Source organism: Pygocentrus nattereri, chromosome 3, assembly GCF_015220715.1.
Source record: "Pygocentrus nattereri isolate fPygNat1 chromosome 3, fPygNat1.pri, whole genome shotgun sequence".
NCBI classification, from domain to species: Eukaryota; Metazoa; Chordata; class Actinopteri; order Characiformes; family Serrasalmidae; genus Pygocentrus; species Pygocentrus nattereri.
Window position 1 is genome coordinate 24,849,470 of NC_051213.1, and position 144,179 is coordinate 24,993,648.

General features: G+C 40.1%; 4 protein-coding genes and 1 gene segment (V, D, J or C); 3 read left to right on the forward strand and 2 right to left on the reverse strand.

Annotated features, from left to right (window-relative positions):
* Nucleotides 1-17,043: 17,043 nt before the first annotated feature.
* Nucleotides 17,044-28,961, reverse strand: rragca (Ras-related GTP binding Ca). The gene is made up of 7 exons (XM_017709152.2): nt 28,568-28,961; nt 26,966-27,169; nt 24,586-24,785; nt 20,835-20,949; nt 20,455-20,597; nt 19,728-19,876; nt 17,044-19,520 (listed from the first exon to the last, which is right to left on the reverse strand). The coding sequence occupies exons 1-7, from the start codon at nt 28,748-28,750 to the stop codon at nt 19,366-19,368; spliced, it is 1,149 nt and encodes a 382-aa protein (XP_017564641.1). The 5' UTR covers nt 28,751-28,961; the 3' UTR covers nt 17,044-19,365.
* A 19,683-nt stretch (nt 28,962-48,644) lies between these two features.
* Nucleotides 48,645-66,094, forward strand: LOC108434188. The segment is given in 4 exon segments: nt 48,645-48,716; nt 48,865-49,162; nt 64,596-64,630; nt 65,592-66,094. Coding segments are annotated over 4 exon segments (717 nt in total).
* A 1,652-nt stretch (nt 66,095-67,746) lies between these two features.
* LOC108434170 lies at nt 67,747-72,494 on the reverse strand. The gene is made up of 2 exons (XM_017709126.2): nt 72,390-72,494; nt 67,747-69,438 (listed from the first exon to the last, which is right to left on the reverse strand). The coding sequence occupies exons 1-2, from the start codon at nt 72,406-72,408 to the stop codon at nt 67,931-67,933; spliced, it is 1,527 nt and encodes a 508-aa protein (XP_017564615.2). The 5' UTR covers nt 72,409-72,494; the 3' UTR covers nt 67,747-67,930.
* A 980-nt stretch (nt 72,495-73,474) lies between these two features.
* rrp15 (ribosomal RNA processing 15 homolog) lies at nt 73,475-76,854 on the forward strand. The gene is made up of 5 exons (XM_017709128.2): nt 73,475-73,573; nt 74,064-74,362; nt 74,608-74,705; nt 75,169-75,358; nt 76,317-76,854. Exons 1-5 carry the CDS (start codon nt 73,525-73,527, stop codon nt 76,470-76,472), a joined length of 792 nt encoding a protein of 263 aa, XP_017564617.2. The 5' UTR covers nt 73,475-73,524; the 3' UTR covers nt 76,473-76,854.
* A 2,856-nt stretch (nt 76,855-79,710) lies between these two features.
* tgfb2 (transforming growth factor, beta 2) lies at nt 79,711-106,029 on the forward strand. The gene is made up of 7 exons (XM_017709153.2): nt 79,711-81,011; nt 97,519-97,682; nt 99,941-100,073; nt 102,093-102,203; nt 102,534-102,699; nt 102,811-102,964; nt 103,719-106,029. Exons 1-7 carry the CDS (start codon nt 80,666-80,668, stop codon nt 103,875-103,877), a joined length of 1,233 nt encoding a protein of 410 aa, XP_017564642.1. The 5' UTR covers nt 79,711-80,665; the 3' UTR covers nt 103,878-106,029.
* The last annotated feature ends 38,150 nt before the right edge of the window (nt 106,030-144,179 follow it).

Sequence of the window (144,179 nt, forward strand, 5' to 3'; positions counted from 1 at the left end):
CATTTAGAGTTAAAACCCTTTTCCCTCTCCTATAAAGTTACGGTTATGCAGATAACACGTTTTGTTGCAACAGTGAGAATACGTTTAGTTATATTTATATCTATATTTTATTTCACTCAATGTATTGGGTTTACATACATCATAACATAATTCTTGTAAATGTCTAAGGTCTATAGACCTTTTTTTTTTTTTTACAAGTTTTTATGTAATTTTGTTTAAATCAGAGTTCATCGTGGATTGTTGCAGATTATCTTTATAAATGGTGAATCAGAATCCAAAAGCTGTGATAAGAAGTGAAAGTGTAAGCTACTTGCTAAACTGAATTACTGAACTGAAAGTTCTCATCGGAATGAGTAGCACATGTTATCACCACACTCAACAGCACATTAATCATCCTCTGCTCACAACTCATTTCAGTTCACAGACGTACCTTTGTACCATCTCTAAATTAAGAGATAATAATAAGTAGCAATTTCCTTTAATCCAATTTCTAGATTAAATATTAAATGAGTTTAAAAGGCATGTACTCTATGTGATCTGCATATGTAAGGAGTGTGTTAAATTGTGTACAGTCTTCTTTGGCTATTATTTATATAAGACAAAAAGGACAGAATGAGATGATGGACAGGTGCTCCCTGTATAAGATGCTGGACCAGAAAACAGATGCATCACCTGCTGGAGGAGAAGGAGAAGAAAATAGAAAGAGACGTAACAGCAGTGAAACAGGCTGGTTTAGAATCAATAATGTCTTCTGATATGACTCATTTCCCAACAGCACTCTTTCTACTATGCAGCCCTGTTTCCTCCCCCTGAGGTCAACTGTGTGTTTGTGTGCATGTGTGTGTGTAAGCCTCGGAGACCTGTGTCCAGGCTAAAGTCCTGCTGGAGGGTATTAGTACAGTCCATGTCAAAGCAAGCTGAAATGCATCTGGCATGGGAGAAAATCCACTGGGCTCTTCTAAACTATATGCCCTCAAATATAGTTGCAGTTGGGCAGGATTTCATTTTTTAGCATTAAAAGGATGGCTCAGGATTTTTGGTCAAAACAAAAGTTGTCTTTTTTTTTATTTAAAGTAAGAGGAATTCATTTATTCACATCATTATTATCTCTGTGCATATTATAGCCAGAAAACAGAGAGAGAGAGAGAGAGAGAGAGAGAGAGAGATCCTTACTAAGGATAAAACGTTAACTGTGCAATATAGCTATTAAAATGTTATAACAAGTAATGAATGAATGTCTAAAGTCTATTGTCTGTTTTTGTATTTTATTTATTTTGTACTTTGTTGTATTTTATACATATCAGGTGTGCGGAAACCCAAACTAAACTCAGATAATGTATTCATAATTCTATTAAATAATAACTCAAATAAAAGCAAAAGCACCTTGAATAGAACTATAGATCAGTAAACTACACAAGTACTGAGTAACTTATAGAGCTGCAGTGGAACATCATAGCACATCCAGCATCAGCACATAAACTAAAGTTTATTAGGCTTCATTCATCTCTTTTCTGATACACTAAAATAAAACAATGAACCTCAAATGCCCAAGTTGTGACCTTTGCAAAACAATACAAATGCTATCATTAATGTAAACATCCCACAAAAAAAAATAGTAACTAAAATGACCAAAATGGAACAGAGTGGAAAGTTTTCTTCTCCTCAAAATTTTACTTAAATAACTTGCGTAAATGTAACAAGTTTCTATCCACCTCTACCAGTTACATTAGTATAATGAAAGGAGGACTATCTAAAGGGGCAACCAGTTCCATTCAAATACATTGAAGAAAAGATAAAAGAAAAGATAAACAATTTACATTTTGCTTGACAGAATTAAAGGGGAAATTTCTTAGCATGCATACTTAAACAACCCTGCTGGCCTGTTGTTGAATCACTGAAATTAAGATTGCATATGCTACTGCTTGAAGTCGATACAGTGAGTATTAAAGAAAAAACTTCAGTGAGGAGCAAACATTAAACAGCTGATGCTGATTTTCTGAGACTATTCACTTTCTCACTATGAAAACCATTAAATCGTCTTTTTCATTCTCCCTCTCTCCCTCCTTCTCTCCCTCTCTCTTGGGTGAGACCATGTTTGCTTTGCATAATGGCTGTGTTGTATTGGGCTGGGAGAAGTCTGAGGACAGACCAGTGCTAAGGTAAGGCTGCCTTTTTTCCCTGTTTTCAACCCTGACCAGCTCCCTTTACCCCCAGCACCTCCAAACCCCACCCCCCTCCAACAGTGCCCCCACCTCCCCCCGTACCCCAGCCTGCTCCCCAGCCTTCCTCCTCCCTCTTCTCCTCCTCCTCTTCTCTGCATCACCCCTCCACGCTCGCGCTGTCCCCATCTCTCCAGGAGGCAGTTGTCAATCACCAGCGTCTCCCAGAATCCCGCTGGAGCTCATTGTGCCCGCGGTCGCCGGCGGAGGCAAGCGCTCGGAGGCAACGGTGGGCCGCAGATGGAGAGCGCGCTGTCAATCATTGTCACTAATTATTAATTTCTGTCACTCAGCCCCCGTGGCAACCACGCTCTCTGGCTCCCCCTCCTTTCCTCTACCTCTCTCTCTATCTCTCTCTCTCTTTCTCTGGCTCTGTGGCTGTGCCTCTCCCAGCGTGAGTTGATTTGGTATGCCACCTCGGCGAAGGAGAGTTCAACCTTTCATTATGTGTGTTGCACACACGCGCGCACACACACACACCTCTCTCCCAGGTCAGTCTCCTTGACTCGCTTCTTGGTTTTAATTGTATTTTACCTTTTGCCCACACTAAACCCTTAGCAGTCTCTGTTCTGCACACCCCACCACCCCCACCTACTCATTTACCAGCACCTTGCTCCCCTTGATCTGGTGTCCCAACTGCTCAGAAGGGAAGGAAAAAAGAGGGGGTGTTCTGTGTGCCATCAGACCAGCTCTACTTCAATTAAGGCCACAATTGTTAACTAGCTCATGTTCTGATGTCATTTGATGGGAGGTAATGAAAGCACTTGACCTCATGTGTTTAACTTCTTTGGGTGGGTCTGCTTCCTGCTCCATCCTCTTTTTTTCCCCTCTCTCACCTCATTAGAGGACTACACTCCCCCACCCCCCTAGTCCAACCAAGTGATTCCCCAAAACACATGCACTCTGCTGCCCTGTGTAAGAGGAGAGCAGCTCAGCAGTTAATCCAGACCCACACCCCAGTCTCCCCCAATGTCTAACTTAATATTCGGAGCGGGGCCCGGCTCTGGCCCGAGCCTAATGAGGTGCCCAGGCAAAGGCCAGCTGGACATCAGAACTCCCTTGGCTCCCCCCACCAACCCCCCTGACCCACAGATCCTGCTCTGCATTGCACACATTATCATTCCTCTACCCTCCACCCTCCATCACTCAACTCTGCCCTACTGTCCATCTTGTCTGTCAGGGTGTTCACAGGTTTTAGTAAATAAAATGACTTTTTTTAAGAACCTTTTATTACCAGATGTAATGAAATTTAAGAATACAGAATTAACACAGTCGGCTTAACAAATGGTAGAATCTTGCCAATCATATCACAGTACTAACCACAGCTCTACAGGTGAATAAAAGTTTTGGTTAACTAGGCCATGCTATTGTTTCAGTGTTGCATGTTTTAGGCACATACAGCGCAACAAAGACACTGCACACCCAGTGCCATTGTTGCATATCATCACTCTCATATTAAAACCTTGTAACATTTTTTTTCTAAACTATTTAAAAACATAAATGTATCAATACTTCACAAGAAATAGGTCAGGACAAATGATGCAAAATTACTTGTAATCTCTCATTACTGTAGCTTTAAGATTTTTTTCTCCCAAGTTTGGAGATATGAGGGTCTGTTGTGACAGCAATGATTTTATTTATTTATTTAAAGCAACCATGTCATTGTTTGGCATCGGCAATAACTGATTTTCAATCACAAATCCTTACTCTAAGATTCACAGAAATTTGAAGCATAATATAGATGTTCTTACTGGTAATGTTATTGCATAACCTGATCATTTGAGCATATTTCAATAATGAAAAAAACTATCAAATTAAATTTAAGAGGTTTGGAAATTTATTTGATATTAGTAGTAATGCAACTTAAGATAACTGCCTATTTAATCACAAAAGAAAATAAAACGGATACTGTAAGTATGACACAGTATAACCAGTGCCACTATATTGCACATCATCACTGCCACATCAAAGCCTTTCTGCACCATTTGAAAACATAACTGTGTGAATATTATTTATGCCATATGGGCCAATAGGACAATTTTCTTGAATGAACAGTTAAGTTAAGAATGTATTTATTTTCTCCCAAGTTTCAATTTTGGAAAGATAAGATTTTACAAAAATGTTCAAGGCCTTAAATTCATTCAATTAATTTGAACTTTAAGACTTTTTAAGGACATGTGATGCCATAATCTGTCAGCCTAACACCCCCCATCTAAAAAAAAAAAAAAAAACCCTGTTCCTCTGCTGTTTCTTGGCCACTCTTGCTTTTCTTCACGCCTTTCCTTTTTGCCTCTCATGTGCACTTGTCATCTCTCTATTCATGAGATCCATCTTTCTCTCCCTCCCTTTCCTCCAAAACAACGGGATTTGCAGAGATATAAAGCATTCTTCAGCACCTCTCACATCATCTCTGCCACCTTCTTTGAGTTTGTGAGTAATGAACATAGGATCATTTGTGGCACAAGCACACGTGCACACGTGGAGATGACAGTTGCCAACCACATCCCTACACACATCAGCGGACAAATAGGACAATCCTGCAAACCAAGCAACTTACAGGCCACTTTGAAAATTCAGAGAAATCACTGCACACAAGATAACATGCAAAACAGTTGTTACCACTCTAAAATACTATTGTGTGCATCAATTTGGAAAAATTACTGAAGGATTTTCTTTGCACTGGGAAAGAGGAAGTGGTGACAAGCTATTTTAGTGAACTGAAGTGAAAAACAGGCTGTACTGTTTTTAAGTCTACACATCATGTGCCCGTCCCATTTAGAAAGCAAGTCATCTCCTGCAAGTTTATTAAGTATGTCATGAATTTTTTTATGTGTTTTTTTTTTTTCTCTTTTTTTGTGATGACACCATGACACCAGAAATGCAAATGGGCCAACAATTATGCTTTCCCAAAAACACAAATGGGGAGAAAATCAAATCTGCAGTTTGGAGGTGCTTATGAGCAAAGACTGAAATGTTCACATGTACGTCTTATAAGTTTCCAAGAATATCCTTGACATGTGGCATTTGGTCAGTACTTCTTACAAAATACGTAAGATGTCTTTTGATAGAGAAATAATAGATCGCTAACAAATAAGAATGTATCGAGTTTGTATTTCTCTGATTTTGATGAATATCTGATTGACACCAAACACACCAGATTCTTATTTCAAAACTGACTTGTATACACTTGAGCAAACTAAGAGTTAATCAAAAATAGACAATTCTGTCCTTTGTCTTGTTTCCATTTTCAAAAAGCTTCCACGCTGGACTGCGGCTTTGTAGCTAATTATTTTGTAATCATTGTGATGAATCTATTTGATATATTTAGACGAAAAGCTTATTAGGAGTAATTTACACATTTCAGACCATTAAAAAACAATTATTTGACAATATTTCAGCTCATGTGTTTGGAGAAGGAAGTATACATTTGATCACAAAAACATTATACCCATACATCACAGTGAAGTAAGGAGGTAGGAGCATCATTATATGGGGCTGCAACAGACCTGGCATCAGGTGTCACTAAAGGAAACATGATTGAAACATGATTGAATCTGGGGAGAAGGTGAACATTTCAACAAGACAACAACCCCAAACATACAGCTAAAATAATTAAAGATTAGATTTTGTAACCTTCTAACAGAACCTATGGAATAACACATTTGTGGATGGAGCCATGGACAGATCAGTTAAATCAGTGTAATTACAAAGAGCACTCTAGAGCAACTCTAGTAGAGCAACTCTACAGTGCAGAGTTATGTTCCAACTGATGATCCCTACAGTGACACAGCAACCAAACATTTTTGTTTGCTGGTGTTTGCTGGAGACCACTGGGGCAAAGTGTTCCAAATTTAACCCTCCAGTCAGTGTCCTGTTATAAAGCATAAAACAAAAAATCATGACATAAGGAGACAACGTACAACCCCAATTCCAATGAAGTTGGGACGTTGAGTAAAACATAAATAAAAACAGAATATGATGATTTGCAAATCCTTTTCAACCTATATTCAATTGAATACACTACAAAGACAAGATATTTAATGTTCAAATGGATAAACTTTATTGTTTTTTGCAAATATTCACTCATTTTGAATTTGATGCCTGCAACACGTTCCAAAGAAGTTGGGACAGGGGCAACAAAAGACTTGGAAAGTTGAGGAATGCTCAAAAAACACCTGTTTGGAACATTCAACAGGTGAACAGGTTAATTGGAAACAGGTGAGTGTGATGATTGGGTATAAAATAAAGGGAGCATCCCTGAAAGGCTCAGTCGTTCACAAGCAAGGATGGGGCGAGGTTCACCACTTAGTGAACAACTGTGTAAGCAAATAGTCCAACAGTTTAAGAACAACGTTTCTCAACGTGCAATTGCAAGGAATTTAGGGATTTCATCATCTACAGTCCATAATATCATCAAAAGATTCAGAGAATCTGGAGAAATCTCTGCAAGTAAGCAGCAAGGCAGAAAACATTAAATGTCTTTGTAGTGTATTCAACTGAATATAGGTTGAAAAGGATTTGCAAATCATCATATTCTGTTTTTATTTGCTTTACACAACGTCCCAACTTCATTGGAATTAGGGTTGTAATATAAACCTGCATTTTCCTTGCCAGTTCACGCGTGTTACTTGTCACTGTATAGTCCGTTTTATAGTCCAATTATTAGACTACAGGGGGGACGTTTCAGCTCTGATCACTGAGTTTACTGTCCTTTAAAGGCATATTGACACTAAAGAAAGCTTGAAATTTTCACACTTTTACATAAACGGACTGCTACCTCAGTTGAGTCTTTTTTCACCTTATATCTTCCAGCTCGAAAATAGCAAGTTTGAAGAGATAGTGATGATTCTAAGTGTGATAAATGATGTTGAAAGTTTAATTTAATTAAATTTAAACAAGTGTAAAATTGAGTGTGTGTAAATTAACTTCAACTTATTTATTTGCGCTCTATGGCAGCACTCTGCTATGTGACACTGTATAGCCTCATGGTGCTGTGGTCCACTGCAGCCATTTTTGAGCTACACACAGCAGCACGATGAGGTTGGCCAGTGAGAGTCGTCTCATTTGAATATAGGTTCTTAGTGATTTGTCACTGACTGTCAGTTTCTTTCATTTTTGGTTTTTGGGTTTTGATCTCAGACAATAGTTCTTGCGTCTGTTATAAAATGAACTTATTTTAATGCTACTACTCCACAACTTCATAAGTTTCAGCATGACTGTATGAGGCTGTAAAATGATAAATGTATCTAGAATGATGAGGGCAGAGTGGTAGATGATTCCATAATGACAGAGAAAGTTGTAAAACACTGAGAATGAAGATATAAAGTTAACACCCAAAATGCCTTAAAAAGTGGTAACCAAATCTCAAAGAAGACACTATATTGAATAAAACATAGAAGGTATATTGCTTATAGTATTTAAATCTACAGTGTATGTTTTTATTGAATAAAGTAACAAGTGCAAGTGATTCAAACTTTTTAATGGTACTGTACATTTTGCCATTTTTTTCTGCAGATCTTAGATATCACTGCTCAGTTTTGTAAATTTCACATCTCTGGTTAGCACACAGGGTGTATTTGTGCTCTGTGTGAAATGTATATGTATGTGCATGCATGTGTTTTGCAACCTCTAGGCTGAAGCTTTTCGTGGGATGACGACCACAGTATGTGAGAATGTGAGAAGCTGGGAGAGTGTCAGCTCGAGTCCTGCAGCTTTGCGTAAATATACTGTCTGTCTGTGTGTGTGAGAGAGAGAGAAAAAGAGAGACAGAGAAAAAACTCACATGTGCTTGCATAGCATTGGGGAAGCTGCAACCTAAGCATCAGAAGGAAATGGAGAAAATGACAGAGTGCACAAGTGTAGAATATGTGTTGGGCGAGAAGTGAAATGACAGGACGAGCTGTAACAGTTAAGTGGGAGGTATGAAAGGAGAGAGAGAGAGAGAGAGAGAGAGAGAGAGAGAGAGAGAGAGAGAGAGAGAGAGAGAGAGCGCGGGTGACATAGAGACAGACAGGCTCAGAGTGAGCCGTAGGCAGGGGCTGAGGGTGTACGGCAGTCACAAAAACAGACTATACAAGCTTCAGTACGGCCTGAGTGCACATCGACTGCTCTGCCAGCTTTTAGCCATAAGCACAGCACATACTAAATACACCAGATCACGCACCCAGCCTGGAACTCAGCATTAGCAAAAACCCTACTGCTGCTCATTAAACCATACAGTTCCACAAATATATTTCATCATCTTTTCCCTTCAGTCATTCTCTTGTGACTTCCTGATTATTGTCTTCTTCACACTCACAAATACATTTGTGAGCGCACACACACACACGCACGCACGCACGTGCACACACACACACATTATGGAATCCATCAGTTCTCTAAAGCTTGGATTCACACCAGCAATTTCCACGTTCTGCAGAACTCTCATTTAAATTTTAGCCAGTGTCCAAGAAACACTAATTGAAAAGTGTAAGACACAAAAGATCCATTATTCATTATTTTGCATGACGAAGCTTGATCGAGGATAAAGAATGGCTTTGGAGGTTTTTTGGAACTTTCTGATTAACCTATTATGTCAAGCAAAGTTGTGACCTTGTCTTTGAGCGTTTCTTGTTTTTGGAGCCCCTCTGCTGTTTGCTCTTGTCAAGGGCAATCAGAGAGACTTGCCAACACCTGTGGTGATGGAGGCACTTTTAGCGTGAGAAAACAACCTCCATGAAGAATAAACCAGACAGGACAACCACCCTGGGCTATCACCTTTTAATCCTCCCTCCTTTCTGAGCCTCTCTCAAATAAAAGTAGACTTTGATACTTCCAGTATTGCATAAAAAAGCCTTAAAAAGGCTTAAGATAAGTTATCTTTGACATAGCATTAAGGTAACTTTAAACAGGTAGAATTTAAAGTGATTTAAGAAGAATGATGGATGAATAGTCCTTACCGCAATAGGACAGAAAACGTGGTTGAACTAAGGCACTTTTTTCTGGGTGGAGGGGGACAACAAATGTGCAAGAACTTGCTGATTTTTATTCAAAAAAAAAAAGAAAAAAAAGCTAGCTGGGCAGATTTAATGTCAACATAAAATTATTTATGTTTTTTTTTTTTTTTTACCTTGTTATGTCATGTCCCTGCTCACATTAAGTATAATTCTTTATATCAATTAAAAGACAAGTTTCTTATATTTCTTTGGTCTTTGGTAAAAACCAATTGACTTTTGTTGTCTGATTAAATCACCTTGTACCAGCAGGTGGGGAAAAATTATATTAATCAATGAAATCACCTTCCCCCTTCCATCCCAACATACAAAACTAGCTCAGAGACAAATTTATAATGGAATAAGCACCAGAATCTCTTCACTTAATTGAAAGCACAAGTTCAATAAAGTATGGACTGAGAAAGACTTTTTAGAAACAAAATATGTGATGTGACAGTTGTTAATGATGCATGCCTGATGGTTTGTAACAGGTTTAGGATTATACCTCAACCACAAAGAGCATGTCTGAATGTCCAACAGAGTATGTTTCAAAGACAACGTATTGCATAATTGGAAGTAAAAAATGAGAAGAGTAAGCCTGGAATTAATTTAGGGCTTATATTATCTTGTTTACTTTTGAAGGATAAGGGTTGTTTGGTACCTCACTAAGCTAAGTAAATACACCCAGCATGTTTAGCTATGGCACTATGCTCAAGCAGCGTAATCCAGCCAATAGAAATGTTTTAACAAAGCCATTATTTTAAGCCAGTCAGTTAGTTAACACTAAAGAGACAGTTACAAATATACTATAATAACTGCTTTATTTAAAAAAAAATCTCAAAATACTGCAAAAGTTAGTCTGAACTGAAATGCCTGCTATCAGTGTTGGCTGTCCTTCTTTGAATCTTAAGAATTTTATTGAATATAATGTGAAATCATGAATATTGATGATATTGAAATTTCTTAATAATTCATCAGACTACTCAAGGCTTTGCAGACCCTTCAGTATCAATTCTGGTCTAGCATTGGCATCATACTATAATCCAAACACACACAGGAAATGCCTGAATGACGGGTAATGCAAAGAATCAGAAAATGAAACGTGGCTGGTATAGTGTAGCGGTTAACACTTCTGCGCTGTAGACTGAAGTTCAATCCACAACCAGGGCAAGCACCCTACACTACACCAATAAGAGTCCCTGACTTCTATAGTGTTAGACTACTAACACCACCTTGCACAAGAGTGTCTGCTAAAATGCGATAAATGAAACAAAACCTTAGTGACATCCAGCCCCTTCTGGCTAGTCTGAAAGTAAACTAAAGGACAGTCTATGGAGAACTCTCCATTATTACAAAACTTTCCAGCTGGAAAATGTCAAAAATATTTAAAAAGTGGCTGATCACACTATAACATGATGGTAGAAAAATGTATTATATCAAAATGCATATGTGCTTCTTTAACACAGATCACACACAGGCCTTAGCTTAGGCCACTGTGAGTCAAGTTGTAATGAGCCTCTCCATTCTGATGACAGCATGAGACTTATGAAGTGGCTCTCATGCTAAAGCTTTACCTGTAGAGGGAATGCTCACATTAGCAACCTGCAACAAACATTTGTTGTGCTTAGGCATAAAGCCTTGCTTATTCGACTTCTTAGTATTTCCAGCTTTGATCCTGGAGTAGCTCTGCATATTTGATTGTTTTCCTGTTCTCGTTCTTGATCCAACTAATCAGCTAATCAATCTGCCCAAGCCCTTCCCAGAAACTCATTCTTTCACAGGACAAGCTTTGGCAAAAATAAATTTTTTCCTGATGAGAAACTGCAGCTCACAACTCCTTTTTTGTCTGCATATCTAAGTTTAGAGTGCGCAGCTAATTTCAAATGGTGTTTCTTTAATACTCATTTGAAAGATCACACTGTTAGGAAGTGCTTCTTGTTGTGTAACTACTAATGTAAGCAAAGGGGTCAATTCTGTCATGAAAAGTGCCTAAATTCTATTCACTACAACACTGTACAGCTTGATAATGTAACATTTTAAACCAGAGACTCAATGTTATGCAGCATCTCTGTACTACAATTAGGACTTCCAACATCCTATCAAGCTTGTCCTTTCCCTATCTGCTTAGAACATATCCATAAGCAAACAGTCTTTGGACAAGGAGGCTATCTGTGCCACTCTATTCCATTTCTCATAAATGTGTACTGATTTGTAATATTTCAGAGTGCCAGTGTACTTTTTCCATGCACTGAAGATCAACTCTGCATTAATTTAGCACAACTAAAAAGTTGAACACTTTTTTCAGCCTGCAGAATCCCATCCAGTGTCCTCTGAAGTGTAGCTGGGCAGGAGGACATGCCTTAAGGTAATCAATACTGCAAATAGAAATCCATGTGTGCATGGTTGTGATGCACTTCATTTCAATGCATATGTTGTCTTCACTATTGCACACAGTGAGAAACCGTATTCTGTAGCTGCACCTAGGTGTCAAAATCACTCATAACTTTAAGCAGAACAGAAAACATACTTTCATACTAACATACTAAAATGACTTTCAAGTTGTGTCACATGCAATAACACAAAATGCAGTTGACATAATATAAAAAACACACATAAACTGGACAGCAGAGGGTCACTTGCCAAATTCAGGCTTGTTATAAACTCATGAAGGTTGGTATTCTCTCTAGTCTGTCCATATTTTGGAATTAAAACAAATACAATTATTTGCCTTAGGACTCCAAAGATAGATTTTTTTTTTTTTTTTTTCTTCTTCTTTCAGAGCAGGTATTAATTTATTAGAATTCTTAGGAACGTGAGCACTCTGCCCACTACATGAGAGACTGCTCCAATATGGCTGAAGAGCCTTTGTTATCAGTCCAGCCAAAGACATCCTAAGCCAAAACAAGCCTTAGGTAAAGTCTTGATTGGAGGGTTTCCACTCTTTTGTAATTATCCATGTATTACAAATGAAATCACAAAAGATGAAACATTATGATGATTGCAAAATGTAACCAGGAGTGACTTTATTAATTAATGAATGCATTTGATGACATTTTATAGGGTTCATTTATATTCAAATCATATTTTTGGGCCTTCTGTGATGGCCTAGAATGTCTTAATGGTTCAGAGCTGTTAATAAAACACTTAAAATACACTAAAGCATAGAGATAAAACAAATAAAGAAACATTTTATAGGAAAGTCATTTACATTATAAAGTTATATTATGTTATTTAAGTTATTAGGAAAGTTATAGATATATAAAGTTATTTCTCTCTATAGTGCTTTCAACGGCTCACCAACACTCAACACTCATTAAATGGTTCTAATAAGTCCTCTAATAAAGTCCTTTACTTGGTGCACAATGTTTACAGTTTTTCTAAGCTCTTTAAAAGAAAGGTTCTTCTCACCTGTACTCATTTACAAAAATGATTCTTTAGGGAAGCAAACGCTGTTATTCTACAGCTCTAAACAACCTTTTTGGCTCCTTCAGTTTTAGAAAAAGTGAACAAAGAGAACAAATAACTGATGTATGTTTTAGACAGACAGGGGACATACACTGGGGCAAATAAAAGCAGAAAAAAAGATAATGACAAATGAGATAAATTGCCTTATATTCAGCAAAGGGAAAAGACACACGTACAAACACACACCTCCTCTATCCCACCCCTCCTCCCTTCTCTCAGAGGCTTGGCAGCTTCACGTCTGACTTGAGCCTGGCAAATGACTTGAAGGGTGACAATCCACTGTCAACAGCCATCGCCAAAGTACATATCACCGTCCCACATGGCTGCACCACGCCGAGCATGGTTCGCATTTGTTCCGCCCACAAAAGTGCTGCCTAACGACTCACGTTCTGCCTAAGCCCTCTGCACTCCAACACACACTCCACGGCCCCTCACTTTAGTCCTCCCAATGACCAGAACATCCCTAGTGAAGCGAGAACAGCATATTTTAAAGCCGGGTCTGATGAGAGCGAAGAGCATGCAATATGTTTTTCATGATCCCTGTGAATAGCCAATGAGAAACGGGTGAGTGGAACCCCACGCCTCTGGCTGAAACACGCTCACACACACTCAGACAGCCTCACACGGGGCTGCGGAGTGTGGAGGGGCTCAGACAAGAGGAACAGGACATCCTAGCACTAGCGATTATCCGATCCTTCTCCATCGTGTTCCATTAAGTTTAAGCAAGCATGGGGGAACACACACACACACACACACACACACACGACTCCCTCAGAAGCTGAGGCTATCCAAGGGCTCGACTGCGCCGTCCTGTATCCTGCGCAGGATCTGCATGAGACTGAGATAATGGCATCTGTCGCTGCTCCTTTAGTCACAGTCACTCCTGCACTGCCCATTAGCTGACTGCTGGCTGGCTACCCCAGCTTGACACGCTCTGATGGCCCCCCACAAAAATACAAGCCACCGCTGCGTTCCTTTCTTTCTCTTTTTCTCTGTCTGTCTGTCTTTTTTTCTGTTTAACCCTCTCATCCTTCTATCTTTTTCTTTTGTCTCCTTGCTGTCCTACACAGAGGGTGGCTGTTGGCCTTGCAATCAACTATTAAAAGTGTTGTGTAAGCCACTATGGAGGACAGCAAAGCAAACGAACAGGCTCTAACATTCTTAAAAATACAGCTGCTAAGAAAAGAAAGAAAGAAAGAAAGAAAGACTTAGAACCCTAAAGAACCTCTCAATTTATGGTTCTTTAAATAACCAATGCAAAACAGACATATGCATAGGAAAAAAATAAGAAATAAGAATAATTATAATAAAACACCTACAATTACACATTTATTGTACACTCTGAAAAATAAAAGGGCTGAAAAAAGTTGCTTGGAGTGGTGCCATTAAAGAACCGCCTTTGGGTCCATAAAGAATTTTTGTAAATAAGTACAAGTGTGAACAATCTTTCTAAAGGTTTAAAGAACCTACACATCATATAAAAGGTTCCATAAAAGGTTCTATACCAATTAAAAGTTATTTTTTAGAACTACACATTCACTCCAACAAGCATTTAGAAACTCAGGCTCAGCCTATAAAATTTAATACTAATAAGAGTATAAAATATGAAAAAACAATAGCAGATCAGGCAGATCTTAAAAAAAACTTTTAGACAAGATAAACCTTTAGACAAGTTTTTGCTCTTCTCCTTTTTGTATTTGTGAGAGAGAGACACAATGCAGACTCACTCTGGCCATAACTGAAACTCCATCAGAACCACAGCAGTTGCAAAATATTTATACTAATGTGTTTATTTATTGTGATGTTTAAAACCAGGATAAAGAGCCTTGAGAAGAAAGTAAAAAGATCCCATTTAGAGAACTACTGCTGAATAGCTACCAAAAATCAGTAGCTAAATGAAGTGGATAAACATCAGTTTCATTGCATCCAGACTGTGCCTCAAATAGCGTCATGGCCTCATTTATAACAGAACATTTTTGGATCTACAAAAATAAGTGTGCGCTAATAACCCACTCAGACAAAGCAAAGAGGCAGTGAGTATTTTCAGTTATTAGCCATTGGTCATTAATGCCTGCGAGTAAAGGGAATGGAAACTGCGGCATCAGTTTTGATAAAGCAAGGCAATTTCAAGGACTGCTATTCAGCCAAATTACAGTTGTACATCATGCTGATCCCCTACCCCCCATTGTACAACTGTGTGATGTTAACATTTCATTTGCATGTCTGCCAACACAGACACTGGGTAGAACCCTGGGCTACACAGTGAATCACCGAGGTCCAAATCATGAGCACTAGCACCACCTAGTGATTGAAGAGTGAGACTTCAACTAGATTATTGAGTGAGAGTTTGTATTTCTTTCTTGCAGCCTTACTAATACTCATATTTCAGCCTGTCGTTTTTTTGTCTTAGTGTTCTTGACTTATTGTTCAATTCCTCTATTAAGTGTATAAACAACATGTGTGTTTACATTTACAAAATTCTGAAAAAAATTGAGCAGTTTGCATAAAATTACACAAAATAAATTTAGGGATGCACAATGACATCGGAATCAGAATGTCAAATGTATTTACTGTAGGAAGTGCAGAACATTCAGGTCACGTTGGGCCACTGTGCTGAAAAGTCAGCAATGTACAAAATACATTTGTAGGCCTATAGAAATCTCTTTCATTTCTCCATATTAGTAGCCCAGCCAGATGTAGACCCAGTTTGTATATTTTATGAAGGTGCATCAGCATCGACATTAATAGATAGGTACATAGAAAAATAGACATAGGTACTGGCCCACAATTCCCACATCAGAGCATCTCTAAAATAAAGGCTTTGTGGGCCATTATTTTTCATTTACTTTTAATTATTTTAAAACAGCATTTCAGCCATTCAAAATGATCTCTAAATCCGAACCACAAAATAAACGTTTTAATAGAGAGATGTTGTTACCGGGATTATGGTCCATTTTTACATGACTAAAAGCTGCAGTGGTTGCAGTTTTAGATCACAAATGACATTTTCAAGAACACTTTTTTAACTTTACAAATGTCAAAGACAGAATTTGATAACTAAACCATAGAAACCTGTCTGTACATTAGTAGCATAATTTACTTGCAGTGAGAAATTTGCTTGATGCATGGAGACAGCTGAAGTAATAGAGGACTTTGATTTGAACGTTGCTGAATGTAAAGAACATGACCTGTACGCATTTTTAAATTAGAGAAAGTGTTAACTGTAGGAGAGAACAGACCAAGCGCATGAAATTTCAATCCATGTAGGATGTGAGCCATGAATGTGGTTGCTGGTGTCACTCAAGGAATGTTGTGGTTTTAACAAACAGTTTGGCAGTGAGCTAGTCCTCCTCCCTGCCCCACTATTAGGCAAAGCAATGACATGGACAGTTTCAAAACATGAGGGCCCCAAACATATTGAAGAAAAACAGTATTGAGACATATTGAGTGTTTGTGATAGACAGAGGTGAATGAGACTGTCTAGGAATCATCATCAAGGATGGCATAATCACATCACATGTGCCATCATCTACATATACACAAAATGACTATAAAAAAAATAAATAAATAAAAATCAGGACAGAAATCTCCTCTTATACCTAACATTTTGACAGTTGAATTCAACTATTTCATTCCAATCCTTTAGTAAGAAATTAGCCAGTCCTTCTAAGCCAATCATTTCTCCTGACAGGCCAGAAAATTTGCGTTGAAACAGCATGCGATTCAAGTGCAGCAGGAAGCCATTTAAAGGATTATTGCTGAATATTTACCAGAAATTAGCAGCTTAATGAAGTGGATAAAATTCTATCACTGTTTTGCTGCAACTAAACTGCACTGAAATGGAATTTAACAGCATTTACTGCTTTTCATAATAGCTGCAAGGCTTTTCTGTATCTTATGATCCAAATGCCAGGCTAACATTGCTTAACTAACTTGTTTAACAATATAGGATCAGTACAGTTGTAAGAAGAAGAAGAAGTTTCCTCAGCTCAGGAGAGCCAATTCTACTCTAAATCACCAGACTGATGTAAAGTCAGGCTCTCCAGGGGAAGAACTGTCTCCTCAGTTTATCCTTTTTCACTGTATACACATACACTACACCATCCATTAGGGGTTTTTTTTTGTTTTGTTTTGTTTTTTTGTTTTTTTTACACAGGAGTGGATCCACATAAACTGCCTGCATTCAAGTTTGTCCAGGTGCATTAGTAGAGTGATTGACATACTAGGCAATGTGAGAATTTTAGCAATGTACAGTGATAACACAAGCATATTGGTATCAGTTGGTATTTGACTGAAAAATAAAAGAGTGGCATCAGACAGATTTGAACAGTATTTCAAACTGATGTGTGACATTTGATGCATTTATGATACTTCAGAAGATCAGAATGTTCAGGCAGTGATGGACTTCTGTCCTAAAACCATTTTATTTGCAGCCCTACAGAAATATTTCATTTCTCTGCCATGCTAATCCAGATAGGTTTAGTACAAGTTTCTTCAGTTAATTAATCTTAATATAGCAGCATTGGCAAATACATACAGAAACAAACATTGGATACTGGTGTTGGGCCAGTTCCCACAGCAGTGCATCGCTAGAGAATTTTTCAGCAAAAAACTTTTCAGAGATCAGGTCCCGGTTCACATTCGGAGATGCAACACCTGTATGGCTCACCAGCTTTTAAGATGTAGATATTTTTGATGATATAAATACTCTTACTGAGTTACTCACATCATCGTCCATTACTGTTTAGTCAATCATTGGCAAACTTAAAACATCAAAATTCACAAAAAATCTTCACAAGAATAATATTCTAATCATAATCAGCAATCAACTCTGACTATGCACCCTCCTTTAAATTAAAGTCAAGTGTGATAACCCAGTAACTAATGTTTTTCATAAAGTCTTCATTTAACTTCTAGCACTTTGATTTGCATACTCCCTGGACATTGGAAAAGTAGATGCAGTAAAAGAAAAGTCATTTTTTTCAGGTGTGTACGTTTTATTTTTTGTGAATGGTAACATCTTTGGCAGAACATAAAAGATAGACGTAATCTTATATGCAGTCTGAGATGCGAGAATCACAGGAAACCTAGAGAATCACCCTAGTAATAATCAGAATGAGAGATTTGGTTGTGTTCTTTCTCCAATTTCATTTATACCGAGTTAGTGCATTATTCAATAAGAAATGTTATGCTGATTGCAAGACAAATTAACATTCTGTACACATGCCTGGAATGAGTATTATATTGGGCATAAAGTGGAATCCTGTAATCTGTGTAATTACATTTTCATGTTTGATGTCAAAGTCAAACAAAACATTAATTTTGTGGCGAGAGTGAAAGTGAACATGAAAGTGTTAAGATGTTGGCACCACATAACCGGAATGTACTTTTTCAAAGGTCATTCTGACTCAAAGGGCCACATGCCATGGATGTGGTAACTTGACTGGAGTCTCAGACTACGCGACTAACAGAAGTGAGTGCAATCACAGTGTCCTACAGCTTAACTGTACAACTATTTCACTGTTTTGCAACACTCAGCACATTCTCAATGTGAGAGTAAGGTAGGGCTGCACAATCACATACTATCAAGTTTGGCCTCTAATTAAGTCATTGTAAAACACAGCAATGAATGCATTCCATTTAGGATTTAGCGACGGGTCTGCTGCATCAAAATCAAACACTATTAGTTATAAACAGCACTACTCATCAAATGACACAAGCATTTTTCAGTGAGTGCACTGACAACATAAATGTTCCCACTGAGTGTTCTGTGACCTTTCTGAGAAATCAGCCCTCCTGGCCTGATAAATTGTGAGGATTTCTTTGAAGCACACTGTGGCATTAATAACTGTTCATTTGAATGAATAATTACAATCATAACTCCAAAAGAAACAAAAACAAAACCAAACTCACCTACATACACCTGTGCAGCCCTGTGTGAGGTCACATTTTTGTGAGCCATAAGCCTGAATCGGCAGGAGAGGACACACACACACACGCGTGCGCACCACTCATACATAAACAAACTGAACAATACACTCCAATCCCTTTTCACTCTCCTTGTAAAACCTTAAAAAAAGAAACAGCTAGGGAAACATGATTATGTTGTAAGCAGTTACTTGCATCAGGCAAGTCACCTCTATATAAGGCTTCACAAGTGTTGTGTATACTTGGCCATAGTAGTCCTCAGAAAGGTGCACAATACCTAGTATTATTACACAGTGTCTTCCAAGACTACTTGTTGAGGATTAAACCAGGGATTCATTGTATGATCACCTTTTGTGGCCAAGAGCAGAACAGTACAGCTTTTGTTGGTGTGTAGGTTTCGTGCCGAGTGTGCCGAGGTGCTTTCCCCTCCCTGTGGGGACTTGCATGTCTTGTTACTCGTTTGCAATCTCTTATTATTCTTGAACAGTTTGTTAATGCCTTTTAGTCACACAAAGAGAGCAATCAAACTTTCTTTTTTGTGCCTCTTCCCTTTCGTCCTATTGTAGCTTAGCAAGCTTTCCCCGGTTATGCTGCAGCACCTGCCCCAGTGCTGCATGTTTTCTTTCGGTGGCTTTAGAGTCCCTTGCTCTGTGTATAAGGCTTTTGGGAGCAGAGAGAATGGCTGGCATGGTAGTATGCCTCCCATTTATTGTCCTTCTGTGTTTCACTGACTCCCATTTCCTCTCTATTCTTTACCTCCTCCACTCTGTAGCTGCTGACTCTTACACAGTGCTCCTGGGGGTGCCATTCAGGGCGACTGTCTTCATCATGCATGGCGTGCCAGCTGCCTGCAGACCCATCCTTGGTGTAGACAGTCCCACCTCAAATACCTCATGAATTGCTTTCCGAAAACAGTGGAAATTGTAGTCTATCAAGCCTGTAGTGCAAAGGGAGCAAAGAGTGGTGAGTATTTTCTTGAACACTGAAGACAACATATAGAATTTGCAGTAGAATTCTAAAAGTTCAAATGGGGAGTGAAACAGCAGCAAAACAATCTAAATCAGTTAACATTTAAGACACCTACAAAAATCAAGGAAATAAATGTTGAAAAAAACGCATTTTTTTTTACTGTGGCATACCATACCTTTGCGCTCGAAGCTCTCTTCTCTAAGAATACAGACGAGGGCAAGGAACTTTGTGACCTCTTTCAAATAGAGGACGGTGGTGTTATTAAGTTTAATTATGGCCATTGACTCCTTATCATATGCACTGCCACTGCCATCTTCCTTCAGTCTGTACAACCAAAACACAAATCTGTCTGACATCAGCATCACAGATCCTACCTAACAAACAATGTATTACATGTTGGAGGGATAATGAAACTAAACTTTTACTTATATTGGGGAGGGCAAATGATATTTATTGTTATCAAAATAAACTGTCATTGCAGCACAAATATATTCCTGTTTAACTGGCTTAGAATAGCTCATTAAGCTAAATGTTGGATAAAAATAATTGCACTCATACTTTTTCATAGTTCATGACCACTGATGTGTTTTTTTTCTCTTCAATCTTTTTCAAAACCTAAGAAAAACTAAATAATGTGATGCATGTTGTGTATCATGAAAAGCATCATCATGACGATATTTTTGCAAGATCACCCACTGCTTAATTATACCTAAAGCTGTTACAGTATTAGACATAAAATAGAGGAATTAGTTAGAATGTTGCTTAGATGGAAACACACATTTATATTTATTTACATATGCTCAGGTACTTATAAGCATACAGCAAGCTAAAAACAAAGCCCAAACAAAATATGAATTTGTGCAAAGTGTTTACAGAGATACTGATGTTGAGTGTAGTCTTACCCATAGATACACGACACGTCAATCACGACATCGATCATATCACAGCATAGCTCATAGGATTGCATGTCCACTGGCGAACTGTCTGTGGCTATGTAGATCTTACTAACCACATCAAACAGAAAGGCTTTCTCAATTCCTGAATTCTGTTAATGGAGACAAAACAAAGTAGTGAAGGGAAGAGAAAGAAATTAAAAATGCTTATATTTCAGACACAGAGGAAAAACGGGCAACAATTACCAGAAGATCACCCTGCATGTTTAAACCTCGCATTAACATAGGTGTAATGATAAACTGAAAAGTAAATATTAAAACAAGACATATTTGGATAAACAACTTTAAAGTAATTAAAGGCTTTGTGGAGGTGGAGTCAAAACACATACAGAAATAAAGATGTTGAGCAGGTTTTCCAGAGTGGGCAACTGAGGGATGAGCTTTTGCACCACTTTACTGAAGGCCTCAAATATAGAGTGGTCATAGATACTCGTCAAATAGAAGCTGCAAAACAGAGGAAAAAATGTGTAGTGAAAAGCAGTGATATTCAAAATGCAGATCATATTTTTATTAAGACGTCAATTACAGTTAACAGAACAAACAATAAAGACTTTAACGTTATGTCACACATGCAGCACACAGTTAGACTGTCCACACTGAATTCCCTAGAACCCTTAAAACAGCAAGCTTGTAAAAAAAAATACTATGGCAGAAATCTTGTAGTAAAACAAGGACATCTACAGAAAGACACAACATAAGTCTATGTAAACAAGTGCAGACATGTAACTATTTTTAAAAAGACAAAAATATGAAGGTGGAAGTGAGGAGAAAACCAAAAACGGATGGAGTTAATACACATCACCTGCACCTCAGCAGCCAAGTGAAACCAGTCACCAAGCAAGCCATGAGGTCAAAGAATTAGGCATTATAAAACTAGCAGAGAGAATTCTGTTGGTAAAACACATCTCATCGAACTACAAAGCCATAAACTCTCATATACTCTGACCTGACTAATATGCCCATAAATCAATTGTTACATGAACAAATAAAACAACACCCTTCAAAGGGAGGTAAGAAAATGGCATGCAGGAGACCTGCCTTTTGATTATACAGTTTGAGCAGCCCCAGTGAAACATTTTGAACAAATAATGTGTAAAGCCAATCACACAGAGAGGCACAATCTCCGATTTGCTTTTTTATTTTATTTCTCTGAAATTATTATGGGCACACTGAACAAGTTATGCTTCTAGGGATGGAGATAAAAAAAACAGTACTAAATTGGTACTGGCTTCTGAATTTTCAGTACTGAAATATTTTTAAGCTTTTGGACAAATGATGCCACTATTAATATTTATGAAACGTTAATTCATTCTACATGGAAGGCCTTTTCAAATGGTAGGTGTTAGATTGGTCAGCAGGAGGGGTGATCTGAAAGCACGACAAGTGTTTGCATGTCTCCGAATACTTTAACCATTTTGAATGCATTTTGAGTGTCATTCTGTTCTCTGCATCATGGTAAAAAGGGTAAGGTGCTTACTTTACTTCATTTAGTGACAATGTAGCTAAATGCAATACAGGTAAAGCAGAGTTGCATGTAAAGGTGGCAACACCAACTACCTCAAGGAACACTTACAAATTAGCAAACAACATTAGACATCTGAAGCAGCGCAGCATGTTTGCTTCTCAAAGTGGCTGGGGAAATAGTAATATTAAGCTGAGCGTGTACAGAAATAAAATTCAGTAGCTAGCTTAGCATAACTTTGTTTTTGTACCAAATTATGGAGAGTTGTATCAATAAAAGTATAAAAAAAAAAAAAAATTATCACATCAATAAGTAGTATTGGCCATCCATAAAATCCTAACAGCCAACCCTAGTTATTACTGAGGGCTCTCCCTGTCAATGCTTAGCAATGACTAAGCATATGTGGCAGTGCTGATCAGGTAGGAATGGTACCCCTCCCTTTTCTTCAGGGGGCCTCAAATACGCAATTTCTGAACCGTGTTACGTATGCTACAGAGCTGCTTTTACAGTGATACTAAATCAAAAACAAGCTGCTTAGTGTCCTTGTATAAGCTAACCATGTGATAAATATTTCCATCTTTGTGTGAAATCTCTCTCACAGGACAGCGTAATCTATCACAGCATTCAGCAGACTGAAGTTGCTTTGCTTAACAGTCATAAGTTGCTTCGTTTCATGAACCATCATTCAGCACCTCCTTAATACCCCCAGAAAATGATGATTGACCTAATCATACATCTCCCACATCCATACACCTCCAACAAGATATGCAGCTTAGCAACCGTTAATATCCGTTGCTTCAAGTCGTTTTATGTGCACCAGTGTTTGAATTTGTAGCTCCAGCTGGTTGAAAGATGCACTTTGAAGATGTGTAAAAGATAACCGTCCCTAACAGAGTACAGTATGTCTTTCTGTACCCATCCAAAGCCAAAAAATGAATTTTCTTAGTGTCAATGTAGTCAAGGGTCTGCGAATTTGGTACTTACAGTGCTTTTCAACTAGCAACAAAAGCCAAAATGCACTGTCAAAAAGCCCAAGCAAACATCTACATAAATGCATCAAGTCATCATGCCTGCAGTGGTTGGCATGTATGGTAAAATGGTAAAATGTATGCTGAGAACTTCTCTTAATAATGGAACTCAGGTGTTTAAGCCACACTCATTGTCAAGAGGTGTATAAAAATTAAGCACATTTATGCAATCGCCATAAACAACTGCCTCAGAGTAAGTTCCAAGCTACCTCTGTGAGCAACATAAGCACAAGAATTCTTGGTTAAGAGCTTCATGAAATAGGTCTCCATGGGCGAGTAGCCGCTTTGAGCAGATCAGTATGTGCAATGCCAAGCATCAAACGGAGTGGTGTATAACATGATGCCACTGGAATCCTGAGCAATAGAAACATGTCCTCTGGAGTGATAAAACCACACTTCACAATCTGCCAGTTTGATAGATGAATGTGGGTTTGTTAGGCAAGCTGAGCACTACGTAAAAAGAAAATTTTTGGGGATGGTGGGATAATGGTCTCTGGCTTTTATGGTTTGGGATTGGCCTCTTAGTTCCAGTGAAGGGTAGTGTTCATGCTGCTGAATACAAAGACATTTCAGACAATTATATGCTTCCAACTTTGTGGCAACAGCTTAGGGAAGACTCTTTCCTGTTCCAACATGACTGCTGCACAAAGTGAAAACCATTAAAGCATGGTGTGACAAGTTTGGTGTAGTGGACCTCTAATGGGCTGCACAGAGCCCCGATCTCAACCTCACCGAATACCTTACAGATGAATAGGAATGCTGATTGTGAGTGAGGCTTTCTTGACCAAAATCAGTGCCTGACCTCACAAATGGGATGAATGAATGGGCACAAACTCTCACAGATATACTGCAAAATCCTGTGGAAAGCCTGAATAGGTAGAATGATGACAACCCTGCAGTAAACAACAGGCTATGGCCCGATGTAACGGAGACACAGGACATAGCGGAGACGCAGGACGTAGCGGGTATGGAAGTTTTATCTACCAAGTTGTCCCACCCACTTTTTCATTACCCAATAATTAATAATTAATTTGTGCCAACGCCACTGGTGTGCAACATGCAACATGTTTAGCTGTGAATAGCAAAAGTACATGCAGAGTTTAGGACTAAATAAGTCACAACAAGTCTTACATGTGCGCTTGAATATTGCAAAGAATGGTATTTCTACTGATCCAAGTAACATTATATTGTGAATCTATATATATATATATATATATATATATACATACACACACACACACACACACACACACACACACTTTTAGAGAATAAATCCAAGAGAATTTTTGTGATTTGTGAATTTATGTAATGGCTGCTCTGTTTAGCTTGCGTTACATGTTTTATAACCTGATTAATATTGCAAAAGTCTGTATTACAAGGACAACTGCATGCTTGTGAGGCTATGGTGAAAAAGCAACAGTAACTCCTTTTGTGAAGACATTTCATAGCTTAGTAATTGAGAGGGTTTCATTTGTCGCAATGCACAAGAACACAAATATGCTACCAAAGATTATTCTAAAGTAGCCTTCCTCCCAGTTTAAACTGAAGGAAACTGCCTTTCTGCATTCCAGCTTAAAAAAAAAAGCCTACCTAAGATGCAGTTTCTCCAGACTGGCATCAGCTAGGTCATCATTAGCTCGCTGGTGAATATCCCTCTGAGTCTCTATCTTGTGGTCATCTGATAGGCCATCCACTTTATGGATGAACACTTCAAAGTTGATTTCAGGGTTGACTCTGTAAGCCCGAGACACTGTGAGGTGAAGTCTGCCAAGAGCCTCCACATAGTCATCCTACAAGGACAAAAAAAAAAAAAAAAATACAGAAGAAGAATGCATAATCATATTTTTCGCTTATTCATGCAGAGATTATGATTGATGGGAGCACAAAACACAAAATCTTGTAAGTGTGCAGCACCTCCATTGACCCCATACCTATGGAGGGTACCTAAGCGCCCAGCATTTCAGTGCAACCAGCATGACTAGCAAAACAATCAAAGAAAAATGAGCAATATTGAAGAGTGTACCAGCAGCCTACTCAGGGACAATGTAACAACTTGCTTCTTTGAATCATAATTTACATTGTCTTATAATGTTGACAAACTATACATTACATAGCATGATCTAAAGGTTACCTGTAATCTGTAATATGACTGTGGATGGTTAGCCTTTTATTAACTGAAGAATTTTGTTTGATAACAGTAGCTAAACAATAACTTTTTAGTACACAAAAATGACCTTTTTCTTGTTAATACAGCAGTAGAAACATATATTTTCAGTGCAAGCAGATTGAGAGGGCTTGAAAAAAGGAAAAATGTTTGTCACTAACATAAGGCACATAAAAGGTTTCTTTAGCGAAGAAATCCCATATTTTTTTCATAAGACCAGAAATTTACAGATCTTCATACTGGGATGTGGGCGTGTGTGTGTGTGTGTGTGTGTGTGTGTGTGTGTGTGTGTGTGTGTGTGTGTGTGTGTGTGTGAGAGAGAGAGAGAGAAAATATCTTGTTTCTGAGAATGCCATAAGTTGGATTTGTAATGGCTTATCTGATAGATTTGGGGAGCTGTGAATTAAGCAATTAAATATCCATTGTGAAACCAGCTCGAATAAAGAGAATGGCACAGAAGCTGTGTCACATGTCTCAGCTTCACGTATCCATGCTTGAAATGACCCAGGATTTCTTGGAGAAGCAAACATGTTTACTGGGAACTAGGAGGGAACTGCTGCCTTAAAGTAATTGCTTGTAAATAAACAAATAAATAAAATAAACAAGTAAAGAATACTTATACTTTATGCTCACAGTATGGCACCGTGTAAACTGTTGCTGGAAAAAAAAAAAGACAAAACATTAACAAAAAATTAAGAAATAAAACATAACTAAAAAAAAAAAAAACTTGCCTCCTAAAGCTAAAAATGATCATCTTATTCTGTTAGACACCATACCAAGCTTGTCTATTATTAGTGTGATGACTAGTGTGATATTATTACGCGATGACTTAGTCATGCTGTTAGCACAAAACTAATTAATAGGCTTTAGGATTCCAGTCCTTATTAGCTACATTACACCTGTAGTTCCAGCACTAAAAACTAAATTAAAAGAGCAAACTTCAAACTTTAACTTTAGCCACATAGGGAAATAATGTTTTATTTAATATGAAATTGGTCCAAGCTGTGATTTGGTTTAAGTGGAATTTCATTATATTTTTGAGTTACCTGAAAAAGTGTCAAAGGAAAGATAACAGTCTTCTTGTGTAACCAGAATGGCTTCACAACTTCCTAATTGTGGCTTTTAACACAAGACAAGCTACACCTAAAACGCTGAGATCTTTTACCTACTTCAAAGCCTCACAATGAAAGCATTTATTCACACTGGTTATTTAAAACAGAATGTGAATGTGTGTGTGTGTGTGTGTGTGTGTGAGAGAGAGAGAGAGAGAGAGAGAGAGAGAAAGAGAAAATGGAGAAAACAGTCCTGTGGTACCTGCGGAACAAACTTTTGTCATGCACTTACAAATACGAAGTGTTTATGCAAATCAAATGTACTGCCTGATGGATTTGCTAGCTGTATAGCAACTATTAGCAAATAGCGGTTTCAAGTACCACCAGAGCTACACCAAAAACCTATCATGAATCACTATATGTAATATGGTAAAATGAGTGCAACTGTCACTGTCATTATTTTTTCATTAGTTAAAACGATCTGAACACTACAATATTTTTGGAAATCTTATTCCTTGGAAACTCATCCTCACCTGGAGATCTCTTATCTTGTGAAATTATTTAATAAAATCTTTTCATTTGTTTAAAACAATGCAAGCGATTCATGAGGGCACTTTCTGTCTGAAAGCACGCAGTAATCAATAGAAAAGCAGAACAAAAGTCACGATGAGTCAGCAGATCCACAATAGCACGCCAATGTTTTCATTGCACATCATTTAAAGTGCCACATTTTGGCACAATATTGTTGTTTTACCTGTGCATCAATAACAAATATCAAGGCTCCAGTTCCTCTGAAGATCATCTCATAATCAAAGGTGGGATCAAAGAAGTCCACTTGGCCTGGGAAATCCCAGATCTGGAAGTTGACAAAGGAGCTGCTGGAGATGTCATCCTTGTATATTTTGTTTGTGCTCTCCAGAAACAGGGTCTCATTGGGGGACATCTTATGAAACACCACCTAGTGAGAGACAGGGTACTGATTTAAATGACTGGGTTTCATATTACAGCAGTTTAATTCAATCAGATTCACAAAGCTGCTGTCTACTTTTGAGTAGATTCATCTCCCTGTGGTTAGTTTCCTACTGATTAAAAATAACAGATAATCATTAAATTGGGAAATCTAGTACAAAGACACAAATAGCATTATTTAAATTAGCATAGCATAAACTTGGTTTAATTCCCTCCCTTGACAATCAAATTTTACCTTTATCCACTGCTCTAATTCAATATCATGCTGCTATAGCAAACTTGCACTCTGGACTTCATATTGCTGCAAACTGCCTACTCTCCTACTCTCCCTCTCTGGTGTACTTTTCTATTTTGTGTTTTTTTGTAGCTATTTGCTTATATTTATCTATTTTAATAACAGCTCTTGGGTGTAAACTGGACCATGAGATCTTAATTTCATTCCACCTAATGTACCATGTGATGCGAATGACAATAAAATCTCCTTGAATCCTTGAAATGAGCGGCCTTAGAAATGTATTTAGTGCAATATGCAAAATGCACCAAGATTTTATCACTTAAAATACCAGTTACAACAACCTTAATGTTCTTCTAAGTTATAGAAACTGAAGTCCCTGGCTTACACTAGCATCATCAAAGTCCTTGAGAATGCAGTGTGGTAGGAACTCATCTCTCAGTAGACCTAAATGTGAAGAGTATGTAAACAGTAATGACAGGATAAACAGCGGACAGACTGAAGGCTTTAAAAACACTACCGCTAATATTACAGTACATACTAATATGCCTTTTGTAAGTTAGCCAAACTAGCTAGCTACTTACCTGTAACTTTAAACTAACTAACTAGCTACCCAACGTAACCTAGGTTACACAATATAGCACAGCGTCTACCTTTTCAAACGAAAGGGAGATTTAAATGCAAGAAGTGTGTAAACATCAACTATACTGGCTACTTAAAGCAGACAGGTTCAGCACTTCAAACATAACTTCAATTGCTATGTTAACTTTAGTTACCTGCAGTTAACTGCTAGCATTGAAGTTAAACCACTTTGAAAAGCCCCGCGAGGAATGACGTTATTCAGCTAGCCTAAATGTTTGTGTACGATAGCGTGTATTAGCCAGTTAGCTAGCTAGATAGCTAACATCTCTATGCTGAATCAACCATCATTTCTTCAGCCTTGCAAAACGGCTATTAAATGCATCATTTCTTTGATGAGGCCTCTTCTACTACACTGTCTTCTCTTCATGAAATACCGCTAGAGACGGCGTATTTTAAGTTGGAATTTGGATGTAAAACCTTTATTTCTTGTGTGAGTTCTTGAGGTTAGCGAGCTCGGTGGCTCGGTCTAGAAAGCTAAATCTAGCCTACACTGATATCCGTTTTCCCTCCTACCTTCTGAATGGAGGACTTCCCGCTTCTCCGCAAACCCATGAGTAGTATTCTCGGCTTGCTATCCGAAGGTGCTGGGCTGTCCTCGATGTCGGCCTCCTCTTCTCCATAGCCGAAGTCTTTAGGGAAAGAGTCTGCAACTCCGTAGCTATCAGCCAGCGGCGGCTCCTCGTACTGAATCGACATCTTGACCCGACGCGACGACGCTCGATTCTCCCCACCCCACAAACACCCTCTTTTCACTTTACACTCACTGGTTTCACCACACGGTTACTGCACATTCAGTACGCATCCACTGTAGCGTGAATAAGCATAAAATGACTGTATGTCTATTAATAGAGGGGCGCAGAGTCGATCAGCTACACTCGTCTTCCGTCCCTCAGCGTTCCCCACTGTTACGAAGTCACCACTTTAGTCTCGCCCCTTCTTGCTTATTGGACGAGAGTCCGCATCGTCATGTGTTGATTGGATAAATCCTACGTCAATCATTAAGGTGGCGGAGGAGGTGGGCAAATCCGTCAGAGTCATGTGCTTTAGAGTCACCTGACAGGGCTGCTGTTCGAGAGCCTCTACACCGCCTTAAGGGTTTTGTGGGAGCGTTGTGTTGACGAGTTTCTCCTGTGAAACCCGTAGAACCGTACATGAGGGAACCTTGGACACTGTCAGCGCACATTGTTAGTCAATTAGTTGTATGACAATTTAGTTCAAGATGGATGCTGTAAATAACATGCTGATATCTGACTGTCCTGTCCGTTTGAGCTTCAGTATAGGCCAAACCTGGGTTAACTGGGCTGCTTCCTTATAACCCTGCGTTAACAAAAGACAATAAATACCGTATTTGATCTTTGCCGCTGTAACAGCCTCCACTCTTCTATGAAGGCTTTCTACTGTATTTTGGATCATGCCGCTGGAAATTTGCTTCCATTCAGCCGACAGAACATTGGTGAGGTCGGGCACTGAAAGCCTGGCTCACAAATTCATTCAGTTATTTTAAGGGGTGAGATGCTGTGCAGGCTAATCAAGTTCCACTCAAAACTAGACTCCTAGTTTCTTTATGGACAGCTCTCACACAATGGCTGTGAGACTCACTCTCATAGAACACTCAACATTTCTTACATGTTTTTACAAAACCATCTACCAGTGAATCTGAAAGCGCATTGATTTTTCTACTACTGCTTAGTCTTAACACATTAAAACACTCTGGACCAGAAACAGCAGTTTACTTGAATACAACAGAAAAAGATCACGCTAGCAAGTTAAACGTTAACCCCCCCACACACATTTTTCATTGCATGTGTTTTGTCATATTAGGCTATTCACTGACCTAAACCATAATGATGTATTAACATGTCTGTTTATTACAGATGTTTGCTAAGCATCATTCAAACACTGCAGTAATAAATAAACTGCAGTAGGAGACACAGGCTCACTAGTTGACCAAAACACAAAAATCTGGAGCTCATAAGTAAAAAGAATAACTTGTATTTCTTGCTTTGCAGACAGGAGTAATAACAACCAGCATAACATTAATGTTGTATAACTCCTGTAGTTCCTTTGTCTGTTTAAGTTTTGTGAACTGGTCTATATTGTATATTCACTGTGTGATAAAGTGTGTCACTCACCCCGGCAGTATGCTGTAGCAGGGAGCACACTTTATGGGAAGCATCAGGCAAATGGTCTGAGGACATGAAAAAAGTTGGGCTTTCACAAGAGTTCTTCTTCTCCCTGTCACCTTTATTTACACACCAACAATTACAGCTATTTACATATTTACAAGCATGCAGACGTAAAGTGAAAAAAAATGAGAAATTACAGTCTTCACTACTACAGAGCGTAGGCCTATGACTGCAAAGTCCTACAGATAACAAACACTCATCACCATTCAGTCAACTACTGAACTGAAAGAATCCCAGCTGTACCCCAAGTAATGCTGCTTATATTTGGGCAGCTCCTCCCTTAGAATAAACCATTACTGACATGGGTACAAGAAGAGTTGATTATTCTAATATATTTACATACAACAGTAATTGTGTTACAACCCCAATTCCAATGAAGTTGGGACGTTGTGTAAAACAGACAAAAACAGAATACGATGATTTGCAAATCCTTTTCAACTTATATTCAATTCAATACACTAGAAAGACAAGATATTTAATGTTCAAACGGAGAAACTTTATTGTTTTTTGCAAATATTCACTCATTTTGAATTTGATGCCTGCAACACGTTCCAAAGAAGTTGGGACAGGGGCGACAAAAGATTGGGAAAGTTGAAGACTGCTCAAAAAACACCTGTTTGGAACATTCAACAGGTGAACAGGTTAATTGGAAACAGGTGAGTGTCATGATTGGGTATAAAGGGAGCATCCCTGAAAGGCTCAGTTGTTCAAAAGCAAGGATGGGGCGAGGTTCACCACTTTATGAACAACTGTGTGAGCAAATATTCCAACAGTTTAAGAACAACGTTTCGCAATTGCAAGGAATTTAGGGATTTCATCATCTACAGTCCATAATATCATCAAACGATTCAGAGAATCTGGAGAAATCTCTGCGTAAGCGGCAAGGCAGAAAACCAACATTGAATGCCCGTGACCTTCGATCCCTCAGGCGGCACTGCATTAAAAACCGATATCATTCTGTAATGGATATTACCACATGGGCTCAGGAACACTTCAGAAAACCACTGTCAGTGAACACAGTTCGTCGCTCCATCTACAAGTGCAAGTTAAAACTCTGCCATGCAAAGCGAAAGCCATATATCAACAACACCCAGAAATGCTGCCGGCTTCTCTGGGCCTGAGCTCTTCTGAGCTGGACTGACACAAAGTGGAAAAGTGTCCTGTGGTCTGATGAGTCCACATTTCAAATTGTTTTTGGACATCATGGACGTTGTGTCCTCCGGGCCAAAGAGGAAAAGGACTGTCCGGATTGTTATCAGCGCAAAGTTCAAAAGCCAGGATCTCTGCTGGTATGGGGGTGTGTTAGTGCCCATGGCATGGGTAACTTGCACATCTGTAAACGCACCATTAATGCTGAAAGGTACGTACAGGTTTTGGAGCAACATATGCTGCCATCCAAACAATGTCTTTTTCAGGGACATCCCTGTTTATTTCAGCAAGACAATGCCAAGCCACATTCTGCATGTGTTACAACAGCGTGGCTTCATAGTAAAAGAGTGTGGGTACTAGACTGGCCTGCCTGCAGTCCAGATCTGTCTCCCATTGAAAATGTGTGGAGCATTATGAAGTGCAAATTACGACAACGGAGACCCCGGACTGTTGAGCAACTGAAGTTGTACATCAAGCAAGAATGGGAAAGAATTCCACCTACAAAGCTTCAACAATTAGCGTCCTCAGTTCCCAAATGCTTACTGAGGGTTGTTAAAAGGAAAGGTGATGTAACACAGTGGTAAACACGCCCCTGTCCCAACTTCTTTGGAACGTGTTGCAGGCATCAAATTCAAAATGAGTGAATATTTGCAAAAAACAATAAAGTTTATCCATTTGAACATTAAATATCTTGTCTTTCTAGTGTATTGAATTGAATATAAGTTGAAAAGGATTTGCAAATCATCGTATTCTGTTTTTGTCTGTTTTACACAACGTCCCAACTTCATTGGAATTGGGGTTGTAACACAATTACTGTTGTATGTAAATATATTAGAATATTCAACTCTTCTTGTACTCATGTCAGTAATGGTTTATTCTAAGGGAGGAGCTGCCCAAATATAAGCAGCATTACTTGGGGTACAGCTGGGATTCTTTCAGTTCAGTAGTTGACTGAATGGTGATGAGTGTTTGTTATCTGTAGGACTTCGCAGTCATAGGCCTGTAGTAGTGAAGACTGTAATTTCTCATTTTTTTTCACTTTATGTCTGCATGCTTGTAAATATGTAAATAGCTGTAATTGTTGGTGTGTAAATAAAGGTGACAGGGAGAAGAAGAACTCTTGTTAAAGCCCAACTTTTTTCATGTCCTCAGACCATTTGCCTGATGCTTCCCATAAAGTGTGCTCCCTGCTACAGCATACTGCCGGGGTGAGTGACACACTTTATCACACAGTGAATATACAATATAGACCAGTTCACAAAACTTAAACAGACAAAGGAACTACAGGAGTTATACAACATTAATTTTATAAAGTTTATAAATTTGAACATTAAATATCTTGTCTTTGTAGTGTATTCAATTGAATATAAGTTGAAAAGGATTTGCAAATCATCCTATTCTGTTTTTATTTATGTTTTACACAACGTCCCAACTTCATTGGAATTGGGGTTGTACATAACCTCCACTTGCTGTCCATATTCACATTCATGACATAATTTGCATTCTTTACAGTTACAGTGTGCACTTATTAAACAAAATTTTCTCTCTTACAGGCTTTGTTCTTACCTCCTCTTCTACTGAGGATGGACTCATCCAGGTAAGTAAAGAAGAACCTACTCAATTCCATTTTCAGTCCTTAGAGACAAGGATGATCAGTTCACAGGTAAGTATATGTAAGTATATACGATCTGTCTTTTCTTTGTGATCTGTAAGGAGGACCTTGCATCATCACACTCTGTAATTAGACTGTAATTTGCCCTCATTAGAGAAGGCTCACCAGTTCAGCAGCGGGCTAACAGAAATGATCATTGTTGAGCAAAAGCAGAGTTGGCCAGCTTTCAGTCAGAGTATTGTGACAGAGTATTATTATTTTATAGGTAAGTTAAGCAAAAATGTAGTAAAGAGCAGTCAAGGTGGTAAGCTCCTCAGGTAGAACATTCATGTTAAAGGGCTCGTATCATGGAAAAATAAGTTTTTCTACTTTTCTTGAAGAATATGTAATATGTAAACATTGTTAAAGTTTAAAAATGTACTGAGCATACAGTATGTATATGGAAACCAAGCTGGGAAAACTAAGCTGTTGTAAATTAATTGTTTTTGTAATGCCACAAAAAACGACCCTTTACATACAGTGCTCAAAAGGGGTCTTGGGACAATCTTTGAATATAGTAATATAATTTGTCATGTTTATTACTTTCCAAACTACAGTTATCATTTATTCTCAGAAATGTATAAATAAATACATGTTTTATCAGAATATTTAAAAATAACCAGCAATAAAAACAAGCTTATTAACAAACTCCATGTAATTCTCTGAAAACCTAAGCAAGACAATGTAAAAGTACTCAAACGGTAGAGGGACAAACATTAGTGTCTCTTTTATGCAGTTAGTATTTAATTTTTTATGTATCTATGTTCCTTCTTTTGGAAGAAAGCTTGAAGTCTCTGAGACACCAGGTTTATGAGTTTGCACATCTGATGCTCAATCAAACAGGGGCAGCTGCCTAGGGCCCCATGATGCAAGGGCTCCACGAAAATGTACATTAGATACAGTGTATGAGTTGATGTTCAATAACTTATTTGAGAATATACATTTTAAAATTTGCTTTTCATTTATTATTTACTTATTATAGTGGGCAAGCATATTTCAAGGAAAATTAAGCAAAATTATGTACCTAGTTTGTATTGATTGTCAAAGTTTGTTAAAACATACCAGTCACTCCTCAATCTATACAAACTATTTATGGAAACTAAGCTGCAAATGGCATATATTGAATTCATTACTTTGATGTGAGGAAAACCAAAGCATTTACATTTAAATATATCTACCCATTCAGACTACAGCAGTTTAGCTCCACCCACTTACACAAAGGTTCGAAGCACCTATGAGTGCTTTTTGAATCGGGCACCATGCAGCCAATCAGAGCAGGACTCAATTATGTATATCAGCTCTAAATGTACAGTAACTAAAAGTAGGCTGTTTAATTCTGAGGGAAAGAGTGATTGCAAAATGATCATGTGAAAATGAATTATGACTGATGAGCAGATCTCAGAAAAAGTTAAGATACACTATATACCCAAAAGTATTCGGTCATCAGGACTCTGTGCAGGTCAAGTTCTTCCACACCAAACTTACTCTTCCATGTCTTTATGGACCTTGCTTTGTGCACTGGTCCGCAGTCATTTTGGAACAGGAAGGGACCATCCCCAAACTGTTCCCACAAGGTTGGGAGCATGAAACTGTCCAAAATCTCTTGGTCTGCTGAAGCATTAAGAGTTCCTTTCACTGGAACTAAGGAGCTGAGCCCAACTCTTGAAAAACAACACCTCATCATAATCCCCCTTTAAACAAAGACCAAACTTTAAACTTGGTATAATGCAGTCAGACAAGTACCATTCTCTTGGCAACCGCCAAACCCAGACTCGTCCATTGGATTGCCAGAAGGAGAAGCGTGATTCACCACTCCAGAGAATACATCTCCACTGCTCCAGTGGCAGCGTGCTTTATACCACTGCATTTGATGCTTTGCATTGCACTCTGTGATGTAAGGCTTGGTTACAGCTGCTCAGTCATGGAAACTCATTCCATGAAGCTCTCTATGTGTGACACAACAGACTCAAAAACTGAAGAAGGATCCGTGTGCAGGTTTAATAGTAGAAGGGGCAATCCAAAACCCATGGTCAAAAGGCATAGAAAACAGGTCAAAACCAGTAAGTCCGTTTGAAAACCAAACATCCAAAACAAAGGGGCAAAAGGCAAAGGCAAAAATCCAAAAGTCCAGACAGAGAGTCAGATACACAAGACCAGGTAGATATTCCAAACCGCTGGTGGCTGATTATTGAAATAAGGTGCAGGTGGTTAATGTGGAAGAAGGCTAGTACTCCGGGGACTGAGACCTCTGGTGGCCATACAACGAATCGCTGACACTATGCACTTTTCTTGAGCTGATCTGAAGGCCACATTAAGTTTGGAGGTCTGTAGTGACTGGCTCGGCAGAAAGTTGGTGACCTCTGCGCACTATGCTCCTCAGCATCTGTTGACCCTGTGCTGTCATTTTACATGGCCAACCACTTCATGGCTGAGTTGCTGTAGTTCCCGATCGATCCACTTCCTGTTATAATACCACTGACAGTTAACTGTGGAATATTTCGTAGTGAGTAAATTTCACGACTTGACTTGTTACACAGGTGGCTTCCTATCATGACATCATGCTGGAATTGACTGAGCTCCTGAGAGGGGTCAATTCTTTTACAAATGTTTATAGAAGCTGTCTACAGGCCTAGGTGCTTGGTTTTATACACATGTGGCCATGGAAGTGATTGGAACACCTGAATTCAATTATTTGGATGGGTGACAGAATACTTTTGGCAATATAGTGTATGTACCATTTAAGAAATACTGTAACATTTTTTTACAATCTAAAAATAACATATATTAATACTGAATATTAGATGTATGGACTGTTTCGATGTGAGGTAATTTCAATGTCAACATATAATTTTTTCATCATTCGGGAGCCCAGAACTACTTAAAATGTGCGTCCAGATAGCTTAGGGCCCTGCAGCCAACAGTGGGTACCCCTAACAACTTCTGTTGATTTGTATCTGTATTACTGTACTGTAATGTTGTCTTGTGGGTGGTGGAGCATGTGCCTGGATTGGGGCCTTGCCATGGCGGAAGGGCTTGTGTGGTCTAGGGATCTTCAGAGCTCACAAGTTCCCAGCTGGTGGCCATGCAGTTGGAGTTTGTCCCGGTAGATGAGAGGGTCGCTTCAATGCAAATTAAAATCACAGAGAGGAAAACTCTGTCTGTTGTGTGTGCTTATGCACCAAACAACAGGTTTGAGTATTCTGCCTTCTTGGAGTGAGTGGGTGGGGTTCTGAATAGGGCCCCGCTTACAGATTCCATTGTCTTACTGGGAGACTTCAACGTTCATGTTGGTAATGACTGGGAAACCTGGAGGGGCGTGATTGGGAAGAATGGCCTGCCTGATCTAAACGACTGTCAGAGGCCCCTGTTTGGAATGATTTTAACTCTCCAGGAGAGCTTTTATCATGTTCCAGAGGAGGTAGGGGACATGGAGTCTGAATGGACCCTGTTCAAAACCTCCATTTTGGAAGCTGCCAGGCTTAGCTGTGGCCAAAAGCTTGTGCGTGCCTAACAGGACGGTAACCCAGGAACCCCCTAGTGGACACCGGTGGCAAGGGAGGCTGTCAAGCTGAAGAAAGAGGCTTTAAGGGACTGGATGGCCTGGTGCAGCAATGGTGGCAGAAGCAAAATCTAGGGAGTTGGAGGGGTTTGGTGAAGCCATGGAAAAAGACTTTCGGTTGGCCTCGCAGAGGTTCTGGACAACTGTCCGATGACTCAGGAGTGGTTGGGGTGGCTTTGCCCAAGCTCTATTTGGCAGGGGTGGAGAAACTCTGACTTCAAATGAGAATTTGGTGGTTGGTGGAAGGAGCACACAGGGCCAGCTTCTGGAGTGTTAAGCTCCATTTCCCTGGTGGAGGTCACTGAGGTAGTTGGTAAGCTCTTCAGTGGCAAGGCACTGAGGGTAGATGAGATTCATCCGGAGATGCTTAAGGCTCTGGATATTGTGGGGCTGTCATGGCTGACACACCTCAGCAATATTGCATGGACCTTGGGAACAGTACCCTTGGGCTGGCAGACAGGGGTGGTGGCCCTGATTTTTAAGAAAGGAGACCGGAGGGTGTGTGCCAACTATCGGGGTATCATACTGCTCAGCCTCTCTGGGAAAGTTTATTTATTTAGCCAAGGTGCTGGAAAGGAGATTTTGACTGATAGTTGAACCTCAGATTGAGGAGGAACAATGCAGATTCCGTTCCAGCCGTGGAACAATAGACCAGCTTTTCACCCTCTCACGGATTGTTGAGGGGGCATGCGAGTTTGCCAACCCAGTCTTCGTGTGTTTTTTGGACTTGGAGAAGGCTTACAACCATGTTCCCCGAGATGCCTCCAGCACTCACTGGAGCAGTTTGCAGCTGAGTGTGAAGTAGTTGGTATGCGGATCAGCACCTCCAAGTCTGAGCCCATGGTCTTAGCCCGGAAAAGGATGGCATGCCCACTCCAGGTAAGGGGAAAGGACTTGCCCCAGGTGGAGGAGTTTAAGTATCTCAGGGTCTTGTTCGCGAGTGATGGGAAGAGAGATCATGAGATCGGCCGCAGGCTGGGACAGGCAGCAGTAATGCAGTCTCTGTATCAGACTGTAGTAGTGAAGAGGGAGCTGAGCCATAAGACGACCCTCATCTATGGGCGTGAGCTGTGGGTAATGACAGAAAGAATGAGATCATGAGAAGTGGCGGAAATTAGCTTTCTTCGCAGGGTGGCGGGCTACACTTTACTTGATAGGGTGAGGAGCTTGGTCATTCGAGAGGAGCTCAGAATAGAGTCGCTACTCCTTCGTGTTGAGAGGAGCCAGCTGAGGTGGTTCGGATGCCCCCTGAACTAATCGCTTAACAATAATGATGATGATATGGCTTAGAATTTAACACATGAACATAGCTAAAATGATGTGGATCCAAGTTTCACATATTTTAGCGTCATTTAGCATGATTTCTGTGTTTAGCTGTTCATGTCTTTGGCAGACCACTCTCAACCCCCAGCTCATTTTATTGGCCTGACAATCAATGCTTAGCAAGCATGTCTATCTACCATCACCTCAGTCAAATCTTAAGTTCAGCCAGCGTGGCAAATTGTGAATGTAAAACTCCAGATATGGTGATGAGATGTGCCTGTACCAGGTAGCCTGACAAACTGACAATGCTGTTTTCCACACATTTCTGAAGAAAAAACAAACAAAAAAATATGTGTGGATTAATCTGGAAGGTTAACATTTCCTTCAGCTGATCACTCATAAGTTCACCCTGTTCTAGGGTTCATTTAATTTGCTGGTTTGTTTATAGTATGAGCTAGTTTGACTGAATAATATTTTGTGTTTATGAAAATAATCCTGCATAAAGTTTGTTGCAGATTGTGAACCTCAGTGTAATTTTAGCTCGTGTCCTAGAAATGTTGGTCTTTGCTGAACCATAAAAATCACTGTTTATTTTAAATGGTTATTAATGTAACATATTAATGAATCTTACAGCACAATTAGCTTCAGTACACAATTAGCTTCAGTACATGAAGTTAATTAACTGAAGCTAGTAGACCAGCAGAAATTACATTAAGAGTTGACTTCTTTAAGGGATTTTTCTCATTGTCCAATTTGGAAATACATTTTGGTTTTAGTCTGGTGGTAGCAAGTTTAACATAGTTCACCCATTAGTTCCATGTGTTCCCTATAACTTAATTATACAATTTTATTGTCTTGCAGCTGCAAGAGAATCGAGATTAAGCCATCAAAATTATACATTGTTCCTGTGAAAATAATTCTGACTAAAAAACTTACTGTTAACTATCAAGATATTATGATATTTGTATTTGACAATAGTGTTATTTACATTTCAAGGTTGACTGATGCTATTTTGCAATGGTTATAATGACATTATTTTGATAAAAGTCAAACTTATGGTGTGGATGGTGTGATGTAAGGTTTTATATGTCCTTTCTGAACATTGGTTGCTGCTATAGCCAACAGTGGTGGACAAAGTACACAAATCATATACTTCACTTAGAGTAGAGATACCCAAGGTAAAATATGACTCCAATAAAAGTAGAAGTTCTTACTCTAGACCTCAAGTTGAGTAAAAGTACAAAAGTATTCGTCTTCAAATGTACTTAAGTATCAAAAGTAAAAGTACTAAAAGATTAATTATGGCTCTGATGTCCTGTTATCATTTTTATAACAAGACTCGCTTCATGAACCCATTTTAGGTGAAAATCCTCCAGTGTCTCTGTTGGTAAACCAGTCTTTTAATAGAATGTCATTAATTAGTCTGACACTGATCTCTATTAAAATGATGTGATTGTGAGACACAAAACACTGAAGGCAAACAGTTTCCATCAGGGAGAACCGAGTGGCTCTGAAATCACTTTTTACAAACAAACAAAGTTTCAGTTTAAGATTACTTTGTAACTTAGTTACAAGCTGAATAAAAACTTGCTTTAAACTCAGGTTCACAAGTAAGTTTTCCTTTACTATATTGATCTGTAGGTCTCTGTTCATAAACATAAACTAATCCAAACTAATTTACTTTTTTTTGTGTTTGTCTGAATTCAGAAAAAAAGAAACCGCCAGTCACGACTGCGTATGTGTACATATTTCTATATTGTCTATTTACACAAAGTTAGGTTAGTTCATCATTTAAGTGACGTATGTGCTCCCACATTTTTACGCTGCTGCACTGACGTTGAACCGTGTGCTTGCAGTGGGTCGGTATGACCAACAAGTCAAAACAAGCTCAGAACAAAATGACCACTGTGCCCTGATTGGTTTGCGTTTCTTTTGTTTTGACATGTTACGTTTTATACACACAAAAACTACAGATTTCTCAAAGTGTAGTGGAGTAAAAAGACTTTGAAATGTCGTGGAGTGAAAGTAAAAAGTTGCCCAAAATGGAAATACTTAAGTAAAGTACAGATACATGAAAAAACTACTTAAGTACAGTAATGAATTACATTTACTTGGTTGCTGTCCACCACTGATAGCTAAAGTTATATTGTACTTGGTGTTATTATTATGGTCCACATGACCCATTTTAACTTTGAGCACCTGCCCTTCTGAGAGTCTCTGCACAGTCCTGCATGACATGTATAGTGAACATCCATCCATTTTCTAAGCCGCTTCTCCGTCAGGGTCGCGGGGGGGGGGTGCTGGAGCCTATCCCAGCAGTCTACAGGCGGACGGCAGGATACACCCTGGAAAGTCCATCGCCAGTCCATCACAGGGCAGACAGACACAGACAGTCACTCACACAGGGGCAACTTAGCATGTCCGATTGGCCTGACTGCATGTCTTTGGACTGTGGGAGGAAACCAGAGAACCCGGAGGAAACCCACGAAGACACAGGGAGAACATGCAAACTCCACACAGAGAGGATCCTGATAGCCCGGCCGGGGAATCGAACCCAGGCCCTCCTTGCTGTGAGGCGACAGCGCTACCCACCACGCCCCGTAGTGGACATCCAATTACTTGAAACAAAGAGTCACCAAAAAAGGGAAAAGAGATTAGATTACCTAAATGCATAGTCAGTAGTATTTAAAATGGTATGAAAAGCTCATTTAGACAGTTTGTGGTAATCATTAGTACTATAAGCTTTTAATTTCAAAGCCCCCACTTTCTCCCAAAGAAAAGAAAATCCTGCTTAGAGCCCCCCAAAAGCTTGAGCCGGTTCACACCCGACTATCACAGGAGCCTATATTGTGAACTCACACACATGACGACACAGCTGAACAATGAAGAATTAATGTTTAGCCAGGTTTTTGACTGAGGCAATACAAATGGCCAATCAGAACAGACTCATTTACATATAACAGACCTAAAAGCACAGTAGCAAAAACAGTGAGTCTGTAAAAATTGTAAAAAAAATTGACAATAGTTTTGGTTCATTAAACTGCACAACAGTAATGGGTAGACTTCAGGGGAAAAAATAATTTACGAGAAAAATTTGGATCAAGCGAAAATATGGACCGTCTTAGGGTCGCTGAGAACCAGACTGAGTTAAAAAAAATCCACGCATTAATGTTTATCGGTGCTATCCACACGATGGTGCTGTTGCGTTTCAGTGCACTTTGATAATCCTGCTCCTGCACATAACACAGCTATGAATTGTTTAGCTGATAAGTTGATTCAGGTGCGCTGAGAGCACATCTGCTGTAATGTGTCTGCTATAATGTTCAGTACAGGACTTCTGCAGTAGCACAGCTGGGAAACACTGCTCAGTGATATTCCAAACAAATGTCAGTGAATGAAAGACTTAAACATCCTATGCAATGATTTACTTGAAGTGAGTAAAGTAGGCATCACTTATACTCATGTAAAAATCTTGTTACTTATGTCATCATTTTACTATAAAAGAAACAGCAAAGCAGTCCAGACACTGAACCAACAAGACAGAATGAAATGAATACACTTGTTTTATTTCTATTGCGTTCAAATGTCAGTGTTTTTTGTTTTTTTTCAACAAATAAACACTTACAGGTAATACCTTTACATATTATTTTCAAAAGTGGCCTAAGACTTTTGCAGAAACTGACAGGGGAAATTGAGAGAGGGCGAAAGACACCTGCTGTGTGTTTTCCCTCAAGACTGTATGAAAGTATACCCTGAAAGATTTGCGTGACCAGTAACATCACAGAAGTGAAACATTTCAGGTCTCACAATCACTGATGCAGAAATCCAGTGCTGAACAGCACATTGAAGTTAAAGTGAAATTAGAGACCGTACTTCTGTAAGTGCATCAGTGTGCGCATTAAGTTTTAATGATACATTTTAAATAGGCTAGTGTTTGTTGGGTAGCACAACTGCTTTACATTAGTATAATGGAATTTGCAGTAACAGAGTGCTTCTTTTTTGTATATTATACCAGTGTTGTATTATTCCTTAAAAATTAATCTGAGAGGAATGACACAGGCACTGACTTTCATGTTATTCATCAGATGCTTACATATAAAATTAAAGTAATAATGCAGTTGATTTACTCAATGAATTTTTATCAAAGGTTCAGTGTAATGTGACGGAGGAAACTTCTTGAGTTAACATAAACGGCAAATTGTTGCATTTTCAATAGTGAGTTTTGCATCCTTATTCACTGATTTTCATTCATGTTTGTCATTTGTATGCAGTTGTGGTTCAGGTGCTTTGTCCATTTCTAATTAGTCGTTTCTGACTCCAACAGCTAAAGCATATAGCATCATTTTAGAAATAAAGGCACTAACATTTAGGTAATGCTGCAAACATAACCATATAGAATTCATAATTAAGCATTGGTTGTCATATAAGTAACCCTAAATGATAAGTAGAGGAACCTTAAGAAGAAATCTCCAATGATCCTGAGAAAAGGCAAATAGGGTACATTTAATTATTATCACACACCAACAGTAATGTCATGATGCATATTATCCACAGCATCGTGGTTGCATTTTGTCCAGTCATAATCGTAATCAAGAAGTGGACACGCTTCGATTATTCTGCACTAAACAGCAGTCTGGAGTCCACTCTTTTTAATCACAGATCATTTCTGGTTACTTAATTTAAACCTGTTCTAGAATTTACTTGTTCTGTGTGACCACTGGGATTTCAAAACATATTAAAAATAATCACCACAAAAAAGTAACATAGCATTAATGTCTGAGCCCAAAGAGCTGAACTGAATGTATCTGCTGAGTTTATTTACATACACTTTCATTTCCTTCTGCTTTAAAGCTCGTCTCCATGCTCGTCTCCATTCAAACTGCCAGTCCAGTCTACAACTGAACCATGTGCTCATCATTTACCATCTCACTCTTTCTCTTAGCTCACTGGAGTCAGGGTAAGATTACATTAAAGTCTGATTTTTGTTTGTATAATAGACACAAATTAATTATTGCTGCTAATGACTTGATGTGCATTTTCTAAAGTTCTGAGTATAAGTCACCTGCATATCTTCATATATTCACTTATTATATTTATTCTCTCAGTTTCTCTGGGGATCATCACAGTAGATCAGTCCCCTGCGGTCATCTCCGTCCAGCCTCATGACACTATTTTTGCCGAGCTTCACGGGACATTGGCAATGACATGGAGCTGTATCAGCTTAAAGCTGGACAGGCTCCTAAACATCTGATTCATGACAGTACTAGAAGAATGTCTGGAGTTCCTGACAGATTCAGTGGCTCATATACAGGAGCTCTGACAACCTTCACCATCTCAGGTGTCCAGCTGGAGGATGAAGCTGAGTATCATTGTGCCATTCATTCTTTCCTCAACACATCTGTCTTCTTCTTCTCTCGGCTGCTCCCTTTAGGGGTCGCCACAGCGGATCATCTGCCTCCATCTTGCCCTATCCATTGCCTCCTCTACTTTCACACCAACCATCTCCATGTCCACCTTAACTACATCCATAAACCTTCTCTGAGGTCTACCTCTTCTCCTTCTTCCCGGCAGCTCCATCTCCAACATTCTTTGCCCAATATATCCACTATTCCTCCTCAACACATGTCCAAACCATCTCAACCTGGCCTCTCTGGCTTTATCTCCAAACTGCTCCACCTTCAGTGTCCCTCTGATCTGCTCATTTCTAATCATGTCCATCCCTACAAGAATAACATTTTGTGACGTTTTAACTGGGAGGAAAGTCTTAATGCAGAAGCACTGGTGGTCATATGAGTAACATTAAGAGACAGATCAAGCACAGAGACCCCCAGACTCATCACTCTTTGAGAGCTTGACTTATTCAAGCGTCCTTTTTTATCAGAGCTTAAATCCAACCAAACACAATCTCCCAATTTTGATGTTATAAGCAACCATATCTTGTGTTTAAAATAGTCTCACATACATGTAAATCATGTAAAATCAAACAGTTCCTTCATCATTTTGCCATTCTTACCTTACTTCAGCAACATTTTAAATGTGGTTAAACATTTCCACTATGTTTGTTTGTGCTATGTGAATCATAGCTGAACTGGGGGTGCGGTGTTTAAGGAGATTTCAGTAAGTTGGATATTTTGATTCCAAGAAGAACATTACTGAACTCAGACTTTATTAAATATTAAACTACAATACAATAAGCACTGGGGAAGGAAGCAAAAGCATATATACTGCTTTACTACAGTGGCATTGCCCATATTTGAGGTATTCAGGTCTCCTGAAGACCCTCAGCATTGTCATTACATTTTGTCCAAAATTACTGAAAAGCAGGAACTCGGAGATAATGAGCAGAATTCTGGAATGGAACCATGATTTAGAAGAGTCCAGTATTTGAAAACAAACATGATTTTAAAAAGTTACAATAAAACATATAATAGAAAATAATTTTTAAAAATCGTCTAAACCCACAGAGCTGAGCTGAGTGCATCTGCTGAGTTGATTTACATACACTTTCATTTCCTTCTCCTTTAAAGCTCGTCTCCACACTGCTCTAAACACATGAACATTCAAACTGCCAGTCCAGTCTACAGCGACTTAACAATGCACTCCTCATTTACCATCTCGCTCTTTCTCTCAGCTCTCTGGAGTCAGGGTAAGATTACTTTACAGTCTGCATTCTGTTTGTACTATAGAGACAAAGGTATTCACCTCTACTGACTATAATTAATACATTAATATATATTTATTCATTTATTTTATTTTTTCTCTCAGTTTCTCTGGGGATTATTACAGTAGATCAGTCTCCTCCAGTCATCTCCGTCCAGTCTCATGACACTGTGAAGATTCTTTGCCGAGCTTCACGGGACATTGGCAATGACATGAATCTATATCAGCTTAAACCTGGACAGGCTCCTAAACTGCTAGTTTATTATAGTAACAACAGAGCATCAGGTACTCCTGACAGGTTCAGTGGTACACTAACAGGAGCTCTGACAACCTTCACCATCTCAGGTGTTCAGCTGGAGGATGAAGCTGAGTATCATTGTGCCCACAGTGAAGAGTTTCCAGTCACACAGTGAAATAACGCTGTACAAAAACCTCTGTGTGTTTCTCAGCTTGACTGATCACACAGTGAGAGCCTGGTGTTATGCTAGTAAGGTGACCTTGTTTACCAGTTACTGCCTTTCAAATAGAAGTTAAAACTATATTATTTAAATAGTAGTATAGGTAATATTTATTAAACATGATTTGTTAATTGCTACAGATAACAGAAAACCAACCAAACCCAGTTTGCCCTTTCATGACACTGCATCTTTAAAGAATTGTTCTTTTGATTGATACAAATCTATATTCTTGCAAAGCTTTTTTCACACAATGGTCAACCATGTCACAAACATGTAAATGTTAGTCACTGTAATGAGGAGCAATGAGGCGGATGCATGTGCTGAGATAAGCGAGTTTTATTTGGGCAAATCCAGGGTCATGGTCAAAACGATCCAGGTTCAAATGACCCACACGGAGAGAGTGAGGGTCAGACATGACAAAAGAACATAAACAAAACAAACACCAAACACTTCAATCAGTACATACAACCAGCACGTCAAACAAGCATACAAAGACCAAGCATTTAGTTAATATCCCCACAAAAGCTTTGTTCCTCTCATCTTTTCACAGTATTCACACATGCATGTGTATTATATATATATATAAATAATTACAACCTTTACCTGTCAACAACTCTCCTTATCTCATTTCATTCTGATTTGAATAAATGGGTATATTTATATAATTAATATTACATTATATAATTATAATGTATATTTATTGCCACACTATATTAGAAAATAAAGATACTTAGTTACTTTAAGCACATATCCAATAAAATTTGAAACTAAAGTATCACTAAACACGACCAACATTTTAAGTGTTAGGACAGAGATCAAGATTAGAGATAAATCAAGTTACAGACCAAACACAGAGATATGTTACTAGTTTTGTTTGTTTTGTTACTAGTTGCTAGAATCAGTAGTTAAAAGTTAAGTTAAAACTTCATCATTTAAACAGAATTGAGGGTGAAACTGTAAATATCATCATTATTTATTTTATATTATTTTATTTATTTTTGTCCAAGGACTAAATCCAACTAAATACAAATCTCATAAAAAATGTTTATCATTTCCAAAGAATTCACCTTTAGTTACATGGAATTGCACCAAACAGGCATAACATTATGACCACCTCCTTGTTTCTATGCTCACTGTCCATTTTATCAACTCTACTTACTATATAGGTGCACTTTGTAGTTCTGCAATTACAGACTGTAGTCCATCTGTTTCTCTGATACTTTGTTACCCTCCTGTTACCCAGTTCTTCAGTGGTCAGAATCCCATGGACCCTCACAGAGCAGGTACTATTTGGGTAGTGGATCATTCTCAGCACTGCAGTAACACTGACATGGTGTTGGTCTGAGTGGATCAGATACAGCAGGCTGCTGGAGTTTTTAAATACCTCCGTGTCATTGCTGGACTGAGAATAGTGCACCAACCAAAAATATCCAACCAACAGCATTCTGTGGGCAGTGTCCTGTCACCACCAACCAGGTTTGGGATAGCTGCTTTGTAGCTACTTTCCCAAAATTTGTAGCTAACTACAACTTAGCTACTTTTCCAGAAAGAGTAGTGGCTACTTTTTAGCTTCTTTCAAAGTTCAATAGTCATAATTTTGTGTATCTCCACCTGACACACCAAACAAGCCCAACTGACAGTATGAACAAGACACTGCATTTAACCCTGTGCCAAAAAGAATCATACAGTTGAAAAGCCGCAAAAATACAAATAGATCACCAAAAGTGAGTTTAAGTGTAACCAACAGTAAAACACCCAAAGTGTGATATCTAACAAAAATTAAGTCTAAATGCAAAGTCAAGCATTCTAGGTTTTTCCTAACAAAGATGAACACAAATAATCAAATACAAACCAGAGAATTTTGTGGAAAGCTTTATCAATTTTTGAAATAAAACTCCTCCAATTGAAACATTTCAGCAAAATACACCGATCAGGCATAACATTATGACCTGTTTCTATGCTTGACTTGTTTCTATGCTCACTGTCCATTTTATCAGCTCCACTTTCTATATAGGTGCACTTTGTAGTTCTATAATTACAGACTGTAGTCCATCTGTTTCTCTGCATACTTTGTTAGCCCCCTTTTACCCAGTTCTTCAGTGGTTAGGACCCCCAAGGGCCCTCACAAAGCAGGTACTATTTGGGTGGTGAATCATTCTCAGCACTGCAGTAACACTGATGTGGTGGTGGTGTGTTAGTGTGTGTTGTGCTGGTGTGAGTGGATCAGACACAGCAGTGCTGCTGGAGTTTTAAACACTGTGTCCACTCACTGTCCACTCTATTAGGTGAACCTGCGTTGTCGGTTCACCCTGTTGATGTAAAACCAGAGATGACATTTCTTGCTATACAGTATGAGCTGATCACCCTCTAGTCCTTCATCAGTGGTCCCAGGACACTGCTCACAGGACGCTGTTGGCTGGATATATTTGGTTGGTGAACTATTCTCAGTCCAGCAGTGACACTGAGGTGTTTAAAAACTCTGGCAGCTCTGGCTTTACATCTACAGGGCGAACCGACAATGCAGGTGCACCTAATAGAGTGGACAGTGAGTGGACACAGTGTTTAAAACTCCAGCAGCAACACTGCTGTGTCTGATCCACTCAGATCAGCGCAACACACACTAACACACCACCACCACTTAGTGTTATTCACCACCCAAGTAGTACCTGCTCTCCATGGTGATCCTGACCACTGAAGAACAGGGTAAAAGGGGGCTAATAAGGCATTCAGAGAAAGAGATGGACTACAGTCTGTAAATGTAGCACCCACTACAAACCAGATTTTTTTAACAAAAACAATTTCATCTTGTTTCATATACTGTATTTTAACATACATATCGATTAGATGTCCACAAAAAAAACAGTTTTTGATGTTGGTAATCAACTGTCTAAAGATCTTTTTAAGGCTACATGTGTGGAATTCACATATCCACAGAATAATTTCTGCTAAGGTTCACATGTTGGTGGCATGTCTGACCCTAAAAGGTGGATTAGCCTAAATTTCTTCATCACTGTCCCACTTTCAGTTTAATAAGGGACCATTTTAAATGTGGTTAAACCTTTTTATTACATTTTGTTCGTGTGAATCATGCATGACCTGGTGATGCAGTGGTTAATGAGACATCATTGATTAGAAACTTGGATATAAAACCTGAGAGGAACATTACTGAACTCAGACCTTGTTCTCAAGAAATTGTTTGTGTATTACACAATAATACAAACATTTAGGAGTGAAATGCACTGGGAGAAACTTTTAGACAAACCTGAGACTGAAACAAAAGCAAATAAAGCGGTTGCTACAGTTGCATTGCCTACATTTCAGGTGTTCATATCTCCTGAAGACCTATGTCAAAATCTTCTGAAGATGCTCAGCCCTGTGTTTCATTTTGTCCAAAATTTCTTAAAAGTCAGGAATGCTGTGATGATCCTGTACTGAACCGTATTCTGAAGTGGAGTCACCATCATTTAGAAAAGTGCAGTATTCATCAACAAACGTGATTAAAAAAATACAATAAAACATTTCATAGAAAAGAGTAATGTACCAGTATTGTCTACAAAAAGCATTGGGCTGAGTGCATCTGCTGAGTTTATTTACATACACTTTCACTTCCTTCTCCTTTAAAGCTCGTCTCCATGCTGCTCTAAACACAGCATTCAAACTGCCAGTCCAGTCTACAACTGAACCATGTGCTCATCATTTACCATCTCGCTCTATTTCTTAGCTCTCTGGAGTCAGGGTAAGATTACTTTACAGTCTGCTTTCTGTTTGTATAATAGAGACAAATGTATTCACCTCTAATAACTATGACTGTATTCACTAAATTTCAAATTATAACTTACTTTCATTACCTTCAAATATTCACTTAACCCAATTTTTCCTGTCAGCTTCTCTGGGGATTATCACAGTAGATCAATCTCCTCCGGTCATCTCCGTCCAGCCTCATGACACTGTGAAGATTCTTTGCCGAGCTTCACGGGACATTGGCAATGACATGGAGCTCTATCAGCTTAAACCTGGACAGGCTCCTAAACATCTGATTCATGACAGTACTACAAGAATGTCTGGAGTTCCTGACAGATTCAGTGGCTCATATACTGGAGCTCTGACAACCTTCACCATCTCAGGTGTCCAGCTGGAGGATGAAGCTGAGTATCATTGTGCCCACAGTGAAGAGTATCCAATCACACAGTGAAATAACGCTGTACAAAAACCTCAGTGTGTTTCTCAGCTTGACTGATCACACAGCGAGAGCCTGGTGTTATGTTAGGTACTTTGTTACTACACTAAACAGAGGCTTGTCAGATCTACTTAAAAACAAGTAAATTAACTAGTATTATTCAACCTAAATACATATTACGGAAGCCAACAATTATTTCAACCCTGAAAACAATTATTTATCGTAATTCTTTATTTTTGGCCTGTGGCCTAAAGCTGACCAATTCCCTCTTTCGTGATATCCTACATAATAAGTTAAACAAAACATTCATCCTTTATGTGAGATAAGTCTATATTATTTTTTAAAATGTGATCATCTGTGTCATATAGTCTACAAAATGTCCATAGATGCCCCAACATATGCACAGTCAATATCCTGAAACCAGCACATCTCATTTTTCATACAGATAAAATAGGAATAAATACCACCGTCAGAATGATATCAATTTAATGTACAGTTAAACCTTGTTTAGTAAGTACAACACATATGTGGAAATTTGGAGAGAAATAAACTGGAACAGCAGTCAATTTTGTTTTTGTAGCACAAAACAGAACATCTTTAAAAGTAGGTGGAGGTGGGCTTCTAGTCCCTACCTGGAGTAAGAAGCCCCCTAGAATACTGCATCTAGCTTTTATGGAAAGTATCGTTTAAATTCCTCACTTTTTTCCAAACATTTTTTCAAAGTACAAATTAAAAAATGTTTTCAAATGAAATTGACTCTGTTTATTGAAATTGACTCTGTCTATTGAAATTGACTCTATGTATTTTTGTCTTAATGATTCCACTTCATTTTCATAAGATTTGATAAATGACAGAAAATAGAACCTCTACAAATGTCAATTACTTATTGTGAGTATATTAATAGCAAAAGTATGTGACAGGCATTCCTTTAATGGTATCATTATTAATAATATATCAATTTAATAATAATATTAACAATAAAAATAGTGGTTGTAGCAACAATAACAAGAATAACCATTTATAATAAGCAATGGAAATAGCAATTAAATTTAATTGGTGAGTGAAAATGATTGCTAGACATGATAGTTTAGATCAGGTGTGGAGGAAACTCTGCTAAGCTGCAAAACTCACTCAACTCATCTCCACCAAGAAAACTAAGAATGTTGCCTAATTCTGGCTAACAATCACTGTAGATAGCATGTAATGCTAACTAGCCAGTGAAACTCTACTGAACAACTTTGTGTCTAAATTCTGACTAATTAATATTTTTGTTACAATCTGTCTGGGGGTCTTCATACAGGTCTAAATTTACACTTTCACTTTAATAGACAACAAAAATCTTTTTAGCTCTAAAGACTAAATGCACTTCTCCTTCCACACATGGAGGCTGTGGCTGTTAGAAGCAATCACATTCTAGATATTCACAGTCTAGATAATCTGATATGAAGTGAATGATAATGATCCCAGAAAAGTTTTGTTTGTCTAATTTGTTTCTGCAGTAATCAAACCAGTCTTCACAAGCGTTCATTAACCATCACCAATCCTTTTAGTTTGGTGTTTCCATTAAATCACATGCCGATTTCAGCGTGTTTACATGTTACAGACATGTCTTCTCCCATAAACCTGTTTAATCTGTGGACCGTCATCAGAGCTGAGTTCAGCAACATGTTGGGTGTGGTCATCTTTACAATATTTTAGCTGTGCGTCACATGCGAATACTAATGCTGTAGTAGTTCAGGAGGACCTCTAAACATTCTCAGTGAACTGCCATCTCAGCCATATTACTCACTTTCATCTACTGCACTTTACCTTCTTCACTCAAACACTTTACTGTGTAACTTTAACCTCACTCACTTTATATGCACAGTCATGTTATTCGGTACATCGTCATTGTAGTTTTGTAAATCTTTTTGATTCTGCTACTAATGTTCGTGATCAGTGCAGTGATAAAGATACATGCACAGATATCTTTTTTCATTCTTCCCTCAACACATCTGTCTTCTTCTTCTCTCGGCTGCTCCCTTTAGGGGTCGCCACAGCGGATCATCTGCCTCCATCTTACCCTATCCATTGCCTCCTCTACTTTCACACCAACCATCTCCATGTCCACCTTAACTACATCCATAAACCTTCTCTGAGGTCTACCTCTTCTCCTTCTACCCGGCAGCTCCATCTCCAACATTCTTTGCCCAATATATCCACTATTCCTCCTCAACACATGTCCAAACCATCTCAACCTGGCCTCTCTGGCTTTATCTCCAAACTGCTCCACCTTCACTGTCCCTCTGATCTGCTCATTTCTAATCTTGTCCAGCCTTGTCTCTCCCAAACAAAAATCTCAGCATCTTCATCTCCGCCACGTCCAGCTCAGCCTCCTGTCTTTTAGACAGATGAGAATAAATGACAGTTAACCCAAATTTGCATCAAAGTGTCAATAAATTTAATACAATTTGTTATGTCTTGAAGATAAAAGAATATGAGAGCAATAGAACCCGTCCTGTTTAATGCAAACTACAAGAATAACATTTTGTGACGTTTTAACTGGGAGGAAAGTCTTAATGCAGAAGGACTGGTGGTCATACGAGTAACATTAAGAGACAGATCAAGCACAGAGACCCCCAGACTCATCACTCTTTGAGAGCTTGACTTATTCAAGCGTCCTTTTTTATCAGAGCTTAAATCCAACCAAACACAAACTCCCAATTTTGATGTTATAAGCAACCATATCTTGTGTTTAAAATAGTCTCACATACATGTAAATCATGTAAAATCAAACAGTTCCTTCATCACCTTGCCATTCTTACCTTACTTCAGCAACATTTTAAATGTGGTTAAACATTTCCACTATGTTTGTTTGTGCTATGTGAATCATAGCTGAACTGGGGGTGCGGTGTTTAAGGAGATTTCAGTAAGTTGGATATTTTGATTCCAGGAAGAACATTACTGAACTCAGACCTTATTAAATATTAAACTACAATACAATAAGCACTGGGGAAGGAAGCAAAAGCATATATACTGCTTTACTACAGTGGCATTGCCCATATTTGAGGTATTCAGGTCTCCTGAAGACCCTCAGCATTGTCATTACATTTTGTCCAAAATTACTTAAAAGCAGGAACTCGGAGATAATGAGCAGAATTCTGGAATGGAACCATGATTTAGAAGAGTCCAGTATTTGAAAACAAACATGATTTTAAAAAGTTACAATAAAACATATAATAGAAAATAATTTTTAAAAATCGTCTAAACCCACAGAGCTGAGCTGAGTGCATCTGCTGAGTTGATTTACATACACTTTCATTTCCTTCTCCTTTAAAGCTCGTCTCCACACTGCTCTAAACACATGGGCATTCAAACTGCCAGTCCAGTCTACAGCGACTTAACAATGCACTCCTCATTTACCATCTCGCTCTTTCTCTCAGCTCTCTGGAGTCAGGGTAAGATTACTTTACAGTCTGCATTCTGTTTGTATAATAGAGACAAATGCATTCACCTCTAATAACTATGAGTGTATTCACTAAAGTTCAAATTATAACTTACTTTCATTACCTTCAAATATTCACTTAACCCAATTTGTCCTGTCAGTTTCTCTGGGGATCATCACAGTAGATCAGTCTCCTCCAGTCATCTCCGTCCAGCCTCATGACACTGTGAAGATTCTTTGTCAAGCTTCACGGGACATTGGCAGAGACATGAATCTATATCAGCTTAAACCTGGACAGGCTCCTAAACTGCTAGTTTATTATAGTGACAGCAGAGCATCAGGTACTCCTGACAGATTCAGTGGTACACTAACAGGAGCTCTGACAACCTTCACCATCTCAGGTGTTCAGCTGGAGGATGAAGCTGAGTATCATTGTGCCCACAGTGAAGAGCTTCCAATCACACAGTGAAATAACGCTGTACAAAAACCTCTGTGTGTTTCTCAGCTTGACTGATCACACAGTGAGAGCCTGGTGTTATGCTAGTAAGGTGACCTTGTTTACCAGTTACTGCCTTTCAAATAGAAGTTAAAACTATATTATTTAAATAGTAGTATAGGTAATATTTATTAAACATGATTTGTTAATTGCTACAGATAACAGAAAACCAACCAAACCCAGTTTGCCCTTTCATGACACTGCATCTTTAAAGAATTGTTCTTTTGATTGATACAAATCTATATTCTTGCAAAGCTTTTTTCACACAATGATCAACCATGTCACAAACATGTAAATGTTAGTCACTGTAATGAGGAGCAATGAGGCGGATGCATGTGCTGAGATAAGCGAGTTTTATTTGGGCAAATCCAGGGTCATGGTCGAAACAGTCCAGGTTCAAATGACCCACACGGAGAGAGTGAGGGTCAGACATGACAAAAGAACATAAACAAAACAAACACCAAACACTTCAATCAGTTCATGAAACATAAAACATAAAACACAATCAGCACATCAAACAAGCATGCAAAGACCAACACAACCGTGTGTGTTGTGCTGGTATGAGTGGATCAGACACAGCAGTGCTGCTGGAGTTTTAAACACTGTGTCCACTCACTGTCCACTCTATTAGGTAAACCTGCGTTGTCGGTTCACCCTGTTGATGTAAAACCAGAGATGATATTTCTTGCTATACAGTATGAGCTGATCACCCTCTAGTCCTTCATCAGTGGTCCCAGGACACTGCTCACAGGACGCTGTTGGCTGGATATATTTGGTTGGTGAACTATTCTCAGTCCAGCAGTGACACTGAGGTGTTTAAAAACTCTGGCAGCTCTGGCTTTACATCTACAGGGCGAACCGACAATGCAGGTGCACCTAATAGAGTGGACAGTGAGTGGACACAGTGTTTAAAACTCCAGCAGCAACACTGCTGTGTCTGATCCACTCAGATCAGCGCAACACACACTAACACACCACCACCACTTAGTGTTATTCACCACCCAAGTAGTACCTGCTCTCCATGGTGATCCTGACCACTGAAGAACAGGGTAAAAGGGGGCTAATAAGGCATTCAGAGAAAGAGATGGACTACAGTCTGTAAATGTAGCACCCACTACAAACCAGATTTTTTTAACAAAAACAATTTCATCTTGTTTCATATACTGTATTTTAACATACATATCGATTAGATGTCCACAAAAAAACAGTTTTTGATGTTGGTAATCAACTGTCTAAAGATCTTTTTAAGGCTACATGTGTGGAATTCACATATCCACAGAATAATTTCTGCTAAGGTTCACATGTTGGTGGCATGTCTGACCCTAAAAGATGGATTAGCCTAAATTTCTTCATCACTGTCCCACTTTCAGTTTAATAAGGGACCATTTTAAATGTGGTTAAACCTTTTTATTACATTTTGTTCGTGTGAATCATGCATGACCTGGTGATGCAGTGGTTAATGAGACATCATTGATTAGAAACTTGGATATAAAACCTGAGAGGAACATTACTGAACTCAGACCTTGTTCTCAAGAAATTGTTTGTGTATTACACAATAATACAAACATTTAGGAGTGAAATGCACTGGGAGAAACTTTTAGACAAACCTGAGACTGAAACAAAAGCAAATAAAGCGGTTGCTACAGTTGCATTGCCTACATTTCAGGTGTTCATATCTCCTGAAGACCTATGTCAAAATCTTCTGAAGATGCTCAGCCCTGTGTTTCATTTTGTCCAAAATTTCTTAAAAGTCAGGAATGCTGTGATGATCCTGTACTGAACCGTATTCTGAAGTGGAGTCACCATCATTTAGAAAAGTGCAGTATTCATCAACAAACGTGATTAAAAAAATACAATAAAACATTTCATAGAAAAGAGTAATGTACCAGTATTGTCTACAAAAAGCATTGGGCTGAGTGCATCTGCTGAGTTTATTTACATACACTTTCACTTCCTTCTCCTTTAAAGCTCGTCTCCATGCTGCTCTAAACACAGCATTCAAACTGCCAGTCCAGTCTACAACAGAACCATGTGCTCATCATTTACCATCTCGCTCTTTTTCTTAGCTCTCTGGAGTCAGGGTAAGATTACTTTACAGTCTGCTTTCTGTTTGTATAATAGAGACAAATGTATTCACCTCTAATAACTATGAGTGTATTCACTAAAGTTCAAATTATAACTTACTTTCATTACCTTCAAATATTCACTTAACCCAATTTTTCCTGTCAGCTTCTCTGGGGATCATCACAGTAGATCAATCTCCTCCGGTCATCTCCGTCCAGCCTCATGACACTGTGAAGATTCTTTGCCGAGCTTCACGGGACATTGGCAATGACATGGAGCTGTATCAGCTTAAACCTGGACAGGCTCCTAAACATCTGATTCATGACAGTACTAGAAGAATGTCTGGAGTTCCTGAGAGATTCAGTGGCTCATATACAGGAGCTCTGACAACCTTCACCATCTCAAGTGTTCAGCTGGAGGATGAAGCTGAGTATCATTGTGCCCACAGTGAAGAGTTTCCAATCACACAGTGAAATAACGCTGTACAAAAACCTCAGTGTGTTTCTCAGCTTGACTGATCACACAGCGAGAGCCTGGTGTTATGTTAGGTACTTTGTTACTACACTAAACAGAGGCTTGTCAGATCTACTTAAAAACAAGTAAATTAACTAGTATTATTCAACCTAAATACATATTACGTAAGCCAACAATTATTTCAACCCTGAAAACAATTATTTATCGTAATTCTTTATTTTTGGCCTGTGGACTAAAGCTGACCAATTCCCTCTTTCGTGATATCCTACATAATAAGTTAAACAAAACATTCATCCTTTATGTGAGATAAGTCTATATTATTTTTTAAAATGTGATCATCTGTGTCATATAGTCTACAAAATGTCCATAGATGCCCCAACATATGCACAGTCAATATCCTGAAACCAGCACATCTCATTTTTCATACAGATAAAATAGGAATAAATACCACCGTCAGAATGATATCAATTTAATGTACAGTTAAACCTTGTTTAGTCAGTACAACACATATGTGGAAATTTGGAGAGAAATAAACTGGAACAGCAGTCAATTTTGTTTTTGTAGCACAAAACAGAACATCTTTAAAAGTAGGTGGAGGTGGGCTTCTAGTCCCTACCTGGAGTAAGAAGCCCCCTAGAATACTGCATCTAGCTTTTATGGAAGGTATCATTTAAATTCCTCACTTTTTTCCAAACATTTTTCAAAGTACAACTTAAAAAATGTTTTCAAATGAAATTGACTCTGTTTATTGAAATTGACTCTGTTTATTGAAATTGACTCTATGTATTTTTGTCTTAATGATTCCACTTCATTTTCATAAGATTTGATAAATGACAGAAAATAGAACCTCTACAAATGTCAATTAGTTATTGTGAGTATATTAATAGCAAAAGTATGTGACAGGCATTCCTTTAATGGTGTCATTATTAATAATATATAAATATAATAATAATAATAATAATAATAATAATAATAATAATAATAATAATAATAATAGTGGTTGTAGCAACAATAACAAGAATAACCATTTATAATAAGCAATGGAAATAGCAATTAAATTTAATTGGTGAGTGAAAATGATTGCTAGACATGATAGTTTAGATCAGGTGTGGAGGAAACTCTGCTAAGCTGCAAAACTCACTCAACTCATCTCCACCAAGAAAACTAAGAATGTTGCCTAATTCTGGCTAACAATCACTGTAGATAGCATGTAATGCTAACTAGCCAGTGAAACTCTACTGAACAACTTTGTGTCTAAATTCTGACTAATTAATATTTTTGTTACAATCTGTCTGGGGGTCTCCATACAGGTCTAAATTTACACTTTCACTTTAATAGACAACAAAAATCTTTTTAGCTCTAAAGACTAAATGCACTTCTCCTTCCACACATGGAGGCTGTGGCTGTTAGAAACAATCACATTCTAGATATTCACAGTCTAGATAATCTGATATGAAGTGAATGATAATGATCCCAGAAAAGTTTTGTTTGTCTAATTTGTTTCTGCAGTAATCAAACCAGTCTTCACAAGCGTTCATTAACCATCACCAATCCTTTTAGTTTGGTCTTTCCATTAAATCACATGCCGATTTCAGCGTGTTTACATGTTACAGACATGTCTTCTCCCATAAACCTGTTTAATCTGTGGACCGTCATCAGAGCTGAGTTCAGCAACATGTTGGGTGTGGTCATCTTTACAATATTTTAGCTGTGCGTCACATGCGAATACTAATGCTGTAGTAGTTCAGGAGGACCTCTAAACATTCTCAGTGAACTGCCATCTCAGCCATATTACTCACTTTCATCTACTGCACTTTACCTTCTTCACTCAAACACTTTACTGTGTAACTTTAACCTCACTCACTTTATATGCACAGTCATGTTATTCGGTACATCGTCATTGTAGTTTTGTAAATCTTTTTGATTCTGCTACTAATGTTCATGATCAGTGCAGTGATAAAGATACATGCACAGATATCTTTTTTCATTCTTCCCTCAACACATCTGTTTTCTTCTTCTCTCGGCTGCTCCCTTTAGGGGTCGCCACAGCGGATCATCTGCCTCCATCTTGCCCTATCCATTGCCTCCTCTACTTTCACACCAACCATCTCTATGTCCACCTTAACTACATCCATAAACCTTCTCTGAGGTCTACCTCTTCTCCTTCTACCCGGCAGCTCCATCTCCAACATTCTTTGCCCAATATATCCACTATTCCTCCTCAACACATGCCCAAACCATCTCAACCTGGCCTCTCTGGCTTTATCTCCAAACTGCTCCACCTTCACTGTCCCTCTGATCTGCTCATTTCTAATCTTGTCCATCCTTGTCACTCCGAACGAAAATCTCAGCATCTTCATCTCCACCACCTCCAGCTCAGCCTCCTGTCTTTTAGACAGAGCCACAGTCTCCAAACCATACATCATAGCAGGATGCACTACTGTCTTGTAAACACCTCTGTGTTGTCAACACATCTGTGATGAGAATAAATGACAGTTAACCCAAATTTGTATCAAAGTATCAATAAATTTAATACAATTTGTTATGTAAGTAAGTAAGTGATACTTTTTTGATCCCACAACCGGGGAAATTCCACCTCCGCATTTAACCCATCCATGCAGTGAAACACCACATACACTCTAGTGAGCACACACACACTAGGCAGCAGTGAGCACACATGCCCGGAGCGGTGGGCAGCCCTATCCACGGCGCCCGGGGAGCAGTTGGGGGTTAGGTGTCTTGCTCAAGGACACCTCAGTCATGGACTGTCAGCCCTGGGGATCGAACCAGCAACCGTTTGGTTATAGGCCCAGATCCTTAACCTCCAGCCCACGACTGCCCCTGATGTATTGAAGATAAAAGAATATGAGAGCAATAGAACCCGTCCTTTTTAATGCAAACTACAAGAATAACATTTTGTGACGTTTTAACTGGGAGGAAAGTCTTAATGCAGAAGCACGCACTGGTGGTCATATGAGTAACATTAAGAGACTGATCAAGCACAGAGAGACCCAGACTCATCACTCTTTGAGAGCTTGACTTATTCAAGCGTGCTTTTTTATCAGAGCTTAAATCCAACCAAACACAATCTCCCAATTTTGTTGTTATAAGCAACCACATCTTGTGTTTAAAATAGTCTCACATACATGTAAATCATGTAAAATCAAACAGTTCCTTCATCACCTTGCCATTCTTACCTTACTTCAGCAACATTTTAAATGTGGTTAAACATTTCCACTATGTTTGTTTGTGCTATGTGAATCATAGCTGAACTGGGGGTGCGGTGTTTAAGGAGATTTCAGTAAGTTGGATATTTTGATTCCGAGAAGAACATTACTGAACTCAGACCTTATTAAATATTAAACTACAATACAATAAGCACTGGGGAAGGAAGCAAAAGCATACTGCTTTACTACAGTGGCATTGCCCATATTTGAGGTATTCAGGTCTCCTGAAGACCCTCAGCATTGTGATTACATTTTGTCCAAAATGACTGAAAAGCAGGAACTCGGAGATAATGAGCAGAATTCTGGAATGGAACCATGATTTAGAAGAGTCCAGTATTTGAAAACAAACATGATTTTAAAAAGTTACAATAAAACATATAATAGAAAATAATTTTTAAAAATCGTCTAAACCCACAGAGCTGAGCTGAGTGCATCTGCTGAGTTGATTTACATACACTTTCATTTCCTTCTCCTTTAAAGCTCGTCTCCACACTGCTCTAAACACATGGGCATTCAAACTGCCAGTCCAGTCTACAGCGACTTAACAATGCACTCCTCATTTACCATCTCGCTCTTTCTCTCAGCTCTCTGGAGTCAGGGTAAGATTACTTTACAGTCTGCATTCTGTTTGTACTATAGAGACAAATGTATTCACCTCTACTGACTATAATTAATACATTAATATATATATATATATATATATATATATATATATATATATACATTCATTTATTTTATTTTTTCTCTCAGTTTCTCTGGGGATTATTACAGTAGATCAGTCCCCTGCGGTCATCTCCGTCCAGCCTCATGACACTGTGAAGATTCTTTGCCGAGCTTCACGGGACATTGGCGATGACATGGAGCTCTATCAGCTTAAACCTGGACAGGCTCCTAAACTTCTGATTTATAACAGTGCTACAAGAATGTCTGGAGTTCCTGACAGATTCAGTGGTACACTAACAGGAGCTCTGACAACCTTCACCATCTCAAATGTTCAGCTGGAGGATGAAGCTGAGTATCTCTGTGGCCAAAGTGAGGAGACTCCATTCACACAGTGAAATAATGCTGTACAAAAACCTCAGTGTATTTCTCAGCTTGACTGATCACACAGTGAGAGCCTGGCTTTAATTTAATAGTCAAGTGTCCTTTGTTACTGTATATCAAAGAGAAGTTAAAGGCATATTATTTGAACAGTATAAAGTATAGAACTAATTTTCAGCTTCTTTTTAACCCAATGTCTCGAGACTGTTGTTGTCACATAGAATTACAGTCTACTAAATTGCCATGGATACTCTGATATGTGTGCATTGGTAATGTAGCACTGTCCTTAGAGTAGTTTTGTTTCCCTCAGCATTGTTTTTCATTCTGATATGAAACACATCTAAATAGCCACACTATTGTGGCAAATAAGAATGCTTAATTTGAGTGTAACTCACAGAACAAGAAGCTAAAGTGTCTATAAAATGAATATGATGTCATATATTATATTGTAAGAGATGTCTGAATGTGTATACAAGCATTTGTTGTCACATGAGTAACCATAAGAGACAGTTCAAGCACAGAGACACTCAGACTGATCATTCATTGAGAGCTTGACTTTACCAAAGCAGTTAAGTGTTACCAGTTGCCAAATTCTATCTATCTATCTATCTATCTATCTATCTATCTATCTATCTATCTATCTATCTATCTATCTATCTATCTATCTATCTATCTATCTATCTATCTATCTATCTATCTATCTATCTGGGAACGAGGAGATAATATAGGACAACAATGCAAAAAAAAGAGAAAAATCCAACCTTTAATTCAAGTGCATTTATTCAGTGGGGAAAAAATCCCACATTAAGAAATAATTATTTTACATGAAATCATCTGTGCTACAATTATTACCACCCCTGATGTTAATACTTTGTACAACCCCCTTTTGCCAACAAGACAGCACTTAATCTTCTCCTATAACATTCACAAGATGGGAGAATACAGAGAGAGGGATCTTCGACTATTCCTCTTAGCACAATCTCTCTAAATCATCCAGAGCCCTGGGTGCTCTCCTGTGCACTCTCCTCTTCAGCTCACCCCACAGGTTTTCAGTTGTGTTGAGGACTGGGGACTGGGATGGCCATGGGAGGAGCTTGATTTTGTGTCTGGTGAAACATTTTTGTGTAGATTTGGCCACATGTTTAGGGTCATTATCTTGCTTAAAGACCCAGTGATGACCCATCTTCAGCTTTCTGGCTTTTGCCATTCACCCTAACAAGGTTCCCAGGGCCTTTGGAAGAAAAACAGGCCCACAGCATCACCGATCCTCCCCCATACTTCACAGTGGGCATGAGGTGCTTTTCGGCATACTCATCTTTTGTGTAATGCCAGACCCACTTAAAATGTTTGTTGCTAAAAAGCTCTATTTTGGTCTCATCTGACCAAAGCACATGGTCCCAGTTGAAGTCCCAGTACCGCCTGGCGAACTCCAGATGTTTATGTTTATGCTTGCAAGTGAGAAAAGGCTTTTTCCATGCATGCCTCCCAAACAGCTTATTGGCATGTAAAAAGTGCCACACTGAGCTTTGCAGAACTTTTTACTTCTCTTACCATCCTCCTCACTGTGCGTGGTGGCCCTGTTTTCTTAGTCAGGGATTTAAAAAAAAAAATATATATATATATATATATACACACTGCTAAAAAAATAAAGGGAACACTCAAATAACACATCCTAGATCTGAATGAATGAAATATTCTCATTGAATACTTTGTTCTGTACAAAGTTGAATGTGCTGACAACAAAATCACACAAAAATTATCAATGGAAATCAAATTTATTAACCAATGGAGGCCTGGATTTGGAGTCACACACAAAATTAAAGTGGAAAACACACTACAGGCTGATCCCACTTTGATGTAATGTCCTTAAAACAAGTCAAAAGGAGGCTCAGTATTGTGTGTGGCCTCCACGTGCCTGTATGACCTCCCTACAACGCCTGGGCATGCTCCTGATGAGGTGGCGGATGGTCTCCTGAGGGTTCGCCTCCCAGACCTGGACTAAAGCATCCGCTAACTCCTGGACAGTCTGTGGTGCAAGGTGGCATTGGTGGATGGAGCGAGACATGATGTCCCAGATGTGCTCAATCGGATTCAGGTCTTGGGAACGGGCGGGCCAGTCCATAGCTTCAATGCCTTCATCTTGCAGGAACTGCTGACACTCCAGCCACATGAGGTCTAGCATTGTCCTGCATTAGGAGGAGCCCAGGGCCAACCGCACCAGCATATGGTCTCACAAGGGGTCTGAGGATCTCATCTCGGTACCTAATGGCAGTCAGGCTACCTCTGGTGAGCACATGGAGGGCTGTGCGACCCTCCAAAGAAATGCCACCCCACATCATTACTGACCCGCTGCCAAACCAGTCATGCTGAAGGATGTTGCAGGCAGCAGATCACTCTCCACGGAGTCTCCAGACTCTGTCACATCTGTCACATGTGCTCAGTGTAAACTTGCTTTCATCTGTGAAGAGCACAGGGCGCCAGTGGCGAATTTGCCAATTCTGGTGTTCTCTGGCAAATGCCAAGCGTCCTGCACGGTGTTGGGCTGTGAGCACAACCCCCATCTGTGGACGTCGGGCCCTCATACCATCCTCATGGAGTCGGTTTCTAACCGTTTGTGCAGACACATACACATTTGTGGCCTGCTGGAGGTCATTTTGCAGGGCTCTGGCAGTGCTCCTCCTGTTCCTCCTTACACAAAGGCGGAGGTAGCGGTCCTGCTGCTGGGTTGTTGGCCTCCTACGGCCTCCTCCACATCTCCTGGTGTACTGGCCTGTCTCCTGGTAGTGCCTCCAGCCTCTGGACACTACGCTGAAAGACACAGCAAACCTTCTTGCCACAGCTCGCATTGATGTGCCATCCTGGATGAGCTGCACTACCTGAGCCACTTGTGTGGGTTGTAGAGTCCGTCTCATGCTACCACGAGTGTGAAAGCACCACCAACATTCAAAAGTGACCAAAACATCAGCCAGAAAGCAGAAAGGTACTGAGAAGTGGTCTGTGGTCCCCACCTGCAGAACCACTCCTTTATTGAGTGTGCCTTGCTAATTGCCAATAATTTCCACCTGTTGTCTATTCCATTTGTACAATAGCTGTGAAATTGATTGTCAATCTGTGTTGCTTCCTAAGTGGAAGTTTGATTTACTTGGAGTTATATTGTGTTAAGTCATGTTAATCATCATGTTAGTGGCCAATCTGACCCTGTAAGACTGATTATTTTAAGGTCTCTCATCACTGTGCCACTGTTTGTCTAGTTCAGCAACATTTAAATGTAGTTAAACATTTCCACTATGTTTATTAGTGTAGAACATGTGAATCATAGCTGATCAGGAACTTAGGTGTTTTGATGAGGACAGGAACATTACTGAACTCAGATTCAGAGCTCACAAGAAATGGTTAAAATATGAAACAATACAATAAGCATTGAGAAATGCACAGCACAGGGACAAACCTGAGACTACTGTAAAAAGAACTTTAATATGGTTGCATTTCCCACACTTATGCTATTCATGTCTTGTGAAGATCTTCAGGACTGTACTTTCATTTTGCCCAAAATTACCTGGAAAACAGGAACTCTGTGATGATTCTGCACTGAACAGAATTCTGATTCAGGAGTGTCCAATATTTAAAAGTCACAACAAATATGTATGTTATTGTCTAAACCTACAGAGCTGAGCTGAGTGCATCTGCTGAGTTTATTTATGTACACTTTCATTTCCTTCTCCTTTAAAGCTCGTCTCCACACTGCTCTAAACACATGAGCATTCAAACTGCCAGTCCAGTCAACAACAACTTAACAGTGCGCTCCTCATTTACCATCTCACTCTTTCTCTCAGCTCTCTGGAGTCAGGGTAAGATTACTTTACAGTCTGCATTCTGTTTGTATTATATAAACAAATGTATTCACCTCTATTATCTATGTGTGTGCTCTGTAAAGTTTGAATTATAACTTACCTTTATTATCTTTATATATTCACCTATTGGACTTTTTCTCTCAACTTCTCTGGGGAAGTGGAGCTGTATCAGCTTAAACTTGGACAGGCTCCTAAACAAATATTTGATGATAGCTATTTCAGAGCATCTGGGATACCCGAGAAATTTCGTGCCACACTGACAGGAGCCTTGACGACCTTCACCATTGCCATGTTCAGCTGGAGGATGAAGCTGAGTATCACTGCAAGCAATCAGAGACAGTGCCGTTCACACAGTCATAAACCAGCATACAAAAAGTCTGCAGCATGTCAGACCAGGCCTCTGATCCTCAGTGGATCAAACCTATAACAAGTACACAAACATGTAATAGCAGATTTAACATCACAATCTTGCAGATTTTATTTCAAAGAGACATTATCTTGTGATGCCCCACACAATTTCATCTTATGTCACTTATTCCTGGTTTAGCAGAGATCATAAAGAGGCTGCAGTAGTGGACATGCAAAAGCTTGGAAGACATTAACAAACAAGGTTATGTTAAGGTAAGAAAGTATTTGAATTGCTTATTCTTCATTGAATTTAGCATTGTATACATACACCAACAGAAAAAAAGTTTGATCTTATTTTTAACTTGAAATTGCATATATTAATTTTTCTACTTTGACTCTGTCTCTCACTTAAAGAAACATAGGAGCAGTAAATATGAAGTCGTTAACAGATCAGTGAGCTGAGTGAAGGGAGGTTTTTGTACGACGGCTGCGCCTGGCTCAATCACTGTGGTACATGTTTGGTGAAGGAACCAAACTCATTGTGAAAGGTAAGTGTTTTGTTACTGATATTTTTAAAGGACTTAATAGAATTTTATTTAAATAAAAAAGTTATTAGGTAGTAAATATATGTTTAATATTTATCCCATTTTACTCATGTGTTTATATCTTGCTATTGTTAGAAGAAAATCTTGTATCTCCAAAATGTTAAATTTACAAAAGGCAAAAAAAAACAACATACTTTTAATGTAAGCCCATGGAACCAGATCGTAATTTTGCACCATTTATTTTGGTCCATGAAATTTACATACAATGTAAAGTGCAAAAGGAATTTTCAAATCATGTCAAAAACTGAAAAACAAAAATGGAGGTACAAGGTTTACTTCTAACATCATTGTTTATTAAAACATTGGCATTTGTTGCTGTTTTGTGGCATTAATGGGATTTTTCATTAGTCTTTTATACATTTGTGAACATTACCAGAAAAGATGTCACATCGGCAAATGTTCTGTATTTAAGACATATAATTATATGCAAAAGTTTCGGCACCCTGGTCAAATGCATATTTTGTTAAATGCTGAATTACTTTTTATTTGCACAGTTATTTGTCTGCACATTATATGTGGCTTCAGCCAAAAGTGTGTTATTTTTACAATATGGTAAATTGAGCAAATAAACAGATATTATGCACTAAAATCGCATAGTGTCATATTTAAGTGTTTCTTTGTAGAGGATGTGTTAACTTGTTCTGTGTGGTGCCTGAAGATTTTCATAAAACTGTATAATGAATAAGTTGCCTGGGTACTTGTAAAGTTTAAGTGGGACACTTGGTATGTGACATGCATGAAAAATAGAAGTAGTTTTAAATTTGAAGGCTGATTTTTTTCATTCATCATTGTTTTTATGTATTGTTTAAAAATGTAATATTAAAACAAAGAAATGTCTCACTTATTCTTACTTAATTTCATTCCGTTTTAATTCATGCATACATTTGAATTGTTTTGTCCTCAGGCCAGCCTCTGTCGTCTCCGGAGATCAGCCTGCTGATTCCAGCTGTTCAGCAGCAGTCCACTCCTGATCAACTCACTGTTCTCTGTCAGGTGAAGAACTTCTACCCTGAATATGTTACTGTGAGCTGGAGTGTGGATACACAGGATGCGCCTGGAGACAAAAAGGACACCAAGGCAGTCCGGAGCTCTGACGGGACATACAGCATGAGCAGCATTCTGTCTGTGTCTCGCTCTACCTGGGATGCTGCCCAGGCTTTCACCTGCCAGGTTCATCATGAGAGTCTGAAAACACCTGCCAGCCACAGTGTGAGCAAGAGCGAGTGCCAGGAGTGACCGCTGCAGCAGGTGTGACGAGAGAGTTATAACTGAAACCTCCCACACCCAATCTCACTTCTGCTTTTCAATTCATCTCTCATCTCTTTCACACTTTCATATCTCTCTTTCACACCAAAGTGGCACATTTACAAATTAGATATCAATAAATAAATAAATACTTAAATCTGAGTAATGGTCTTTCTCTTTACGTACAATTATTTCAGTAAAATGTTTAATGTGTAAGTAAATAGAGGTAAAGTAAAATAAAGTAAATAAAACCTTTTTTTCCCTTTTAGTTCAAATTCTGAAATAAGGAAAATAAACTTTTCTTATATCTGAACCCTGTGTCAGACTTTATTTATGTTCTTCATGTATTTTTAATGGTAATGTGCATGATGCATGAGATACATTGGCCGAGGTACAATTAAATAAATAAATAAATAAATAATAATTAATATATATATGTGTGTGTGTGTGTGTGTGTGTGTGTGTGTGTGTGTGTGATTTTAACAATATATATCATTTTAACATTTTTTAAATAATAAATCATTGTGCTGCACTGAAAGTATGAGGGGACTTTAATAAATAAATTACACATTTTTTAAAAACATATAAAGTACTGGAGACATGGCGTCCCGCACAGATCAGGGATTTCTCTCCGCCCTAACACACCGACTAAACCTCGTAATTAAAGGGCCATGTACTGCATATTCAGGTTCTTTTTTCGATTCATTTCCTCAGAGGCCTTCTTATAATAAACATGTGGCTTTATGTTCAATGCAGGAGGTTCACTTACTGCGCCTTTTTCCAGTTACTGTTACTTTCAAAAAGCAGCTAGTCTGAAACTCGTTGGATCTTAATCATAAATAAGCGTGGCTAAGCTTTAGTGAGCTGTATAAACGTGTACATAAGAAGAGTTCATATGGAAGAACCGATAAACGCCATTCGTTTAAAAAAAACGTGCTGAACCCTAAACAGGTTTTGTCTCAGTAGCCGTTAGTGTCCGTTATCAGGCACGGCGCTTTCACGCTTTACAGCAGAACCGGTCGATAGCCAGCGCTGTTCTCCAGCAGAACGCGAGAAATCCGTTCAGCGAATCAGCGCGCAGTATTCAGATCAGGTGACGCATCACTGCCGCCACCTGTTTTATGCCAAATCTCAGATGTCGCCCTCCTCCCTACAAAGTGCAGAACGTAGGCTACTATAATACTGGCTACTCCATCGAAACAGAGCACAGCCTGCCTAACAAAGGACCACTTTGGATTCAGCCATGTGTGCATAATTCCATACTGGACATAAAGTGCAATATTTGGGTGTTATATCCAAAATGACATAGTGCACTATATAGGGGCAGTGAGCCACTTTAGATTAGGCCTTAGCATTTTCCGAGGTATGATCTAAACATTTCATCTTGACCATTAATGAGCTGCTTTTGCTGCAGTTTTTGCTTTAGCACTTTACTTGTTTTATGTCAAAGAATGTTAAATATTGCCCTTAAAAGAAACTTTAGTAATTTGTTTAACATTAAATGACTCTACTTTTGCAAAAGAAAAAATGTATATTAAAAATTTTTGTTTTAATTTTGTAAGTTAGCCCGTTATTGAGTTATTTTTACTTAATCAAAACAACTTAACTGCAATTTGATTGATATTACCTGGAATGCACAATAATTGCAAAATCATTCATTTGCTCTTTTAAACTGTCCACTTTAGTCAGCAGTAATTTTCTTTTAGAACAAAAAAGTAAAAAACATAAAAAGTCTGACTAAAATAATTTATATTCTGATGTAAATGTAAAAAACTCAGTATAGTGGCTGAACTTAAGTTATGAAACCAACAATGTAATGAATCAAACATAGTTTATAAATGAAAATGAGTTTCAAGCATTTAACAACTTACAAACTGCTGTACATTACACTTAGAACCAGCTCACTGCTATGCTTCTGCTTAGGTCATAGCTTCTAATCCCAAAAGCATCATTTATTAGAATATGAGCCTAATCCTCAACTGTCAACCCAGAAATTAGTCAATAAGGATTTATCATTGCAAACATGTAGGCAACAAGCACCTGCAATCCAGTGTTAACAATGTCCCACTGTCCAATGGCCAAAGCACCAAAAAGCATTCCAGCTGTGGTGCTTATGGTTCCTGTCAGTGAGGACCACTGAACTGCTACAGCTGTAGCTGCTCCCAACGACACACCAGCTGCTCCTAGAGCCCCCAGCAATGCCCCTGTCACGCCACCAACTCCTAGAACTACTGACAAGGTTTCAACCACTGAAATAATAGCTACTGTTGACATAGATGCTCCTACTATAACTTTATCCAACACTTTTGGATCCAGTGGACCACCAACAGAGGCCCCTAAGCCAACCTGACACATTTTTGACACAAAGAACCCAGCAGCTATGGCCTCAAGTGAAGCTCTTTGGTCCATGTGAGCTGTGATGTTCTCCTTACTTAGCACTTGTCCTGCCTTCTGCATTTTTAAAGAGACCTCCACTGCCTCCTGTCCTGCGTGCACAGTGAGTACAGCAATGGCAAACGTTGCAAACATGCCTACACAGCCGGTGAACATCCAAAAGTTCAAATGCATCGACCTCATTAACATGAAGGCCATGCTGAGCACAAGGGCTAAAAGGACAACAAAAACGAATCTATAGTCTCCAAATCCAAAGATTCCAAAGCCAGCAGTCACAGCTGCAGTCACCGTCATCGGAATGCCAGAGAAGGCCAGAAATTCCACATATTTGGCCATGACTTTCGTCAGACGCTCTTGAATAGTCCTCTGCTGCACTGCCAGCTCTACTGCTTCCCTTCGTAGCTTCTCTATTTCCTCTCTCTCCTGCTGTTGGGCTTTCCAAGCAGTTCTGTAGTCCAACCCATCTTCTCCTTCAATCCTTTTCTCAGTCTCAAACGCAATGATCCTCTGTTCAATCTCCACTGTCACTCTCTCTCTCTGCTCAGCCTCCAGAGCCTCCAGCTTCTTCTGCTCCTGCTCCTCAGCCTCAGCAGTAACCTGCAGGATGCCACAGCACTCCCATTCTCTGCATGTTAGCTGCACGATGACATGAATGAATGTTTTCAGCACAGTGAAGATCCCCAGAGCCGAGAGGAGTGCCACAACTCCAGACCTAAGGATAAGTGTCTCTATAATGACTCCAAGTGCTGCTCCACAGGATGTAGTGCTCAAGGCTGCAGCCAGCCCAGCTGCAATCGACATAAATCCATCTAAATTGGCCCTCCCAGTCCTGCGTCTCTTTAACCGTATGAGCAGCAATGCAGTCAAAGCAGCCATAGTCACTCCTGCTATAGCTGCTGTCATTGCTGTGGTGAGTGCAGTTGCTCCCAAAAGAGTTCCCAAACCCAGAGGACCTACAGTCCTCACTCCATCTGCGACCGGTTTCAGCAGTGACCCCGAGACAATCTCAGTCATGGCCTTGTTCACTGGGGTCACTGTGGCTCCCAGGGCACATCCCCCTACTGCCCCCAGCATGAAGCCAATGGCTCCTTCCCTCACCAGGGTCTTGGTATCTGATAAGAGAAGAGAATATGATGCTAAAAGAGTAATGAAGAGAAGTCAGAGTAATAATTTAATTATATTAATATAGCCCATATAATGAAAAAAATATATATTTAATATATTTATGTGATATGTAACCATTGTTAAAGTTTCAAAATATATCATTCACTTCCCAATCTATGCATACAGTCTATACTAAGTTCATTGTGGTTTTGATGTCACAAGCATCAATACATTTACATATGATCAGCCAGTGACTGCTATTCCTATTTACAATAATGGGAGTGTTGCAGCTGCAGACAGTCTACAACAGAGTAACTGGAGGTGAAGAGGAAAACTAATTTCTAGCCATCAGGAAGCAAATTATGTACCTCATTTGACATGTGAAGGAAAGACACAGAACATGGGTCGCTTAAATTTTCTATATCATGGGAAATTACATTTTCATCACTTTTTAAAAATAAAATAGTTTAATGTATTATGTAAACATTGCTTATGATTCCAAACATACCGACATACCGTTCACTCTGTACAGGCCATGTCCTGTTTTGATTTCGCCGTTTCTTTGATGTCATGGAGACCATACATTTACATGCATATATTCAGCCTACAGCAGTTTAGCTCTGCCCACTCATAATGAAGTTGTAAGGAACATTTCAGCCTGGACTGCTTTTTGAATGAGGCACAGCATAAGGCAGCCAAATCAAAACAGAGATCATTTAAATATACACTATATTGCCAAATGTATTCACTCACCCATCCAAATCATTGAATTCAGGTGTTCCAATCACTTCCATAGCCACAGGTGTATAAAACCAAGCACCTAGGCCTGCAGACTGCTTCTACATGCATTAGTGAAAGAATGGGTCATTCTCAGGAGCTCAGTGATTTCCAGTGTGGTACCGTGATAGGATGCCACCTGTGAAACAAGTCCAGTCATGAAATTTCCTCACTACTACATATTCCACTGTCAATTGCCAGTGGTACTATAACAGTGGAAGTGATTGAACAGATTGGAACAGATTGGAAGTGAACGACAGCAATTCAGCCACAGAGTGGTAGGCCACATAAAATGACAGAGCACGGTCAGCGGATGCTGAGGTCGCCAACTTTCTGCAGAGTCAATCACTACAGACCTCCAAACTTCATGTGGCCTTCAGATTAGCTCAAGAACAGTGCATAGAGAGCTTCAGGGAATGGGTTTCCATGGCCAAGCAGCTGCATCCATGCCTTACATCAGCAAGTGCGATGCAAAGCATTGAATGCAGTGGAGCAGTGGAGCAGTGGAGACGTGTTCTCTGGAGTGACAAATCACGATTCATCATCTGGCAATCTGATGGATGAGTTGGCAGTGGCCAGGAGAACAGTACAATTTCACGGGACAATTTCATGGTCCCAACTTTGTGGGAACAGTTTGGAGACGGCCCCTTCCTTTTCCAACATGACTGTGCACCAGTGCACAAAGCAAGGTCCATAAAGACATGGAAGAGCGAGGTGTGGAAGAACTTGACTGGGCTGCACAGAGTCCTGACCTCAACCTGACAGAACACCTTTGTGATGAATTACAGTGGAGATTGCGAGCCAGGCCTTCTCGTCCAACATCAGTGTCTGACCTCACATATGTGCTTCTGGATGGGTCAAAAAATCCCATTAACACACTCCTACCCCTTGTGGAAAGCCTTCCCAAAAGAGTTGAAGCCGTTATAGCTTCAAAGGGTGGGCCAACATCACATTAAACCCTATGGATTAAGAATGTCACTCAAGTTCAAATGCGTGTGAAGGCAGACGAGCAAATACTTTTGGAAATATAGTGTATCAGTCTTAAAAGCACAGAACTATTTAATTCTGAAGGATAAAGAGAGATTGGAAAATAGACATGTAAAAATTAATTATGAATCTTTTTGCTATGTAAAACAATGCAAACATTATCAGAAGACCTCAGAGGGGAAGAAGGTTGATGTAAAGATGCAAGAAAATGTAGGATAAGGGCCATTTAAAGTACTTTACATTGTATTAAAAACTAAAAATAGCACAGAATGTATACTCTTTTATCTCATTTTATTGGCTTTATATTATTGCCCCTTTTATCTCCTCTCATTGCCGTCTTTGCTTTCTCACACTCATGGCTTTACCAAGTTAAATGCATCATCTTTTTACCACTTACATAGAATTTGATCACATAGAGAAATCACAGAAGAGTAATGAAGTTTCAATATGTTAGGAGAGAAAAAATCTTTGGTTTGAATGTATTTAGGTCTTTTCAGAACTGAAGTGTAATTTACAAGTTTCTAGTTTCAACTTTAAACAAATTTGCCTGAGGTCAGGGATTTCAAGGAAACATGCCTATCCTGTCTAACCTGTCGCCATGCAACTGATGCTGCATTTGTGTGCACACAGAAGGGTGAGTTGGGGGTGTTGTGGTGTACGGTTACATTTATTTTAACCAACTGTGTACTTGTCCAGGAAAAAGAATTAAGACTTCTTAATGAGGATTAACATTTTTCAGCAACAGTGACACAGCTGACTTAAATCATTAATAGCTACATTTTATAGTTTGTTGCACAGGACTACACCTTTTTACATACAAAGTCTTCATCTTTAAAAAAAAAGGGGGGGGGGGGGGCACAAGATAGGGAAAAGACAAAAATGTAGCCTCAGTGTCTCTTTTATACACAATAAAATGTGTCAGATGAGTGGCTTTATTACAATCAAGTTTGCCAATATCAGAGAACAGGTCATATAACAAACAAGCAATATGAAAACAGTATAGTAATAGAACCATGACATAAAAGTTATTGTCAAAAGCTTCTATTTTTCACAGTCCTGAACCATTTAAAAAAAACAAAGCCTTTTGAAAGACAAAGACCCTCACAATTACACATTCAGCATCCAGACACTCACAAGAGGTAACACACATATGACTTCAGTTTTTAACAGAGATAAATATTATTTATTGTCTTACTCTGCTGGGACGGTGCCATGGTGATTTAAGGAAGTGCAGTGTGTTTCAGTGGCTCCTTCCACCCAAGTGTGAAGACCGTGTCCCTCAGAGCGCTGCTCCAGCTGAGGCAGCAGCCCTCTCTCTGAGACACAGTGGAGGTGCTCTTGGCAAATAAGCTGAAATGTACACGCCCCATACCTGTTTTTCTTCTTTCACTCTAGTATTTGTACTTTACACATCACTGAGATCTCTTTTGCCTACTACTATCTCATTCGCATGCACTGCTGCATGGTCTCTCTTTGTAATATACTCTACATTGTTTTCAAGCTCTGGATGCAAAGGCCAGTAAACAGCTACATTATTTAATTTATTTTTTTTCCTTAAACAGTTACACCCTTAAGATCTTATGTTGGTCAATAAACAACAGGTTTAAAGGGACACCCTTTAAAATATGTAACCATGTTGTAAGCATGCCTACTCACATCCCACAGTGGTGCCATAATAGTCCAGAGAGTGAGACTTTGTGGTGTGAACATAATAAAAATTTCATTCTGATGATGTATCTTGAAGGTAGGAGGACCTTTGGCCAAACGACAGAGGGACGGATAGGTTAGCTGTCCAATGCAGAAGGACGCCAGATAGCTGAAGTTGCTGCTAGAAAGCCAAATAACATATCTATATTTATTTTTTTACATTCTATATTTTGTTTTTCTTTTTCACCATGTGGAAGATTCTTATGATTACATATTTGGTTATGCACGCTATGCAATGTAGTGAAAAAAATACTGATGGGCAAAAACATAAAATAGATGTAAAAGTGCCAATTCTGTCAACCCAATAAGGCAGGGGCCTGCAAGCTTTCACTAGATAATAGTGCATAACACGACAAATACCATATTATGTTCTAGTTTTAGGCAGGAATGCCTCTTTAAGTAAATCAAGAATTTGATATCAAAACTAATGCCTATTATTACTATTATTGTTAGTAGTAGTAGTAGTAGTAACCGTGGTAGTATTAATAATATTTAACGTTACGCCAATAATCCTGAGGAACGTTCATATTTGTCCGGAACGTTAACATTTCAACCCGGAACGTTTAGTGCGAACGTATTTCCATATCGACCCTTTTTCATGTTACTCCTACGCCTAGTGGAAGATGGCAGCCTCGTTGAAGAAGCCACATGTTGTTGTTAAAACTGAGAGAGGTGACGATAAAAGCTGACTTATTGTGTAGTTTCTATAAGTGTGCATGGTTTATTTGCTTCAGCACGTTATTTTCGTTGAAACTGTACAGTTGGCCTTTTTATGGCTCTGCCCGCCGCTGTGAGGAAAGCAGTAGCTGACAGACTTGGTCCACTAAGCTCGGTGGACCTGCTGTTGGACTGTGGTGTGAAATGGGTGTAGTATGTAGGTTAATACTAGCCGTTTTACTTTACTGAGCTGGACTGGGTTTGGCTGTGTCGAATGTGAGACATTTGGCAGTTGAATTGTATCCGTCTGGACACCAGCTGGCAAACTAACTCGGTTAACTTACTGTTACAGTGAAGAACTGTGGACAACTCAGTTACAGTGGTCTCACACTTTTCTAGACCAAAGACAACAAATCCAATTACTAAGCAATGCCTTTATTTACTGCTTCTTCTCCAAAGTTCTTCTCGTTGTCGTGTTTTAAAACTTTTTCTTTTTCATGCTAAGACTCAGAGGAAGATGATCTCAGCAAGATCGAAGACAGTGAAGAGGAAGGATCAGGCAGTGAAGGGAATGATGAAGAGGAGGAGGAAGACAGATGTGGGAGTGATGGGGAAGAGGCAGAGGATGAGGAGGAGCAGAATGGAGACATGAAAGAAAACCCCAATGCTGGCTGGGCGGAAGCCATGGCCAAAATCTTGAGGAAGAAAACACCAGATGACAAGCCCTGCATTCTGCTGAAGAACAAACAACGAGACAAAATCAGTGAAAAGGAGAGGAAAGAGAAGCTTGAGAAAAAGAAACAGGTAAAGTTAAACACTGGTAACTTGGTTGAGTAAGCACTCAAACAATAATGTATGCTAATAAGACAACAGCAGGTAGCCCAACATATTTCTTTGTCAAACGTCATCCCCTGTGATACTGCTCAATTTAATATAAAATTACAGGGCCCCAAAGTATGGCACCAGCTGACATCAAAACAAGAAAGTGGTTATACATGTCTGTCTGTGATGCTCACAATTGTTGTGGATTTGTTTGTTTTGACTGGTAGGCAGATAAAAAGAGAGCATGGGAAATGATGTGTCGGGTAAAGCCAGATGTAGTACAGGACAAAGAGAAGGAGAGAAATCTACAGAGAACGGCTACCAGGTAGGTTATTTTACAGTTCAGTAGTGTTATCTGTTTTGATCATGTCTAACATTCTGTATTTCAGTGCCTTTTCTAAAGTGTTAAAATGCCAGATTAATGATTATTTGTCATGTAGATGTCTTTTGTGTTAGCCTCGTGACTCCAGTTCAAAATTAAAGAAGCAGACTTCAAATACTTTGGCTGACCTATCTTGCCCCCAGTGCTTGGCATGAGGGGGGTAAAGCTCATTTTTGTCACGTATTTCCTTTATTGCCCATCTTTTTTGAATAAGGTGTTGAATAAGCACATACAGATGTGGTGATTGGAGGTCCACATGTCTTTGATCACGTAGTGTACTTAAAGAGAGGAGCACAATGCTCTAACATGGTGGCTCATAAAGTGGCTGGTGCAAATTGAATGAAAACTGATTTTTTTTTTATTAAGGTTTTTTTAAGTGTGTTTATTTCTTCCATGATCTACACAGAGGTGTAGTGCAGTTGTTCAATGCAGTGCGAAAACACCAACAGAATCTGGATGAAAAGATGAAGGAAGTTGGTGAGTCTGAAAGGAAGAAAGCAAAAGTCCTCTCCTCTGTGTCAAAAAAAGACTTTATTGATATACTGCGAGGGACTGCAGGAGCCGCTACACCTACCATTAAGAAAGAAAAACATATGGTGAGTCTGCGTTTATTTCATCATATGAGTCTTCATGGTGGTGCTGCTGAATCACTTTTTGGAGTCGTTGTTTTGTTAGGGAGACAAGCAGTACCTTGCTATTTTAAAACTAAAGTCAAGTTGTCATATAATTAAATTTAGTGTGTCATATAATTAAAAAAGCCTCACGAGTATGTACACTTTACATTTTGTTTTTTGTGTTCAACATAATTGTTAGCCAGTGATTCATCATGTGATGAAATTATTACCCAAATATGGTTTTCCGTATTTGAATACTGGCACCTTGAACGGTTAATCGAGTACTTGTGTTACCTGTGCACATCCCTAGTTTGAAAGCATTGGGTGCCAGAAAAAATAGACCAGCCTAGTGGAGATGTGTAAATTTTGAGTAAATTTGGTTTCACATGAACTTGGATTCAAAACATGGATTCTCTCTCCTGTGCACAGACATATCCATGTCACTGACTTTTCATACTGTCATTTTTTTTTGCTTGGGAATGTACTGTCAGCTAATAGCATTAATGTTTACATGCTTATTTTGGTCAGAAGCACCATGGATCTGTGCTAGTAACGAAAGTCCATTGGGCACCTTGAAAAACTGCTATTCTAAAATGAGTGAAAGAACAGTCTTATTATCTGAGACAAATGTTTTGAGGATACAATGATGGAATAGAACTTTAAAGTTGTCTTATCAGGTATGTCCTGCTTTTGTCCACATGGTGGCACTGTTTGCCTTAAAAGTAGTTGTACTTATTTTTCCTTGTCATAGAACGGAAAGAAATATTCCAGTATTTTTCAATAAATCACTTGGTTTTCTGGACTATTCTCAGTACAGTTAAATTATCTGTGGTAATCTATTATATGCTACAGATGCAGCCGATAGAGACGAGATTGAAAAATGCTTGCGTGTTCCCTTACGTTTATGTGATGTTAACTCAGTTTTGGTTATACCTGACAGCCTGAAGAGCCAAAAGACGAGAAGCCAGCATGGAGTGTCCTGAGAGATGATTTCATGATGGGTGCATCCATGAAGGACTGGGACAAGGCAGTTGATGAAGAGCAGGGAGAAGGGAAGTCAGAGCCTGCAGAGGATTTCAACATTGACTCGGACTGAGCTCAGCACAGTGTTGTATCTGTGCTTATGTGGGAATGTTGCTGTATGTTCATCTAGCACAAACATTTTAAGTGTACTGTCTCATAATATGTGGATGGAGCAGAATTCATAGACCCTGCTCTCAGGCAAAGGTCTGTCACCTGGAGTTCACCCGGAGCCTGGCATGTGTGAGAGTGGATTGGGCAGACACCAAGGAGTCAGAAGCTGTTCCTGGACAGCGTCACCCTGATCTCTCCTGTCCCTTTAATGGATTGTCATATCCTCCTAGAGAATTCTGTGAATTACCCAGCATGGTTGTGCATAAGTGCTGTATATATGTTTTTTCCATTATAGACCCTCACTCTGAAATTAAAAATCTCTTCATATAGGTTGTTGAATTTGATGAATGTCTTAAATTATGAATCTTTATGCTGTAATCATTGGCATAGTAATCGTCTTTGGCTCCTGCAGCACTGACATTAATAACAAACACTCTCTTAGGCTGCTTACTAATGCAGCCAGTTGTGGTACATTATTTTGGCATTAGTGATGTACTCAGGAGGTCACTGGCATTCTGGTACTGCATATGTTTTATTGGTCTCCAGTGCTTTCTTTCATGAAGAAACTACAAATATATGTACCCCATGCTTTAGACTACTATAACTGCAAAAGTATATGCAGTTTTATAGGCAATCTATCAGAATGCCTAGAGCAGCACTGAAAGGTTTAGTGCTTTCCTTGATGTAACACACTTGAATTAACTAGTTCCCACACCCTTCATGAGTTATCTTGGCTCAGAATAGGAAGAACATTAAACTGAGTGCCTGTGGAACCTCTTTTCAACTCCCCTGGGTTAGCATGCTTATGGTCACTGCATAAAAGTGTTCAGAGGCAACTTTAAAAGTAGAAAATTTGTTAAATGCTTAGTTTAAGCTTATAAAAAAATTCTCTTGTGCTTCTGAAAAGTTAGAAAAAAAGTCATTCTAAAATGATTACTTTTGTTTAATCTGTAGTTTGTTCCTTTGTGTGCATGTGACCACAAGGTGATGCTGTTGCCAAACTAGTATACTGTGATTAAGCGAAGTATGTATGACAGCATGGTCAGGTCACTTTGTGCCTTTATGACCTGGGGGAAGTCCCACTTCAGTTAATATGATGGAATTAATAACAGAAAGCTCTCCAAGAACGTAATGTTTAACTTCATTTTTGTGACTTATGGCATCACAAGAGCACTGAGTAGCATTTCAAGGTTGTAGAAACACACCCACACACATCATGTATATGTTGCAAGTTAAAATTAGTTCCCTGAGAATATTTTCCATTAAATAGATTATAAACATACTTTTTATAAGTACATATATATTTTACACTTGCACAAATATAAAAACTGTGTCAGTCTCAATGCATGTTTGCCTGCGTGCCTTTAGTACCAGGGTTGCCAGGAAATCTGTCTTGCTCAGTGTGTGTGCGTCTATGCCCTTTTAGGGAGCAGCCATGTAGGAATGACAGTTCTGCTGACTGCTCTTTTTCTCACCCTTTCACTCTTTCTCGTCCTCAGTCTGACTCAGTTCACACACTGAATGGAAATATTTGCCCAACACCTTATCGCCCAGAGAGGGCAACGGGACTGCGCTTCAGCCGACCTGTCTTGCCACGTAAAGCAGCCATCCGTCACGGCAACACTGTGCCTTTTCACTGCGGAATGCCAGCCTCCTCCTGGTCTTGTTGACACTTGGCCTTAGACTGTGTCCTCTTTGCCTTTCTGCATGCTTTCTTTCTCCAGCTCATCTCCCTGGCCCGAGCAGGAGTCTGTCTGAATTAAAGCAGCTCACCTGAGGGGGCCATTGTTGGTTCCTTTGAGAAAGAGCAGGTGCCTGAGTCAGTGCACTTAGTGCGGGGCTTTCTTGACACCATGTTTAATATGGAAACGACCCCTCTGCACATACACACGTGCGATTAAAGGCTTCTTTCCGCTCCACATCTGTCTGAGTGGTACTGATTTAGTGGCCACATCTGGTTCACACCAGTGGACTGGATGGTCAGTGCAGTTCTGGCTGCCTGTCATAGCTGATCGATTGTTGGGTTGTGGGCTGGGAGATCTGGGGTGAGTGGGTGGCGGGGTGCTTTGGCAAATGATGAAAAAATAACGCAGGACTGTCTCTGGAGTATAATTGTAAATCATACTGGCACTGAGGTTTGTGGGATTGTGTAAGAGCAGAGGAAAACTCAGAGCTTTACTCTTCACAGGTAGAAGCTTGGGGTGGGAGCACAAACGCCTCAAACAAAACAGTACAGACAGGAAGCTTATCCATACTGGAATGACAAAATACTCATCCATAAACAGACGAGCCTGAGTGGCCTCTCCCTGTTTCTCCCTGTCACAAGGCTAGTATGAAACTTCTCACTAGGATATCAAGCTGCCAGTAGTGACAGCTGTAGTTTTAACTGTAATCAGTGTAACCAAGCTTGCTGTCCTGTGAATTAAGAACTTTGCATGTGTAAGAGAGAAAAACATCATGTGAGAATTACCAAGAGCACAGTGAGGCATTAAAGCGAGCAAAAATGCAAGTGTTGTTGATCAGCCAAGACATGTTTCATCTTTCATTTTGCGCTGGAGAATAATATAGTTCTGGATGGAAGCTTAACTTAAATGCAACAAATTAACATGAATACTGCTTAGCTAAATTATCACACACCTGCCTCCAATCACATCAAAGTGTTCAGTTAAGTTTCTTTATGGTTCTGACACTGTCATGCCCTGCAGTGTCGGAAACCACCTAAGCAAGTCTATTTAAGATCATTTGCTGGTTTGTCAGAATTGGAGGTGAGTGTATAAAGTATATGATGCAGTTTACACAGTGCTGGTGTGTGTAGGGTTATATCACCAGGGAGAGAAATACTTCTTCCTAAACTTAAGTATGTTTTGTAAGAATTTGCTTGGTTATTATTTAAACGGAACACTTGTACTCTTGCTCAGTTTGATTTCTAAGGGTAAATGCACGTCCCATGGCTTCATTTACACCTTCAAAGTATTTGTTGTATTTGTTTTCCACCACTGACCTTTTTTTTCATTACATTAAACATGTTTCGACTGATCAACCACATTTGAGGTGCGTGGGGGGGAGGGGGGGGTTGGGGGGTTGGTTACATTTGACTTTTTCATTAAACTATTCCTTTAACGTGTTTTCAGTGACCTTCATCCTGCCGGCATTAGGACCCCGTGGCTGCAGAGGGGCGCTCCGCGCTGCCGTGTGTGTCCGGGCGCACGGCGCTGCAGTATTTACACTGAGTCGCTCGCTGTGTGACCGTGGGCTGCGGTAGTGCTCCGCTCTGATCGGGATGACCACAACCTCAGGCTGAAAAAGCGCGAGAGAGAGAGCACGTGGTGAGGCTCGTCCTGTATAAATCTCTCTGCCTCTCTGTCTGCGCTTGTGTGTGCGCGTGTGTGCTCCCCGGCCTTTAGGAGATGCGCGTGAGTGCTAGCGCTCTTCAGCACGGACGAGCTGCGAGTGTCGAGTTTGGCTTTTCGGCTCGAGGCGATGGAGAGCCGCGTTAACAGCCGCGCGCTGAACGGACACTGAGGCGTCTCGTTTGCTCCCGTTTTTTTGTTTGTTTCTTTTAGTTGTTATTGTTTCTCGTCTTAGACGTGCGCGCGCTTCGACCGTGCAGCTTTTCTCCTTTCTGACCGGGACGCGTGAGCCTCCGCGGACGGCACCGTGCGCCTACCTGTGTGTGTGCGTGCGTGCGTGTGTGTTTATGTATGTGTGCGCGCGATGACCGGCGGCGGCGCGTGAGTTTGGGTTCATGGCCACGAGCGGGACGGTTCTAAGCGCGCGCTGCGTGGAATGAGCTGTCGGTCTCCGGAGCGGATCCCTGCATCATCATCATCATCATCATCCTCGTTGTCACTGCGGTCTCGGCGCGCGGACTGGATGTCCCGGTGCGAACTAATCGCAGGGGAAGCCGTTGAACGTTTCAGACGCCTTTAAGCCCCCCAGAACCAGCCTCGATATAGCCCCCCAAACTCTGCTAGTGCGCAATGCGTTTCTCCTCTCCGCTGAGCGCAGCGCGCGCGTCCCGCCTTCTCTAACGCGGCTTTCTGCGAGACTCTTGCGTGTGTGTTTTTAAAAAGTGTCCAGGCCGGTGCGCGTTGGGTACGGGGAACGGGGAAAGAGAGCAAGACAGGAAAGGCGCGTTTGGACCCCCACCCCGCCATGAACGTGTACGTACTGACCCTGCTGCTCGCGCTGGAGCTGGCGCCCGCGGCGCGCGGCCTTTCGACATGCAGCACGCTCGACATGGATCAGTTCATGAAGAAGCGCATCGAGGCCATTCGCGGGCAGATCCTCAGCAAGCTCAAGCTGACCAGCCCGCCCGAGGAGTACCCGGAGCCCGAGGACGTGTCCCGGGACATCATCGCCATCTACAACAGCACGCGCGACCTGCTGCAGGAGAAGGCGAACGAGCGCGCGGCCACGTGCGAGCGCCAACGCAGCGAGGAGGAGTACTACGCCAAGGAGGTGCACAAAATCGACATGCACCCCTTCTACCCCGCAGAGAGTGAGTGTCTCAGGGCCGCATGCTTTTAAAGTCTCTGTTTTTTGTACTGTGAAAGCTTTGTAACCGAATTACGCGCTGCATGCGCGCACTTGTGTTTTGTTTACTGTTGAGGTTCCACGGATTTAGGCCATATTTGTGTTCAAACAGATTTCCCAGTGGTATAAAAGGCATTGCTTTAGGGACTATACACGGGCTTGGGTCTGCTAAACCTGAATGCTAGGCTGATTATGTAGGAATATGAGCGCGCATGGACAGGTTGCACTTCATGCGCTGAACTCTGGAGAACATATTGTCCTTGGTCGCCGGTCCAAATCTTAAAGGGCACGTTTTTACCTCCAAGCAACTCTGCTGAGGATATTTTGAAGATGCGCGTGGCCTTGCGCGTGCCGATGAGTGCGCTAATCTTGTGTCTCATTGGGACACGCGAGGAGCTTCAGAGATTGGCTCAAATCACAACATACACTTCTTAGTTCTGTCCTTCAGGCTGCTGTAAGCAGTGCCATGCATGTGTTTTCATAGCTGAGATTCTACCACTTTATATTTTGGCTGAAAAAGCAATCTAGAGCGAGAGAGAGAGAGAGAGAGAGAGAGAAAGAGTTTAGTATAGGCCTCTGTGAAAGGCCACTTTCATGTGTTGGATTAACTAAACCTTTTTACACAGGCTATTTCCACAACAATGTTTCAGTAAGTAAGACCTACTTATTTCATTAGACCCCCCCACCCCCCATCTGGTGGAATAATAAGCCACTGTGTACCTACACAGGCCTACTGTGCACGTTCATGTTTTCAGAGTCAGATCTGTGTAAGCATAATAATAATATTGAATGCCCTTATTGTGCCATTAATTCTGAAATTGTTTTCCTCTCGCAGATCAAATGTGAGTACTTGGCATGAAAGAAAAATAAATTAGGCGATATTTTATATGCCCTGAGGTATATTTTGCATTAAATATTATCTTTGGCCCTGCCCATTGTGTAAATACCCTAAATATGAATAGATTTGGCTCAGTGCCAGCCCCAGTCTGGAAGGCGTTTATGGGGTATAAATAATACTCACAACACACAGAGAAAAGAGGTGGGTTATTTTAGGATTCGTCCCTTATTCATCTGTAACTGTGAGAGTCGGGGAAGAGGTGACTGTGAAAGCGGAGTGAGGGATCACGTTCGTGAAGGACTATGATCTGTTTTTCTCAGTCAAGAACAAGTGCCTGTGCGTAGATTTGATGTTTGCCAGCTTACTTTTTCACACATACACACACACACACACACACACACACACACACACACACACACACACACACACACACACACAAACGTACACATACATAAATGCACAGGGTATCAGCCTTATTTGGTTGGTTGTGAAGTCCTCACAGGCAGTACTGCAGGGCACAACAGCACTGGAAGCTACACAAAAATGCAGAGTGAGAGAGTGAGTGAGTGAGTGGGGCTAAGCCAGAGACAGAGAGCTGGCATGGCCCACATTATAACACTATTTAAACTAGAGCACAGCAGCATACATATACGCTGCACTGTGCTCCACTATGCCACATGCTCCATGGAAAATTACAGCCGGAGAGACGCACTGTTGCTGGGGTGTGGAGCACTAGTCACCAGAGAGGCTTTCCCTGCCTTACACCCCTCTCCCCCTTCACACCCTTTCCTTCTGCCCAGTCCTTGCGCAGTCCTCTCTGCCCCACACCCTGCCCCCAGCTCTGATGCATACTGTCATATAGGACTTACTGATGATAGGTGAAATAATCTCTGTAGAATATCAAAAAGTGAAAACAAACTTAAGCAAAATGTAAAACGGTATTGTCAGTATGCCCCTCAGTCTCTTTCAAGGGTCTTTCATTTGCTGTCCTTAATGGAAACCACTGTCAGTGATCTGTCTATATCTATTTTTGTTTGTTTATAGTTGAACCTTTCTGTACAGTCACAGGTCAAGGATAGCAGCCTCTTTGTTTCACCAAGCAGAATGAAAATATAATCAAATATTTCCTAAAAATATTTCCTCCCTTATCAGATTTCACGTTTTCCTAAAACTCCCTTGTCAGATTAGCTAGGACACATTGGGCTGTTTGTGTGTCCAGTGATGTGACTCTGTATGTAGCTGCTAGTGAGCAATGAGGGGTGAAAGGACCCCATTCACTGAATAGAGGTTAATCTGTTGCTACTTTGCAGTCTGTGTCTGTAATGTATATTTAGAAAGACATGTTTAACACATAAAATACCAACAATCTAATCTTGAGTCTGTTGAACCTGAAAATATGTGTATCGATGCACTGCTAGCATTCTCTTATCTGTATGTGTGTGTGAAAGAGAGAGAGGGAGAGAGTGAGAGAGATTTCATCCCAAGTAAATATTTTCAAAAGCAACCGTTTCCTTGTTGTATTAGCACCATTCAGCATTGTCTTTTTCTTTGCATTTTGAATAATGTGCTTTATTGGTGAGCACAGTGTGCTGCTGTATCAGCAGTTCTGTATGTGCTTAGTATGTCTTGGGCATTCTGTCGCATATTTGTAGGCATAAAAAGCGGAGTTCAGATACATTGGTGCCCTACAGAAGGTCATTATATGTGGCATAAACTTGGCCAGATTTATTATTTCCTTTGCACATACTGATTAAATGTCCATGCATGTATGCTAGTGCAGTATAGCTCTGTCCACATGTTAGCAAATGTATTGCTGTTGTCGGAACATAACCTTGTATCTCCATTTTTGTCGTTTTTCAGTTTTTGAAATAATTTGAAAATGCATGTTGACCCTTATTTTTTGTGTCAATTTCATGATGGACGGACCAAAATAAATGGTCAAAAATGGCATGGGAAAAATGTCTGGTTCCATTGACTTACATTGAAAATAATGTAGGTTTTTTCCTTCTCCTGTAAAGTTACCATTTTGGAGATAAAAGGTTTTGTTCTGACAGCAGTGATATGTTTCTTGCAGGCAGGTATAGAGCTCCCTTGTGGTTATGTGCAAATGAAAACAAAGCATCCACTGTATTTGTATGTGAACACAGGGCTTGGAAATGTTTTAAGCTGCAGTCGTTTTACGGGGCTTGTGTGTTTGAGTATGAATAATTTGTTATGATATGCCCTGTTAAGAAGCTGTTTAAGGGTATTTTTCACTTATTTACACAGTCAGCTGGGTAAAAAGTTGGCATTATTTAATATTACATACGTCTAGACTGAGAAAGCGTAAATGATTGAATGTGACCATTTAGGTTTACAACTTGTTTTAGTAAAGAGGCAGAAGCAGGCTCTTGAATGCATTGTGAGCTGTCAAGAGGACTTCCATATAATTGTGAAAACCTACTTGAACCACTTAGTGAGCACAAAAGGCTGACATTTTTGTGGTTGTGCTAAGTAGTAGTCAAATTCTTCAATAACTCAAATTTGAATGCTTATGAAAAGCACTTTAATGGAGGTTTATAAGGTCAACAATTAGTGTAATAAAAACTTAAACCTAAGGCTCCAAATATAAACTCAGGTAAACAGAAACCATATGGAGTAATCAGAAATCATTCACTCCTAGTTTGAATTGCACCTTTCCTTCTCTGCATATAAAATCTAACTTCTGTAAATTATTTTCATTGTTAACAGTGTTCATTGTAAAAGGTGCTTTCAGATCTAATTAGCTTCAGGACTGTAGATGCTAGAACAAAATCCAAAATAAAGACTAAAAAATATACCAGTATGTGCAGCTCAGCAGTTGTAAAGACACTAGTTATGAATTTTTAAGATTAATGAAAGTTAATGAAAGTTTTATTCATCTGTTTCCATTAGAGATGGCATGATAGCGCTTCATATTCATACTAAATGAGCTATTGTTAACTGAATTGCTTCACTTAGGATGGTCATCTAAAAGTAGACTATGATGCTAAAACCGCTCAACTCTACTACCTCACAGGAAGAAACACTCACAATGTGACCATGTGCTATTTCAGGATATATTTGTTACAGATTTGAATCACATTCATTCTTTTTTCCTCTCCTACATCCCATCCAGCATTTTCTGCTGATATCAGCCCAATACTGAAGCCTGGTATCAGATCACTGTAATCTCTAGTTTGTGTTAAACGTAATTTGGAGTTTGGTAATTTAACACTTATTACAGTATGATGGACAACATATACAAGTACAGCCAAATACTTTAGATTAGCTGATTAATTTGCCACTTTGTTTCTGTAATAGGCGTCATATGTGATCCTCTAACATTACTAATGTTGGCAAATTGGAAAAATCTGTTCTATTGAGTTGTTTGAAATTGTTTAATGGTTTGCACAGATTGTTTAATTGCATGAATGTAAACAGACGACAGACACTGATGATCTAGTTTAACAGTAAGGCCCATGCATGTTATTGTTTTTTTTATGCATATTGATTGGATGCCAAAAGTATGTCTTACCATCAGGTATTGCATGGCAGACTTGCCCCAAGCAAGTGAAGGCTCTTTTGGCCTGTGAAGTTTTATCGCTAAGCCTTTTATTAGCGGTGACATACAGCACAGCTTTCCTGCTGATAAAGCACCCCATATTTTAGGTTTACGCAGTTAATGTTGTGATTAGCAAGACACAGTATTCCCACATAGTGCCAGTGTTTGGAGTGGCAGTTAAAGTAGTAGTGCGACATTCTGGTCAAATCCTTATAACAATACTCTAGTAATACGCTTCAGGACAACATGACTTACAAATTACCACATTGCAGCAAACTAATACATATTGAAATATGCTTTGCCACACATTCCCTGTCATTAAAAACTCTAATGGCCCAATTAATGACTGACCTATGACTAAGACCATTTTGGTTCATGGATCACATGAACACCTTGATTGATCAGAACATCCACAGAAACTCACTTGGAACATCTCAGTTTGGTCACAATGCTCACAGACAAACAAAAAAAATTGTTAGAGGTCTCAATTGCATGTTACAGCCTTTTCTCTTATAAATTGTGCAAAGGCAGTGATCAACAAACAACATATTGTGTGGACTTACCTTCTGCTAAGTTTATTTTTATTTATTTTTATTTTTACATAAATGGCTGCAACTGTAACAACTGCAATTTCCCCCTGGGATCAATAAAGGAATCTGAATCTGAATCTGAATCTAAATGCAGGCTGCAGCTTTGTTTGCTCATTTGCTGGGCTTAAATTGTGCAGTAGGTTTCTGTTAAGCAATTGGAAAATAACTGTATTTTAAGAAACAACATTGTTCATTCACATCGTTTTATTGCCAGACCTTCATTATATAGTTGTACTCAAACCAGCAAATATATCAAGGATACACAGTGATATCAAAATCATACCAGTATCAGCAGATAATTGCTTAAAAAGCTTGTTTAGATGTTTAGGTTTGACCAACCAGTTTTTAATGGTGTGTTTATTATATTTCAGGAGAGCAGAATATTTAGGTGATGCTAGGGTTTCTGCATTAAAATGTCTGTTTTTTTATTCTTTTTGCATTGGTAACCATTCAGAAATAGATATTACATATATATTTGAGGTACCTGTATGCAATATTTGTACATTTGTTAGTATTGACTTGGGTAGATGTGGAAAAGATATCAACATTGACCTGCAATGTACGTGCAACCCTAAAACTAATATATATATATATATATATATATATATATATATATATATATATATATATATATATATATATATATATATTATGGTGGTTAGTAATGTTATTATGTGCTCTATGCTTTCAGTGATGAACACACGTTAGCATGAAAACGAGTCTGCAGCTGTCTGTGCATGTGCGTGCGTATGTGAAGGAGAGCTTGAAGTGTGTCAGTGTTTGTGCAGCTTCGCGAGAAGCCCGGTGCGTGTGCATGACAGATTATGTTTAGTGACTCCAAGAGAACACTCAAACCCCTCTTTGCCTCTCCCTCTGTAAATAAACACTGTGGTGTGGAGGGGCTCTCCCAAAAACAACCCAGCACGGCCAAGCATGCGGGATGCAGGGCCAGGGAGAGAGATGAGCCTGCGTCAGGGGAAGCCTCCACTAACGTGCGGCCCACTAACTTCAGCGCATCTGTGTGATATCAGTGGAAACAAATAGAGTTTGATCTCCAGCAACCCGCAAGGAGTGAACGTGCATGTGATAACATTTTATTTACGCAGGCCTGGGGAGCGTAATGGGGGAATATGTGGCCAACAACTGTATTTGATCTGTTGCTCCGTTGCTCTGCGGTTCATGAACTGCTCCTCCTTGGGAGTAATGTGTTGCACGTTGCAATCTGCTGGCTCTGATTTGAATCTTGCAGGCTCTGTTGTGTAGCCCTGAGTCCACTGTGTGCAATGAAGTACCAGTTTGGCTCTTCACATATGGCTTTAACTGTTTGGCTTTATTAAGGACATCCTGGTCACAGGTTTGTTTACTCTCTACTGTTACTCCTACTTTTAAAATACTAAATAAAATCTCTCTCTCTCTCTCTCTCTCTCTCTCTCTCTCTCTCTCTCTCTTTCTCTCTCACGCATTCACTTTTCTTCTCTCCTGCCATTTATCTCTCTCTCTTCTTTTTGTCTTTGTCTCTCTTTCCTTTGTTTCCTCTTTTCTTTTCTTTTTTCTTCCTTTTTCTTTTTTGTACTCCTCTCTCTTTTTGCTTTCTATGTTTGCTCCATCTTCCCCTCTCCCCCTCCCCCTTTCTTTCTTTCTTTCTTTCTTTCTTTCTTTCTTTCTTTCTTTCTTTCTTTCTTTCTTTCTTTCTTTCTTTCTTTCTTTCTTTCTCACTCACTCTCCCTCGACATTTCTGTCACTCTGTCTTTCTTCCCCTTTCTCTCTCTTTCTCTTCATCTCTTTGATGAAGCTGAGGACTCAGCTTCAGGGGGCTCTGCATGGTGGGGTTGTTGTTGAAAATTGGGGCTCAGTAAACTTACGCAAGACCTGGACGTGCTGCCGCTTCTCCAGCGGCCAAGCTCTATTGCGTAACAGGGAGAGAGAGTTACAAAAGAGAGAGAAAGAGAGAGAGAGGAGGGGGAATGAAAGCGCAAAAGAATAACAACGGTTCCTCCAACGCTTTTATACTGTTTACAGCGAGAGCACAGGTCCTGTGTAATTTGATATTCTAACACAAGTAAAGCACAGTGTGGGAAAGAGATCTGGAGCCCATCTATCTCTCTGGGCTCTGGAGGAGTGATAGTGTGCAGGAGGGATGCACTGGGGCTGGGAAGCCGTATGGAGCGCTGCTGAAGATTAATGGAGTCAAATGTAGAGGAGGCTGCAGCAAGGAGGCTGCGTGAGAGAATAAGCTAAGCCCAGCCAGCACTATTGTTTATCTCTATTATGATTTCACGGTTCAGCATATGACAGCAGAGCACACAGTGAGGCAGATAGCATGGAGAGAAAAAGAATAGAGAGCAAGAGATGTGACACTTCTGTGTGAACTTGGGTCTCTGCTTTCTGGTCATTGTTGTTTCTTTGCAAATTATTCATGAAACTATGGCAACAGTTGCCAATTTAGATATTTGATAAAGAATTAAACTTGGTCTGTTTGTCTCCGCTTGCTTTAGCGGGGTCACTGAGATCGCTATTCATTGCCGTTGCTTGTTTTCTGGTTGCCATACAACAGTCAAGAGGATCCATGTACAGAATGCCAGCAAGACAACAGTGCCTTCCACTTCGCCCATCTCTTAACTCCTTTCCCCATCATTAATGTGTATGTGTGAGTGTTGGGCTGTTGCTGGGAAGGAATCATGTGCAGACTGACAGGACTTCATGGACAGGGCCTTCAAAAGTGCCGGGTATTTTTAGTTCCCAGGGATTATGTGCAGAGTTGTTTTCAATTTGCTATTGGCAGGTGAGGGGCTGGGCGGAGGCGTCTGCAGGGAATGACACAGGCGGGAGCGCTGTTCCGTCTTAAATTCTCTCTCTTTCTTTGTCTCTTTCCCACTCTCTCTCTCTCTCTCTCTCTCTCTCTCTCTCTCTCTCTCTCTCTCTGTCTTCGCACTCCGACTCCTCCACCGGTTTCGTGCTGCTCTCTTTGGTAAGTCTGGATCCAGTTCAAGCAGCTCCAGGCCTTGACTCAGCCAGAAACCTTCTCAGCCTCTCCAGTCTTGCCACGTAAACTAATGGAAGAATAGTCCAGCCTCAAAGAGCTCCTCTACCCGTCCGTCTGTCCACTCCTCCGTATGGTCACCACCTTCACCTTCTCTTCTTTCTCTCTTTCTGGCCCTTACACAAGTGTGCAAAGTAGAGAACAGAGTGTCCTTCTGCAGAGGAAGCACAGGGAATCCAAGAGCATATCTTACGGAAGTGAGAAATGCTCAAAAGTAGGTCAAATACTTTCCCTCCTACTTGCCGTCCTGGAGCTTTTAACACCACGCTACCAATATTTGGTCTCAGTTTCCATTTTCAAGTGGTAAAAATGACTCTGAGGTAGCAAACAGTTGCATCCGGTAATTTCTACAAGTTGTAAATCAGAGTAACGTCTTTTGAAATCAAACAAACGTTTGGATGTTTTCCTCGTATTTCACTGCTTGTAACAACCAAGGCAATTAATATCTCCTCATAAATAAGATCCTTAATGGCAGCTTTTTATTGAAGCCACATGTCATGCCCTTGGTCTCCACGGCAACTAAAATCTAAAACCATTACAATGTTCTACACAACAGCCTGAAAATGTGTGTATGTGTGACTGTAAATACACAGGCATAGAAAGCATAATAAAGGTAATATGCCCTTTAAAAAATTAATAGGCCAGTTGTACATATGAGTGAATGCAAAATGTGTCTTGATCTGTCTGCAATTTGTGCCCAAAATGCCCCCTAAATTTAACGTTCTGTTTACTAAGACTGCAGCCTACTCTAAAATTTGCACATGGCCCCTTCCTCTAACTGCTCATGAGCTACAGAGTTTAAAGGATGAAGGATGTAGTGAAATAATGGTGCCATCAACTAGCTGGAGACAAAATAGCAAATGAGATGAAATAGTAAATGAAAGATGAAAATTAAGATTTTTTCCCCAATAAAACAGTAACATATGCTTTATCATGCGCTTCATGGCTTATTTTGCACCACGTCTTCTTGCATGCTTTCAGTTGGTCTAAAACGTTTAAATAGTGATATTCTGATGGTTATGTGTTTGATAAAGGAAGCTCCTCTGCAACATGGATAAAAATTTACACAAAACTGGCCACTGTGAGTTGCTTGAATAAAGTAAATGGAATAGAATATATAATCAGCAGCATATGTAATAGCTCCACCCTCTTTTTGCATGATCCTTACATGTTTACATGGCCCTCTTTCTAATGCATATGCATGGGAAAGAGAAGCACATTTTGTGTGTAACCATGCACATGGCTCATATACTGGGTTCATAACATGGGCAGGACATGTCCCAATTGTGCTTTAAACTAGTCTAAAAGGCGTCGCTCAATTGCCTTCAATTTTAAAAAATGACCTAGGCTTATTTTAGCTATTTGGTTTTAGTGTGTCTATGTCTGTGTACATGTACCTGTGTAAGCGTCTGCCTATGTGTGAGTAACCTTATCTGAGTGCCATCTCATCTCTCCATTAAATGCCCATCCAACTCACTGAATTTCCACTGTGAAAGGCCGACGGCCTGCTTAGCAACAGTAGTTATATCTGCACGCTCAAGGACAGACAGACGGACAGTGCTGTCACTGAGAAACCAGGCCAGCCTTCAAGCCCACACACTCTTGTTCAGCAGGACATTCTGGAGTGAATCCACAGCACAGGAAACAAATCTGGGGTCAGTGGAGAAGCAAAGTACACTGGGAGCAAATTCCTGGCCTGAGTCTGGCACATTTGGGTGCCAGAACAAATGTCTATTTAGTGTAATGCCTCCAATATGCATGTCCTGTTTAGGGTAAACAGCTCCTTCAGTAAAATGCATGTAATCTGCAGGGAAACAAACATTATGTCATTTCCTCAAGTGTTTGTGTGTAAGCGCATAGCTGAGAGGGTGAATGAGGTGAGGCTACTGGTGTGGAGCTGGTTGAGTGTAGGCTGAGTGGCAGTCACTGATCATCAGCAGGCCGAGCGCAGATCTACTGCTGCCACTGCGTACAGGCCTGCAGGCCAAGCAGGAAGAGGAGGGAAAGGCATGTGTGTATGAGCTTCAGCCTTCCCTTTCAGGAAGGAAGCTTGTGTTTGATGGCTGTGAGTGCAAGTTTCCTCCTGTTCATCACAAGTGCTGCTCACTCAGGAAGCCATTCAAGATCTAGTAGCCAAATGTTTGCAATGGCCTGAGAGAGAGTGATTTATGAAAGAGAGCGTGAAAAGAGGGCATGTGCAAATGCCGGTATGTTCTACATGTGTAAACTTGAAATAATTATTCGCAGTGCCTTGGCAACTTCACAAATTTGCTTGATAGCGAATGTGTGGAGCTGTAAAAGGCTTAGGTATATCCTGTTTCCAAGGAAACATCTGAAAGATCTCAGGACTGAGTTCCACACAGATTTGATGCATTTCACAAAGAAGAAAAACATCATCCAAAATGTTTTAAATACTAGAACACTTTCACTCCTAAAATAAAAATGCCAGGACTGCTTCTTTGGAGGGATGCCAAAGAAGAACCAACTTTGGTTCCCCAAAGAATCATATAATAGATGCTTCTTCAAAAAACATTTTTGTAATTGAGATGTGTGAGTGTGAAGAACATTTTTTAAGGTTTGATGGTACTTTACCATTCCAAAATGGCCATTAGGTAGAAATTGTTCTTTTTTGGCACCATTAAAAAATCAGCAAAAATATTTAACAAAGCTACATGTTCAACATCAGAGTGAAAATATAAACAAGCATTAGTCTGGGCTGTCCTCACGTGTTACAGCACCAAGTCTCAATTCTTTTTTTTCCTCTTTCTTTTGTTTACTTTTATTTGCCGCAACCCAACACATCCCATTCACATTTTGTTTGCTGTAGCGTCATATGACTGAAATCTAATAACTGTGGAAAATTATTTAAGCACTCTGTTTAACTAAATGTAATCATCTCATTAGACAGGCTGAGTTCTCACAGTGAAAGGATGGACAGAAACACCTGTGGATTTTTCAGATCTGAATCAAGAATGGAGCTTGGTTTTCAGAAAATCAGATAGCGACCGTTTTGCCTGTCTGCGAGGACTTGCGTGGTTGTTATGTTTTTTAAAGGTATGTTTTCTATATCTTTAAGAAGGTTTTGGAAACTCTTAACATTCCCTTAACTTATGCAAGTAAATTATATCTAATTTCTTCATAAATATCTCCTGAAAAATGAGTAACCTGCACCTAATGGCCATTTTGACTGGAAATCAAATAAATGAAGGTTGGTTTTGCTATACTGCACCTCCAAGCCACCTCCAAGCAAAAAATTTAAATTCTTCTTGGCAAATTCATACATCTCTTGATGAAAATATATAGCAATATGCTGCTCCAAGAGTGGCAATGTGTAAGAAACTCTCTACTGACACCACAATGGTCATTATCAGCCAAATGCTTCTATAAAAGAAGTTACATATGTACTATTATTATCATTTATTTTGATTTAAATTACTTCTTCATTACTTGTATTATTAACATCTTCTGGACATGTTCACTTGTAACCTATATGCTTTAAAAACACTGAACTCAATACAGCCATGCCAATAAATACATCCTGAATTGAACTGTATTAAAGCAGATTTGGAGCAAGAATTATCTTGACTGGCATCACTGAACCCCTTTGATTTGCAACAATAAAATTACTGGGTTAGAGTTATAATGAGCTCCATTTTCCTCCAGAAAGGTAGAAAGTGCATTGTGTCAAAACTCCCCCTCTTACTATTACTGTCTCATTCCTCATCTGAATACTGGTGTGATAGTGGTTAGCTATAGCCGTGGTTTTACAAATAAGGTTACAAGGCGCTATCAGAGTCCTTATATAAGCAAGTGAGCTGCTGCTCACCACCAGCACCTTAAAAGGTAATAATAAGCATGTAATAGATCACATCCATCACTCGATCATAAAGCAAACGTTCTCAGAAGTAGTGTTAGTTCCCTCTAGTACATTTGTCGTTTTGCAAATTGGCAATTTTTAGCCAGTGTAGAGTTTTTGTGTACTGACTTCTGAAAGATATTTGCTTGCTCCTTTTCTTCTTCATATTTTTGGTTTTTATTACAACATGCCAATCTCAGCCCCCTGTAGTGTGAGCTCACTGCTTATTGTGACATCATTGCAGAGTGTCCTAATCCAGCTCAGAGTGAGAGATCAGCCCACAGCGGCGCCAGTTGTGGTTGATGATTTTCATGTCACGTTCATATAAATCAGTGGTAATGTGGTTTGACTCTTCTCTTTGCTACTGAACCTCAGCAAATCGGTGGTTTACTTACCGAGTCAGCCTAAATTCCCCAGTGGATTGGAGTGTTACAGGAAAATCGTGGTATATTAGGATTAGAGGTCTCATCATCTGTGCATATGTGCGTGTGACGTAATTTGTGTGTAAACACACAATAGTGTGTGTTCACCACAGCAGTGTGGCTTTGCTGAGGCAGCTCTCAGCTCAAAGCCTCCAGTGTGGAGCTGAGCACAGCAGAGTCATTCATAGAGTCAGGATGCTCGGGAGAAGTTTATGTAAACTGTGCTCCTTAAGCTGGCCCACTCTAAGTTTGAAGTGTGACTTTTTTCTGTTGATGGATGGGAAGGAAGCTAGCAAGAGCTTCGTTAGTCTTGGCCCATCTGTCCTCCGGGTCATAGAGTGAAAAGTTAGTATTGGCTCCCCGTCACTGTGATCATCCATGACAGAAAGAGAAAGAGACTAAGCAAAAGCCTGATTTAGGGAAATGAATCTCTATTATGGACTGGCGAATATGAAAAATTAATGATAGATTAAAATTGCATTAGGTGATATCATTTCATTTGGTCCATTAAACAGATCCTAATAGCTTTAGTTAAATAGTGCATAATAATATCAGCTAATTAAGATTAGTGACCCTTATTAGTCCCACAATGGGGAAATTTCACCTCTGCATGTAACCCATCTGTGAAGTGAAATACCACATACACACTAGTGAACACACACACACACACACACACACACACACACACACACACACACACTCACACACATACTAGGGGGCAGTGAGCAAACTTGCCCATAGTGGTGGGCAGACTCATCCTTAGCACCCAGGGAGCAGTGAGGGGTAGGGGCTTTGCTCAAGGACACCTCAGTCATGTATTGTCGGCTCTGGGGATCGAACTGGCTGGTCACAAGGCCGGTTCCCTAACCTCCAGCCCATGACTGCCCCCTAATATATGTTAATGTGGTTAAAAATTAAACACCCCAGTACTTTTACTCAAACAGTGCTTTACATATTTGTGTGAATATCAAATGTGAATTCTCAAATATGATTATCAGGTCTTAATATTTCATAAATTCAACAAAAACAAAAGAGTAAGTTTTCTAGTCAGGGATTAAATAGACATCGGAAGTATTTTTCTTGCATAATAGGTAAACATTTATAAAATATAGAAATTGGAAGTAAATCCTCCTGGGTCAGCCTTAATGAGAAATATAAAATTTCTGTAGCTTTATAAATGCAGTAAACTGGAAAAATGCAGAGATTTCAGCACTGTAGTCCATCAGCTAAACATTCTGCTCTTCTGGAGTACAACAAACTCAGCTACAAATAATGGTCAAATTTAAACGTCTGATACCAGTCATTTCTTTTAGCAAATAAATGTTGATACCAATATGACGCTGATAGCATTGTGCATCTATCAATTAGCTGTTATTTTTCTTATTTTGTTTACCCATTCTTTTCTGTTTTGTGTTGTTGTTGTTATGCTGAAGGTTTTTACAGAGTATTTTACCTATTTTTGTTATTTTAGCCATGATGATGGTATTTTATGTTTCTATTTAGCTGTCCAGTCTGTATTGCTGTAATGGAAGTAAGTAGGTAATAATTTTAAGCATGATAGTCTGTAAAAAGACAGATACAGATAGAATGAAACCATAAAACTCTCAGAAGAAATTTTCAGAAGAGTTTTTTAATGAGTAAAAAGAGTAAATTCTTATTGCATTTTGTTAATACTGGAAAGTTTAGAAGGTGTCAAGATTATCTGATGTTTTTAGTCAACTGATACATCTGTCAGGCTCCTATTCTGTGATCAGAAAAGCTTTGTGAGACTTCTGCACTGCACAGCATACAGTATTTATCTCAAACTTCCACTGAAAAGATGTGGTGGCAAAATACCACAAAACCAAAGAGTAACAGCAAACCATGCATTACCTACGGAAATGCTGCTCTGTGCAATATTTGATGGTTTAGGCACCTCACTCCTGCTGAGTGCTGCTTCTGACATGGCTAATGCATGGACACAGAAACCTCAGTCTGCCTCATTCCATACACATTTCTTTGCCTTGAAGTAGAAGCTGGTAAATGTTTTTTCTTGAAGACTCTGATTGTTCTTTCAGTTATGCTGGCTCTAGGAGCAGCTGCTAAGCATTTTTATTGCTCTCTGTCTCCTCTGGACGGACGTCCTGCTTGTGTAGGCTCTTTAAACAAACCACCGCAGCTCCCTAATCCCAGGCTTCTGCGCACCCTAACAGCCATCAATTTAGGGCTTCGGGCCTTGTCTGACACTGCTGAGCAGACTCCTGCTAAGCTCACACAGCCATACACATGGTTTCTCTCTATCCTACCATGATAAAAACACAGTTCATACATGGTTAGGGACACATGTTGTGGTATAAGTAGAATCTTATTATTCATTGTTTGCTCCTGAATGCCTGCGCTGTGATCAACTGACTCAACTGTTGCAGTTTTAATTCATTAATACCACTTATGATTATCACTGCTGTCAGAACAAAACTTTGTATCTCCAAAACAGTAACTTTACAGAAGAAGGAAAAAAAGTTATTTTATTTTAATGTAAGGCAACGGAACCATACAATGTTGTCCAAGTAATGTTGGGCCATTTCTTTTGGTCAAATGATTTACACACAATGTAAGGGGTAACAGGTGTTTTCCAATTTTATTAAAAACTGAAAAACTGACAGCAGTGAATTGTTATGATTGCACATTGTATAACTTGTTAATCATCATTGTGATATAGTCCTTTGCAATATTGATATAACTGAAAACAATTTGCAATTTTTGATTGTGAGCAAAACTATTGTTGAGTTCTTCACAAGGAGATCCCAGAGCAGGGATGGAACCCCAACATCCATCATGCTGTAATGTTACTCACTACACTTTCTCATTACTACAAAATAGTGAGTGGTAACTCTGTTTAAGAGCTCTGCAAAGTCTGGTATAAAGCTTGGTTTAACAAGTTATTGATGGCCTTTACTGACAACTTTATGTTTGTTTTTTGTTCAGAATATCCACTTTATGCAATGTAACACTATATTACTACTACTGCAAGAGATTCTCAGTGCTGATTCATGGGATTTTCAGGGCTGTGGTGATGCATGCCTTCATGTCAGGTAGGCAGTATTGAGGTGAAGTGCCTACAGGCAGTCAGTACTGCACTACAGGGGGCAACCAGGACCAAAGAAGCTTATGGAACCTGAGCTGACCCATCAGCTCTATTCCTATGTCTTCAAGAATGGCTATCATTACAATTATCATACACGCTGTCATACATGCTGACCAAGTATACAGTGACAGTGAAAGGGCAGGGGCTCAAGCTCCCTATGGGGTCTCTCTGTACAAGTTCCTGCCTTTGTGTTGTAATGAATTGCAAGGTTTTATGTACATTTGGGAAAAAAACTATCTGGGTAAAATTTTAACTGTGCTGTTTTTCAAATATTGCAGTATTTTAGAAAAGTAAAATTGCCCAATATTGTGATTATATGTCATAGATCATACAATAGTGCATTTAGCTTTTGGCAGTTGTCACTCATTCGCAGAGTGATTTTTTCATCACACCATTCAAGGCATGTTCAGTGTGCATACTGTGAGCACTATTACTACACAGTGTACAGGACCCTGTCAAATCACACAGCAGCCACACATGGTTTAGAGTATTACGTGAGTGTTGTTGTACTACTGGGCTCATACATACACCATATGGACTGGAGTCTTGCCCCAGCTGCCTCTGATTTGTTTAATAAAACATCCAATTTTGAGGGATTTATTTATGGTACACAGGATATCATGACCTGTTCATTAGCCTCTGTCAAAAAACTTCCTTATCCTATTCCTAATGTGTCATGTCAAAATATCTGTGTAACATCACGTCTTAGTTTTTACTTATGAGCTCCTTCTGAAATAAACTCAGATGTTATGAATCAGGCAATCCAACATCAATTCCAACATCCTCCAAGTAACCCCCGTTTGAATAAGTGATAAGATGTGTGCTGCAGGTGTAATCCAGAGGTCTTCTGGAACGCTGTGAACTGTCCACCATATGGCTCTTTCTGTAACCCCAGTTATTTGGCAGCAGCTTCTGGTCACTGTTATAAAGAGTCCTGCCAAAAGCTGAAAAATGTGCTGATATTGTTTGACATCTCTGCCCTACACACCCAGTGACAATGGCTTTGGTTGCTAATAACAAAGCTTCTCTGTGTCTTACAGATGTAATCTCTTCAAACCACTACAACCCTTACTTCAGACGGCTCAGGTTTGACGTGAGCTCCATGGAGAAGAATGCCTCCAACCTGGTGAAGGCTGAGCTGAGGATCTTCCGGCTACAGAACCCAAAGGCCCGTGTGCCTGAGCAGCGCATTGAGCTATATCAGGTGACCCATCTGCAGTAGTTTAGTACTTATTCCACGTTGTTATCAAGCTTATGGTTCTTAGTGACCATGAATGTTCCCACTTCCATGGTATCGTTGGTTTAACTCTGTATCACTTTAGCTCTTTCTGCCTGTAATCAGCTGGCTTAAAGCTTTTTCCTAAATTCACATAATGTTCCTTGATGCATTCACTTTACTGTCATTCTGCCATTAGCTAAATAGTTGCTATCTGGCTAGCATTGCAAAGTCTTGTCAGTGACTGTAGCACGTGCTGGTAGGAAAAAGGAATTACAGCAGGCAATGTGGCTGTGACTTGTGAACAGATAAGTATAAAATTGCACTCTGTGGTCACAGTCAAATCAAAATCAAGCACAAAACACACAGACATATTTCTTGCTATTTTAGGAGGGTAAACCACTTTCCTCAGAGGTGGGTATCTGCCATATACCTGCATATACACATCATTATACTAGTATTTCCACTAGATTTCACTAAAACTCACACATGCATTCAGCCTCCACACCATCTTTTCCATGACTACACTTATATCCATACAAATCTACAGTAACGTCTGCTCTTTTCTTCTTTCTTGATTCATTCAGACTCATTCATTTATCCATTTGTGAAGTGCTAACACTTACCACTAATCTGAATAACAGCATTCAACTTAAAATATCTCTGCACCTCTTTCCCTTTCTCTCTCTCTCTCTCTCTCTCTCTCTCTCTCTCTCTCTCTCTCTCTCTCTCTCTCTGTCTCTCTCTCTCTCTCTCTCTCATTCTGTCTGTTCATTTATTTGCATAGAGGGGGCCATAGGCTACAGCAGGTGGGCCAGCCCATCGATCAGCTTTCTCTTTATGTGTGTGTAGGGAGAAGTGTGTGTGGAATGCTGTGCTGTGATTTAGTGTATGGAGGGTCTCGGGGGCTGAGTGAAAAGCCCACCGGTGTTGGGCTCCCACCTGCCTCCTGCCCCTCTCTGGCCCACTCCACACAGTGCTGTTTATGCCCAGAGGCAGTCATGACAAGTGCAGTAAACATTGGCTGAGCTGGGATTCACTCTTGCTAACACACAGATGATGATGATGTATGTTGTACAGAAGTGCAAAGAGAGAGCATTTATTTCAGGCTCGAATTCCCTCACTGATGCTAGCCTGTATGATGCTTATTCATCCCAAAGGTTTTTCTACTCAGCATAGGTCATATTTTAGACTGTCTTCCTTTGGAAGCTTTAAAAATAGGCAAAAATGGATTGGCAAAATTTTCAGATTAAATTAGAAGGTGTCATTTTTTTCTCATCTCTTTCTAATTTGTTAGTCTGTTTCTGATGTCTTCAGTTTTCTGAGGCTGTCATTTCATTTTGTTCATCTAGTGGACTTTATTGTATCAAAGTACCTGGAGTGATGTAAATACAATAGAAACTGTACAGAAAATGCACAATATTTTTCACAAAACATAATTGAAAACAAGAACAAATTTTAATACTTAATTAACTTTTAATAATAACATTATGCTTATTCAATGAAGGATAAATAACCAGAATGAAATTGTAACTTTATAAATCAGCTAAAAAAAAGTTTTTACTCTGGATTGTGCTCTATGAAAATTATTACTAGTTTTCTCAGATTCATTGTTTTTTTCCTGTTAACTGTTTCTAGCATAACCAAACTACAGGTCCCAAAACTCAGTTGTTACATGGCTTTATGAATAAGAGGCCTTAGTTTCACCTTTAGAAGCCTGTAGCTCCAACTGTGAGCTGTTCAGGTCTCCAGTGCCTCTGAGGCCTAGTGTAAGCCTCATGTCTCACATTTGCCATAGAGGCGAGGTGAGGCAGGCTGAGCTTCTCTGAGTGTTGCAGACCGAGCAGTGTTTTACGCATTAAGGAGTGCGTGGTCCAACGTAAACACGCAGCCATGAAGGACAGAGCAATAACAGCGTGCTCCGGCCAGCATCTGTTTCCGCCAGCGCAGCTCCTCCGAGCTTTTTTCCCAGACCTGGCTAATCGATCAGGGAGCCTGCAACGGGAGGAGGAGGGGTAGTGGAGGTGAAGGAGGGGGTGGAGGATGTGTATGGGGCCAGGGGGGTGCTTCACCAGACCTCTGTGTCTATATTGTGTATGACTGAGGCTTTTTACTGTGGGGCAATGGGCCAGCCTGAATTGCCCCTGCACTGGGACACTACAAGAATGAAAAAGGAAAGAGGGGTTGGAGATGGTCTGGGGGCTGTGAGCCATTGGTGCCTAACTTCTTCCTGTTCCTCCTGCTAGATTCTGGGCCATAAAGATCTCGCATCACCCACACAACGCTATATCGACAGCAAGGTGGTGCGTACTAATGCAGAGGGAGAGTGGCTGTCCTTCGACGTTACTGAGGCAGTCAGTGAATGGCTGCTACACAGAGGTAAAGAACAGAATGTTTGTGTGTGTGTGTGTGTGTGTGTGTGTGTGTGTGTGTGTGTGTGTGTGTGTGTGTGTGTGTGAAAAGGAGTGAGAGGAACATGCTTTAGACATTCAGAAAATGCTTTATTCACCAGTGGAATCATATGCCTAAGTTCATGGATCAATAATCATTAATACAAAGAACCTAGAGCACAATAGGGCCCAGCCAAAACATCAGCAGGCCAATAAAATAGTTCAGTTTTAAAGTTTCAAGGATTTACCTCTGATAAAGCAGTGGCCTCATTTTAATGTTGTATAAGAAAACCAAATGAATGTCATGACAGGAATGTCATGCTATTTTGAACAAAGCCAGATGTACTGTTAAGGGCTTTTGTTTGAGAGTTCATAGTTTTTATCTGCATTAATGTAGTTATAAGGTTATGTTATAAAGGGTCTCAGTTTCTATTAATATTATTTAAACCTTTGAGTTTCTGCTGTATATTTAAGAGTAAGACGTTTTATAGTTAAGGGATTACTATTAAGTTGCCAAAATCAATATAACAAAAAGTATTAACATCTGACAGGTGTTTAGATTTTATATTGTAAACTGATATTGAATTAACTATTTGTTCTGTAAGAGCAGAACATTTAAGCAGTGCTAAGCTGTGTGCTAAAATGTCTGCATTTTATTCATTCAATCATTTGCATTTGTAACCTTACAGAAGTAAATGTCCCACTTCTCTGTAATACTACTCCCAGTGGATTTAGTCTCAGTTGATATATTTCATGAAGTTATGTATTGGCATCAGTACCATATGTATAATGTGTAGCAGCCCACCAGTCCCATCTTGGTGTGTCCCTACTGCTAATCATATTTGACATATAACAATCATAGCATTTAGTAAGGGTTGATTTGACTAGAACTATCAGCTTTATTCTTGAATAGGAATATCAAAATGCTTCTTGGTTTTTTGTATTTTATTTACCCGCTGTCAGGCAGATGACATAAAAGTTCATTATCCGCAACCAGCAGAATTGAGGCACACTTTCTGAAATATACAAAGTGGTCTAAATTTCAAATGTGGAATCATTTTACAATGAAATAGGAAAATACTGCAACACGAGTGTTTCGACTGAGTTTGAGCTAGCCATGTTTCGTCTAAGTGCTGGCACGGAAAATGTGAGCATGCAGCAATTACATTTCGTCTACTTTCTGGCGCTTTAATGCTTTTTGAGTGAACCATACAAAATACACTCCTAGCGCGTTTTTGACTTCACTTTACTAATTTTACTGCCAGCCTAACATATGTGGCTGCATAAACTATAAAAACAAAGATTGTATCAGATGAGTATCGGCCGATACTCAATATTAAGGTACTTGCATCAGATTGTGGACAAAGAAACTGGAGCAAGAAATCCCTATTTTTGACTATTTGAAATGATATCAGATTATGTTATCAAATATCTGAATATTTAGTTCTTAAACTCTAAACTCTATTAATATCCATGGCATAAGTCTTACATCTGTCAGGCTACACCAATAAGCTCTACAAGACAAAAAACATACATCCATACAATATACACAGTTAAAGTAAATAGAGACAATTGTCAGAGCAGAGGAAAGCATTGTGTCTTAAAGTCGTTTGTCCAATATTCACCAAATATCCAGTAGAAATAAAAAGTAATACTGACACTCTGTCTGAAAAGTAAGCCCACGCAATATTTCATGCATGCACACCTCATTGCTTTAATAACAAATGGAGAGCATTAGGAGTCTACCTAGTGCCAGAGAGAAAGAGAGCAGCGAGTGCACAGAGAGTTAGTCAACATTGTTTGCATGGCTGTGATGAATGCGGGAGTGGGGAGACTGGTGGATGTGGCTGTGCCTCCCCAGGGCTGAGGAGAGCACGAGAGTGGGAGTGAGCTATCACTGTCTTACTCACCCTGCACCCTGTGCCAGCGCCAGGGTGAGCTCATCGATCTGCAGTAGATTAGCTGACCTGACTGCTTTTTTTCCTCCCTTGTCCTTCTCTCCCCTCAGACAGAAACAATGGATTCAAGATCAGCTTGCACTGTCCCTGCTGCACGTTTGTGCCGTCAAATAATTACATCATCCCAAACAAGAGCGAAGAGTTGGAGGCCCGCTTTGCAGGTGGGTTGGGGTGTGGAAATGCGTGCGTGTGTAAAAAGGAGGAGGAAATGGGGGAAATTGGCCATTTGTTTCCTTCAGAGTTCAGTGAATTTTTTTTTTTTTTTTTCTGGAGCAGAGGTTTCCAACTCTGTAATAAGAGAATCATGCAGATGCTCTGCATGTGCTGCGTGTTCAAATTTCACACCAGCAAACCTAATCTTCCAAATCCATCTATCTGATCAACACACTTGAGATGAATAGCGTAACTGTTAAATAAATGCAACAACGTTTTGTCAGCATGCTCAGTTCTTGGCTTGGCTAATCAGTTTTTGTTGGTGGGATACTTGATAGGGATTGATGATAGCTTCATCCACAGTGGAGATCTGAAGATTAAAAAGCGCCGTCACAGTGGCCAGTCTCCACACTTGCTGCTCATGCTGCTTCCTTCCTATCGCCTGGAGTCCCAACACAAGAGCCACAGACAGAAACGAGCCCTAGATGCTGCTTTCTGCTCCAGGTCAGGACATTTTTTTCTCCAAGAAAATACATTTCTGAAACGCTCCCATTTTGCCATAAGCCCGGCTTGTATGCATCTGGACCATAATAAATCAGCTGTTGCATTCCACAGGAACGTCCAGGACAACTGCTGCCTGCGCTCACTCTTTATTGATTTTAAGAGGGACCTTGGATGGAAGTGGATTCATGAGCCAAAAGGCTACAATGCTAACTTCTGTGCCGGAGCGTGTCCTTATCTCTGGAGTGCAGACACTCAGCATAGCAAGGTGAGACAACAGCCCAAAATCTAAATATGATGATTCTGAGTACATACACTTATGCCACCACCTACCTTGTTGGTGTAAACTTAGAAATTGTATATTTTCCCATGTACTGTTTGTGTTTCGTACAGTGGGTTTGCCACCCAAATAATACCCAAATCAGTGGTGGTCTTATTGTGGTACACCCCACTAAAACCTGCATCAAATTCAATGACACAAGCAAAATATTTAGATAACTGAGCTTTTCTTTGCAAGAGGTAATGTTTATTTTTACCACATTTAATGTGTTCCCTTTGCTCATAACACACATCACGCTTATTTATAGTTATATGGGGGGACTTTTCAGTCATGCTAACTTAAGAACATTGGACAAAATCCTGGTTAACCTAATGAGAAATTGTACTGATTTGTTTTAAATGAGCTGGACTGAGTTGTAGCTGACTGAAACTAGGTAGGTCAAACATGACAATGACCAATTTTACATGCTATTATTAGCTAGATTACACAAAGAAAATCCAATCTATCCCAGTAGTTTGACTTTTTACAAGCATACAAAATAAATATAATTTGAAATGAATTACACAGTTTTTACAAAAACTCTTTTTAGGTTAAATGGTTTTTGCCAACGTTATGTAAAATATGTCCAACCTTGCAACAGTAACTCAGAAGAAGTGCTTGTACGCATAGCATAGATATATAAGTGTACCTTATGAACTGAAATGGAGTCAGGGATGATGGTGTCTCCTATATTCTCTCTCAGGTCCTTGGTCTATATAACACCATAAATCCAGAAGCATCAGCCTCTCCGTGTTGTGTGTCCCAAGACTTGGAGCCTCTTACCATCCTTTACTTCATTGGCAAGACCCCCAAAATTGAGCAGCTTTCCAACATGATCGTCAAGTCCTGCAAATGCAGCTAGGAACTGGCTACAGCTGCACTCACACACGGACAGGCACACACACATGCACACACATACACACACAGATTATAATTTAAATACAATCACAAGCCGGTAGAGAAAGTGCTGTGTAGACAGGGTATCATGGAATGGAAAGTTGTTTCTATAGTCAGCAAATGCATTCAAACTAAATACCGACATGCATGCAGAGTCATTGCCTTGCACTTGTGTGTACGTGTGAGTGTGTGAGTGTGTATGTGTGGGAGTGTGTGTGCATGTGTGCTGGGAAAAATGGCCCTGTCAGCACGTCTCATCTCACACACTTATCACACCAGAACGCGAGTATGGCAAACACTGGAAGCACATGATGTGTCTACATGTGAAGTAGAAGAGAGAATCCCTCATTTCAGCAAGCAGTTACAGCAAACACTTCTTTTCTTTCTTTTCTTTACCTGTGCATCCCTCAAAAACTGTAGTAAAGTTGATTTTATTGTTGTTTTAAAGCTGGATTTGGTTCTTGGAGGTTGTCAATGACTCCAGGACTGTTAGTGACCATGTTCTTCCTGTCAAAGGGATACAGAGAGACAAAAGGGGACCGAAAATAGCTTAACTGAATGGCTGGAGATGAACAAGAGGATAACAGGCTACTTCCACAAAGCAAGCATGTCCAGGATTGCGTAGCGTCACTGGCCAGGAGTTTAAAATGCAGCAGGTGTGAAGAATGCCTCGCGATGTGTCCAGGGTTTGGGATTATCATAGGAAAAATATGATCAACAAAGTTGCTTGTTGAAGAGGTCTGAAAGTGGGGGAAGCGTAACCATGGAGACACTGGGAGTGATTGGTAAATACGGTTAAATGCAACAGTTGGCTCTGTATATGCATTTCTAATACAAATCCGTTATGAATACACACCATAGAACATACTGTATACACACCTGTCACAATTTGAAAACACTGACATCCACGTGCACAGACATACACATCCCTAAAGGGCAGTTTTATTTTTAGGAAGGACACGAAGCACCAACAGCACATTTTAATGGTTTCCTTTAGGCCTCTTCTGGGATTATTTTGTGAAGGCAGTTGTACTTACCCCATACCAACCAGGTACACTGATGTCAACCTTCTACCAAGTGATGAAACGCGATCATGTTTAGAGTGGTACAGAGAGCAGGGTCATAGCAGGTGACGAGGTGTCATAGAGAGGAGAGGGAAGGGTATTGTGTCAGAGGAAGGGCAGGAGGACAGTAGAGGGATTTTGGCTAAGTGATCGGAGGCTTATAGAGCAGACGTCTGGCACGATGTCTGCGTCTTGCTGTAGTAACGGGAGTCAGTAAGAGACGAGCACATCCAGCTGAGCCTGTTTCAACATGTGACATGAATTGGCCCAAGAGGCCACTTGTTACATATGTACTGGAGTAGCCGTGGAACACAAAACCATTGGGAAACTCTGCGCCATGCTCAAATCCAAGAGCAAAGCCCTTATTTTATTTGTGATTTTGATTCCTCTCTCTGAGGAACAGAGATCCTTTGATACAACGAATTGCACTGACTGTATTTTACTTCTATCTCTTCATTGTTTGTTTGTTTGTTTTTATTTTGTAGTTAGTACTTCCCCCATGTGACACATGTTAAAATGTTGTTACTGACAGGACAGGATGTGGCTTCCTGATTGATATTGCCCTTTCATGCAGTTCTGGGCCAGGAAACCAGAAGATATTCATAAGATCAATGTAGAACCACCATTTCCACCAACAGCCCCATGATGCGCAAGTGACACTATTCCCCTCAACTTTTAGGGCAGTAGTGCCAGTGGACTTCCTTATGACAATGGAAGTGGAAGGAGGCACCAGCATTGTCACATTAGAGCAGGGGTTCTCAATCCCGTCCTCCAAAACTCCTGGCTAGTCCACCTTTTACTTTAATTCCGATTCCCAGTACTCTTGAGCCAGATATGGAAGGGCTGTCTAATGCTAGCCTGGCTCAAATATGGAGACATGTGGAAGAGAGCATGGACTGGCTGGGGGTCCTCAAGGACCAGATCAGTGACCTCTGTGTTTATTGTTGTTGTTTATGATGATGATGTTGATGTTGTTGACCCACTATGATGTATTGTAACACATTATTGTTGTGGTGCTCTAGTGGTAAATAAATTATTTAAGTTACAAGGGAACATGCATTCGCTTGTCCTTTTTTCTGGTGATGTACCTCATTGTGTTCTGCCTCAACATAAATCTGTATTGCTCATGTAAAATACACCATACTGAATGCTCATACTCATTGAACATTTTCTCTGGGACACATACAAAATACATGAACTTTGTAGCTTTAAAGTTATTGACAGTAGCTCATCTGTTGCTGCAGTTTATCAACCCATCAAAAGAAAGAGATCATGATAGGATTACTGCTAAGCAGGTACTATTTGGATGGGGGACCATTCTTAGCACAGCGGTTACACAGACATTGTCATGTGTTAGTGTACTTTGTGCTGGTATCAGTGTATCAAGCACAGCAGTGTTGAAAGAATCTTTAAACACTGTGTAATAGCTACCTTAATAGACAGTTAGAAACTATAGCTTTCTATTTTTTACATGCACTATTTTTGTGTCTGGACCTTCATCAGTGGTCAGTTTCTGACCACAGACATACTGTTGAATTGGATGTTTTTGGTTGGAGGACTATTCTCAAGAGGTAATAAAACTTCAGGCCTGCTGATGGACCCTGACCATTTTAACCATGGAGACACCTGGAGTGATTGGTAAATACGGTTAAATGCAACAGTTGGCTCTGTTTATGCATTTCTAATACAAATCCGTTATGAATACACACCATAGAACATACTGTATACACACCTGTCACAATTTGAAAACACTGACATCCACATGCACAGACATAAACATCCCTAAAGGGCAGTTTTATTTTTAGGAAGGACCCTGACCATTTTAGAGATTAATGAAAAACCTCAGCAACACTGCTGTGTCCTATACACTTCAACCAGAGCTATACAAATTACCATGCAACTAACATGTCAGCATCACTGTTGTGTTGAGAATGATCCACAGTAGTGGTCCAATGGTGGTCCTTTTTCAACAATGGATGGCGTAGAGGGCAACTAAATCAGTCAGCATTTGTAAAACTACAGTGCATCTGTTTAGTAAGTAAAATGGCCAGTGAGTGTGTTTTTTGTTGATGTGTATGCAGTACTGTGCAAGTCAAAAACCAGCCTTCATTTATTTCCAGTCAAAATAACCATTTAGCACAAATTAGTCATTTTTGAAAGTAAAGAAAAAAGATGAAAATATGTTTTACAGAAAATTACACAGAAGCCTCAACAACTAAATAGAAAGTCAAATGTTTCAGAACCGAATGTATTGCTCTTTGCCTTTATCACAACTTCCATTTTTTGGGAGACTCCAAATTTCAGTCTCAGAAATTGGTTGCATTTTTATGTCTCGTGACCCAGATAATCCCAAACACATTCAATGATGATGAGGTTTCTCATGTTTCATTTTTAAAAGACGAAGGTAATGTTTATCTGATGGGGACAGTTTTGGTGGTCTACCAGGTCTTACACAGTTGTTAGGAGTCACATTTTCTGTACATCGTTTAATAGTTTTATAACTCTAGTTTTGTAAACTCTTGTTTTTTGCTTATTTTTCCTTTAACTTTTCCATTTCCTTGTGTATAATCTAATGTCCTTAAAATTATCTCCTGAAAAATGAATTACTTTTATTTAATAGATCTTTGGAATGGAAATTAGTAAATTAAGTATCTCTGCCTTTTGCACAGTACCATACATAGCATATGTATATCTATAGCCTGTATATAATCTGTTAAATGAATCAGTCAAATATGTGCTATTATTCTTGAGCTCTGACGAGCTGAGAGGGCGAGTGAGGGAAATCGCGAGAGAGACTAAGAGGAATGCACAGTGAGAGAGAGAAGAGGAAGAAGTACACATTTATCAGTTCGTGTTTTGGAATGATGCTTCGCTTCCTCCTCAGGAAGAGAAAGAGTGGCCTGTGAAAGTATTATGTGGTGCGTTTCTGGGCAAGCGTTTGCATAAATAAAGACGGTGTGGTCCGTGCTCTGTGGCAGGCCGGAGGGACTGCAGAACCTAATATAGACTCTGGCTCTACAGCAGACAAACAGCCCAGCCAAAACAAATTCTACACATTGCAAATTGATTCATTATTTCGACTCAGGAAAGAAAAACGGCTCTGCTAATATATAAACGTAGAGTTACAGTATCACAAAAGTAAAGGAAAGGTCACCTGGTGGAGCACCAAGAAATTCACTTCCGTTTACTTTCTCTTCTTCTGTTTCATGTACACAAATGAGCCTGTATACACACACAACTGCCATATATGCCCTTTAGCTTATTTTGAGGATCCTTTGATACAGTATATCCTCCAGTGGCCCCACGGCTCTGGAGCCCTGCCAGCCTCATTAGCTTGGAGTTTGTGGTTCTTTATTTAGGAGCGAGGCTGAGGGCTGGAGTATGCTCTGGAGACTGTCAATCTGTAAGGGCATGCGCTTTGATTAAGCCCGAACTCCACATTCTAGAGATAAATGCACTGCAAGCAGATGAGGTCACAAGTATAGACTGTGAGATTTGCAGGTTTTTGCAAAGTTACTGGAAGCCCTGCCTCCTCCTGTCATTTTCAGCAAAAGGAACACCTTCAGAGATCTCCAGGAGAGTCTCAGTCAAGTGCTTGAAGTGGAATAGATTTTCCAAAATTTCTGTGTAATTAAATCTATAAGATGTAAACATTCAGAGTGGTTTGATGTAAAATGTTTCTTTCTAGAGAAACAGAACTGTTAAAATTGTTCACAGTGGTGGTGATAGGAACCAGACATCTGAGCAGGTAATGGCCTTAAATGCTAACTTTTAAAAAAAGAAAGTAATTACAAGAAAAAGTTGTGAATACGCTGCCTGAAGCCTGAGGTTTTCAGATATCATTTGATCTAATTTCCCCCTGGGATCAATAAAGGAATCTGAATCTGAAACTGAATCTAAAAGGTGTTTTCTAAAACCTACTGATGGAAGAAAGATACAACCAGGGCATTGTAAAACAAAACAGACTGTTTACTCTACTGCTACTGTGGCCGTAATAAAACTTTTTCTTTCTAATTTACCATTTAAAAGACAAATGAAAGTTTGAAAAGTAAATAAAATTGTGAGTCCTGGTTTCTATCACCACCATTACAAGAAAAAAAAAGTAAGTTTCTCTGCAATGCACCATTTCACATCAAAATACTCTAAATTACTTTGTTTACATTACTGTTTTATACAGACATTGAAAATAAATATTATAAACAATAAAAATTCTCCTTCAAGAGGCAGTATGTCAGTTCAGATTTATTTTCCTCACATAATTGTTACCAAATTATTTCTAAGAGTTGTAATTCTTTTTAAGATACTAGTAACTGAATAATAAGATTCAAGGAAAACTGTAGGGCTTCTGTGTGGACCCACACTTCTTTACTTTAGTGATTACATAACTTTCACAGTTTCACAGTGTGGTTACTGAATAATTCATAGTAGCTGCTGAGTAATAAGCCTGCACTTTAAGGGCTTTAAGTTTGAGCACAGCATAGCTGTCTATTTGATCCTGAGAAAAACGGCAAGCCAGAATGTTGTTCAAATAGCTTGATTAGCCTTTTTGAAATGGTCGGCATAAGCATCAGAGAGAGATAGACGAGTGAAAGCTGTTTTAATAAGCGGCCGACTCTGTGCTGTCATTTTTGCATTGTTTCTCACTTCTCACTCCTCACATTTTCTCTCTCTGTGTTCATGTGCTCTTCAGTTGCCCACAGTGCAGCACTCACATGCACAGGCACATAACCAAAGGCTTGAAAAGATGAGGGAGAAGGAGGGAGGTTTGGGGTGAAAGGGCTGGCAGTCCTGCGTGATCACAGCCGTTCAGGGGATTTGGACATTCAGCTGCAGCTGCCTGAGTACAACAATATGAAATCAGAAAGAGGCATTCTCAGCAGTGATGTCACCGTGCAGCAATGCAGGGAGCCCATTAGCACAGAGAAGAATGTAGAGATGACTTTTCAAAAGCTCTGTGTGTATGTGTTTATGTGTGAATGTGTGTTCATGTGTGCATTTGTGTGTGTGTGCATGTGTGTGTGATGAGAGAGAGAAAGTGAGAGAGTAAGTGAAGAGAGAGAGTTTGTTTGACTATTTGTATGTGAATTTAACAAAATTCCTTTGATGGCATTTGCCCCCACCCCCCACTACCACCCCCCTCTCTCTCCCTCTCTCTCTCTCTCTCTCTCTCTCTCTCACTCTGTCTCTCTCACTCTCTCTCTCACTCCCTCATGTCAGCAGTAATTGCCCTGCAGACAGAGTCTTGTATTGTGTCTGTAATTACACAGGAAAGCCTGTTCTGTTGATCTGAGGATTAGTAACTCTCTTTGTAAGGGCACAGAAAAGCAGCACAAAAGCAAGCAGACTAAAGGATCACACCGCATCCAAGTACCCAATATCCACCACCACCACCTCCACCACTGCCATCGCCCTTCAGTTTGACAGGCATTTTGGAGGTATCACGATAGATACAGACAGGGTGAGTAGTTTGGAGCCTCAGTCATTCAATCCCTCCAGCGCCGGCCTGCCTGCCTGCTGTTTGGGCCAGACACACACACAAACACACACCTCCAACCCACCCCAAAACAAGCCACTATCTTCCCCACATCTTTCACACACATTCACAATCTCACTAAACCTCTCATACATTTACATGCACTACCATTCAAAATCAGTTGTCTTATTGACATTCAGTAATAACACATACTCTATAGATTGATATCTATAATACATACAGGACTATGCAAAAGTCTTAGGAAGCTAAGCACATTTAAGACTATTTTCTTGGCAATAAAAGACACAGGTAGGCGAAGGTAATGTCAGGAGTCTTGCTCAGGGACTCTTATTGGTAGAGTATAGTTTGCTGGCCTAGGTTGGGAATTTAACCACAGGCTACAGTGCAGAAGGCAAAGGCGTTCCCCGCTATACTATACCATACCATTATACACCTGTATTTATCTGTAACAAAATTGGTTGTATATTACCGAAAAATAAAACCAAACAAACAAACAAAAAAATAAAAACGTTTGAAAGGTGGTGTGGCATACAGAAACCCCTCACATTCATACACTGTACTCATACACATGGAGTAATGAAGTATGGCCTCATGCTGATCAAGACACTGTTCTAGGAGAAATTCAATCAGCAGAATGTTTGTTGTATTGCCAGAACTAGATGATTCAATAGTGCTTGTAGTTACACATGTGTAATTACTTGCTGAGTCATTAATCAGGCACTTATCAGGTACTTATTGTACACATCAGCAAGCCACTTAATCCGGCAGTTTGGCATGAACTGAAAGTCATACAATTGTTCCCTTACCTCAAATGTAGCCAGTCAGCCTAAACATGTTTTGTATGCATGCATGCCTAAATAATCTAATGGTTGCCTCAAGCATTCAAGTTATCTCAAATAGTTTTGCTTAAATGGTTTCTGACACTGTATGACACACTGTTATCTATAGTAATAGACAGAAATATATCACACAGCTAAAAAGAGTAGTAGCAGACATGCTGAGTTCTGGGTTTTATCAGTTCTTTGGTTCATATTTCTAGATAACAGTAAGTCACACAGTGCCAGAAACCACACAAACAAATCTATTCATAGGTCTATATGTATATACAGACATACACAAAGGTCAAATTCTATGTTTTTTTCTGAAGTGAAGATAAGTTCACATCTTCTAATGAGAACACATGTTAATGCACAATTAGCATTTACTAAATTTAACATATTGTGGAGGAAAAAACGGTTTTAGAATAAATGTTTTCCCCCCAATATGTTAAACTTAACAAATCTGCAAATATTAAACCTATATATATATATATATATATATATATATATATATATATATATATATATATATATATATATATATGTATATATATATATATATATATACCATATTTAACATTGCTCCCTGTAGAGGAGGCATTCATTTATTTTCACATAGAAAATCAACGAAACGTAACTTGACCAGATGTTTGCAACTTTTGCATGCAAATGTAAGTATGAAAGTATTTCTAAGCAGTACAGACATAGATGTGTGTGCTTACACACATCTAGCACAGGAAGTGTAGATTTATAGCTGCAAAGAGAGGAATGAGTGTGAGAGTAATATAAAATAGTGTTCAAGTGCAGGCTGTGCCATCACAGTGGGGTTTCTATTCCTCTCAGAACAGACTTGATTTCTCAATACTTTACATAGTGCGGTTTGCTATGCTGGAGACCTTTCACAGCAGACACACACACACACACACACAAGTATCATCCTTATCTAAAGGAGCAGTGTGTCGTCTCCTTTCTCTGTTATGCCCTGTGATGGTATAAAGTAGCATTTCACTGCAGCATGGCCTTGTGGGAAAAAGCCACCTCAGTCTTTTGCTCTTTCACTCTGCTGTGAAGGGAAAATCCACAGGCAGGCAAACAGTGACCACTGCTCAGCACTGGAGAAGTTTAGGATCCCTGTGGAACATTCCAACTTTACATATAAAAACAAAACTCACCGGAATAGCAAATAACAATTAAAACTCAACAGCCCCTGAAAGTAAGCAGGCCTCTCATTGGAGGGGAGAAGTGTACGGGCAGGGATGCAGAGGGTGTGGGGGGGTTGTGCTGGGCATTCATATTACCTCTGATAATAGCAATCTGTTATTGTCATTATGGGGAGACTGCCAAGACATCCGCAGAAAGCTGTGTAAGGTTTAACTCTTACCTAGCGCTCATTCTCTCACTGTACCCTCTGAGACATTCCTCATGACGGTGTTACTCGATGTCAGCTTGCTCAACACGTAAGCAACCACCACAACTCATCTGTGGGTGCATGTATATATGTGTTTGTTTTCAACTCAAGATGTCCTGACTTTGTAAGAACACCAGAGATAAACAGGGTTAAATACTTTGACTTTGTAAAGTGTTTCTATTTTGAAATGAACAGAACAAAAAGGTTTAAAGAGTCTTGGAGAGTGAATATTTTGGGGGCATTAGTGACATGGGAAGGAAAGAGAGGTCTTGTGCTGTGGGGCAAATTGGCCTCCTTATTAGAATCTCCTATATAGTGCATACGTGTGTGTTCAGTCTGCTTCAAGTGAAAGGTCTTCCTAAATAAGTGGGTTCAACCCAGGCCCCCTACTAAACAGAGACGGAGTGTCGGGGAGGGGGGTGCCACCTGGTCTTTCAGCTTTGAGAGAGAGAGGGAGAGAGGCGGGGGGATATGGAAGAAGGACTTTATGGAAACTATGTGCATGGCTCCTCTTCTACTCACTATTTTACCACAACAGTTTTTTTGCAACAGATTGTGCTCCTTTTCCCTTTTTCTTTCTTTCTCTTTCCATTTTCTCTCTCTCACTCTCTCTTTTCTTTTTTTTAGAGCAAATTACCTATCCAGTATTTTTCTTGGGCTGTCTGTGGAGGTGGGAGCAGGGAAATAGCAGATAGTAGTGCATAGTAATGAAACACACAGCAGATGCTTTCCCATGATTCTCCATGCAGCAGGCAGGGGGCTGAAGTCCTGCAAGTCGCTTCTCATGCTACTGCTGCGTCTCTGGAGGGGGCTCATTCACTCACCCACTCATGTTTAACAGGCTGAAGATTCTCCAGAAGGGGAGTGCCTCATTGAGAGGAAGAATACTGACATGAACCTACATTAGCAGGATCTCGCAAATGCATCGCATTTGTGTTCATAATTTGCATCTATACAAATGAAAGGACCTTAAAACCCAAGGCCCACTGAATGCTTCTTCCAGTAACACGTATGACAGCAACTTGATCAGAGTAACACTGGTTTAGCTCTTGAGATGATCAGAGGTAAAGAGCCCAATGGGGCATTAAAGTGATGCTTCACATAATTAACAAAGTATCCTTACAGCAATAAGTCACGAGAGTGCGCTACTGCAATTTTACTAAGACAAAAGGTTACTAGGCATGACACAAAGTGGAGTCACAGTTTTAACGAAATCATGACAAAATTCAATAAAATTCAATGCTAAAACATTTTTTTAAATCAATGTTCAAAAGTAATTATAATTAGTATAATAATAATAATACTAATGATAAATAATTAATCTATCCATGTGCCGCCAACTAATGCTTTCTTTTGGCAAGCTTTAGAAGATGTTAGCCAAAAAAAAAGATGGTTAGTGTTTATAGCAGAGGTGGAGAACGTTACTGAGTTTCAAGTAACAAGCAAATCACAAGTTTTGACACTGAAGTCCTGATGATCCTGATGATTTTAATGCATTGAAATAAATCATTATAGCAAAGGTATTTTAAATAAATAAAAACACATGTATTTTTTAGACAGTAACACGTTTTGGCAAAACATGTTATCGCATGCCATGAGAAAATGTAACCACATATGAAAAACGTGATCATTTTGCAGAGCTTGATGTGATCTGTGATTGTATAACATTCATATGATGTTGCCTGTATTAATTTGTGATTATGTGATTTTAAGACCACATATGTGGCTTCTCAGAATTTAGACAACAATCCGTAGAAACCAAAATCATCAGACTAAACAACATAGAAAAGAGAGTAAAGTAATGGTGAATTCTGTGATTATTTTAACTGCTATTTAACTGTCAAATTTTCAAATTTTAAGGTCATTTAAAACATTCAAATATTGAGAGCTCAATTTCTATTTTAACTGTCAGATAGCCAGGTAAATTATTCCACTACTCCATTGCTGAATGAAGCCTTATTGATGCTCGTTTTTTTCTTGTTTCCAACTTATGGACAAGCTTGTATCTGAAATGAAATACATTTGGAAATGTATTAATTTACATGAAAAATAATTGACTGCATATTGTAGCCAGACGCTTTGTCACATTTCTTCCACATTGGGTCTCAAATCTTTTTGAGTCATAAAGTTGACCGAGTCATTGGTGTTCCAGTCAGAGTCGAGTCGCAAGTTTTTTTCCTCTTTCTTGAGTTGAGTATAAGGTCGTCAAATTCATAACTTGAGTCGGAATTGACTCTGAGTCATGTGTCTTGAGTCTGTACTTCACTTATAATGACTTATAATATTATAATCACTATAATATTAAGCCTGCTCTGCGATGCGCTGGCGACCTGTCCAGGGTGTATCCTGCCTTCTGCCCAATGACCGCTGGGATAGGTTTCAGCACATCCCCAACAACATGGCTTAGCCAATTCAATTTTAGACCCAGATGTCATAATATTAACTTAACACATCATCAATAAAAAATGCACTTGTAAACAAAGGGTTTTCTGCACCACGATATGAAAGTTAAAATTTGGTTTTTACTGAAATAGTGACAGAACAGTAAGAAGCATTTTCATCTTTAAGCAGCCATTTCAAAAATGCAGAGGGGGTGAGATCCACCAGTCAGAGATGGTTATATTTTTATATCTCTTGTTTGCCCATGATGGGATAGCCAAAGAAGTATTTCTCACCATCATACATTTGACAAATTCTCAGTCTTTAGCACACTTTTGTCTCAGAGAGGGGAATTAAGTGTTCAGGGATTTCCATCTCTTATTGTTGTGTGACACAGAGCTTGTGGGGGTGAAGGTATGTCAGAAAGTGAAGGGTAATGGTTGTTCTGTTTGCTCTGTGCTCCTTTCACCAGCTAAGGAAGCTATTAAACAGCACTGGGCCTTTTCTTGTGATAAATGTGGCTTTTTGGAGTGGCAGTCCGGAGGTGCGTCTGACCTGAGGACCTGCTCAGCTTGTGGTTGCACATGCTGCAGAGCCCCACTGCTAAAGATTAATGGTACATAATGAGTCGCACCCAGCTAGCAGAGATTAATAGTGCATAATGAATCGCGCCAGCCTGCAAGATTAATGGCACATAATGGTTTGTAATGCTGAGCGTAATCGAGCTGTCATTGGCGGCAGTGAGCAATAGCAGGGCCAACGTCATTTTTCACATGTCCCTAAAAACCCGCCGACCTTCCTTCCTCCTCCTCCTCCTCCTCCTCATCAGAGCACCATTCCTCAGAGCACCATTCCAGTGCTCAGCCACGTCTCCAGAGAGCAGACTGCCTCCAGTCAGACTCTGCTGCATCTCCTCTCTGTCCAGGGCGCAGCGTCTGCAGGAAGCACCAGTGAGTCAGTGCACTCTCCTGGGAGGGACAGCAACCTTTCAAGTGGGCTGTGTGTGTTTGTGTTTGTGTCTGTGTTTGAGTGCGTGCCTATTTCGATCTGTGTGACTGTACACTAGCATTTAAAAGTTTGGAATCAATGTTTTCAATAATGTAGAATTAGTATGGTGTATATTTAGTGTGGGTAAGTGTATACAATTATTCTAATATGCTAGTTCTGTGGAATGTCATAAGTTTATATAATTACTCCTGCTTTTTTTAGTGCTATCAGTGCATTTTCTTAGTTTGACCCTTTTAACCTGACTGTAGTCCTCTTGTTCAAGCATAGCTTTTATGTGGCAGCCACTCATGGCTCCCTCAAAGGGATTTCCAACTACTGCAGTGCCCTGAATTTGTTTATCACCAAAGAACATCAATTCTGAAGTTTCATTCAAAAGCAAATCATACTGCTGATGTGGCAACATCTGCAGAATATGCTGGACAATGCTTGGGAGAACTGTGGATGAGTCAATGAGCAACATATTAACAAAAGCAAAACCAAAATCTCCAGTTCACCACAAAACAAGCTGTAACACAGCAGTATGAGAGTGTGAGGCCTACGTTCATGAAGTTGGAACCTTCAGTCCCTATTGCTCTTCTCTCATAGATGCTCTTACTGGAAACTGCCTTCACCTTATTTTCATGTTCTAACTGCTTTCAAGTAATTTTATACTCAATACCTCGTGTTGAATTATTCAAATTAATGAATACATTCTGACAAAGCTTATTTTGTTCACTCATATAGCTATGACAAAATTATTAATTAATTTAGATTCAAGATTCAAGAGTTTTATTGTCATATGTACAGCAGAACAGGCAGTTATACTGTACAATGAAATTCTTACTTTGCTGTTCCTCCATTGACCAAATATAAACTTAATATAGTGTTAATAGCCCTAATGATTACAAATAATAATATAAATAATAATAACAATTAATAGTAAGCTTTAAAATGCTGGATATGTCCGTCCAGAATGATGAACAGAGCTGTAGATTATTCTAAAATAATTGCATGAAGTAATAAATAAATAAATAGTCATAATGACTTATTTAATCATGCTCACACATTTATAAGCCCAGACAAAGTTATTGTTACTTTCGCTATCTAAAATATATTGTAGTTGAATAAAGTAATGAATGTAAGATCAGACTTGCAGCTTTAATTTGAGAGTATTTACTTTAAATCAGGTGTACGAATTCTAACAATTTTCATACATAGCACGCCCTTTTAAAGGTTCAAATGTAATTGGACCAATGGCTGCTCAGCTGTTCCATAGCCTGGATTGTGTTATTCCCTCATTATTTCACTCACAAGGCAGCTGATAAAAGGTCTAGAGCTGACTTCCAGTATAGCATTTGTATGTTTAATCTGTTGCTTTTAGCTCTCAATATGAAGTCCAAAGGGCCGTCAATGCCAGTGAAGCAAGCCATCATTAGGTCCGAAACAAACTCATCAGAGAGATAGTAAAAACAATAGCTGTGGCCAAAGAAGAAAGAAGGCACTGGTGAGTTCAAAAACATCAAAAGGCCTGAAAGATCATGGAAAACAACTGTGGTGAATGACAGAAGAATTTTTTCCCTTTACAACAGTTGGCCAGATCAAGAACACCATCCAGGATGTAGGCATATCTATATCAAAGTCAAAAATAAAGACATCTATGAAAAGAAGACTTCACCAAATACAGTAAATACAGAGGGTTTACCACAAAATGTAAACTACTGGCAAGCCTCAAAAACAGGAAGACAAGATTATTGTTTCCCAAAAAAAAAACTGTATAAAAAAATGACACAGTTCTGGAACAACATATTATGGGCAGATGAGGCAAAAATCATCAAAAATCAAAAATCGTACAAGAATAATGGGAGAAGAGAAGGAACTGCTCATGATCCAAAGCATACCACATCATCTGTCAAACATGGTGGAAGTAGTGTTATGGTAATGGCATGTGTCATCAGTTAACTTGTTCCCTTGCGTTTATTAATTATGTCGATTCAGCTGAATACCTGAAAACTCAGTGGACAGTGCTTTACAGTACAGATGGACAGTGACCTGAAGCATACTGAGAAATTAACCCAAGACTTGTAGAAGACGAATCAGTTTAATGTTTTGTAATGGTCAGTCACCTGACCTCAAGCCATCGCACATGCGCTGGGGGTTAGAGGGTGGAGTCTATGCATCTATGCATGAAAAATGGAAATGGTTTAATTCCTACATCATTCTCCTAATTTTATTGTAAATACTATTATTTAATATGAAAGTCTGTGCTTTAAATTCACATTCATTATTTAATCTCCGCTCCAATATGCCGTGACAGATAGCTACCTTTTTTGTTGGCTTGCAAATGACTATATTTCAGTATATAACCTGACTATATTTCAGTGATATCAATCAGATCTCGTAATAACTTGACAAATACATAGAGATAGATAACTGTAACAATAACTCCTTCTCATTTCCAGAATATTTATATTTCCAGAATCTTCAAAGACAACCTCTATTTTGGTCTTTAGGGTCCATGAGGACCAATAACTGGATTCTGAAGTGGGATGTGTGTAGCAATGTGGTGAGGTAGAGGCTGTGTGCATCTCTGACAGTCCGGTCAAGCCATTCACAATACTCTAATATCATCACTGTGAGGATAAACCCCGGCTTATGAAAGCAAACGAAGGATGTCTTGCATTTTTTGCCATTTTGTGGAAGAGGGAAAAAAATCTGGCTGCAGAAAGTCTCAGGGTGAAATTCTACATCCGAGTTCACATGTGTTCCTCGCAAACACACACACACTCTTGGATTCTGCTGCTTCCCTGTTTTATCACTTTGTGTTTTAACACACTGATTAAGTTTACATGCACACAGTAGCCCAATAGATTCTCACTTAGGCTTAGAAACTGGACCAAACATAGACATTTACAAGAGATGTATAGAGTCCTTTTACAGTTCCATTTATGCTACCATTCAAAAGTTTGGAATCAATGTTTTCAGTAAAATAAAAACAAATAAATTGGAAAACAGCATGATCTAATATGCTAGTCCTGTGCAACTTCACATCTTTCAAATAATTACTAGCAAGCTATGAAAGAGGAAGATGAAGAAAATTTGGATGCATCCAGAACAATGAACAGAGTTAAAATGTGAATGACTCTGAAATAACTCAGAAAGCTGTTTAGTGTCAATATCAATATCAATGTCTAAAAGGCCCACTTTTCCAAATGTGATGGTCAAATCTTAGGGCAGAGAATCTGAAAAATAACTGTAAACTGAGAATTACTGTACATTATTCAATTGTTTCAGATCCCAAATACTATAAATATTTAATAGAACATGTAAAATACCTTTGAGTGTCTAGCTTGTAATATGTTAATGTAAATTAATCTACATTGAAAGCTGTTATTGTGTGTAAAATGCTAAAAATTGGTAATAAGACAAGTCGTTCCAAACTTTTGAACAGTAGGGTACCTGCACACTAGCATACTCTTAACTTATCACTTTGTGCACCAATTTCATGACATGCCGAAGTTTCCTGAAATTTAGAAATATCAACGTTTCTTTTTTGATGCTAGCTAGATATGTATTTTCAATAAAAACATTTACCATGATGGATGTCTTTCGTCATCCAAATGTGTGGGCCTCTTTGATCACTCCTGTTCGTTTTGGTGTCATCACACACTGTTATTGCAGAAAGCGCAGCACAATGTCACAAAAAGAGTCAGTGAAGCGATCTGAGTATCTACATGTCACTAATCTATCAAAAACAGTCACACTAAACTCAGGTCAACTAGACCTTAATCTGACTTTGAAAATCAAACTGTGCTGTTTACATGATCAGATCCTAGACAGATTAATATAAAACCATTGACATGCTTTTAAATGTAGGATCTGTTACAGATTGCATGCATGGTAACTGCTGTGTCTGTTATGTTTATAGGAATCAGCTGAGTAGCCTTCAGCACAAGGCTGCTCATGAATTCTAGATGCCAGTTCACATTCCATCCTAAACTGTAGAGACACAAGCTGACACATCCAATACGCAAATGCATTCATTGTCATGAATGCTGTTGTAGTTCACCTAAACACCAAGCATACAAACACAAGCTTGGTTTGCTGTATCTATTTGTAAGCAGTCTGGGTTGAGCACATGAAACAGTACTGAATATTGAATAAAGCAAAGCTTCCATGTGAAATGGGCTCTTTATTGAATAAAGCGCCTCTCAGGCAGAACGCTGGTCTTGGGCCAAAGCCAGAAAACCCAACTGTCCCTGTCCATCAGTGTGACGAGGCTAATCGAGGGTAAACCCGTCGACCCAGCCACACTGTGTGCAGGTTGGGGAGAGTGCGCTTATGCCTTCTGAACAATGTGTTGCCTCTTTCTGCACAACAGTCTTGCTTGCCAGGATACAGCATAGAGGAGAACTTGCTGGTACAGGCTGATAGTACACTAATGGCCTTTATGGAGGAAAAGACTGGACCCACCGTATAAGCATAACACACACATACACATAAAAAAATAAATACGCTTATCCAGTAATCGCATGCTTAGTCATGAGTCCCACTTATGTCTGGGTGATTGTGCAGATAAGCTGTACACATACAATACAGTAAGGCTTTTGCTGTTGGCATGAAATTGTAGGGGTTAATGGACTCCAATGAATTCACATCATACATTTTTTTTATTTGTCCAATTTCATTCCCTTATGAAACTTATACAGTTTTTAAATGGCTTCACACATATATACACAAACAGTTACATACCTACTTAAAAATAAGAATTAAAGCAAGGGTATTTGGTTTGAACATTGAACTGAGGTTGAACAGGAACTTCTATGGGGGTCTGCAGGCATGCAGCCACAGGAAGGAAACGGCAAAAGCTATTTAGCAGCTTTTGGAAATATAACCTAAATAAATAATCTAATCTCACCACACATTAGTCTACATGAGTTTCAGACAAAAGCAAAGTGGTAGTGGATTGTCTTGGTTGCAAACATTTACACATATTAACCTTTTCACATCCGCTGTTTGAAAGTTATTGAAGAAAGAAATAATATATGTTAAAACAAAACCAATTTCTCTTCTCATGAAACTTTCTTTTCACATTTATCCATCCATCCATTTTCTAAGCCGCTTCTCCGTCAGGGTCGCGTACATTTATGTACCATCTAATTGCATTTATGCTTGTTTACACTTTGTAGCGTATCATGTACTGATTGTCTCTGGATATGCTCTGAAATGTGATCCCAGTGTGACCAGATAGGATCTGACTTTCCTTTTCATGCATAAAAAGCACATCAACACATGTTGATCTCACATCTCACCTGCAAGTCAGCACTCAGGAGACGTATTTCTGCTAACGTAATTGTATACGGATGTCGAATTGTGTGCGGACGCCGAATCTCTGGGCCTGTTTACACCTAGCATTAACGTGTTTTGTTTAGTACTATTTAGCCCTTGGCAGATGCATTTCAGCTTACATGATTGCATATGGACAACAAAAACGCATTCGGTTTACACTTGTGTTGAATGTGGTTGACATCCACCTCTGACCACCTCCGAGTGGGGTTTTAGTGATCTTATCATAATTGCTTACAATGTGTCCTAGGGGTGTTTACACCTGGCTTTTCTTGCAGTCAAGTAAATTCTGAACATGATATGATTACTGATAACATGTTGATGCAAGGTGTATACAGAACAAATGTTTTTGCTCCCTAGTAGCAGTCCTGAAGCCTTTGAAGTAATACACTCCTCACATTTCTATAAATATTAGATCTTTTCATAGAACAGCACTATAGAAATGAAACTTGGATACAACTTAAAGTAGTCAGTGTACAGCTTGTATAGCAGTACAGATTTACTGTCCTCTGAAAAGAATTCAACACACAGCCATTAATGTCTAAATAGCTCAAGTGAGTATGTCCAATGTCCAAATTGTGCTCATAGTGTCAATATTTTGTGTGACCACCATTATTATCTAGCACTGCTTTAACCCTCTTGGGGATGGAATTCACCAGAGCGTCATAGGTTGCTACTGGATTCCTCTTCCACTCCTCCATGATGACACCACGGAGCTGGTGGATGTTAGACACCTTGCGCTCCTCCTCCTTCTGCTTGAGGTGCTCAATTGGGTTTAGGTCTGGAGACATACTTGGCCAGACCATCACCTTTACCTTCAGCAAGGCAGTTTTCATCTTGGAGATGTGTTTGAGGTCGTTATCGAGTTGGAAAACTGCCATGCGGCATGCTTTCCAAAGGGAGGGGATCATGCTCTGCTTCAGAATGTCACAGTACATGTTGGAATTCATGTTTCCCTCAAAGGACCGCAGCTCCCCAGTGCCAGCAGCATTCATGCAGCTCCAGACCATTATGCTACCACCACCATGCTTGACTGTAGGCAAGAGACAGTTGTCGTGGTACTCCTCACCAGGGTGCCACCACACATGCTGGACACCATCTGAGCCAAACAAGTTTATCTTGGTCTCATCAGACCACAGGACATGGTTCCAGTAATCCATATTCTTGGACTGCTTCTTTGTGCGTCAGCTTCAGAAGAGGCTTCCTCCTGGGATGACGGCCATGGAGACCGAGTTGATGCATTGTGTGGCGTATGGTCTGAGCACTGACAGGCTGACCTCCCACTTCTTTAACCTCAGCAGCAATGCTCTCTCTCTGTCTCTCTCTCTCTCTCTCTATATATATATATATAGATAGATAGATATATATATAGATAGATAGATAGATAGATAGATAGATAGATAGATAGATAGATAGATAGATAGATAGATAGATAGATAGATAGATAGATAGATAGGTGATTCAGTGATTCACATGAATGGCAGTGAGGGAAGTGCTGAGTGACAGTAGAAGGGCACTTAAGTCAGATTTTAACTGAAGCTTGTTTCCCTGTGGCCTTTCCAGGAATGGATTCAAGGGTGAGGCTGCAGTTAAAGTCTGACTTAAGTGCCCCTCTATGATCAAGATATTTATATATTTGAATGCTTCTTTAGGGAATTAAAAGTGGTTCATCTTTGGCATTCCTCCATCAAACCCTTTCTGGAACTATTAATTTTAAGTCTGTTTGCAGGAGCCCAAATACTTAAAAACATACTTAATCACAGCCATACACACACATACAGTTCCAGCAGTTTTATTACTTGATGATTATATTGCATTTTGAGAGTGAAACTTTTTTTAGCACTGCCCCAGTGGTACCTGCTCTAAGTTTCCTCCGCAGCCTCTAGCTACTTTCGCCGTGCCATAACTCACACTCTGCTCGAGACTCTGCGTCTCCGTCTCTGACAGACACAGGCCTTGCTTCCTGGGTGGTTTGCTCCGGGTGTAGTACCTGCTGGCTGCCTTCCCTGCCTGCTGGAACTGACACTATCCCTCCTGCCGATGATGGACTGTACCTGTGCATCTCTGTGGGTGGCTCTCACTGCTCAACTCCTGACCTTGCCTGCAGGCACCGCCGGCTGGCAGTAAGCTGGAGTGCAGTGAGGAGGACTGGTAAAGAGAGAGGGATTATTGTAGGTGCATTCAGGCAAGGAGTGTGTGAAGGAGCAAGATAAGTACTTTGCTGAGGATCGTTCTAATGGAAAGACTGAAAGAGAGAGAAATGAAGAGAGAGAGAAAGAGAGAGATGCTGGAGCTGGGCACATTTAATCTGAAAGATCAGAAAGTTAGAGCTGTATCTAAAGATATGTGTATTCTGCAACTAGCCTTTCCACAATAACAGGTGATGATGATGATGAAGAAGAAGAATACATTTCCAACATCATGCACAGTTGTAAATGCTTCTGAAATGACTGAGAAAGCTGTTTAGTGCCAATTTCAATATTAATGTCTAGAAGAACTCCTTTTCCAGAGGTGAAAAAATCCTGATGATGATGGTAATGATGATAACAGTGACTATGGTGTGGTAGCATTAATGAAATTGTTTAATTTAATAGTGATGATGTTAATGGTAGGGGGATGGAAATGATCACGGAAATGATCACTGAGATGTTGATGATGATGATGATGATGATGATGATTATTGTGGGGACAAAAGGAAAATAATAGCAATGATAAAGGAGAATAAGTTGATGATGATGATGATGATGATGATGATGATGATGCAGATGAGGATGATGATAAACAGTAGATAGTAATACAATAGTAATATGTTTCTAGTATAATTATTGTAAGATTTTAAATTTTAGCATACATTAACTGAAAAAATGTGATTAAACTTGATGATATTTGAAGATGAATATCATGAGAGGCTGATGATGATGGTGGTGATGATGTTGAGGATGATGATGGTTATGATGAAGGAGAATAAGTAAATAACAGTGATTGTGTATATATATTTAGTGGACTCTTCGGTGACTTGTGAGACTGTCAGTGCCTCTGAATTAGGCAAGAATGCTCTGTGTTTGCAGAAAGACAGCAGTGTTCTGTGTTATTTGCACTAGTTCTTAGTAGGCTGCTCATGTGGTGCTGGCTGAAGTGCTTAACTCTAGCAGGGAAAGCCCCTCTCTCTTTCCTATCTTAAACAAACACTCCATCCCGCAAGCTGTGTGTGTCTCGGCATCTGCACCATGACCGGCCCTACAGACAGAGCGTGTGTGGGAGTCAGGCGGACAAGAAAGAAAGGGCGTGCGATAGAGGCTGTGTGTGGGTGTGTTTGTTCAGAAACGCTGGTGTGTGTCTGCTACACTGTCAGCAAGTGCTTTTCTCCTTCCTGTGTGAAGAGCTGAGCATGCTTCTCCCTTCACGCAAACTGACTCCTGAGTCAAAAGTGGCATGGGAAAGGCAGACGAGACGTATGTGTGTGTTCCTGTGCCCACAGTGTCTTTGTCTCACTCACACACGCTAGGTCTTGGTGGTCTGCTCTCCCTCCCCCAGAGTCCCTCCAGACCCATAGCTCAGTGCAATGTTTTGGATTTGAGGGAGCTGTGGTGCTCTGAATGCAGGAAGGGGGGTTAAAGGTTATCTATCGGCACTGCAGAAGATGCTAGACAGAGACACAGCCCCGATGCTGCTGTACCCCCTTTCCCTGCACTTCTCCTCTCTTTTTGCTCATCCCTCCCACCACTCTTTCAATGACCCATGGGTTCTTCCCGAGCACATTTTTGCTTAATCTGAAAGTTCTTTTTCTCATGGCTGCCTGTGGAGTGACTCTGACCCACTAAATGGAATCCCTCTCTTCAGCCGTGACAAGTCAGAGCCTTTTTTTAGCATTTACTGTAGGAGCCACTGCCTGGAAAATTGGCAAAAAATAGTGTCAGTCATTCTTGAAGGAAATATTCTCCATCTTAAACATATAGAGCCAGTTTCCTGGTCACGAATTAAGCCTGGTCATGGACTATATTACAGTGCCAGTGGTGTTTCACCATTAAAAATCCTGTTTAGTCTTCATGCCAGTCTCACAGGGCCATAACGCACGTCTGGGGATGATTTGTTAAACTTTTGGTGCTGGATTGCAGCAAAATCCAGAGCAAACAACAAAACGCACCTTCAAAAACCCGCCCCTAAAAATTTCTGCACTCTGTTCTGTTTTAATGTTCAGAGTATAATCTATAACACAAGCAACAAGCTAGCCAGCTATTGTTAGCAAACGGAGCTGTTTTTTACTGGCAAGAGGTAAAGTTTATTTTTCATTATAACTTTATAACCCTTTATAATGGCCATTATAACACATCCATGGGCTGACCACAGGTTTTTTGTCCATCTGCCAATATTGACAAGCACACTATTGCCCCCTACTTTGAACTCTGTTTTCATGAGATGCTGGATTGGTTTGGAAATTTCACACTGAGTTTTTTCCACCCTTAATAATTCTACCTTCCTGCTCACATTTAGCCTAAAATGACTTACAAGATCACATCTGGCCCCATGAGACTAGGCTTAAGCTTAATCTAGGTCTGGGAAATTGGCCAATAATATTCATCAAGCTGGATTTTTGGGGGCAATTTACAGTCCAGAATGAGTGGTGCCGCTATGACAAGCATGTGCTTGTCTGGCCTTATAAGAATCCACAGATGGCATCAGAATCATGTATTTCTATGATGTGTTCATGCCCCAAGTTTAGACGTTACAATATTTCCATTTTTGGAAGTTCTGAGGTTCCAGGCCTATTAAAGATGTGTTTCATCTACTCATTACATCAAGAAGGGTATAACACACATGTAAAAATCCCCAGCAGCCACCCCCCCACTTTACAAATTTCTGTTGTTTCTTATCTGTGTATAAAAGGTTAACAGTGACATTACTTTCAAGCCATGCTCTCACACTCACGTACATTGCCCCCCCCGACCTCACTCCCATACAAAGAAAAGCCGTCTTTCCACCACCCACTCTCTAAATCACCTCGCTCTCTTCCTCACACTCACACACTTTCATTCCCACATAAATTAATAGACCTCCTTGAGCACAGAGCTCCTTTACTCTCTTTCTCTCACACATACACCTCCAACCAAATACACTGAACCGCTGGTGAACCCTGTAACTTCAGAGGCTGTTCCTGGCCCAGTCGAGCTAGTGGCTCCCGTCTCACTTTTCCGGAGCCTTATGAAAACAGGGGGAAAGAATGTGAGCAATCCACAGCATTTCAGCAGAAGACAATAATCTCCCAGGTATGAGGGGGTTGTGGGTGAAGGAGCAGACCATCCGCAGTGGAAGAATCTGCACTATGCGTTCTTTTAAGTGGGTGCTGGAGGTGCCATAACTCAGCTAGCACATTGTCTTGAAGGCTAGAGATAGAGAGGGACTTGTTTTGATTCAAGACAATCCACAGCAATTGCCAAAGACAAGAAAGAAGCACAGTGAAGATCCCCTGGGATCAGCTTACTCCAGACCATGACTCAGTGTTTGGGGTCCAGGACAGAGCCGTTCCTGCTTCCCTCAAAACAACATTAAAGTTTTGAATCAAGGTTTTTCTTTTTTTCAAGTAGAAGCACAAGTACCCTCCTGACAATTTCTCTGCCTTCAGTGCTTCAACTGCTGAGCAAAACATTCTGCAGGATGTTGTGTTCCTTCATGTCAGGTTTGATCAGGGATCTGCTAAGAATCAAACTGAGGCATAAAGCATTATGTTACACATGTCAAAGTGTGGCTACACCAGCTCCAGCCTCAAAATGTGTATAAAAAGAAAGAAATGCAAAGGGAACAGAATTAAACAGAACAGGCTATAAAATGCCCATTGACTTCTTGCTTTAGAATATTTATGTAAAGCTTTTTTGTTTTAACATTGTTTTAACTGCAGCAGCACTGCTGTGACTGATCGACTTATACCAGTGCAACACACATTAAACACACCACCATCACATCACTGTCAATGCAGTGCTGAGAATGATGCACCACCCAAATAATACCTGCTGTTTAGTGTTTGTGTGCGGGTCCTGATCATTAAAGAACAGGGTAAAAGGGGGCTAACAATATATGCAGAGAAACTGATGGCCTGCAGTCTGTAATTATAGAACTGCAAAGTGCACCCACCAGTTAACTGGAGCTGAAAATATAGACAGTGATTTTAATGTTATGGCTAGTCAGTTTATACTTTTATCCCTTTCTATAAAAGTAAGAGAAAATTCAGTGCCTGCACCCTTTTTGTTGTGGTTTCCCATAATGTAATATAAATTATATTTTTGGAGCTCCTAAATTGTGCAACTGTGTAGAATTTTGTGCTATTGTTGGCTGATTGTGAGTTTGAATCCTATTTATGCTACAGTCTTCTGTGGCAGGCAGTCCAAAAGAGCACAATAGGCCCTGCTGCCTATCCCCTATTGTGCAATGTGCTGCTCTCTGCATATGAGGGATGACCTTGTTTCCCTCTCCCTCTGTTGATCAATGTGATGCTAGCCAGTCACAGGTGTCTGGTGTCTCACATAACAGAATTGGGTTGTAAATACTCTCCTCCTAGTGTGTTCAGTCATCCAGCATTTGAGCATGAGCTTAAAAAGATGTGGCCATTGGCTTCATGCATCTCAGGGGATTATTTCCCAATAGGGGAAGTCCTAGCTAATAAGAGGGCCATGAGTAAATAGAGACACAATAAACAACAGCTGTCTGATCTAGCACAACACAACCTCTACAATCTTTATGAATAACAATTAGCATGGCAATACTATGCAAAGTCTTGTGGGGCCAGGCTCGGTGTCCTAATGAGAGTACATGTCCAGGGACAACTTGGTAAATGCTGGAGGTTATGCCTTCTCTAAAACTTTAAGCTCCAATTTCGCAGGATATTAGTTGGTTTAGAAATTTCACATTCAGTTTGTTCTCATCCTAATAAATTTTCATTTCCACCCACATTCAGCCCAAAATTTCTTAAACTGGTGTACTACATATACCAGTTTTAAGGCTTGAATTACATTTGGATGCAGGGAAGTCTATATCTACAGTGACCCCCAGAAGAGACAGGGGTACAGATTAGGTCTTATAAGTTGGGTAGCAACATCAGGAGGTGGTAACCTTTACACAGCAATTCAAATGTAAAACATAGAACACCTACAGTTGGGGTTACCATATTATCATTTAATGTCAATACTAAAACACAACCACAAACAGTATGACTAATAGGAAAAATAATTGGTATTAATTCAACTTTATTTCTTATTACTGTGGTAGTTTTATTTTCTTTCTTATTGTCTGTCACTAAAATTCTTAGTTTGATGTGCATGTGGTTAAATGTTTTTTCTGACATGCTAGTGCTCCACAGGTAGAAGCTTTTGATATTAAATGTTTTTGACATTTAAAGAAAAAATATAGCAACATTAGCAGTATAGCAGTATTTAAGTATTTAAGTTAAGCTAATATTTTGCTTTGCATTGTTTTATTCAAAGTGTGTATTTGAGTTGAATACAGCTGGTTTAAATGGGTTGTTAGCACACAAAGTTTTTATGTAGTTAAAGTGATGACCCATTTTTTGATGGCCAATTTTTGATGACGAATGTAAACAGTGATCATGTAGTAACGCTGATACAAATAAAAGATTGTGACATGAGCTTTCAGGCTAACTGCTTGGCTAAGCATTGCTGCATGTTGCTTCTTTGTGACAATGAGATGTCATTCATATGAAAGATGCCAAAGAAAGATTATTCTCAAAATTTATATAGTCAATAAAACAAGGTGTACAGGATGTACTTTTTTTCCTACAACCCCTCAACAAGCATTTTTAAAAAGCCGCCCTGAATTTGTGCCAGTCCTCATAGTTGTAACTTTGTTTCGGACAAACGGGCAGTATATCAAAAGAACAATAGCATGCTACCAATACAAACAATGGTGAAATCCAAAACCCGGCATGGTTATGTTTGTTGTATTGCTATTCTGGAGCAACTCCACATCTTGGACACTTCTGCTAAAAGTGCAGTTGAGGCTGCAGAATGTTAGCTGTCGAAAGGCAAGCTCTCAGCCACATGGACAAATCTGGAGGCCGTAAATGATTTTTGAAGTCATTTGCTTGTAGAGTGTGTCGGGTCAAGGATTAACTGCTCCTGCTCTCTGGCATGGGGACAGAAGCTCTGCAACTGGCTTTAGCTGTTGTTCCCATCCTCAGTTTGAGAATACATCTGCACATAAAGACTGGTTGCCAATAATACAATGCGTAGAGTCAAGGATTTCAAATCTTACAGTCTGACATAAGTAGAAGAATGAGTAATGGAAATAAACCACTGCTTAGGAATACTGTGTTATAGACATAACCTGCCTTTATTCTTGCGCTAGATCTTTTGATCTGTGCTTGGAAAACTATGAGATGGAGCTGAGTTTCACAATAATAGCTCTTGCTACAGTAAGGAGGCCACTTTGTCTGTCTGCCCCTCTATATTTGTTAAGCACACATAAGGAAAATTTTGGCTATGTCATTTGTAAAGGATTTGTTAGGTCCATTTGTACAGGACAAAGTATCTGGGCATGTTCTTCAAATAACCACTGGTAGGTGAGTTTAAAATGCTAATATTATGCAACAGGAGTTTTACACCCTCTGCACCAGGCTTATAAATAAAAATAATGCATGGCCACAACTTAGTAAGGTGTGGGAATGAGATCTTAATGCATGGCCATGACTTAATGAGTAGTGGGAATAAGATATTTAAGCCTTGATCACAGCTTAAGTCATAATCTCTTAAAAGTATCTTAAAAGCTGTGGCCATGCATTAGGATATCATTCCCATGTGTTAATACTGCGGGCCATGCATGATTTGTATTAATATGACATGTCATGAGCAGGGCTCCGTAAGTTTGTGGGAGGAGCATCTGGGAAGCATTACATCCCAGAGACATTGCTATGGTGTGGCTGACCTCCAAAAAACAGGCTACTTTATTGTAGCTTCCACAAACAAACAGAAAAAAATGAAATTTTCAGTGCATGATTGCTGCAGTAAACTGTTTAGTTGCTCTAACATCTGACAACATGCCATGGTAAGAATTGGCTTATTGGCATTCTGTCTCTTAGAGCACTAAGCCGAGATGTTTTGGGCGAATAGTTAAGAACTGTGCTTTTCTTGTTGTTTTTTTCAGTGCTTTCACAGAGCCTTGTGTTTTTTGTTTTTTTTACTGCGGTCAGTTTTATCACATACCTAGATTCCAAGGTAGATGACTGTCTGCTAGGAATGAGCACAGCTCAGCTAAATTCCCATAATCTGCAGAAACAGAGCAATGCAGTGTTTACATGATGTGATTAAAAAAACATTGTTTTGTACAGAATTACAGAATTGTAGTAAAACAGTGACAGTGATAGCAGACACTAAAAATTAGTGATGATTAAAGAAGAACTTTGGTGGTCACTTTTATTTGTTTAGGGTGGAAAAAGGAAAAACAGTTCAAGAATTCAGCATGTTTGGGTTTATCCTGTATTATAAGAACACAACAAGACCTTGTGTAGGGTATAACTTTTATGTTACATTATGTTCTTTCTGTCTTTCCTTCTTTATTTGTTTGTTTGTTTGTTTGCTTTTGAGCAGGTCTGGTTTCCAGATAAGGAGGTCTAGGTCCTGCCCTGCCCCACCCTCTGACCCGCCCTGTAACTACGTTCCCTTGTTACTACGCCCCCTGTTCTGCTCAATCTGACTATCCAAGACAAAGACTAAACTAAGGTTGTAAAATAGCACTACTTCGTAACATAACATAAAAGGAAAATGCCTATAAAGTTTAATTAATCAGTAACTATTTGCTTTTTAAAGTACATGAACCTCTACAGTCTCCAGGCCCAGTTAAGTATCCTGAGTTCCTCTCTGCCTACTCTTTGTCTGCTGGAGCTTGGTAGAAGACCATTTTGCACTTATTCAAGTTCCCTTTGCTCATGTTCTAAACTTGACCATTGCAACCAGAAACCTCAAAGCTGGTCTTGGATCAACAGAGAAGATCAACTTTGAGAGACAAAAAGCTGAGTTAGTCACCCAGCCCTGGCGCCATTATCCTCTCCAAAAGACAAGGACTACAATGAGACAGGAGAGAGAGAGAGAGTGAAAGAGTGAGATAGACAGAGGGAGGGAATCCCGCATGACAGAAGTGTCTGCTGAAAGAAGATCAGGCCAGTATAGCGTGTGAAGTCTATCTATGCACCAGATCAGAGGCTGTCGCCTCTCCTTAATGTGCTGTCCGACGTGCAGGCACCTGCTACACTTCCATACAACAACCCCAACAACCCCGATGCACGTGCACACACATAGTTTCCCTCAGGCCTTAGGTGCCACCTGATCCTCTAGACCCTCATAATCCTGGACAGAGTGTTCCCTTTCTGAGATGGGACATTGCAGGAGAACATTAAACCCATAGTTTTCTGTTGTTCCCTTATTTTTGCATGAAATATGGACAAATGATCTTATAATCGGCTGTGGAAATGTGTTCGGACATGCTGAGAGGCCTCCGACAGCTATGCACATCAATAAGATGCGCTAATGGCTCTGCAGATGTGTTTTTCATGTTTTTTTAATGTCATACACTTTCAAGGATAATTTCACAAAATGACTGGTGTGTGGGATATGAGTGTACATTCATGCATTATTGCAGGGGGGTTGTCTGTGTGAGTCGGGGTGTGTATATATCTTCATGTGTTAGATATTTCTGACAGCTGGGTAACATTAACCACCGTGTGCTCACTGCAGAGATTAAGGAGATCAGGGAAGGATTAAAGCTGCTCTATGCTTTTTGGGGTTATTTGATCTGTCCGTCTCTCTCTCTCTCTCTGAATCTTTTCTCTCTGAACAACAGTAGAACCCAGTGTCTTCTGTCAGAACAATAGAAGAAGCCAGTGTCTTCTCTCTAATCAACAGTAGAACCCAGTGTCTTCTCTTTAAACAATATGAGAACCCAATGTCTGTTCTGTGAACAATAGTAGAACCTAGTATTTTCTCTCTGAATAATACTAGAACCCAGTATCTTATCTCAGAACAATAGAATAACCCAGTGTCTTTTCTCTGGATGATAGTGGAATCCAGTGTCTTCTCTCAGAACAAAAATAGAACCCAGTGTCTTCTCTCTGAACAATAGTAGAACCCAGTGTCTTCTTCCTGATGTAACGTATGAACAGAATCACAGACGCTCGCAGGTAAAAGGGGAAGAGATTTATTACCGGAGGTAATCAGGAGAATCCCCAGAGGGAGAAAACATATACCCAAGTCCAATCCAAAGTCGTGACACAAATCAGTCCAGGCAGGCAGAGGTACACAAGGGCAAAACAAAACACAATACCGGGTCAGGAATAGCGAGAGGTCGATACACAGGAGATACACAATAGATATACCGTTCAGTAATTGCATGGGAACAATACCTCGCAAAGAGTCCAAGTAAAGTCCCAGCTTATAAAGAAACAAACAGGTGCACAACATTAGAATTCCGGCGACTGTGATCGCTGACAGGTGTGGGGAAAGATCACATGATCCTCCCGAGCATTCTGGGAAGTGGAGTCCGACTTCCCAGTAGCGTTGACTGCATGACAGTACCCCCCCCCAAAGAGTCCTGACGGACCTGACCACAGGGACGACCAGGACGACCACACCGACCACCACCAGACACATGACCAGGAACCCAGCCGGAGTTGCCAGAATGCCGGAACGACTGCGATCCTCGCATCCCAGACCCCAGACGAGCCGGCTGGGAGCAGGAGAGTCCCTTGCGTGGGCGGCCTCGTGGACGTGGGGCCGGTCTCTCTGGGTGCCGACTGTGAAAGTCCCGGATGAGACCCAGATCCAGCACGTCTTTAGCCGGTACCCAGGACCTTTCCTCTGGACTGTAGCCTTCCCAGTCCACGAGGTACTGCAATAGTCCACCACGCCTGCGGGAATCTAGCAGTCTCCGGACAGCGTATACCGGCGTTCCTTCTATCCACTCCGGTGGTGGTGGCGTAGTATCTGGTGTTGCCTCGTCCAATGGTCCTGTAACCACAGGTTTGAGTAGAGAAACATGGAAAGAATTAGATGAACGGAACCTTGGGGGTAAGTCTAGCTTATAAGTAACGTCATTGATTCTCTTCAAGATTTTGAAAGGTCCAGTGTATTTGGGAGATAATTTTTTACAAGTCCCCTCAGGACGTCTGAAGTTCTTGGTGGACAACCACACTCGATCTCCTGGATTGTAGGTGGGTGTCGGACCCCTGTGTTTATCTGACTGTACCTTTTGCAGACGAATAGCCTCTTCTATTCTGCAGTGTGTTTGTTCCCATACCTGCTCACTCCTCTTCATCCATTCATCTACCGCCGGAACATCGGTTCGGACCCCTGTCCAGGGTGCAACAGGTGGCTGGTAGCCTAGGATACACTGAAAAGGTGTTATACCGGTCGCAGAGCTAATGAGTGAGTTTTATGCTATTTCTGCCCAGATTAAATAGCGTGACCAGGCTCTGGGATTTTCATGGCAGAAGAGCCGCAAGAACTTCCCTAGTTCCTGGTTAGCCCTTTTGCATTGTCCATTCGATTCGGGATGATAACCTGAAGACAGACTGATTGAGACCCCCAAATGTTCAAAAAACGCCGCCCATACCTGAGACGTGAATTGGGTTCCTCTGTCGGAGACGATATCTTCTGGTATTCCATACACCCGGAAGACCACTTGAAATAGGGCTTCAGCTGTCTGAATGGCACTGGGAAGGGCTTTGAACGTCACAAACCTGACTCCCTTCGAGAATCTGTCAATTATCGTCATTATGGTTGTGAAGGTCTGTGAGACTGGCAAGTCTGTTACGAAATCGTCCATGTGTGACCATGGCCGGTTGGGAACTGGTAGGGGTAGAAGTCGCCCCACTGGCAGTACTTTAGGTGTCTTGCATTGGGCACAAATAGAACATGAGGCTACAAAAATATACATCTTTGATCATGTTCTCCCACCAATACCTATTAATAAGGAGTTGTTGGGTGCGTGTTTCACCTGGGTGTCCTGATGTTAATGATGAGTGTGCCCAGGTGATAAGTGCAGTTCTGAAGGCAGGGGGTACATACAACTTCTCTGGTGGACACTGTTCAGGGATACGAAGGCTGGGGAGAGCTTTCTCAATCTCCTCGTCTATTCTTCAACGAATGGATGATATCTTTACCTCGGGGGGAAGAATTGGGTGAGGATCTTCGTCTTGCTCATGGTTGATTCAGGTGTGAAATTTTCGGGACAATGCGTCTGCCTTGGTGTTGCGACTTCCGGGTCTGTAGGTGATACTAAATTGAAAGCGTGAGAAAAACAAAGACCACCTGGCCTGTCTGGAATTGAGCCTTTTAGCAGTCCGGAGATATTCTAAATTTTTATGATCCGTAAGTACCGTGAACGGATGATTGGCGCCCTCCAACCAATGTCGCCATTCTTCAAGAGCTAATTTGATAGCCAACAACTCTCTATCTCCTATTCCGTAATTTCGTTCCGTCTGAGATAATTTATGCGAAAAAAATGCTATGGGGTGTAGTTTAACGGGAGACCCGGTCCGTTGCGACAGAACTGCTCCTACCCCTGTTTCTGACGCATCTACTTCTACTACAAAAGGCAGCTTAGGATCAGGATGAGCCAGTATAGGGGCTTGGGTGAAAGCCTTCTTAAGGTCTTGGAAGGCCTTTTCTGCCTGAGTATTCCAATAAATTCTTTTAGGGTTCCCTTTCAGCAATGAAGTCAATGGAGCCGCAATATCACTGAAATTCCTAATGAAGCGTCGATAGAAATTAGCAAAACCCAAACATTTCTGCAACTCTTTAATGGATGTTGGTTGTGGCCAATCTAGGACTGCCTCTACCTTATGATCGTCCATAACTATCCCCTGCTGACTAATGATATACCCCAAAAAGGCAACTGAGCGCAAATGAAATTCACATTTTTCACGTTTTGGATACAAGTTATTCTGTAGTAGTCTCATAAGCACCTCTCTAACGTGATGGATATGTTTCTCTAAGGAAGGTGAATACACCAAGATGTCATCAAGATACGTGATTACGAATTTACCCAACATGTCTCGCAATACATCATTAATGAACGCCTGGAACACAGAGGGGGCGACAGAGAGCCCGAAAGGCATAACTAAATATTCATAATGCCCCCTGGTGGTCAAAAAGGCGTTTTTCTACTCATCTCCTTCCTTAATCCGAATTAAATTATACGCGCTTCTGAGGTCTAATTTGGTGAAGTATTGGGCCCCTTGCAGTTGTTCCAGTGCTACCGGGACTAAGGGTAAAGGATATGGATATGCCTTGGAGATTTGATTAAGAGCTCTGTAATCAATACACGGTCTAAGCCCTCCATTCTTCTTCTTTATAAAAAAGAAACTAGAGGCTATGGGAGAGGTGGAAGGGCGAATAAAGCCCTGATCTAAGGCTTCATCAATATAGCTATCCAGGGCCTTCTGTTCCTCTTGAGTTAGGGGATATACTCTGGCTTTGGGCAGTATGGGTTCTGAAACCAAGTCTATAGCACAATCATAGGGTCTGTGGGCTGGTAATTTAGTGGCATTCTTCTTACTAAACACCTCCTTTAAATCTAGGTATTCCTGTGGGATTTTGAAGGGAGACACAGTGTCTGGGCTTTCAATAGTGGTTGATCTGATGGCGATGAAGACTTTTGAAGACAATTTTTGAAACAGTACTCTGACCATTGTGTAACAGTACGATCGGTCCAAGAAATGGTCGGGTTATGTTTTTCTAATCACGGAAGCCCAAGGATCACGTCAAAGTCAGTTTGATCTAGGATCAGGAAAGATAACTTCTCAGAATGCAATGCACTAGCGTGTGTCTCAATAGGGATGGTGACATGGGTGATTGGCTGAAATCCCACAGGATCTCCATCTAATGCAGTAACTTCTAGGGAATTCCGGAGGTTCTTGACAGGGATGTGTAGTTTCTCCACTACCTGAGCATGTAAGAAGTTCCCCTCAGCTCCAGAGTCGATTAGTGCTGAAACGACAACAACCTTGGGGTGAAAGCACAACCTAACAGGTAGCAGTACAGATTTAGAAACCAGCCCTTTCGTGGGAATACTCACCACGTTAGCACGCGGAGTGAACTCCACGTGCTTTCCCGGGTTTGGTGCCTTATTTTGAGAGGTTCTCTTGCGACAGTCTCTGATGCGGTGACCAGGTTGTCCACAAAAAAAACACAACTGCTGGGAAAAACGGTGTTGCCTCTCTTCCTGTGATAACCGGGATGATTCACATACCATGGGTTCCGGAATCTCAGCGTCCCCGGGAACTCTAACAGGATGTGATATGTTTCGTGGGCCTCGTGCACTTCCCTTCTTCCTTCTGGAGTTCATTAAATGATCTAGCTTGATGGCCAGTGAGATCAGTTGATCTAAACTCAATCCGTCATCCTTACTGGCAAACTCATTGAGGACTTCCGGGTTCAGTCCATGTCTGAACATCACTAGAAGGGCCGTCTCATTCCAACCGCTACTGGCTGCGAGTGTTCTGAATTCCAGCGCGTATTCCACTACAGAGCGTGGGCCCTGACGTAGTTGGGTTAACAATTCTCCACTTACTTTTCCCTCATAGGGGTGATCAAAAACTAGTTTAAACTCAAAATTCAAAAAACGCTCATATGTCCATCCATTGAAGGCAGGCCAGCTAGCGGTAGCCCATTCTAATGCCTTTTCTGATAATCGGGACACCACGAAAGAAATCTTAGGTTGGTCTGACCCTATTGGCGAATTGTCAAAAAAAACTGAGCATTGCAACAAAAAACCTCTGCATAAATCAGGATTGCCTGTGAATTTATCGGGTTTACTAACCGGAAACGTTGTTAGGGTCGGCGCTGTCACTGGGTTAACGGGAGCCGTCCTGGGTGTCGAATCTGTCGGCTGCATTCCCCGAAGCTGGCTGGTCATTTCCTTGATGCTGTCTACAAGCTGTACCAACTGAGCTTGCTGTACTGCTTGTTGGTTAGTTAGGGACTCCAGTGAACTTGTTACTCCTGAGAGTACCTGCTGATGTTGTCCCAGAAGTTGACCCTGTTCCGTAAGTGCCCTTCGAAAAACTTCCCCTTCCGCCGTCTGCATGGTAGGCGAGGTATTCTGTAACGTATGAACAGAATCGCAGATGCTCGCAGGTAAAAGGGGAAGAGATTTATTACCGGAGGTAATCAGGAGAATCCCCAGAGGGAGAAAACATATACCCAAGTCCAATCCAAAGTTGTGACACAAATCAGTCCAGGCAGGCAGAGGTACACAAGGGCAAAACAAAACACAAAACCGGGTCAGGAATAGCGAGAGGTCGATACACAGGAGATACACAATAGATATACCGTTCAGTAATTGCATGGGAACAATACCTCGCAAAGAGTCCAAGTAAAGTCCCAGCTTATAAAGAAACAAACAGGTGCACAACATTAGAATTCCGGCGACTGTGATCGCTGACAGGTGTGGGGAAAGATCACATGATCCTCCCGAGCATTCTGGGAAGTGGAGTCCTTCCCCGTTGACTGCATGACACCTGAACAATAGAGGAACCCGGTGTCTTCTCTCAGAACAATAGTAGAATCCAGTGTCTTCTCTCAGAACAAAAATAGAACCCAGTGTCTTCTCTCTGAACAATAGTAGAACCCAGTGTCTTCTCCCTGAACAATAGAGGAACCCGGTGTCTTCTCTCAGAACAATAGTAGAATCCAGTGTCTTCTCTCAGAACAAAAATAGAACCCAGTGTCTTCTCTCTGAACAATAGTAGAACCCAGTGTCTTCTCCCTGAACAATAGAGGAACCGGGTGTCTTCTCTCAGAACAATAGTAGAATCCAGTGTCTTCTCTCAGAACAAAAGTAGAACCCAGTGTCTTCTCTCTGAACAATAGTAGAATGCAGTGTCTTCTCCCTGAACAATAGAGGAACCCAGTGTCTTCTCTCAGAACAATAGTAGAATCCAGTGTCTTCTCCCTGAACAATAGAGGAACCCAATGTCTTCTCTCAGAACATTAGTAGAATCCAGTGTCTTCTCTCAGAACAAAAGTAGAACCCAGTGTCTTCTCTCAGAACAAAAGTAGAACCCAGTGTCTTCTCTCTGAACAATAGTAGAACCCAGTGTCTTCTCCCTGAACAATAGAGGAACCCGGTGTCTTCTCTCAGAACAATTGTAGAATCTGGTGTCTTCTCTCAGAACAAAAGTAGAACTCGGTGTCTTCTCTCTGAACAATAGTAGAACCTGATGTCTTCTCTCTGAACAATATTGGAGCCCATGTCCTTTCTCAGAACATTAGTGTTATTGCATCCAGTATAATGGTTCTCTATACAACCAATAATGATAATAATAATTAAAAAACCTATGATTTACTATTTCTTTGTGCTTGGTGTACTTTGTATATGGTGTACTGGGTGGTGTGGTGAATGAGCCTCTTTTTTCTCTTGTTCTCTCACTCTTTTCTCTCTCTCTCTCACTGTGTCTTTCTTTTCCTGTCTCTCATTCTCTTCTCTCTCTCCTCTTTCTTTCACAGTATCTGTCTTTCTCAATTGTCTCTCTCTTTCACCGTGGCTGCAATGGACCCTCTCCTAACATAAACAGTATTTTGTCATCATCTCCCAATGTTCTGAAGCTGTTTTTAAAATTGGTTACAATATTTCCTCCTAATAGATTCATAGTTTGGACAGTTTAGTAGAAAGGGCAAGGATAGGGCAAGATGGAGGCAGATGATCCGCTGTGGCGACCGCTAAAGGGAGCAGCTGAAAGAAGAAGAATTAAAAAGTGCACCTCTGTCTCTCACCTGTCCTACAGTGACCACACACTCAGTAACCAGGACTTCTTAAACCTGCCTTTCTCAATGACCAGACTGTGGTCACTGAGTCTGCATTTAATCAGGATCAGTCTCTGCCTCATACCTTGGACAGTAACAAGTGTCTCTCTGTGTTCTCTTCTAACTTGAAAAATTGTTTCCTGGTTGAGTAGAGGGCTCTGCAGTCCTTTTTACTGCCAGCCCACTCTTTTCACTCTGCAACACATTAACTGCCAGACCAAAGCCTCCTGAGTCACTAATCGTTGGTCCCAGGTAATCATAGACAGCATTTGATCTAAGGTGGTGTCTCCTAGATTGAATATATATCTGCTTTCCTGAGATTATGACTTTAGATTTATTCAGGTTTACTTTCAGGCCCAGTTCTGACAGAAATGTAACTTCTGTTTTGTTTAGTGTCAGACCAGGTGTTCCAGATTGGTCCAACAGCACTGCTAAATCATTAATGTATATATTAAATAGAGTAGGGGGCTAACACCATGCACTTGAGTGAGGAGATTTTGAGTGAGGAGGATGAAGTTTTTTTTATTTTGTTGATTAATTTGTTGGCTTATTAGGGTGGGTAGGGTGTAAATATGATCAATAGCATGGTACAAATCCAATTTGTCCTTAATCCATTTTCTCACTCTCCTCTGGATTTCTCTCCCTGGGTTCCTTCTTCTCTTTCTCTCTTTCGCTCTCTCTCTCTTACACAGAAACACTCACAGTGGACTCCCTCTTGAACTGCCTGTTGTGGAAACTATGAACGCCTCACCCAGGACGTTACCCACTCATGTTATTACTATGCGTAACGCTCTCCTTTTTATTTGTCTGCTTTTCAACTGATCGGGCTGGCATGTTACCTGAGGTTCCCTTCACTGTGGAGATTCCCAGCCCATTCCAGCAGCATTAGGCCACAGATCCAGCGTGCAGCAGGAGATGAATCACATCACGGGGAAACACTTGTTAGATATAAATTCTAATAAGGCCATATAAAACCACATGCGGCAAGCATTAGAGGCATGCAGCATGGACAGAGGGCCAAGGATTGTGGACAGGGGATGGAGAGAAAGGGGAAAGAGAGGTCAGGAGGAGGAGGAGAGACTGTACAACAGCAAAAGCGAGAAGAGAAAGTGAGCAAGGAATCTTTATGTACAAAACCATTGTGTTTTTGGACAGTAGTTGTGTTTTAGCACTTTTTTCTTGTGTTCTAAACCAAATCAGCTCCCCAGCTAGAGTGGAAGTGGCAGAAACAGAGAGAGAGAGTACAGAATGAGTGCCATCACTCCTCTACAGCCAGGAGACATTTTTACAGTAGGCCCATAAGGCCAGACTGTACTCTCTTTCTCTCTCCCCCTCGTCCTCAACACAACATGCCCCTCGTTCACTCAAACTGAGCTCAGTAGGACTGAGAGAATGGAAAAAGTGACTGCACGTTCTCTGTGTCTTACTTTTCATTTTAACTATGATGAATTTAACATGTTGGAGATCATTTAAATCTAACCAAACATGAAACGCCTGGCCACAATAGCCACACTTTCCAACTTTGTTAACTCAGTTGAGTAACTTCTACTGGAGCAGCTTGAGTCACGGCTGCCTGCGATAAGTGCAGGGCACTTCCTCTGCAATCTGGTGACCCCTCAACCCCCCTTATTTTGTCCCTCTTGCCTCTGATGTTTCCATTTCGTTGTTCATGGCCTATATTTCCAACCATTCGTGTTAAAATAAAATACAGAAAAGAAAAAAGACAAGATTCCAGGAGATTTTTTTCCCATACGATGCTGACTGCATCAATTCTTCAGTTTCAGGGCAGATATAAAACACTGAAATTCTTACGAGTGCAGAACTGAACTTCAGGGGAATCAGTTAGAGGGGGAAAAAAGCCTAATGAACTCTGTGACACCACGCAAGACAACTTTTACTGGATTTTATGCAGCAGGGATTAAAACAAATTACCCAGGAAAATTTTGCTTCCAAGGAATTTGGTGTGTATGCTTAGAGGGGGGTAATTAGAAATTTTGGCTTTTCAGAACATATTAATTTCCAGTTGGGCAGCTGTGTTTGGATCACTATGTCAGGTGTGCTCTCGCTGCACTCTGTGTTTGTCATACCATACCCCTCATGCCCTACTTTCTGGCCCCTGTGCATTTCCACCTGAACAGAGCACCGCTGCAGTTTTCAATTGGATACTGCCTTGTTGGCTGGGCAGGGCTAGCGTTGCCTCAGGGGCAAAACCACTGCCACTGTGTGATATTCCTATTCAACCCTTCACAGCTCATTAGTGTAAAGGCCTTCATCACAGCCAGAACCGGATTACATTCTTCCTGTGGGGGGTTTGGGGGCTGGTGGAGGGGAGTGTGACGGTTCAGTGCTGTTTTTATTCGCCACATGAGGCATGATATAATGATACGCATGAGCGAGTTCCAAAAAGCGTGCAGGTAAGGGCGGACATGAAACCAAAGCAAGAGAGAGAGAGAGAGAGAGAGAGATAGCATGATAGACAGAGAGAGCTGCCAAGGTGGTGTTATCTCCTGCAGGAATCCCTGAGGTCTTCGGCCCTGTGTGCTGAGGTGGGGAGCAATGTGTGGGTTTGCAATGAGGCATGTGTGCCTTCCTGAAGCAACTTGCGATCATGCTGGGTGGGGAGATGAAAAGGAAAAAGACAGAAAAAGAGTGAGAGAAATTATTTCTGCAATCATGCCAGGACGTGAATATGCATTTTATCTGATACTGGAGACAGAGCACATGAGCCATTTTACCTCTGTGCTGTGCTTGACCTCCGACAGGGAGCTCATGGTTGATTTTCATGTCTCACTCACTCTGGTTGCATCTTGGCAAAAGGACACACATGAACCCCTTAAACCTCAGGCTTAATATTCAGTAATTAAGAAGGATATTTATTATCCAATAACTACTACAAATTAAGGGTGGGCAATAGAGCAAAAATATAACATAATGATCACAATTTTAAAATATGTTACATTTAAAAAATATCCAATATGCCTTTTATATTGTGTAAACATTTCTCAATGAATAAACAAACAGAAATGACAGAGAACTACTTGGAAAAACTTTTTACATTAACTTCCCTTATTTTTTTCCTTTCTCCTGAAAAGTAAATATCTGGAGATATGAGGCTTTGAGACACTGCAAACAAATTGGAACATTTTCTACTGAAGAAGGAACTGGAGAAAAAGAAAACAGTGAATGTAATACTGGGCTGATCTGCTACCTGTCACTACACAGTTGTTCTCATGATATGAATGATATACTCAGAAAAGCATATAGATTAGATTAAATTAGCCTCATTGTTCACTGCAGTGGGAATGCATTCTTGGTTTCTTTGCTTAAAACACAAATACATAAAGTGACACATAATGTTAAAACATACAGCATCCAATAGTGCTGTGGTACAGCTGTAATATCAGCTGAATGAGGAAAAGAAAAAAGCCCACAGATACACACTCTGGGGAAAAAAACTTACTGAACCATCACTGTGGTGAGAGAATGGGTTAGGTGGTACCCTCAAGGCTGCATCTTTGGTTTCTTTAGTTAGGGAACTTAACCATATTTCATTGCAATTAAATATTTATAATATTTATAAGTTGCATTGATCCCATACACCCCGAGTTGTGTCTAGGCTAATTATTTTATTTTTCTATGTTAAAATGTCAGCTTTTGAAAAGTATAAATATGTAATTTTTCCCAGGGTGAGTGAGTGTCTTGTGCCTCTAAAATGTGTACTTTTGAGGGTACATATACATTGTCTGTACCTTGATGAATAAAAAGTATCTGTACAATGCGCTTTTTTTTCATTCTTGAATAGTTTATGAGGAAAAGACTCTTTTGCAAATGGGCCTTGCCAATCTTGAATAGTGATTTATTTTACCATGGTGATAACCACATACCATCCATCTCTACTACAAACTATTCAGTAACACTGACAGGCAGGGTTCTTCAGTTTCAGACCTAGAAGGCCAGTGTCCAGCTCAGCATGATGATTTCCCTGCTCAAACACACCTGGTTCTACTCTGCTGTTAATTGCCAAGTTTTGTTGTTATGTTTAAACAGGACAATCATCAAACTGTGCCCTCCGGAACTGAAATTGAAGAACTCTGGTGTACGGTGTATAGTTATGTGAGTGAAGAATGAAAGTCTGGACTCACTGACCAGTTGAAAGGGTTAATTCTGTTTATACCATTATGGAAATATATGACCTCAGTGCCAGGCTGCCTCAGACACCATAGTGATGCAGTTATAAACTGTGAGTGATTAAACAGACAGTTTAGAACTTCAACACTGGTGATGAAACCCTGTCACATTCCTACAGAGAATCTGCTCTGCCTCTTATTAACATTTGTTTTTTAGGGATAAAAAACAAGATTTTTCAGCTACATAAGTCCTCCTCTACTAAACTGCCATCATACCTGTTTATTCTGGTAAGGGCCTCCACTCAGTTATTTAATTGCGTGGGGTTTATTGTCTTGCTTGTTTTCTTGTTGCCTTATCTATACTGCACTCTTCCCTCCTTTAACCAAAACAAAACACGATCATCACGCTCGTGATTCATCTTGCCGTGGTGTCATCGGCTGCACACTCAATTAGTCTGCCATTGCTCCTTTTCTGTTCTGGAGAACATACCACCAGGGCTTTAACCATGTTTGGCTCCATTCATGGCACACAGAGCTTGCCCTGTATACAAGTTTCAGCCGTGTGCTTCTCAAATCTCTGCTGGAGGATGACATCAGTGGTCATGACACAGGGCTGGCTTGTTCCTCTTAGTTGCCTGGGGGCACACACTGGCCTGGAGGGAGTTGGGGGTGGTGGGAGCAGGGGCTCTCAGGGGCAAAAAACACACACACTGAATCACTGAGGCCATGGAGTCTCCACTTTGTGAGAGCCTGACTCTAACTCTGCCCCCCCCCCACAGAGCACCTCATACTAACCCTCTGTTTCACCACAGCACTGCTCATAACACACGCACATTCAAAAAAAGG

What these genes read in the sequence shown, in the direction of transcription:
- rragca (XM_017709152.2), bottom strand. Translation starts at nt 28,750, where the DNA reads ATGTCGATTCAGTACGAGGAGCCGCCGCTGGCTGATAGCTACGGAGTT. An exon ending in CTGGAGAAACTGCATCTTAG is followed by an intron (nt 20,950 to 24,585) that starts GTAGGCTTTTTT and finishes TCTGTTTTGCAG; the next exon opens with CTTCTATTTGACGAGTATCT. An exon ending in AGAGAGCTTCGAGCGCAAAG is followed by an intron (nt 19,521 to 19,727) that starts GTATGGTATGCC and finishes TTTGCACTACAG; the next exon opens with GCTTGATAGACTACAATTTC.
- rrp15 (XM_017709128.2), top strand. Translation starts at nt 73,525, where the DNA reads ATGGCAGCCTCGTTGAAGAAGCCACATGTTGTTGTTAAAACTGAGAGA. An exon ending in TGTTGTTAAAACTGAGAGAG is followed by an intron (nt 73,574 to 74,063) that starts GTGACGATAAAA and finishes TTTCATGCTAAG; the next exon opens with ACTCAGAGGAAGATGATCTC. An exon ending in CTACAGAGAACGGCTACCAG is followed by an intron (nt 74,706 to 75,168) that starts GTAGGTTATTTT and finishes TGATCTACACAG; the next exon opens with AGGTGTAGTGCAGTTGTTCA.
- tgfb2 (XM_017709153.2), top strand. Translation starts at nt 80,666, where the DNA reads ATGAACGTGTACGTACTGACCCTGCTGCTCGCGCTGGAGCTGGCGCCC. An exon ending in GTTGGAGGCCCGCTTTGCAG is followed by an intron (nt 102,204 to 102,533) that starts GTGGGTTGGGGT and finishes GATACTTGATAG; the next exon opens with GGATTGATGATAGCTTCATC. An exon ending in GATGCTGCTTTCTGCTCCAG is followed by an intron (nt 102,700 to 102,810) that starts GTCAGGACATTT and finishes TGCATTCCACAG; the next exon opens with GAACGTCCAGGACAACTGCT.